This window comes from Chanodichthys erythropterus, chromosome 8 (genome assembly GCF_024489055.1).
Source record: "Chanodichthys erythropterus isolate Z2021 chromosome 8, ASM2448905v1, whole genome shotgun sequence".
In the NCBI taxonomy this organism is placed as follows: domain Eukaryota; kingdom Metazoa; phylum Chordata; class Actinopteri; order Cypriniformes; family Xenocyprididae; genus Chanodichthys; species Chanodichthys erythropterus.
The window spans coordinates 28,013,711-28,122,610 of record NC_090228.1 but is presented as its reverse complement, the minus strand read 5'-3'; the positions used below and the strand labels follow the sequence as shown (position 1 = coordinate 28,122,610).

General features: G+C 41.2%; 2 protein-coding genes and 2 long non-coding RNA genes across 4 annotated transcripts; 3 read left to right on the top strand and 1 right to left on the bottom strand.

Moving 5' to 3' along the window:
- Positions 1–41,502: 41,502 nt before the first annotated feature.
- LOC137025110 (NACHT, LRR and PYD domains-containing protein 3-like) lies at positions 41,503–96,415 on the bottom strand. The gene is made up of 8 exons (XM_067393142.1): positions 96,163–96,415; positions 81,128–82,907; positions 80,786–80,959; positions 64,358–64,531; positions 64,092–64,262; positions 61,156–61,299; positions 57,528–57,574; positions 41,503–42,062 (listed from the first exon to the last, which is right to left on the bottom strand). Exons 1-8 carry the CDS (start codon positions 96,413–96,415, stop codon positions 41,503–41,505), a joined length of 3,303 nt encoding a protein of 1,100 aa, XP_067249243.1.
- LOC137023998 (uncharacterized) lies at positions 65,442–66,669 on the top strand. Its single transcript, XR_010895610.1, has 3 exons — positions 65,442–65,563; positions 65,640–65,860; positions 66,287–66,669. It is a non-coding gene; the product is annotated as an uncharacterized lncRNA (long non-coding RNA).
- On the top strand, positions 66,897–79,074 carry LOC137024256 (uncharacterized). Its single transcript, XM_067391580.1, has 5 exons — positions 66,897–67,116; positions 68,076–72,050; positions 74,982–75,835; positions 76,078–77,157; positions 77,998–79,074. Exons 1-5 carry the CDS (start codon positions 66,897–66,899, stop codon positions 79,072–79,074), a joined length of 7,206 nt encoding a protein of 2,401 aa, XP_067247681.1.
- On the top strand, positions 79,255–80,482 carry LOC137023997 (uncharacterized). Its single transcript, XR_010895609.1, has 3 exons — positions 79,255–79,376; positions 79,453–79,673; positions 80,100–80,482. It is a non-coding gene; the product is annotated as an uncharacterized lncRNA (long non-coding RNA).
- Positions 96,416–108,900: the final 12,485 nt, after the last annotated feature.

Genomic DNA, 108,900 nt, shown 5'->3' with positions numbered 1-108,900 from the left:
GAATCTTTTGTGGAGCTGTAACATTCTTTAACAAGTCGAGCATGTGTGAACCAGGTATAGCTTTTCCCCTGAACACAAACTCCCCCGATGCGTTCCATGCACTCAGTCTTTTAGCTTTAGATATTTTGTCTAATATGTATCTACTGTTATTCATACTTCTTGATGGTACATTCTTCAGAACTTCGCTCACAATGTCATCTGCACCGCTGTTGTCTTCAGGTATACTTGTTGGTCGTTCGTCTTTATGATCATTTTCAGAATACGGTAGCAACAACGTTAAAACGTTATTCTCCCGTTCACCTTGTTTAACGATTGTCAAAAACCTGCTCAGTATGTTTGAGTAGAGTTTGGCTTTTTCGTACTGATTCAAATCAGACCTGAGTAAGATATTTCTTATGGATGCATCCAGATTGTTCTCTACGACCTGTTGAATATTCTCGCGAACGTTTTCATTTTTCACCTTTTCCAGCTGGTGTTGGGGAACTAAATACATTTTCTCTGCATACTCCATCCTCAACCCCGTCTAGACGCGATTAAGCTGGAAATAAAGGGTACTGCGACGCTAAGGAGTGGTAAAAGAAATCCTCCAGTCTGATTGAAGACAAGCTTCTTGGCAGATAGACCAATTTTTTTATTGACGACAAATGTAATTTCCTTTTTTCTCCTTTTAAGTTTTTGGTACTGTCGCCGGTTGATAGGAATCGTACCATAGAGAATGTTAAGAGCCACTTCGCACAATGTTAAAATGAGTTCGTCGGACGCCGATTGTAAAATAAGCCGTCTTTGTTTAGGCGTAGCTTTATGTATCAGTTTCAACAGCGGTAGATGTTTACAAAGTCTGGCCAACATGACGATCAATCACGTTCTTCTTTTTTTCAGGAGATAAACCACTTGGCGGTCTGAAAGCAAGCCTGTTCTGAGACGGTATTGTTCAGGAGTTTTTGCTTTATAGTCTATCATTAAATATCCAAAAGGCCTGCTGGTAGCGTCTTGATAGCACTCCATAAAGTATTTTGCATTTCCAGGATACATTTGACGTACTAGCACCGCTACTTGATTGGCATCCCGAGGGTTTTTAAACAGAATCATATAATTTGTGTTTAAGCTAATGGTTCTACTGGTTTTGCCTTTTTGCGAATAAATTTTGTACGATATAAATAGCGCTGAGATTACGATGATGTACAAATTGAGTGAAAACCTTTTCGACCTGTTTGTTCTCACCCGCTTTGTTCATTAGATCGTCCAGAATCAAAAGATTTGTTTTGGTCACAGGTAATAAATCATTATCATTGAGACTCTCAGGTATTTCTTCCACAAATTTAATGGGGTACAATTTCAGTAATTCATCATACAAGGGTTGCCAACAACTGTAAAGATATACAACATTTTCATTCATTTCATTCCATTTTCCAGCAGACTTTTTACAAAATAACTTTTCCCCCGAATTTGAAGGACCGCTGATTACGGCGGAAAATGGATGGAAATGGATTTATTATACACCACCTAGGATTTTGGTCCGCTAGAGCAAAATTCCATAGTATAATCACCATCGTCTAACTCATTAGTCAGCTCCCCCAAATGATCCCCCAGAGGTGGGTCCCCCAGTCTCCTTCCCTTGATACGAAAATACGCTGTCCGTGTCTGAGTATAACAAACGGTCACAGAGTTTGTCCATGAGTTCGTACAACTCCAAGCATGCTTGAGTCGTAGTAAACGCCCCGAAAAACACATTAATGTCACGAGTCTCGCGAACCTCATCTTTTGCAGAGCGATGCTGGACAAGAGCAACGTCGTCCGAGACGAATGTGAAATATGACAGACTGTCGGTTTTACCAAAAACAATTCTGGGGGTCGAGGCGAATACCCTCTTTCTCATAATACTCACGTATGTAAGCCCGTTTTTCGGCATCAGTGACGACGTTTGATGGGTAACCGGATGCCTGCTGTTTCAATCGTAAAAAAGTCTTTACGTAATCGCGAAACAATGTATCTGACCTTTGAGGAAAATGCCAAACTTTATAGATCTTGGCTACCACATAACCCTTCTCTTTGGTTTTTAAAAGTTTGAGACTGACCCAGCAGCCCGTGAGGGCCCTCTCTTTATCCGTATGGCTACAGCTTGTTGTCTGGTTTTGAACGTGAGCGCACGTCCAACATAAAGGGAACATTAGTTTCCCGCCGCATCGGTAAGGGAGAACAGGGTGCAGTAATTTGCGGGGCGGATAAACGGTAGCTTTGATAAGACCGTAATAATTTTAGATCAGTTCAAAATCTTTGAAAATTATTTGGGGGTGACCGATCGGATAGGTTTTCCTGGCCTGACAGAAAGGATATAAGCTTGTAAAATCTACGTAACCTATTTTCTCACCATCGGCCGTTTTGTGATAGAGTTTATAAGCATTAGTACACCCCCCAAACAAGGCGTCTCTCAGTTTCAGTCTCTCGGGGGCTGAATAGGTACTCATAAATTCCATCACAGAAGGGTCGGTCCGCTTCATCTTTTCCCATTCACATTCCCAAAGAACCTCAATTTGCGAACCGTACGCATTCCGCAGAATATCAACCTTATCGTCAAATTGTCTCCTAAGAACCCCATAGGGCACTCCTGATATGGGATGCGTCCGATGGGGTTCAAAGCGGCAGTCGTGACCATGATGTAAACATCCGTTGTACTCTAGACCATACCTTACCCCCGACTTTTCATAGAACCGTCTAAAAAGAAATGACCGATCGACACTTCACCGTAGTTTGCAGCATGATGAATATCCACATTTCGAGTCATTTTTACATACTTGAGCCATTCGATCAAAGCGTTCGAGTAGGTCTGACTCTGTCGGACGTATGCATTATTGTGTGTCAGAGCCAGCGTGCTTCTTTTGAGATAATGTGATTTGAAGACCCCCATACAGCACGATGCTAGAGTAGTAAAGCTGAATGGGTCAATTTTAGCGCATTCTATGAACGCCTCTGTATTTCATGCAGGCTTCGTGTAGCAAGACAACATCGTTCACGCCATATTTACACAGCTCTTTCCTGAAGTTAAACAATTGACCCAAAATGCCGCTGTACCACGCATCAAACTTTACACGGTCTTTATCAGACATGTTTTCGTAATTGTAAAACTTTTTATCGGGGTAATGTCCTATATAATTATCATTTTCCACCATATTGAAAAGATGGGGAAAATATCCTTTCTCCGTAGTCGTTAAGTTTAGGGCCGCAGGCATCTTAGACAGAGCCATTGGTATGAATGCGTAGCTGTTGATGTATCGTTGTGCGAAAGCTTTGTCGTACATGAAGATTAATTTACAACCTTGCATTATGACATCGAGCACAAGACCTGCATTGGAAAAATACTCCAGAATTAGAAACGAATCAAATCTGGCCGCGCAATGAGCTATGAAAACATTTCTGTCTGTTCTTTAAATCATAATACAGAATAGCAAAAGACATGGGATTCCTTCTTAAGATTCATCAGTGGGAAGAAAGAAGAGGAGGAACAAGAGAAGCCAAACAAGAGAAACAAAAAAAAAGGGTAAACTGTAGTGTAGTAAACTGTAGTGTTTGAAATGAAATGTTGATGGTACACTATTATGACAAAAAGCTATGTTCTTGCTAAATTGCTCCCAGTTGTTAAGATCATAATAGTAAAAAAGTATTTTAGTTCTAAAATACTTACAGTATGAATGTTTTAATTTTCCTGTTTTTACCTCTTTATTTCTCAAACTTAACATATTGTTCCCTTATACCTACATGTACGTACTGTATAGGTACACTATAATTACAAAAAGTTACTCTGTAAATTTGTTGTACTTATGCAGTGTAGCGTATGCACACGTATCAGGATAATCAATAAACTTTGGAATGTTCAGAACGCTTTTAGCATGCTGGACTGGGTTGTAAAACCCCCCCAGAGACTGACCAGATCCACATTCCAACACCCCACACACACAGGGACACACAAAAACACACACACAGACAGACACAGAAACACACAATCATACATTTTGAACTGTATTTGTAAACTACCACTATGCTGAAATATATATTTCATATATTTTTAGGGCCTATGCATGTTTCCTAGTGTTTAAATGAGTGTATTTGTGCTAGTGTGCATTTTAACGATATAATTTTGTCTGTAAACCATAACTTCTCTCCTATGCCTTTCTGACCTATCGAGTTTGGTCTCTCCGCAAAGCTCCGGACACGAGCTATTCACTGAGATATGTCACACCGCTGATAAATGCATTTTTCTATGTGTTTAATGATACTGTGAAGAACGCACTCCATTTGGAGATCTGATCTGAGAGTCATAAATCATGCAGATTAAGTCGTGAGGCCAAACAAAGGAAAAGCTTTCCCGCCAACTTTGCACCCATGTTATTGGCTACCCCACCTCAAGGAGGTGTGTCGGCTTATCTGTCATAAAAGCAAAGACGCACAATTTCTGGCTCTCTCTCCCGATTGTCTCACGAGCACCTCGTACACGTCTCTCCTCGTGCACGACCACGCGCGGCCATCGCGCTCATCTTCGGGACCACTTCTTTGGACTCTCTCTCTCTCTCTTCGGTTAAGTTACTTAAGTTTAAACCTCTTTTGAAAACCCCGCTGGAGAAACCCTCTCGGAAAGGACCAACCAAGCCAAGCGCATTGAAACTGCTACTCACGGACTTGAACCAATACGCAAGTATTAGAATTTACCTGAAATTTGTTTAAACTGATTTCTGTGCTGGCTCTCTCAAAAAGGTTTGACTGTGTAATTTGCCATTCTTTGATCATCTTTCTTTTCCTGTCTTTTCTTCATTTTCACTCTTGTGTATATATATGTGTATACCTTCTGTATATATTTTAGACGTAGTATAATCCCTGTAGTCATAGCTGCATATATATTAAACACTTAATTCATGCTCGATTGTTCTGTTTGTTCTTTCAGCTGAAAACCAAGTCACTTTAACGTTTTTCGATCGCTTTATGCTTTGATGTTATAATAGCAAGTTATTTTCATGGCCAGATAATAACTCTGTTTATAATATTCTGTGAGGGACTTAGTTTGCTGGACAAACGAACAGTTTCTCTAAATAATTATTAAACCAGAACTAATCATATATGTAATTGATTATAATTCGTTGTAATTGATTCACAATATATGTTTAATTCCCCGTTGGGTCGATATATGAATCATAATTTATTCATAACCTTATGAATTATTATATTCATATTTCATCCATAAATTGATTAATAACCGCTACACATTCGTTACAGCAGTAAGTTTTGCGGGCTGTAATCTAAAGCGTTACCGCATCTCACTTCTCTTTAAATGTACAGCTAAATAAGGGCAGTGGTGTAGTTGGTGAGGCATGCTGAACCGATAACGATGTACAAATACTGCTGCTGGGAAGGGACTTGGGCTGGGGAGTATTTGTAAAAATCCAAAGGAATCTAATTTTGGGAGCTTTGCAGTCTTCTTCTCCTGTTCTTTTCTCTCCGGTCTCTTCTTACAACAACATTTATGTTTAAATGGCATGGCTACTCACTGAGGTCTCCTCAGCGAATCCGTTTATCAGATTTTGCGTTTAACCTGTTAACCTGCACCCCCATTTGGGGGTTCACAGCTGAAAATGACCTACATGAGTTAAAATAATTATAACTCCTGACAACAGTGTGCTACATGCACAATTAAGGTATCTTTGGAAAGAAGACACTTGGCATTCTACTAACAAATAATCAGAGTTGATAATGCTCTAACAGATAAAAATTTATAAATGTTGAAATCCGGCAAAAATAATATTCGCTAAAAAATTTTTTTTTTCGTTTCATATACAAATATATGAAAATAGGCCTGGAGGAATATAGATAGGTTAAGAATTGAAAGCCACAAGTCTCATCAGTTTATATTTCAAATTTGAGGAAGATATCATGAAAAATGGGCTTCCTGCTAACTTTTTTCCAAGACTATGTCTGTTGCCTTTCTCCCTCCACCTGCCTGAGGCACATCCCAAGAAATGACCTCCCCAGACTAAAACAACTGCAGTTGCTAAACAATTTGCACTACATGCACAGTTTAGACATCTTTAAAAAGAAAACTATTTAGAGTTTATTACCCAAATGTTAAATTTGAAAATAACTTACACAAACAAATAGTTATAGAAGTTGGAGTGTCTTGAAAAAAATTTGTACTACATTGAACATTTTACTATTTCATGTAAAAACATATTAAAATAAGCCTGGAGCAATCCAATTAGGTAAAGGATTGAAAGCCACAAGTCTTGACAGTTTTTATTTCAAATTTGAGGAAGATATCATGAAAAATGGGGTTTCTGCAAGCTTTTTTCTAAGCATATGTCCGGGTGCCAAGAAACCGTCTCAGGTTATGACTATAACCATAGTTCCCTGAGAGAGGGAACGAGACACTGCGTCCCGAAGGGGGCGCTATGGGAACGCCCTCAGCGTGAATGCGTCTGATGCACGTGTGTCAACTAGTCCAATGGCGAGAGTGAACGTCACCGGCGGGTGACGTCACGACCAGGAAAGTATAAATACACATCCGGAAAGACTGGCTTCAGCTTAAACTGCCGAAGCAAATCGATCACAGGGATGCAGGGAGTATGGCAACGCGACGCATTTCCTCGTCCCCCCCCTCAGGGAACTATGGTTATAGTCATAACCTGAGACGTTCCCTTTCGAGGGAACTCGCACTGCGTCCCGAAGGGGGCGCTATGGGAACGATATCCCAAAACGCCATAATTCCAAAATGCCTGTCTGTGTGAAACTGTGGCACACTAAGACAAGAGCACTGAAGAGCCTGGAGCTGCATCCAGGTCGAGATACATCATCTCACAACGTGAGTGGCGAGGATCAGCCCGCCACATCACAGACTTCCTTGAGGAAAACCCCCAACATCAAGGCCTTGGAGGCCGCCATACTCCTAGTAGAGCGAGCTCTGGCAGACAGTGAATACTGCTGGCCGGAGACCTCATACGCAAGTGATATAGTCTCAACTATCCACTTGCTAACCAATTGTATGGACGCAGGGAGACCCCTAATTGCGCGGTCCAAACAAACAGTTGATCTGAGATCCTCCACAGGGCAGCTCTGTGGATATCAGGTGTCCAGTGCTCACACTGGACACACAAGAATCCACTTTTCCTGGTCTGGATCTAAGAACAGAGGACAGAAAGCTTGCAGCACTATAGGCCATGTCATATTGGTCAGAACCATAGGTATATAACCCGGTAGGGTAAAGGAACACTTTGACCACCCCTGGTGCACACTCAAGGCACGTAGGGGATACAGATATGGCCTGAAGGTCTCCTACTCTTTTAGGGAAGAAATGGCAAGGAGGAAAACAGTATAAACAGAATCAAGCGGCTCAAATGGAGCTGCAGATAAGCCTTCCAACATAAAGGCCAACTCCCAAGCAGGAACCCTAGTGCATGTTGCAGGCCTCAGCCTCAGAGTGCCACGAAGGAAACAATACCTCAAAGGGTTATTCCCCACAATTGTACCAACGAGGTACAATCCAATACGAGGATAGTTTCCTTGTGGTTGGAGTTCTGGAGTAAAGTATGGTCACCACAACCTCGGTCGAGAGACCAGATACTATGAGTTGGGCCCCCTCAGGGGCCAAACCCACAGGTTGAATACTCCTGGGCGGGGTGAAAAATCAGGCCCGTCGCATGAGATAGGTCTCTCCTGATCGGAATCTCCGAGGGAGAGCCGTCAAGGAGAGACACAAGGTCCAAGAACCATATCCGACTTGGCCAGTAAGGCGCTACTAGCAGTAGACTTATCCCTTCCCGGCGAATTTTGTCCAGAACTCCTGGGAGCAGAACAATTGGGGGGAAAAAACGTACAGACGTAGCCTCGGCCATGTCTGTACCATGGCATCCAGTCCAAGAGGAACTGGATGTGTAAGGGATAACCACAGTGGACAGTGTGTCGTATCCTGAGACGCGAAAGATCCACCTTCACGTAGCTATAAATCTCCCAAATGAGCTTCACCACTTTGGGGTGAAGTCTCCATACCCCTGGCCTCAGCCCCTGTCTCGACAGGATGTCTGCTCCTATACTGTAGGTCCCTGAAATAAGATTGCTCTCGAGGAGAGCATCTTCCCCAGGGACCACAGGAGGATCTGGTGCGCCAGATAGTGGGCGCAAACGCAAACCCCCCTGTTGAATTATATAAGAGACCATCGATGAATTGTCTGTTTTCCCAGACAGCTCGATGACCTCTCAGGTCTGGAAGGAAGAACTTCAACGCATTGAAGCCCGCCATCATCTCCAGGCAATTAGTGCCACGAAAGATGATGACTCCTCAACAGCCCTTGAGCTGAGCGGCCTTCCATTACCACTCCCCAGCCTGTGAGAGAAACATCTACCATGAGAGTGACTCAATGATATTAAGCTCCTAACACAGGTCCCTGGGACAGGAACCAACTTTTCCTCCATATAACCAAGGCGCGGAGACACCGCTGCGTGATCTTGATCATAGGAAGTGGATTCCCCCTCAGGGAAAACCCTTGGTCCTGAACCACCACTGTAAGGGTCTCATGAACAGCAGGCCAAAAGGTATCACCGTTGGTCATCAGTTTTACAGTGAGTGACTGGTCTAGTTATATCTCCTGTGTGACTGAAAAGATTGCAGCAATACAAGTGGGCGACAGAACGGCCCGCAGCGTCACTGAATCCATACCATGCCCAGGAAGGTGGTTCTCTGTAATGGAGAAAGCACACTCTTCTTGGCGTTCAGCCACAACCCCAATTTTTTATGAGCAAGAACAACATCTCAATGTTGAACTGACCATCTGTTCCGACTGCGCTAATATTAGCCAGTCATCTTATCAGTTCATAATGCGTGTGCCCTGCAGCCTGAGCAAGGCCAGAGCTGCATCTACGCATTCCATGAACGTGTGGGGTGATGGATCTAGACCAAATGGAAGAACCTAATATAGGTATACTTTGCCCCTGAAAGCAAACCCGAGGAACTTCCTATGCTGTAGAAGGATGGAGACATGGAAGTATGCACCCTTTAGAACTATCATGACAAACCAGTCCTCAGATCTGGTTTAGAGTCAACATTTTGAACCTAAGTCTCCTGACTGACTGATTCAAATGATTAAGATCTAATATAGGATGCAACTCTCCATCCTTCTTTGGAACAAAACAGTAGCGGCCCTAAAAACCCTAACTCTCTGCTGGGAGGAGGAACCCATTTTGTAGCTCCTTTCGCAAAAGAGTTTACTTTTTGCTCCATTACCAGAGCCCGCCCATTGAGATACATCTTTGGCAGAAGCCTCAACTCTGCCAGAAAAACCACAAAAGGGAACCAGCCTCTCAAGACTGGTCTCTGGTATACCTAGAGCAGCCACTTTGGTGACCTGAAATACACTGGCAGGAAATAACCCATATGACTGCTTTTCGACCCTCCTCAGAGGGTGCGAACCTGATGCAGCGTCGAGTGAGCGCTGAATCAAAGCTTGCTGGAAACCGCTGCACCCCAGAGCACTAAGAGTGATGGGGTTGGCAGATCGGTCCCCTGAGGGCAACGAAGTGGCACGGGCACCGTATACTGAGGTGTACACCGCTCCACCCCGCAGGGGGCTGCCCCAAGAAGCCTAACACCACAGGCGTCAGGATCTACATGAAAGGCTGAACTAATACATGAATCTAACTACTTAAAGTCAGATAAATATGTATTATTTTAATTTCTCAAAATTAAATTACAGCCAACTGTCCATTTAATTCCTCAAAATTAAATGCAACAAATGATCTATCAGACACGTTAATATGGTCTGAAAGAAATGCTAAATATAGTATGTATGTATATATAGGCATATAGGCCATACAGGCCATACACACATCAAATCACATTTAATCTCTCAAAATTAAATGCAGTCACATATCAACCAGACAGGTAACAACGGTCTGGATGAAAGTCTAAATAAAGAGTTATTAGTGCAGACATATAGCTTCTTTTAAAACCAGGCAATATCCCATTTAATTCCTCAAATTAAATGGATCAATGAACCACCAGACAAGTGTACACGGTCTGAATGATTGGTTTAATATTTATAACTGCTGTCTGCACACCCTAATCTACGCGTTGCCTCGGCAAACACGCTAGATCAGAGCCACTAGAATCTTTATTGCAGTTTGCAGACACGAAATCTACGCGTCGCCTCGGCAGACGCGAGATCAGAGCCATTAGATTCTTTAATGCAGTTTGCAGACTCGAAATCTGAGCGTCGCCTCGGCAGACGCGAGATCAGAGCTACTAGAATCTTAATTGCAGTTTGCAGACTCGAAATCTAAGCGTCGCCTCGGCAGACGCGAGATCAGAGCCACTAGATTCTTTAATGCAGTTTGCAGACTCGAAATCTGAGCGTCGCCTCGGCAGACGCGAGATCAGAGCTACTAGAATCTTAATTGCAGTTTGCAGACTCGAAATCTAAGCGTCGCCTCGGCAGACGCGAGATCAGAGCCATTAGATTCTTTAATGCAGTTTGCAGACTCGAAATCTGAGCGTCGCCGGCAGACGCGAGATCAGAGCTACTAGAATCTTAATTGCAGTTTGCAGACTCGAAATCTAAGCGTCGCTTCGGCAGACGCGAGATCAGAGCCATTAGATTCTTTAATGCAGTTTGCAGACTCGGGAAATCTAAGCTGCCGCCTCGGCAGACGCGAGATCAGAGCCACTAGAATCTTAATTGCAGTTTGCAGACCCGAAATCTGCGCGTCGCCTCGGCAGCCGCGAGATCCGTGCCACTAGATTCTTTATTGCAGTTTGCAGACTCGAAATCTACGCGTCGCCTCGGCAGACGCGAGATGAGAGCCACTAGAAACTTATTGCAGTTTGCAGACCCGAAATCAACGCGTCGCCTCGGCAAACGCTTGATCCAAGGCCATAGATTCTTTATTGCTTAAGACTTTATTCCCTCGAGAAAAAAGCCAAGAGGTGCAGAGCTAAAAATCTCGATAGTGCATCACATCGGGAAAAAATGAATGAACACTGTCAGATCCCCTTTTTTTACAAGAACTGACGTGCATGCTCTGCTCTAAAACAAACAACACATGAATCGCGTGTATCCCCACTCGTACAGTGGCGAGGGCAGGGAAGCACACATGACTCAAGTTGCTATTTGCTCGCCAATAAGCTTCTGTCTAGAATATATATAATGCTTGAGGACAAACAACAATAAATAGACAGAGACAGTTTAACACAGAGCGCTTTGCTGAGGCACAAAAGCTGAAGCCAGTCTTTCCGGATGTGTATTTATACTTTCCTGGTCGTGACGTCACCCGCCGGTGACGTTCACTCTCGCCATTGGACTAGTTGACACACGTGCATCAGACGCATTCACGCTGAGGGCGTTCCCATAGCGCCCCCTTCGGGACGCAGTGCGAGTTCCCTCGAAAGGGAACTATTGGATACTTCAAAAGCAACCTGGTAATCAAATGTTATGAAGTACTGGAAGCTATTTTAGTCATCATAATATACTGATCCATGCTTTTTCAATTATAAAATAATATGCAGAATCATACGACTTTATCTAAGTGATTTATTAGTGCAACAGAATGATTACAAATATAATAAAATAAAATATTAAATAACTAAACTTCTTTGCAAAAGTAAATAAAACAATAAGCAATATAAGTACTATATAACAATACACACACACAAAAACAAAGGCAACAGTGCTGTTGTCTACTGCAAACAATAAGTCCTGTTTAGTCAGTGCTGGTCATGCCAAACAGCTGAAAGCACAATGCTGCCGAACAAGTCTTACAAACAACAGGTGTTCTCTGGGAACAAACTCTGCAACGGCGCCTTCCTTTTGTACTGTCTGAAGCAAAGTTCCCTGGTAAGTGGCGATTCTCATCTTCAAAGGATGGAGAAGATGGAACATCAGCACGCACCAACACAGTAAGTTCCTCAACAAAGTGTTCTCTGAATTGTTTCTGTGTCAGTGGCTTCTGATTCTTCATGCAGGCCATTTGACGATGGAGTATAAAAGCATTTACAATGGCTATGTCCACAAAGTGGTAGAAGAAGGTACGATACCACTTTCTTGTTTTGTGCGAGACTGTGTAGTAGCCAATGAGTGCATCCGAGACATCTACTCCACCCATGCTCCTGAATAGAAAAAGAATAGGTCATATTTTAGAATAAAATTTTCAGAAATATACTTGATATTCAATATAGATGAAATATAAACGAGCAAAATTGACATTACTGGTTCCAATCTACTAACCTGTTATATTCTGCAACACAGTCTGGAACAGGTACATCCAAGGTTTGCCATTGTCCATTTCCACCTTTTACTCTGCACAACATTCCTTCCGGTGCCTGTGTGAATAGTGGAGCACATCTGGACCTCCCTTGTGTCCTTCCATTCCACAAACAGCAAGTCCCCTTCTCTCAGCCAACGATGTGTGCCACGAGAAGCTTTTTTGGGAAGCTTGTTTATGGTGGTTTTAGGGTAGCCTATCCTGTTGGACCGAATAGTCCCGCAAGCCCAGATGTTTTTTTTTTTCAGGAGATCTCTAAAAAGTGCTGGACTAGTGAAGAAGTTGTCAACAAACAGTTTGTAGCCTGTTCCCAACATCTTCTCATCAACCAGTGCCATGACGGACTCATAACTCAGTCCTTTGTTCTGTGGGATGGGTGCTGCAGGTGATTTACCCTCATAGATAAAAAAGTCCCATGTGTACGCACAAAGTGAATCAGCAAGCACGAACAGTTTATACCCCCACTTTGTTGGCTTTGCCTTCATATACTGCTTTAGTCCATTCCTAGCTTTTGTTGCTACCATCCTCTCGTCAATGGCAATGTTCTGGAAAGGATGGAAAAAGTTCTTACATGCATCTCTCAGTTCCTGATACATCGGCTTTATCTTACAGAGACGGTCATAGGCAGCTGTTCCTCTTTTGTTGTTGTTTTCCGCATCCACCTTGGGATCACTGAGATGCAATGCAGAGGAGATGAAAAAAAACTTCCTTGCAGACATAACTTGGGCAGGAAAGGGTATGTGGAAAATACTGGATTTCCTCCAGTAATCAGTCAGTGAAGGTACTTTCACCAGACCCATGAATATTACAAGTGACAGATAAGCATACAAGTCATTCAAAGAAATATCTTGCCACTGTTTTTGGTCTTTTTGTTGAAGCGCTCCATAGGCATTTGTGTTTTTCACAATTGTCTGCAGCATTGAAGTGGATAAGAAGAGCTGGAACAACTGCAACACAGTGTATGAAGCTGTGAGGATCAGCTGTGGGCCTGGTGTTCTAAAAGGTCTGAAGACTGCAGGCAGGGGTGTAATGTCCTCGTCAGTTGGACAGTTCCACTTTTCTTTAGTAGTGCTTGTGAACACATTGGGTAAGGACTGTGTTTTTCTACCAGTCTTTTTGCCTCTTCCTTTTGCTGGTTGATTCAGGTCTAAAACAGTAAGTGCAGGTCTTGAAACATCTAAGAGCTTGCATCTCTTTTCTGCTGGTTGGCTGGTGCTTGGGTGCCACTCTTCATCTGATGATTCAACTTGATGATTGTTGAATTGCAAGGAAAGGAAAGATAATTAGCTCTGTGCGTCAAGTAAATTACTTTTGTAAAGTTTTGGTATGGCTAGCCTTTCAATCACCATTCACACTGTTATAAAGACAGCATTCACTCTAATTGCCAGCCATCCCATCAGCAATCAAACTGATGGCTGGTTATTTAGCCAGCATTCATGCTAATGGCCGTCTATACAAATCAACAATCAATTTGATGGCCGGTTGTTTAGCCAGCATTCATGCTAATGGCCGTCTATACAAATCAACAATCAATGTGATGACCTAAGATACAGACAGGAATTACTACCGTAGCACACACACAAATAAATATAAATACATATATATATATATAATTACACACACAATATTAGTACAGTTTATATTATTACAGTTGGTTTTACAGTTTACACTAGCATATATATATATATATATATATATATATATATATATATTAGACAATATTAGTTCAGTTTATATTATTACAGTTGGTTTTACAGTTTACACTAACATATATATATATATATGCGTGTGTGTGTGTGTGTGTGTGTTACATGTGTATATTTAGCAACTCACCGATATAAAATAGGATCATCTTTTCCTTCCACAAGCATATCAGACTCGTCGCTGTCACTCTCCTCCTCAATATTTTCCTCATCGCTGCTTCGATTGATCTCCAACAAAACATCTTCAGCAGAGAAAAACTTCTTCTTACGATCCATTTGCAGATTCCTTCCACTGAGACGCGAAAACACTGTTGCAAACAGACCGTCTTTTTTCTTCTTCCTCTAGGCTGTTATAGCTGTCAAATGACAAGTGATGAGTCACAGCCTACGTCGCAGCTAGCGGATCAGAGAACGTCCTATTCAAATAAATAAAGCATCTCATCCATGTAAGGAATTTGAACTTCCCGGGTATCATTGGAATCGTGTATTCATTGGCTACATTTTCTTATCAGTCATTTCATCTCGATATTTTATTGGCTTTCATTGTAAAGACAAAACAAAAGGAAGTGCACATCATGACGTCAAATAAACTGACTGCTTTGTTTGGATATTTTGAGGAAGATATCGGCTATCTTTATATTTTTTTTGTGGGTGTGTGGTCTTATTTTGTTCATTAGACTCTAAGCTACAAAACCTGTATAACTTTCTGCTACTGGGAGGCTTTTTTGGTGCATTATTTTATTGCATAACAGTCAAGTATGATACTTCACCCCGACGAAATGCGATGTAAACAAAGGAATAACTATTGATATTACAACGTTATTGTTTCTTTGGACAAAAATGCTTTATTGAATGTTATTCAGTGGACCCTCACCTTTCCATTAAATCTGGAACTTTTAACAGTGGATGCGTGTGTGGCTTGTTATTACGACACTACTGGTATGTACTCTATTTTTGATTATGTGTGTTCTGATGTGTATTACTTGCATAAATGCAAAAAATGCGTTCGTTATAAACATTTTATTGAACAAAAGAGGTCTGTCATCGATGCTTGAGGTTTTGACCTTCAGAATGATATATAGTTTATCAAGATTATTGATAAACTTTTACTTTAAATCTATTCATAAACATTCAACTCGTGCCAAAAAAAGCCACCGTTCCAGTGCGGCTTAACAGGTTAACCTAGCCGCCAGAATATTGTCGTCTTGTCACATGATCAAATAGACACTTAAGATTGGGCAATGAATGGACCCTTGTGTTTTATTACCTTGGTAGTAAATGATAAAAAAAGAATTAGTGCTGCTGCAACGGTGTTTCCAATACAACTGAGGGAGTGACGGCAATTTTTACATATTTCAATCTTTCAATATTTTCCTTTCTTTTGGAAAGTCATGTAAATGACAAAATAGGAGGAGATCACGCATCATGTTAGTTTTCTTTATTTTACAAAAAGCACAACATTGTGTTTTTACTCTGAGTGTACACAAATAAAAGAAGACATTCTATAGTTTCAATTGATATATTACTTATGTCTCTATGACAAGAAATGACGGAGTATTTTAAGTCTGTTTTGCTGCAATGTGAAAAAAATCCTGCAAAACAGGCAGGGATCGTGGCAGGCGGCAAGCAAACAGAGCCCAGGAAACAGGCAGAGATCTGGGTCAGCAGCAAAGGTTTACATAGGTAAGGCAGTCCAATCGATAACAGGTTAACAGTCCACAAGAAAACGCTTAGAAATGATCACTAAGGCAAATCAAGACTTGCGGTGCATGGATGTCTGGTGAGTGTTTTATGGAGTGAGTGTGATGTGATGCAGGTGTGTGCGCAATCAGTCCCAGGAATGAGGGCCCATGGGAATTGTAGTCCAAATGAGAGCAAGTCAATATTCCGGTGACGGCTCCCTCCGGCGGCCGGGATGAAGAGCCGCGGGAGCCGTATTCATGACAGAGCCATTGCCCAACAGTGTAGTGGGGATTGGGCCGTTGATGGCGATTGGCGTGAAGTTCTTGGTGTCTTACTGCCCGCTGTAGGTGATGGTGTGCTGAATCCCAAGTCTCCTCGCTTCTGCGCATCCATTCAGTGACTGCAGGTAGTTCTGATTGTTGGCCAGACCAGGGAAAGTGCGGAGGTTGGAAGCCCAGGACGCACTGTAATGGAGTGATGCCAGTAGCAGGTTTTCGTAGGGAATTCTGTGCGTACTCAGCCCATATTAGATAATGGCTCCAGTCCGTCTGGTTCTGACTGCAGTAGGTGCGTAGGAACCGTGTCAATTCCTGGTTCATGCGTTCAGTTTGTCCATTGGATTCAGGATGGTACCCAGAGGTGAGACTGATGTTGACATTAAGTTGTTTGAAGAAAGTGGCCCAGACGCGGGAGGTGAACTGAGGTCCTCTGTCGGATACTATGTCGTCAGGTAATCCGTAGAAACGGAAGACCGCATTGCACAGGAGTTCGGCGGTTTCCATTGCGGTGGGAAGTTTGGGTAGTGGCAGAAGGCGGCAGGTTTTGGAGAAGCGATCGATAACAGTGAGGATGGTGGTGTTTCCCTGAGACTCGGGTAGATCGGTTACAAAGTTGATGGCTATGTGGGACCAGGGACGTTGTGGAATGGGGAGTGGTTGAAGAAGACCGGCCGGGGCTTGATGGGAAACTTTGGTAGTTTGACAGGCCGTACAGTGGTTGAGGAAGGTGGTGACATCAGCGGGCATGGTTTCCCACCAGAACTGGTTCTGCAAGAGCTGGAGAGTGGCAGTGATGCCCGGATGGCCGGAACTGGGGAAATCGTGGACCTGGTGCAGCAGTCTGTCTCGGAGATGTGCGGGAACGAAGGTGCGGTCAGGTGGACAGGTTGCTGGGATTGCGATCTGTTCGTTAGCTTGTGAGATTTCTGTCATTATGGACTTTCCTTGTGTTAACGTAAGCAGTTGATCACCAGCACTCTTGCCGCCCTCCGGGTGTTCAAACACCTCCTTGAAGCTTTGTAGAAACGCCGCGAAAGTGGGAAACACCGAGCTGTCCTCTCTCCATACTGCTGTGGCCCAGTCTAGCGCCTTGCCCGTGAGCAGGGAACACACAAAGGAAATGCGACTAATCTCTGTGGAGTACAGGGATGGTTGTTGGTTAACAAACAGGGAACATTGTAACAGGAAGCCCTTACATTTGATAGGATTGCCGTCGAATTTCTCAGGCAGAGCGAGACGTGGGTTGACTGGAGACGGCGAGATTGCCAGACTGGTAGCGGCGGGAGGTGGCGACATGGCGGCCTCAGGAGAGGCGAAGCGGAGACTTTGCAAAGTTTTCACTAGTTCCTCGGTGAGAAAGGTGAGTCGATTCAGTTGATGCTGATGTCCCGCGAGCTGACTGGCTTGTGCTGAAAGCTCGTGGAGATTTGCATGAGGGCTGCTGGATCGTTTGATGGCGAAGTCTTCTGTAATGATGGGTCAACAACGTGAGGATCCATTTGCAGCGTCTTTATTAAGACAAGATAGCACAATGCAAACAGGGACAAGACAGTAACGTAATCAGGGACAGGCTAGGGTCGAGACAGGCGGCAATGAAACAAGGTCTTACAACAGGCAGGGATCGTGGCAGGCGGCAAGCAAACAGAGTCCAGGAAACAGGCAGAGATCTGGGTCGGCAGCAAAGGTTCACAGAGGTAAGGCAGTCCAATCGATAACAGGTTAACAGTCCACAAGAAAACGCTTAGAAATGATCACCAAGGCAAATGAAGACTTCGCGGTGCATGGATGTGTGTGTGAGTGTTTTATGGAGTGAGTGTGATGTGATGCAGGTGTGTGCGCAATCAGTCCCAGGAATGAGGGCCCATGGGAATTGTAGTCCAAATGAGAGCAAGTCAATATTCCGGTGACGGCTCCCTCCGGCGGCCGGGATGAAGAGCCGCGGGAGCCGTATTCATGACACATATGTTGTCTAGGAAATATCCAAAACTTAAGTTAATTTACAAAAATAGCTGTCACGGTCCCGCAGAGTCAGTGACTGTACATATTCGGACAGTTCTGAACCTTCTTCTGCATCCATATTTAATAAATGCCTCCTAAAACATGCTAACTTACGCTTGTCAACATTGAGTCCAGGTCCAGCGTCTCTTTTTGCCTCCAGCTAAGCCCCGCCCCCCAGGAAACGTTGCAATGTTTACAAACTTTTAAGGGGTCTATAACTAGCATAAATTATTCACACTGAATTAATGAAGCGTCTACAAGCATTTTTCTTTGTTTAGAATTAAACTGTAACAACAATCACCTATTATGATTCTCAGTGCGTAACAGCCCGTTCCAGTCAGTGAGTCCACTCCAGAGCCCGCTTCAGTCAGTGAGTCCACTCCAGAGCCCGCTTCAGCCAGTGAGTCCACTCCAGAGTCCGCTCCAGTCAGTGAGTCCACTCCAGAGTCCACTCCAGTCAGTGAGTCCACTCCAGAGTCCGCTTCAGTCAGTGAGTTCACTCCAGAGCCCGCTTCAGTCAGTGAGCCCGCTCCAGTCAGTGAGTCCACTCCAGAGTCCGCTCCAGTCAGTGAGTCCAATCCAGAGCCTGCTCCAGTCAGTGAGTCCACTCCAGAGTCTGCTCCAGTCAGTAAGTCCGTTCCAGCCAGTGAGGCCATTTTGGGTAAGCCACCGCCTCACCCTCATAAGTGGAGGAGAAGGAGGAAAAGGGCTTCCTCCATCCTACAAGACCTGGAGACCACTCTAGAGGTTGTTCGTGGGTTCTCCAATCGCCTTGCCCTGCCAGCGCCACCGAAGCGCCTTACCCTGCCGGCGCCACCGAAGCGCCTTGCCCAGCCGGCGCCAACGAAGCGCCTTGCCCTGCCGCCGTCGCCAGAGCAGCCCGAGCCCGCTGCCGTCCCGGAGCAGCCCGAGCCCGCTGCCTTCATCGAGCTGTCCGTTCTCCCTGATACGGCCACGGAGGCCGTCACCGAGCTGCCCGCTCTCCCTGATACGGCCACGGAGGCCGTCACCGAGCTGCCCGCTCTACCTGATACGGCCACGGAGGCCGTCACCGAGCCGCCCATTCTCCCTGATACGGCCACGGAGGCCGTCACCGAGCTGTCCGCTCTCTCTGATACGGCCACGGAGCACCTTTGGACTGGCCTGCCGGCGCCATCAAGGCCGTCTGCCCTGCTGCTGCCACCCAAGCTGTCTGCCTCACCGCCGCCGTCCAAGCCTCCTGCCTTGCCGCTTCTGCCCAGGCTACCTGAACCGCTGAGAACCGCCTGGTCAGTTCCTCCAGCACCACCCTGGCAATCAGCCAGGAAGCTAGATCTGCTGGAACGCGCCTGGTCAGTTCCTCCAGCGCCGCCCTGGCATTCAGCCAGGACTGTAGAACCGCTGGAACCAGCCTGGTCAGTTCCTCCAGCACCACCCTGGCTATCAGTTGGGGACCCTGGATCTGGCCCACCATCCCTCCCCCTGATCCTCCTCCTGTCCACCTCCCTCCTGAGTTTTTGTGTTTTTGTTTTTTTTTGGACTGGTGGAGCGTCTGGTAGCCGCTCCTTTGAGGGGGGGTAATGTCACGATCACCAGTGAGAGTGCCCTATCAGCCACTAGAGGGCACTCCATCCCGGACTCTCATTTCCACCCATTGCATTCACTACATTACCCATAACGCACTCCCCGGACTCATTATCACCATGTCATTGCACCCAGCTGGATTGTATTATGTTATTAGTATCTGTCTATTTATACTGAGTTGTTTCTGTCTTTGGTTGTGATTCGTTGTCTATGTCACGCGTTTTCTTATTTCCCGGTTGTCTGTTCTGGTTTTCCTTGTGTTATTTTTGTTCCTGTTTGTTTTGGACTCACTTCATGGACTTTGACCCTTGCCTGCTTTTTGGACTATGTGTTTCGGATTACCCCTTTAATAAATATCTCAACTGCATTTGGATCCACTTTTTGTCTTTTGTTTACCGTGACATTTTCATTATCGATTAAAGTTGCGTGTGAGGCTAAATTTAATTGTAATGAATAAATAATTTTTCATCAACTTTATCTACTGCCTGGATCTCATTTTCCCAAGTTTCTGCATCACACTAAAAGCATGTTTTTGTTGTTTTTCGAAGAGTATGTGTAAGGTGTGTGTGTGTGTGTGTGTGTGTGTGTGTGTGTGTGCGTGTGTGTGTATTAGTGAATGAGTGGGTTCACTTATATGAAGTCCCACTCAAAGTCCATAAACTTCACCGCATCTGCAAGGATCTCAACATCCGCTTCGCAGAAGACCTCACCAAGGAAGACAGGGAGGCACGGAGGGCTGTGTGGCCGAAAATTGAACAAGCAAGGAAGGCAGGTTTTCTTCCGGGGCCCCCATGCTTTCATTAATGGACAAAGAGTCTTACTATAGATACAACTGTCCAGAGTTTAAATGAAAACGTATTCTCAGGGTTTTGCTACTATTATATATTCCTGATAGGAAACTTCTACTGTTGTTCTGAGAAAGTTACGCAATCATTTGTTATAGATTGTTGCTTATTTTTTATTTATTTTTTTTTTATTTTTTTCTATGTTCAGTTTAAAGAGTAACATTTTTCTCATTTCTGTCAATGCAAGGGGTTTAAGAGACATGACAAAAAGGAAAAGTATTTTTTTTTTATTTTGTAAAGGGAAGAAGCCAAATATATTTTTTTTGCAGGAAACACATTCTAAGGTTGATGATGTTATATTTTGGTCTAAGCAATGGGGAGATGAAGCTTACTTTAGTCATGGCACTTCAAGGTCAGCAGGTGTCGCCATCCTAAATAATTTCAAAGGTCATATTGTGTCCCATATGGAAGATGAATTTGGTCATTGGTTGATTCTTATCATAAACATAGATGGTCTGAAATTCATCTTAGTCAACATTTATGGATATAACATCAGTAGAGAAAACTGAAACCTACTTGAGCAAATTGGTTTAGAGTTAGACAACCTTAAATTAACACACTTGACTGATAACATCATCATTGGTGGCGACCTAAACCTAGTTCATGATGAATTTCTTGATAAATATCCTTGCAGATATTCTGTAAGACATCCAAATACTATATTCACGAACTTCAAAATTTGGTTGATACCTGGAGACACTTAAATCCAGAAATTTCTAAATACTCCTGGTTTAGCTCAAGCCACAATTATAAATCCAGAATTGATCACTGGTTAATTACGAATAATCTGCTAGTTTATAATATTAGTTTTGATATTTCTGCTGCTCCACTAACAGATCATAGTGTGATTCTACTACAGATCAAGCCTAATGACAATAATGTCCACATATTGGAAGTTCAATTCCAGTCTGCTCAAAAATAATGACTACTGCCAAAAAATTAAATTATTAATGAAAGAATATGCCAATTCTGAGGAGCTAACAACAAATAACAATTACAGAACTAGACGCAGTAATTGGTCGTCTCTCTCTGAACAAAGCCCCCGGATCCGATGGTCTCACAGGGGAATTTTATGTAGATTTAAGAGACCTGCTGCTACAAGTCTTTACTGAAATATTTGAAACATGTGTGCTTCCACCAACAATGAGACATGGAGTTATCATCTCCATCCCAAAACCGGGAAAAGATCCCAGAATTATAGATAACAGAAATTCAGACTACAAACTCCTAACTTACATCTTTGCTTCTCGTCTTCAAACAGGGATTTCAGATCTTATTGCAGATACACAGTCAGGATTCTTAAAAGGAAGATCAATTCATAATGTAAGGCTTGATTTTCCTGCTAAACGAAAACTGAGATCAAGCATCCTGCAATAAAGCAATAAAGCATATCTGGAGAGAAGATCTTAAAAGAATAGCATAGGACAACGCCTTGCCCCCACACATCTACAATGCAAAGTTTATATTCTATGTATAATGTAACTTGTATATATATTGTTTTTCCCTACTCATGTTTGGTATCATTTTAAAAGTCTCAGTGCGGTTAGTAAAATGGTCTCAATTTCACAGCAGTCACTAGAATTATGAAGAAGATGGAAAATTAAGGAAAATTCTGTCCTCTTTTTGCGTGGTGTCTCTTCTCCTCTCCCCCAAAACAGGTGTTGGTGTAATAAACATTTACGATCATTTTGTTCTGGTTCTGGTATAAAAGGTAAAAAGCAAAGCAGTCATGGGGGATCTTCTGCAGGCCCCCACAGAGATGGGTGAATGTCTGAGGACATTCACCCATCCCTGTGCATATATGCATTTCTTTGAGTAATCGATGTTATGCATTTATCATTTCTGAATTGGCTTCTAATTGTCTAATTGTAATGTAACTGGCATGATCCATTTTTACTTGACAAATAAAATGTTATATTTGATTTACTCTGAATTCTTCTGAAGTCATTATGACCGGTAGATTATCGGAGTCCGTTATTTCTGTAAATCTGCGTCAGGGCAGGTCAAACTAGAGAGCCCCATGAAAGGAGCATGTGGGCACATCATGGGACTTTTTGAGTTTTTCTGTTATTGGCTTAGCAAGTTGCAGTATCGTGATTAAGAAAACTGTATTTTTGTATGAACAAGCATGTGGCGGTTCAACTCAAATGCATTAGTAAACTCTGCACCCTCTGACTAAGAATCATAAACTGGGGAATTTATGTCCGTGAGAACGCAGTCGGCCGATGCTAAATTCTCTAAGCGATAATGGGTCCATAATGAAAGAATAATTGAAATAAGAGATACCCAGAATAATCAAATATCTAAATTAATGCATAACAAATGATCAATTTCTAATTGGAGACACAACCCTTAGAATAAGAATCATTTGAAATTGGAGTCAGATTAAACGGGTGAAATTAAGTGAACTTTACAGAGACGCTGAAAAGGCATACACGCGTTAACCTTCGCCCAACGCCATCGGATTCTGTTTTTGGGCCGATGGGGGGTTCCTTACAAAGTGGTGACCCCGACGTGATCTCCCATATCCTGGTGGCGAAGGTCTTTTCAGTGGAAAATTGGGATTTGCAACAAGAGGCTTGATCATCTTCTCTTTCTTCAGCTGTGGTAAGTCCATTCTTATTTGCCTTTTAGAAGTGTTGAGGGAAAGATAGCTGCATCCTACACATTAGTAGAATGGGTCGGCATACCCATAGATTTAAGACCGGAGACCGAAATCCGGTGGAGCTGGAGAATTAGACAACCACATGTTATCAGGGACATGATAGCGACAGCGTAGATGAGAAATGATATCCCTTGCTTTAAACTTTAAAGATCTCCTTGTTTGCCTAAGCAACAAGAGATTAACCTTAAATTGGAATAACATCATCCAAATTTTATTCTGGTATTCAACAGAGGGCTGTAAATTGAAACCTAAATTCTGAGGTAAAGAATGCCCAGCTACATGTTTATTTGCCTTGCTGCAACAACGTTGCAACACTGAAAATAAGCAAATGGTCACGTTGTGAAAAAATCTTGTGATTGGATAAGCCAAAAGATAACAAGGGAGAAAAATCTCTCACTAGAATCCTTTGTGTGTGAAATGTAAAGCTGGAAAAAACAATGTTGTAAAACTAAAAAGTTTTCAAAAGAAAAGATTTGGGCATAAATCTGTCTCAGTCCTGGAGAACTGCTGCCATGCAGAAGTCCTGGAGAGACTGCAACTGGGAAAATACACTAAATGTTAAAACGGATGTGTATAATGTTATTGTAACCAAGCCTGAGGGTTTCACCCATTCAGAGGACATGCTCAGTTTGTCTTTGTTTCATAAAAGTATAAAACATATCTTTTACCTTTGTCTTAGTTTAGAACTTAAACAATTACTGCACTCTTGTATGCTGTCCAGTGTCTCAAAAGAAACTGAAAAAAACAAAAAAAACAAACAGACCAACAATTAATCTTTGTGCTCTCAAGCAGACCAACCTGTTTGTCCAACCTTTTTTTTCATATCCAAATAGATTCTCAGGAGAATGTAATTGATAACATCTTAGCCCAAAGCTAAGAAAATTGTGTCCAATTCTATATTGTAGTCACAAAAATCTTAAAATTGAGCAAATGATTTGACCCAATATTCACAGCGTCAAAGTCTATAACTGCTTCCAGTTTAGCCTGTTGACACAATGTGAACCCAAAGCAATGCGATCACAGCTGTAGCTTCAGGGACAGATGCCTTCTAAAAGATCAGTGAGGTGACAAGTCACTCTTCACAAATTACTCAGCCAAGACCCTCTTGATACCGGCAAATAAAATTATTTTTAATGTATACTGTTTTAATATAATATAATTTATATTATGATCACATCATGATATATTATATGATGATGGCCAGGGATGGTCTTTAATCTCATGATGATTCAAGCAATGGTGTGGAAGAAGAAAGGATTTTGGAGAGGAGCAGAAGGAATTAGAATGTAGTAAGATGGAACCAGAATGTAGACAGAAGTTGGAAGCACTATTAGTGCTGAAAGAATTATGAGGAATCAATGGAAGGATTCAAATTTGTAATTGTGTTAGACACATTGTTCTCACAGAACACACATTCTAGTTGTTTGTGCTACATGTGCACCTAAACTAGTTGGGCCCTATTTTAACAATCTAAACGCAAAGTGTAAAGCGCACGGCGCAGGTGCACTCAGGGCGTGTCCAAATCCACTTTTGCTATTTTAACAACGGAAAAACGGTCCGTGCGCCGGGGTGCATTTTTGAAATGGGTTGTCCCTATTCTCTTAATGAGTAATGGGCGTAACGTTCAATAAACCAATCAGAGTGTCATCTCCCATTCCCTTTAAGAGCGAGATGCACTCGCGCCATGGCGGATTGCTATTTACATGCCGAAATTTGTTGGCGGAAAAGCTGAACGCTTTTCAAGCGAAGAAACTGATCTGCTCGTGCGCAAAGTTAAAGCGCGCGAGCAGATCATCTACGGGACAAGCAGGATATAACATTATATATATTATATAATTATATATTATATAACATATAACATTATAAAATACACTGACTTATTAAACACACCGATTCAACTGAGGAGTTCAACGAGTGATGTTTTGCTGAAATTACCTGTTAAGTGGCCAGCCAATCTTTCAGTCGTCTGCGTTGGATGCAGGCTTTCAAATAGCTCCGCGCGATGAGTCAGTTAATATGTGTGTGTGTTGGCAAGATTGTTCAATTAATTAGCCAGTTTCGTTCATCATTATAAGTAGTAATAGGCTGAATTGAAAATAGGTAGCCTAATTCTAATACACGCAATGACTATTCATCATTACATTTTTATATTTATGTAGCCTACACAATAATATTCTTTTACACTGTAATCCTTTTTTTTTTAATATTTGGCATATTTGTGTGATGCGCATCCCTGTGTGTAATAAGCAAAGTCAACGCGCACTGTGGACGCGCCCAGAGGTGCAGTTTCTACCAACGCGCTCTAACAAAAAAATATTGCGCCATTGACTTTAGACCAGGTTTGAGTTGGTCTATGGCGCAGTCTATTTTCAGCTCCTTAAAATAGCAATGCGCCGGCAATGCGCCTGAACACACCTCTTTTTTAGACCAGCACGCCCATGGGCGCACTAACTGGCGCAAATGCATTTACTAATTTAAGGACGTGGCGCTGAACGGGAAAACGTGAACGGCGCCGGACGCAAACTAGCAAACACACTTGCGCTGCACCTTGCGTCGCATTGCGCCGGGTGTATTATAGGGCCCGTTGAGTTTATTCTTTAAAACACATGACTGCCTTACTGTAAGTGATGCGTCTTGTGTAAGTTGGAATAACTAGTACTGAAATAGTACAACATGTGTATCTGTGTTAAATTTGTTTGTCTCCTAAGTGGAACACTCAGCTATCTTACATATAGCTGCAGTTAAACATGCACAGGAGCATAGAATTGCCATAAGGCTACAATGTGCTTCACAATTGCATTAAATTAGTTGTTAAGGAAAATGGAAGGAATACATAAAATGAATGGGAAAGAATTTCTTTATCTTCTATCTGTGCAAGAATCTTTAATGAGAAAAATTACAATGACCAGTATTTATTAACTAAAACAATCAACCCGATTGTCATATCTTGAATAGGCTAAATCCATTCAAGATCAAAACATGAATTAAAAAATTCAATTCTATTGATCTGTAACCCAGTGACAAGAGGAAGTATAAGTTTTGATTTTCCTTTGCAACAAAACCACAAACAAAGTGGACAAATGTTAGCAAACTCCTCTCTGAGGGCGCTGGATCATATGGGATCTGATCAGGGAAGTTATTTTACTGGACATGTAATTAAAGTTGTGTGAAATGTTAATATCAGGCAGAAACTCTTCTGTTTTTACAGACCACAGAGGTCCAAATGGTCAAGTATTTGAAGGACACCATAAATACCAATTGCTAAACAAACAGCACAACACCACAAAAGGTGATCTGGCTAGTGTGAGATTCCCCCAGGAGACCCGGGTGTCATTATGCTCACAACACAACAGACTGTGTAAGCACAGCTGCAATAGCAACTCAAAGTGCAAGATTCTCTGACCATGCTTAAACACCAGCAGTCAGATCTGACCAGTAACATCCAGTTTATCTGGCCTTTTCTTTGCAGAAACGTAATCATAATAATGATCTATGTCTCTGTAAACTAAAACAAATTTTCTTCTAATGGCATACAATCTTAACAGATTAAAGCCATTTGCAACAACTGCCTGGATAAAACCATTTAAGAAAAACTAAGATGGCACCATCTATCTTAATGCAATTTGTTTGAAGGTTCAAGATAAACTGTTTTCCTGTGTGTCTGTTTCCTTTTCAGGATTAACAGCTGCCATGTTAAGGGCCAGATTCCACAAGGTTCTGGGGTCTCATTTATAAAGCGTGCGTACGCACAAAACGGGGCTGGAAACGTGCGTACGCCAGTTCCCGCGCAAAGGTTGTGATCTATAAAAACAAACTTGACGGGAGAATGTGCGCACCTTTAAGCAAACTTTGAGCCGTGCGTGCGCACATTCTGGAGACAAAAGTGATATGAATTGAGATAGTAGATGTGCTACTTTCGATCACTTTTCCAGTGACACGCTGTTTTATGACAGCGAGGACTTTAAACTAAACTGCAGATGTTATGACAAAATATTTTTTTCGAGAATGACGATCAGTGATGCACACTTAACTTAGATATTATGGAAGACACTGCTGGATTCGGTGGTCGAACGGTCCGTTGTCCAGTTTGAATAGGTCCAATGATAATATCTTACTGTACAGCCACAGCTGCAGGAGGTGTTGATGTCGTGTGAAGGATCTTCAAACAATTACCATTTGAAGGATATATTTTGAGGAAAACGGTAAGATTTGCATGTTTTCTTTTTAAAATACTTTGTCAGTGACGTGCCGAGTCAGACAATTGTATTTACACTGCAATAAATAAGTAGTCCGATCTGTTTCCACTAAAAATAGCCTATAAACTTCCTGAAAGATATGTTCACCTCATCAGCAAAACTGCATAAATTTGATTTGAATTGTTTAAAACTATTAAAATACTATCTGGCCAGTGGAAATGAATGAATCAACTCTATCCTAAAACCTTTATCTGAAGTATTTTATACAATTTTGTTTTTATGGATATTTTGATATATTTATTCTAAAACATAAAGAGGATATTGGATAATCTTTATCAGTATAATGTGTGGCACAAATGGCATTTATAGTCCATATCTAATATTTTCTAATGTCTTGTACCTTTGACGGTGTTAACCATGGTGTCACGTGGTTGGGAATGTGTATGGAAATGATATGCAGATGAGGTTATGCATAGTAAAACTAGGCGTCGTAAGCTCCATATATGGTTATTTCGGGGAGGAGACAGGGTGGAGATGCACGTACGCACAATCTTCTGCTGACTGGGATTTATAAAGGGATTTGTGCACAGTTCTGGCGTACGCATGGTTTTATAAATCAGATTTTTTTTGTGCGTACGCAGAATCTTGCTTTTGCGCGTACGTACACTTTTAGTAGGGATCCTACGCGCAGTTTTATAAATGAGACCCCTGGTCCCACCTGTATTAAGCCATGACATACAACTTCACACGCAGGAGATGGGGGTGTAGAAACTTCAAGAGGCCATCTCATGACACTAATAGATACATGGCCTCCCAGTGTAAAACTGGAACTAAATTATGCAACACAAATTATGGTAGGAGAGACACCACCCATCTTCTCCACAAACATACAGAACACACACACTACAAACTCACAACATCTCTACCTCGCATAGATCATAAGACTATCCAGACGAAAATTATTCACATAATGCAAATCTAACATACATCATTCACCTTCATACATATAGGACAAGGGAAATTATTGTCGTAATTTCTTTTCCTTTTAATTGTGTCAATATTGAGGTATAATGGAAGCACGGTAATATGCAGGACATGTGCATGGCTTTAGTCACACATCAATTAATATAATTTCTGATCATTCAAATTCCAAATTCCAAATTTAAATGAGACCTATTCAGCGATGTAACTGGTCTCTTTGGACAAAGCATTTTGGCATTGTTGCAAACTAGGAGGGCCCCCTAGTTTCCAACATATGACTAATGACAAATTGAACTAAACAGTTAGAACTGAAATGCAGGCATTTCTGTAAATCAGTTACTCAATTCCCAGACCTCTATTCTTGAGTGTGACTTAGCCTGTACATCAAATGCACAGATGATGGTTGTAAAAGCTAAACAAGAGATTTTAAATCTCCGTTTCTGTAAATTCCATTCTCTAATTGACTTGATTGAAGCCTAAGTTCTGCATTAAGGATGTGCAGTTAAAACAACTATTATAGACAGTTTTATAATTGTAATTCTGAAATTGTGTATTTCTATGTTTAAGTATGTGATATATTTAATTATTTATACCACTGGTAAATATACTGGTTATTTAGACTCTTTGCTAATTGCCTTTAACTCATCCAGACCAAGTCTAAATTCCACTATCATAGTGAAGAATCTGGTGATTAAATGAGACCTGCTCACTAAAGATAGTACTCTGAAAGGGAGACCTTCTTTACCACTCGCACTTTTGACATGTTCATCATGTGTCATTTTGTGTTATTCTGTTTTTCCAACAACCCTTTTCCTCATCTTACAATAACACCAAGTTCATCAGTGTTCAAGTATTGAATGGTCACTCAGAGGTTGTTCAGGTGTCCTGCACGCAATAGAGCATCATCAGCTAAATTAATCCTTCACCCATGGAAATTTGACCTGCCCGGCAAACCAGACCTTCTACTTGAAGGTAACCGAGGATTTCTCACAGGATCAATTAAACCTGGGGCAGACACAGGTGTTTCCGCAAAGTGTAATGAGACTTTCCTGACACGTTCTGCTCATGCTGACCAACACAACAGACTTGGTACAACCAGTCATTCTACAGACAGAATACCACTACAGCCAAGTGCAGGTTGTAACGATATGTAACGATGTAGCGGTTATTAATAAATATATGGGTGGAATATGAATATAATAATTCATAAGGTTTTATGACGGAGTTATTCTCTGGCCATGAAAATAACTTGCTATTATAGCATCAAAGCATAAAGCGATCGAAAAAATGTTAAAGTGACTTGGTCTTCAGTTGAAAGAACAAACAGAACAATCGAGCATGAATTAAGTGTTTTATATATGCAGCTACGACTACAGAGATTATACGTCTAAAATATATACAGAAGTATACACATATATATACACAAGAGTGAAAATGAAGAAAAGACAGGGAAAAATGATCAAAGAATGGCAAATTACACAGTTAAACCTTTTTGAGAGAGCCAGCACAGAAATCAGTTTAAAAAAATTTCATATAAATGATAATACTTGCTTATTGGTTCAAGTCAGTGTGTAGCAGTTTCAGTGCGCTTGGCTTGGTTGTTCCTTTCCGAGAGGGTTTCTCCGGCGGGGTTTTCAAAAGAGGTTTAAACTTAAGTAACTTAACCAAAGAGAGAGAGAGAGTCCAAAGAAGTGGTCCCGAAGATGAGCGCGATGGCAGCGCGTGGTCACCGGCGGCGTCCGGGAGGGACGTGCACGAGGTGCTCGTGAGACAATCGGGAGAACACACAGGAGAATCCTGGTGTTCCTTTTTATGACAGATAGGCCGACACACCTCCTTGAGGTGGAATGGCCAATGGCATTGATGCAAAGTTGGCGGGCAAGCTCTTTCTTTGTTTGGTCTCCTAGATGAATTTGCATACTTTACGACTATCAGATCGGATTTCGAGATGGAGTGCTTTCTTCACAATATCATTAAACACATAGAAAAATGCATTTGTCCTCTATGTGACATCTCTCAGTGAACAGCTCGAGTCCGGAGCTTTAAAACGAGATCAAAAGAAGTTATGGTTTACAGACAGAATTCTATCATTAAAATGCACACTAGCACAAATACACTAATTTAAACACTAGGAAACATGCATACGCTTCAAAATACAGGATGGGTATATGTTGGCATAGTTGTATTTTACATATACAGTCAAAAATGTATGTTTGTGTGTTTCTGTATGTGTCTGTGTGTGTGTGTTTTTGTGTGTGCTTGTGTTTGTGGGTGTTGGAATGTGGATCTGGTCAGTCTCTGGGGGGGGTGCTCCTTTTGAAGTCCCCAAAATGAGGAAGTTGGAGTTTTCTGTTTACCCTCATGGGTCCACAAAGGTGTCAAGTGGGCTCATCTTATGCCGACTGGTCGGAGCCGACTTAGTGATTAACAAACACAGTTCATCAGGTTAAAAGCGTTCTGAGAACTCCAAAGTTTATTGATGATCCTGATACATGTGCATATGCTACAAGGTGGAAGCAAACCTGACCAAGAGGATCACAGACATGTCCAGCTGCTGCAGCATCCAGTCAGCACAGTACACACCTAAAGGAACTGTGTGTCACAGAGATGCATCCTGCTGTACTTTCATCTTAATGTACAACCTGCCTTAATGTTGTTATTTCAGGTGACGACTTGACTCCTGCACCCATCGATTGACACTGCTAAGAGACAGCCTATGAACACTCTGAAACCAACACCCAACATGTGGAAGCAGGATATGTCCAAAAGTGGCCCATCAGGGACTCATTGAATTTGCCCCAAGGGGTCAGGGGCCATCTGTAAGGCTTGATTTTCCTGCTAAACGAAAACTGAGATCAAGCATCCTGCAATAAAGCAATAAAGCATATCTGCAGAGAAGATCTTAAAATAATAGCATAGGACAACGCCTTGCCCCCACACATCTACAATGCAAAGTTTATATTCTATGTATAATGTAACTTGTATATATATTGTTTTTCCCTTCTCATGTTTGGTGTCATTTTAAAAGTCTCAGTGCGGTTGGTAAAAGGGTCTCAATTTCACAGCAGTCACTAGAATTATGAAGAAGATGGAAAATTAAGGAAAATTCTGTCCTCTTTTTGGGTGGTGTCTCTTCTCCTCTCCCCCAAAACAGGTGTTGGTGTAATAAACATTTACGATCCTTTTGTTCTGGTCCTGGTATAAAAGGTAAAGTGCAAAGCAGTCATGGGGGATCTTCTGCAGGCCCCCACAGAGATGGGTGAATGTCTGAGGACATTCACCCATCCCTGTGCATATATGCATTTCTTTGAGTAATCGATGTTATGCATTTATCATTTCTGAATTGGCTTCTAAGTGTCTAATTGTAATGTAATTGGCATGATCCATTTTTAGTTGACAAATAAAATGTTATATTTGATTTACTCTGGATTCTTCTGAAATCATTATGACCGGTAGATTATTGGAGTCCGTTATTTCCGTAAATCTGCGTCAGGGCAGGTCAAACTAGAGAGTCCCATGAAAGGAGCATGTAAGCACATCATGGGTCTTTTTGAGTTTGTCTGTTATTGGCTTAGCAAGTTGCAGTATCGTGACTAAGAAAACTGTATTTTTGTATGAACAAGCATGTGGCGGTTCGACTCAAATGCATTAGTAAACTCTGCACCCTCTGACTAAGAATCATAAACTGGCGAATTTATGTCCGTGAGAACGCAGTCGGCCGATGCGAAATTCTCTAAGCGATAATGGGTCCATAATGAAAGAATAATTGAAATAAGAGATACCCAGAATAATCAAATATCTAAATTAATACATAACAAATGATCAATTTCTAATTGGAGACACAACCCTTAGAATAAGAATCATTTGAAATTGGAGTCAGATTAAACGGGTGAAATTAAGTGAACTTCACAGAGACGCTGAAAAGGCATACACGCGTTAACCTTCGCCCAACACCGTCGGATTCCGTTTTTGGGCCGATGGGGGGTTCCTTACAATAACAACATAAGATTGGTAAAGGACATTATTGAGTATAGAAGCCAAATAGAGGATGATGGTTTCCTTCTCTTTCTAGACTTCTATAAAGCATTTGACTCATCCATTTATTCTCTCTGTGCTCAAACACTTTGGGTTCGGAATCAAATTTAGAGAATGGTTTGGTGGTTTATATCAAGATATTAGTAGCTGTGTCCTATTACCTAGTGGTACCACCCCAAGCTTCAAGATTAATGTGGGTATCCCTCAAGGTTGCCCCATCTCACCATACCTATTCTTTTTAGCCACAGAAATGCTAGCAATCTATATTAAAAACTTTAATGATATTAAAAAACTTAATGTACTTGGCACAGATATAATAATCAGCCAACTAGTGGATGACACAACAATATTCTTAAAAGATAGATACCAAATTTCAACAACTATTGCCAAAATTGAAAAATTCTCGAAAGCCTCAGGTCTAACATTAAATTTAAAAAAAATGTGAATTGCTTGCTGTACACGACACTTCACTGAAAAACATCTGTAATATCCCTATTAAATCAGAAATAAAATACCTGGGAATTTACCTTTCTAAGGACCAAAAACAAAGCCAACTTCTGAATGTAGAAAATAAAATTAAAGAATGCAAATCAAGATTAAATAGATGGCTACAGAGGGACTTATCAATTCTAGGTCGAATTTACCTAACTAAGATGGAATGTTTATCAAGGTGTATTTACCCTGCCTATTCCAATGCCATTCCAAACAAATTGATTAAATCTATCAACCAAATCAACCTAAACTTAATTTGGAGAAACAGACCACATTATATGAAAAAACGCAATATGGTTAAAGACACAAAGGATGGAGGACTAAAAGTTATTGATTTTGACTGCCTTAATGGAACCTTAAAAATAAATTGGTTAAAATCTTGGATCAAACACAGCAACTCCTTCTGGTATTGTATTCCAAAGACCTTATTCAAGAAAATTGGAGGACTAGAATTTCTTCTTAGAGCGGACTTTAATAAATTACCTATTTCATTGTCAGAGTTTCACAAACAAATACTCTTGTATTGGAAAATGTTACACACACATAATTTCTCACCCCATACATCTGTACTCTGGTATATTTTACATTGCAACCGATCTCTGTTCTTTGAGGATTGGTATGGGAAAAACATATGGTCCATGACCGACTTAATGGATACCAACGGACATTTTTAAATTATGAACAATTTTGCATCAAACATAATTTCAAACCCTCAAAATCAGACTTTTTTAAATTGCATAAAGCACTACCCCAAGGTTTTGTCCTTTTAACAAGAAAAATTTTGGCATATTATATGATACAACCACAATTGGCCCCACTATCAATTCAAGGGATCTATATTCTGGATAAAAAATGCACTAACCAATTTATTAGAAAATGTTTTATTGATTATCTTTACCCTAAAAGCCAAAATAAAAATAACATCCTACAAAAATGTGATAAAGATTCAATCACTAAACTAAGAACAATGTATCTAACACTCCCTATACCTCCTAAAGTGAAAGAAACACACTTCAGTAAAATAATAATATTTACCCCTCTAAAGATTTACTGAATCTTCGCTTTGGTATAGATGATAATGCATGTACATTCTGTGAAAATGATGTTGAAACTACGGACCATGTGTTTTTCTCATGTAATGTGATTCAGACATTTTGGTGTGATATATATAAATGGGTTAAGCAACAGATGTCTTCATTCCCATCCTCTTTCTCTAGAGACGACATAACATTTGGACTGATATTGCAAAACAAGGGTGATGAGCTTTGTATTAATACAATTGTATGTCTAGCCAAATTCTTCATTCACAAATGTAGAATTGTGAAATCATCTCCCAAATTTGTTGTTTTTTTAAATGAATTTAAACTGTATGTGAAATCTTTAAAAATCTTGAAAGGTCCTAAAGCACAAAAAAATATTTGATACCTTAAAACACTTCCCAACTGAGGTTAATAGATGAACAATGACTGAATTCTCCCCTTATGTCATGTTATAATTTCTTTTATATATATATATATATATATATATATATAAAAATCATTTTTATTTTTGTTACTAAGACTGTATTTTCCTGTTTGTATTAAGTGCTGCTCCCTCAGGCTATATCTTTTCTGTATCCTATTCTGAAGAAACGAATTTTATGCAGCCATGTTTGTTTGTAAATCTTGATACTATGGAAGCCCGTTTCGGCCACTAAAAAAAAAAAAAAAAAGCCACTAAAAAAAAAAAAAGATCAATTACGAGTTTATATCTCTAGATATAAAGTTGCAATTGCGTGATAAAAAGTCAGAATTCTGAGATATAAAGTCGCAATTGCGTGATAAAAAGTCAGAATTCTGAGTTAAAAAGTCGCAATTGTGTGATAAAAAGTCAGAATTCTGAGTTAAAAAGTCGCAATTGCGTGATAAAAAGTCAGAATTCTGAGATATAAAGTCGCAATTGCGTGATAAAAATTCAGAATTCTGAGATATAAAGTCGCAATTGCGTGATAAAAAGTCAGAATTCTGAGATATAAAGTCGCAATTGCGTGATAAAAAGTCAGAATTCTGAGATATAAAGTTGCAATTGCGAGTTATAAAGTCAGAATTCTGAGATATAAAGTCGCAATTGCGAGTTATAAAGTCAGAATTCTCAGATATAAAGTCACAATTGCGTGATAAAAAGTCAGAATTCTGAGATATAAAGTTGCAATTGCGAGTTATAAAGTCAGAATTCTGAGATATAAAGTCGCAATTGCATGATAAAAAGTCAGAATTCTGAGATATAAAGTCGCAATTGCATGATAAAAAGTCAGAATTCTGAGATATAAACTCAATTGCGACTTTATATCTCAAAATTCTGACTTTATAACTCACAATTGCGACTTTATATCTCAGAATTCTGACTTTATAACTCGCAATTGTGAGATATAAACTCGCAATTGCGAGTTAAAAAGTCAGAATTCTGAGATAAAAAGTCGCAATTTATCTTTTTTTTTTGTGGCGTAAACGGGCTTCCATATGATACTTTCATTAATAATAATAATAAAAAAAAAAAAGGTTCCAAAAAGGAAGAGCGTGAGACGGAAGTGAGCGAGACGAACGTGAGCACGAGAAAAAGTTAGTTTTTTTCGTGACTTCTTGGATATATGTATGAACAGCATTAGACAAGCATCGAGGTGAGCGGACGAGAAGCTGGACCGAGCTTGTGCTGTCGTGAGTTTTGATCGTCGAGAAACTGAACTGCATGTCTGTGATATACCAGGAGGTGTATTGCTCTTCGTGCTAGCAGAGATGGTGTGTTGGAACGAGTGTTCACCTTCTACGGAAGGGAGAGACTGAGATACTGTGAGTTTTTCTTTCACTGTTGTTAACCACAGCTGCTATACTCAAGATACACAGATGTTATTTGTTGTTTTTGTATCGAGTGATTTTGCTACTGTTGTTCGAGCCGAAATGCTCGTGCGTCGTGTTTGATACAATAGTGCCGCCTTGTGGACACAAACGGCATTGCGAACTCATTGATGCTCTTCTTTTGATTATATTTTTCCTTCTATTTTCCGTATTCAGTCGTTGCCCCTGGCAATAATTTTTCCTCCTGTTTTTGATAGTTTATTTTTGGACATTTTGAGGTGTTTTCACTTGGAGACTTTGAAATTCTTTTTGGATGGACACTTGCATGGACATGAGAACTGATAACTGAGTTTGCACGAGTGAATGGACCCGAATTACGGTGTTTTGTTTTTGTTTTTGAAGGGACTGTCTGGTTTATCAGAAACTTTTGTGAAGATATATATATTTTTTGAACATTATTTTTTTTCTACATTTTTTTTCCCCCTACCTTTGAAAGGAAGAGATTTTCTGTTTTTGAACTGGTGACTATTTGTTTGAATTAATTACCCTGCCATATCTGGACACTCCAACACCAGCCCAGTTCTACTGTGAGGTAAAACCTTAACTCTGGGGTTGTGAATATCACTCAGGTATGTGAACTGAAAATATCCAATGTGGAACGAAACATCTGTAATGTACTTTTGAGTGAACTGTTTACCTCTTATTTTGTTTGTTTGTTTTTTGTACATTTATTGATAAAATCATAAGACACATGAAACAAAGAATTTATTTCATGACTGCTGTTTTCTTTATTTTGTTTAACTCTGCTAAACATTTAAGAACAAAAGTGTAAAACGTCTGTTATCTTGGAGTAGGAGCATTCCTACTGTCTTGTGGGCTGGTAGAGGGGAAGAGGGGTTAACCAATGATTATTCTCTGGGAAGCTACCGTGTATTTTATTAAATTCCAGAGCCTCAATCCTCATCAGTCGCTGTTACAAAAGACGAAACAAAATTCACAAGACAGATAAAAAACATACTTTTATATATTTAAGTATAGGAATTAATTGTACTAGGGGGTGGAGATCTTGTCAATCCGTAGTCGTCCAAGATATATTGCAGCAGAAGATAAATTCACCCCTACATTGTAGTGAAATTTCCCGCTACAAAAACATATATCACAAATCCTGGAATAAAGATGGCAATATGGCCTCGATTTGCTTTTGATTAATAGATGCTTTGAATAATGTGTGATGGAGTGAACATGTGATATTGTGTGAGACATTTAATGACATTTTGTTTTTGTACAAAAAGATGGACATGGACTACTGTACTTTAGCTACTGTAGCAGTCCCTTAATATATGGAAATATGACACATAAGAAAGCTATTCTCAGATCAAAAAATTAAATTTTTAGTCAAAGATTTTGACATTTTTACCACTCTTTGAATTTTAATGACATTTTTTATTTACTTAAAACGTCTTGGGTTACAAGTGTAACCCTTGTTCCCTGAGTAAGGGAACGAGACGCTACATCAGTGACGTGATGGGAATCCTCTGCATTTTTGAGTTCGTGAAGCATTATTGTATCTAACCAATGAGAGAATGCGACGTCAGAGGCGGGTGATGTCACAGACCGGAACCTATAAAGCATGCCCGGAAACAAAGAATGCTAGCTTCTGTGATATGTCTGAAGTAAGCGCTCCAGGCATACTGGAGGTATGGCAACGTGACGTAGCGTCTCGTTCCCTTACTCAGGGAACAAGGGTTACACTCGTAACCCAAGACGTTCCCTTTCGTGGGAACTATCGACGCTACGTCAGTGACGTGATGGGAACGCGGTCCCAACTACGCCGTGCCTCCGAGTGCCTGGCTACTATCTTGTAACACCAAAGCACCCGGAGTTCTACTCACATTAATATTATAAAATCTGATGAAGGTGTGCTGGGATGACCATCCAGCAGCGCCACAAATATCAGCCAAGGAAACCCCTGACATATGAGCTCTTGAAGCAGCTATACCTCTAGTTGAGTATGCCCTGACATCCAAAGGGCACGGGTGCCCTAGGGCTTTATAAGTCAATGTGATGGCCTCAACCACCCATTTACTCATCCTCTGCTTGGACGCTGGGCACCCTCGACTCGGGGACCCGTAACATACAAATAGTTGGTCTGATTTTCTCCACAGGGCAGCTCTGTGAACATATGCATCCAATGCCCTCACAGGGCACAGCAGATTAAGTTTTTCCTGATCCGGTTTAGTGAACGGAGAGGTATAAAAAGCCTCCAAAACGATAGGACCTGGGACCCTAGTGGGGACCTTAGGTATGTAACCAGGCCTTGTATGCAGAAAAGCCTTAACCATGCCTGGTGCAAACTCTAAACATGATGGTAAAACTGAAAGAGCTTGAAGGTCACCTATCCTTTTCAAGGATGAAATGGCCAGTCTTCAATGTGAGCATTTTATCTGACACATCTTCCAAAGGTTCAAAGGGCGCCTCAGCCAACGCCTGTAACACAATGGCTAAATCCCAGGTCGGAGATTTTGGGCGTACTGAAGGCCTCAGCCTAAGTGCGCCACGAAGGAAGCGAATGACTAAGGGGTCTCGACCTACCGAGACACCACCCATAGGAACATGATAGGCTGAAATAGCAGCAACATACACTTTTAGTGTGGAATGAGTTAAACCTTCTGAAAGCTTTTCTTGAAGGAATTGAAGCACACAGCTGATAGATGAATGGACTGGGTCCAACCTATGATGACTACACCATGTAGAGAACACCTTCCACTTATACATATAAAGCTTCCTTGTAGATGGAGCTCTGGCCTGAAGGATGGTCTCCACAACCTCGGTTGGGAGACCAGATTCTATGAGCCTTGCCCCCTCAGGGGCCAGGCCCACAGTTTCCACATTCCTGGACGGGGATGTAAGATCATGCCGCCCGCTTGGGACAGGAGATCCTGTCTGACTGGAAGCTCCAGAGGAGAGCCGTGAAGAAGCGATACTAGGTCCGCAAACCATATTCTAGTTGGCCAGAAAGGAGCCACCAATATTAAGTCCACCCCTGCCTGACAGACTTTGTCCAGAACTCCCGGGACCAGAGAGACTGGGGGAAAAGCATACAGGCGTCGCCTCGGCCATGTCTGTATCATGGCATCCAACCCCAGGGGAGCTGGATGCCTCAGAGTGTACCACAGAGGGCATTGAGTTGACTCCTCTGTGGCAAAGAGATCGACTTCCGCTCGACCGAATGTTTTCCATATAAGCTCCACTATCCCGGAGTGAAGCTTCCATTCCCCCGGACTCGCGCTCTGCCTTGACAGAGCGTCCGCCCCCATATTCAAATACCCCGGAATATACGCCGCCCTCAGCGAGAGTAATTTCCCTTAGGTCAACAGGAGGATGAGACTGACTAATTTGCATAGTGGACGAGACCGCAATCCCCCTTGGTGATTTATGTAGGAGACCACCGTAGTGTTGTCTGTCTGAATCAACACATGATGGCCCCTGAGGTCGGGGAGGAAGTGCTTCAGAGCCTGAAACACTGCCAGCATCTCCAGCCGATTTATGTGCCAAGAGACCTGGTGTACCTCCCAAAGACCTTGAGCTGAGCGACCACTCATGATCGCTCCCCAGCCCGTGAGGGACGCATCTGTCGTAAGCATTACGTGACGACATGAAGTTCCCAACATGGGTCCCTGGGACAGGAACCAAGGCTTTTTCCACATAACCAGAGCACGAAGGCATCGCCGCGTGACTTTGATCATGCAAAAAGGATTTCCCTTCGGAGAAAACCCCTAGGTCCTGAGCCACCACTGTAGGGGTCTTATGTGCAGGAGGCCAAAAGTAATAATGTTGGACACAGCTGCCATCAGACCCAACAGTCTCTGAAACTGTTTAACAGTGAGTGACCGGCCTAACTTCACCCCATTCACGGCCCCGAGAATGGACGTCACACGAGCGGGAGACAATTGCGCCCGCATCGTGATCGAATCCCAGATTACCCCAAGATCTCCTCAAAGAGCGCTCAGCGTGAGCGCAGCGTCCTGAGAGTGAGCCTCTCACAGTGCACACAGACAGCCCCCTCGAGAGCTGCCTGTGCGTGCTCAACTCCCAGGCACTTCACACACATCTCGTGTGTATCCCCCACCACAATGAATCGCGGGCAAGGAGGTGCACACTTAGTGAAACGCTGGCTTTCTTCCGTCATTTTATATATATATATGTGTATGTGTCTTATTCACTTTGCTTTGGAAACTCTTGTCCTCAGACGAAGAGATCACTTTTGGCGAGATGGTAGACAAACAACAGTAAATAAGACAGACAAGATACAAATAGCGCTTACTGAAGACAACAGAAGCTAGCGTTCTTTGTTTCCGGGCATGCTTTATAGGTTCCGGTCCACGACGTCGCCCGCCTCTGACGTCGCGTTCTCTCATTGGTTAGATACAATAGTGCTTCACGAACACAAAAATGCAGAGGATTCCCATCACGTCACTGACGTAGCGTCGATAGTTCCCACGAAAGGGAACTATTTTTATAACAACAAAACGTTATCTTTTTACAGACAGTGGCCATCAAATCATTAGCACAAATGCATTATTTGAATGTCTGGAATCACTGTAGTTTTTTTTTTAAGAAAGGATGAAGCTTATTCAACAAGGATTAATTAAATAGATTTAAAAAAGAAAAAGACATTTCTAATGTTACAAAAGATTTGAATACTGTTCTTCAAACTTGCTGTTCTGTGAATCATCAGGTCACGGTTTCCTGTTTTCAGCACTGATAATAGCAGCTCAGAATGATTCTTGATCATCAAATCATCATATTAGATTGATTTCTGAAGGATCATGTGACACTGAAGACTGGAGGAACAGGAATAAACAGCCATTTGAAATATATTGAAATAGAAAACAAATCACAAAATTACTGTTTTGCCTTTAATGATCAAATAAATGCAATATTGGTGAGCTTAAACATAAAGAATTGTATTAATCCTTTTGAAGAGCAATATCATATCATAATGAACAAGAGCACAATAACAGAACTGATATCGGTCCTCAAAAACATGTACACAGGTTTATTTCAGTTGTTACAGGCAGTGATGAACTCAATGATAATAACTAATGAAATACAGAGTTTTAAAACATGGCAAAGGAAGAGCAGAACGAGCTGAACTCATTGTAGACGATAGCTGAAGGTTGTTACACAAAGTGTCTGTCATTCAGTTACAGACGACTGCACAAATCCAGCATACTAATGACAACATTATGAACTGTTAGCTAGAAGAAAACAACTGTAGTTTAGGCGTAAGTCAGCCGCCCGTGACGCTGAGAGTATAGTTATCTTTATGGAATAATCCACTAATGTCTGGAGATTCAGTGTGAACTAATATTCTCAGTCGCACATGCAATCGCACATGTCTGCCAAACTCATTAATATTCATGTAAGCTCCGCCTTCAGAATAGCTGTTCTCACTGTCCAATGACAGCGCGTGTTACATTCACAGTGACAGAGGATTGGCTCTTCACACTGAGGTGAAAGCTGATTGGTTGCTCCACGTGTGTCCTGACCAATGGCGTTTTTAACTCGACTGAAAAACGGATAAAGAAAAGCAATTGGCCAATGCTTTTAAAAAGAGATTTAAAATGATTTATTAATGTACGTTTAAAACATGAATCAAATAAACAGTTTTAAATGTGTGTATTTATTGATATGTGTAAAAATGTCCATTTGTGTTTGAATGATTAAATTGATGAATTGATTGTTGATGTTATTTTTCAGTGGGTTAGTGGATCTAAATCTGTAAGTGTCACTCCTGCTCCTCATAACGACACCACATGACACAATATACATGAGTTCAACATTTATTACAATATTTCAACATTTACTTCATCATGTGACTCTGAGTCATTAACACACATTTATTGTGTCCTGATATTTCAGTGTTAATGTCATGAAGAGACTAGAACAGTTTCACTGATGATCCAGGATAATAAAAACTAAACCCAGGATAGAGTGGTTGAGTGAATGTGGTCTGGACTGTGTGGATGAGGCTCATTGTGTCTTCAGAGACGCTGTAGAAGGACAGAGTTCCTGCACTGTGATCCACATACACTCCTACTCTATAGTGTTTCTCCTCATTCACTGTTCTGCTGATGATGGGCTTTACAGGGAGATCAGTCTTTATCTTATTGTGCCAGAATGAGTAACTGGAGGAAGAGCAGTACAAACTCCAGGACTGATCATTAGATCCAAACTCACACTCATCACTCCATCCATTCCTGCTGATGCTCTTATATGACACTGATATAAACACACCATATTCTCCACTGCACTCAATCTCCCAGTAACAGCGTCGATCACACACACTCTCTCTACACAACACCTGACGATAATGATCAAATCTGTCTGGATGATCAGGATACGACTGTGGTGTGCCAATGTAAGTAATCACTGTGTTCCTCTCAGACAGACGGAGGCGTTCATTCACTGTGTTCGGATCCAGAGTGATCCGATGGGAATCTGATGGAGATAAAACACATCACAATCAGGAATCTGATTTTTTTCTCTGTATTTTGTCTATATGGCTACTAGTAAATAAGTTTGTTCATGCTAGCATGTGTGGAAGTTTTTAAACCACGTGTGTTACAACTAACCACGCATTACATGATTAACGAGCAACAAAGCCTCACTTTCTTTGCAGTCACGTGAATGCTTCACTTTGCATTCAAAACCCTTTACTAACATTTTAAATACATAACAATATATATATATATATATACATTACATTGTCATATGTTCTGTCATATAACCAGTAAAACAATAAAATCACAGCACTGTAGCAAATTAGCTCAAAATAAATATGAATAATTAATCATAACCAGTTATAATTAATTATTAATATTTTAATCAGTTAATAAAATTAACTTGATGTAATAAAATTAATATTACAATCAATTAACCTGTTGTTCAATGAACACACAGTGTTAATTGTTTATTAATTCTAAGAAATGTTCATTTCCAGGTTATGGGAAATAACAATCTTATTCTACTAAAAGCCTGTAGTCAGGACCAACATGAATAGGGACTCCAGTACATGAGCACAAAACACGGACATCCTTACGTGTGACATGAACAAGACTTTATTAACTAGACTAAACACTTAAACTACTCTAACATTCACACACATACATGCATACAGTTTACCAAGAGAGAGAGAGCTAAAGCAGAGTACAGGAAGCAAGAGGTTACAGCATTGTTGGACATTCAGCAGATCAACAGCCTTGAGCAAACCATCAGTTTAGTTTTAACAGGCCCTTCTTTAACCCTCAGGGGTCTGAGGATTTTTGGGGCCCTGGGGAAGTTTTGACATGCCCTGACATTTGTGCTTTTTTCAGTTGTTCATAAACATATTAATGGAAAAAGTGTCATTACACTGTATTCAGCACAAACTAGGCTACAATAATATGTGAGGAACATGTATGTACATGTTTGTATTTTTGAAGGAATAACATTTATGCGTGGTTATTGAAAAAACAAAAAACTTAAGTCACTGAAATAAGGCCAAAAAATATATATTCAATCTTTGTTCACAAGACTTTTGGGTATTTGAGGTTGTAGACTAGAGATTTTGCTTCAAAATGAGGTAAAAATTATGCTGCCTGCTTGTTCATATAAAACAATAGAGAGATTAAAATTTTCTAAATCATCTTTGGTCAAGAAACACAGTATGCGTGGAGGCGTGAATCCTCATGTATAATGGGTGATTCTCACCTGAGAAGACAAAAGAATTCCATAAGAGCTCTAATGAGCTGCATAAATAATGAGCTCTTTCAGTCAGGTAGGCTGTGAAAAAACCTGTGAGACACTGATCATGTCTCAAGCTCATGGTGTAAATCAAACATACAGAAAAAAACAGCAACACTGTGAAATATTATTACAATTTAAAATAATTGTATTCTATTATATTCTTTAAAATATAATGTATTTCTGTGATGCAAAGTGTCTGAGCAATTATGTTACCTCTATGGCATTTCATATAGGCTTTTAGCTTAAAAGCATGCACATTTGGAGAAATACTGATGGATTCTCATATGTTTGTCAATTTTCTATACAGAGGAGTAATATTTATTCAGGATTTATTGTCATTACTATGAGTGCTGGATACTGTGTTTACAATTCATACTTGAAGCCGGAGGGCGCTCTGCCCCTTTTGTCCATAAATGCCTGAGCACTAAAGAAGAATAGGCAATCCAGGAAATAACTGAACTAACAGAGGACAGAGATCGCTAACTATGGCTATTCAAAACACTTTTCAAGACAATAAATACACGATTGAGATAATAAATGCATGTATTGACTGAATTTGCATCTGAATAGCGCTGGCTCCGTGGGCGTGGGCGCATTAGTGGATAATGAGCTGAATCACGGGCGTCTGACATGGCTCTCTTTTCATACAGATTACATAAACACAGAAGGTTTGTTTTCGATTTGACTTACACGATTTAAAACCTGATATTTCAACGTTTTTTTAGACACAAGTCTAATTTTTTGTGATTAGTATTCACTAAGTTACAGTTCATTTTCTGAGAACTATCAGATTGGACTTTGTTCAGAGGGAGAGGAGAGATCACGCATCATGTTAGTTTTCTTTATTTTACAAAAAGCACAACATTTTGTTTTTACTCTGAGTGTACACAAATAAAAGAAAATATTCCACAGATTAAAATGGTGTATAACTCTTAATTGTATGTGCAACATTGACAGAGTATTTTGAGTCTCTTTCACACTGGTTAGAAAAAAAATGCGGTGATCACGCCGGCGTGACCGCCGACCCCAGAGTGTTAAAAGGGGTAAGGATACTCAATGTATCAAATAATGAGACTAAGTTTGATACTTGCATGTCTCTCCAAGTTGAATTAAAACTGTCCTGATGCAATTTGTGGAGGCTCCCGTTGAATCTTTGCTGATATTGTCTTGATGAAAGAGAACCGGTTGGATTCAGAGGATCTTTGGTGAATGGAAGGTCTAGGCCGAGGCCTGGCACAACCTTGGGGTTCCTTAGAAGCTTCTAGCTTCTTAAAGCATCATCTTGACGTCAGCATTCATCAGTAAAAGAGAAGAAGAGGAGGAAGAGCAGGAAGAGAGGTTTGAATTTGTGATCAGTGAATATAAGGGGTGAAGATGTCACACCCTCTTGAGGTGTCTGAGCCAATAAGGAGTTTCCCTTTCAGAGGGAAGTTTAACGAGTCTTTGATCTGTAGCAAGATATTAGCATAAGACACTGGATTGGATGAATGAGAGAATAACCTTCTAGATCCTTATAATACTAACATGTCACAGAGTTAGTAACATGTAACATAAATTACTAAATAGGAAATGAAAGTTGGAGTCCGTAGATACCAAACATGCTGCCAATGTGATCTCAGTTAAACAATACATTTGCAACTATGGAACATTAACACCAAAATAGTTCAAAAGAGAGAATTAATACATAGAATAAAGCCTATAAAAGGAAAGTCATGAGATGGGAAAATTGGGTACATGTTTATACATTTCCCAAGTGGTTATATAGAGAATACATAGGATTAAGAGAGTTTATTTGTCCTTCTCAGGAAGAATGACACTACAGCATTCTTCTGGATCATAAAAGTACCATATAACTGTAACAGGACACCTAGTTGTGCCTGTGTGCTAGCTACACTTGGGATGTTGGTTGCAGTTTTAGGGGGATGAGTTCAGAGAACTTTGATAGTGAGAGTGAGTTTATGGGTAATTCATTAAATACAATGAATAATTGTGTGGCTGATTGGTCCAGACGCTACAGCACAATTTACTTGCCTTAAACAACTCAGTAGGAATTATTAGTATTATTGTAATGATTGTTTTTGCTGTTACATTTATTGCCAGACTTTAATATGTGAATTATTTTATCAGAAAACTGAACTCATTTAGCGTTGTCAGGCTTTTATTTGTGCTTAACGGATTAAACAGCGGAGCTGCGCATTCAGGTTTATGGCTGCTGTAAATGTCACCTGACACAAGATGGCGCTGTTTTCAACACTCTTGATGCTCTGAAACTTTTTTCCCCGAAACATTCAGAGAAAAGCTTCAAAGATTTAAGAGCTCATTTCTCCATCCCTACTCTAGTTTAGGCCTTTGGCAAATGTTTCAATCAAGTTTAGCTGTTTTAGAGAGTGTTTAAACATGTTGAGCTTGTTTTGTTAAATCTGTAATGTCATTTTTTATGTGTGGAAAAAGCGACGAAACTAAACTATCCAATGGGTGCATCCAGCCATGCACACACATACACACCTTTATTTATTCTCATTCTCTCTTAATATATCATGAGTGTACGCAGATAGATTTTAATAATCAATGTAAAAAATAAAAACGGCATTAATTAGCGTCTCTCAGTGCGTACAGCTGCAGGCGCCACTGCATCATGTGACCCTTACAAAGCTGGATGTTGGTATTCAGATACTCAGATGTTCAGCCACAAATCTTTTCATCATTTATTATTTAAAGCGTTATTAAAGTGAAAACCATTATAATAATTTAACACCACAGTGTGTGTTACTGGTTCACAGGGAGTGTGTTTCTATAAACACATTTTGATTTCAGTTTTTGTCTTGTGATGATTCAAGGCGAGTAATTAGAAACCTTTATTTCTTCAGATATGAATCAAGTGCTGATTCAGCTGTAAAGACTATAAAGTCATTATTTAAATCAATGTTAGTTTAATGTGTTCAATAAGAGTGTAGAGGTCAAAGTTCATCATGCTGAATTCAACCATAAAGCATCATAAAGCACAACTGTGTCATCATTCAGCTCAGATCAGTTCAGTTCAGTTCAGTGTGAAATCACTGAATGATCCTCAAAGTTCATCAATGATCAGCTTCATTCAGCTATGAGCAGCTCTACAGAAAGAAACTGTGTCATCATTCAGCTCAGTTCAGAGTTCATTCAGTTCAAGATCAGGACTGATGGAGTTCATCAGTTATCAATCAAACCTGAATAAGCTCTTATGAAGCGTCACTGATATCACTCAGATCAATATAAGAGTCTTTTAAACTCCAGCCGAGCTCAAGATCACAGTGGCATTGAGAAAAAGATGTTCTGATGCTGGTTTAAGAGTCAAAAGTGATGCTGAAGATGTTCCTGAAACTCAACTATTGTGAGAAATCTCTCAAAGCCTCCTAAAGAGTGTGTGTGTTACTGCCCCCTAGAGGAACATGATGAAGCTGATCTGACTGAGACTGATACTCAAACATTAACACATTCATACAGTGTTCAATCTCATCTTCACAGGGAGTGTCTTGATACTCGCACCTGAAAGATCATCTACATTCATATATTTATGTCGTTTGTAACTCAGGATTAACCCTAAACCATGTGACGTGAGTGACACAAACATTTGAGAGGCTGTGGGGAGAGGCAGGGGAAGTTTGGCTCTCATTTCTCGGTTTCATGTTGAAAGTTGTGAATATTTAGATATATTGACTTTGTTCATAAATGTGTTCATCTTACGGGCAGCATTTAAAACAGCATGAAGTGTGAAATCTACTGACCTTCTGATAAAAGTTGATATATTTCACATATTTACCATATCTGGAGGGGATTTACATGTTTAAAAGCTGTTGTTGAGTGTTATCTTATTACGTTTATGTTGAAGTTTCATGAATTTAAAATGATTAGCCTGTAAATGTTTGTTTCACCCGCGTCACGTTGCCCGTTTGGGGTATAAATCAGCTGAAAACACAACGCTTGTTTGGCAATGCGTGTCACAACATTATAGCCAGATTTATTCTCTCATAACTTCAAACATTGAACAATAACTATAATGCCTATTTATGAATATATTGTATAATATCTAATACGCAAGTTTCTAGGCCCTATAAATGATCAATATGACCAAAACTTTGCTGAAAAACTTGTTGTTCATGTAATGATATGAACTCAAGTATTGTTGATCATTAATATCATTAGTTATCATTTGTTAAATATGGTTCTTGTGTTAAATGAATATGAAAATATATTTGTATATAGTGCTGTGCAATGATGCCAAACATCACTTAGACCTGCAGACGCTGGCGGGTGACGCTAGAGGGCGATCGAGAGCCGCAGGACAGGAGCTTCATTTACAAATGAAGAAGTCACTGAATAACTCATTCCTTGCTCTGTTTGTGTGTTTTTACAGGTAAGATGAGCGATGTGGCATCACAGTGTCTGTTTATACGATAGTTATATGTCTTAGTTTGATGAACTTGCATATTAAATCGATAAATTTATCCGCATCATTCTCTGGTTTTTCGGTTGGTGACAAATTTGAAAAAAGATGTACTAAATAATTTAATAAGTGATAATATTTATAATAAAACATTAACTTTATTTATTTAGTTAAAAGAATCATTAAATTCAGTTTTTCATGGTCAATTATAGGCGGTTTCATAGTTCCCCTCTCCTGATTGGTGCATTTCACACAAACGCAAAGTTTGATTTGTCAGTTCTTGTTAGCCCCGCCCAGGATGTAATGGTAGATTTGTGGAATCAAAATGTAAAAATTGTAAAGCAAATATCAATCAGTCGATGCTTTGAAAGCCTAATTTGGATATATATTTGGATATGTACTACTGCTGCAAGAAACCAAGCAATGAAACCGCGCAGTTCTCATAACACACAATAACAGACTATTATGATGTTTACCCAGAAGCCCCGTTGTCTCAGAGTAATACTGCAGAAGGACATGCAAAGGCAAGTGCAAACATTAGTGTATCTGTCGCAGCTACAGAAACTGTACTGTTACATATATATATATATTATATTAGAATTCACACAAAAATGGTTATTAACATACACCTGATATAGACGCCTGATTTATGAGTGTTTTCCCCATTAATTGTAGTGTGACATCATGAGTCAACGATAGGCGTGTTTGAGATGCGCTCAGCTTCCTGAAGTGTAGGAGAGAGTAGCGGCTGCAGTGAGGGAGGAGTGAAAGAAGTGCAGGACAGACGGACAGTTCTCCGTTCTCCTGGTGGATCAGAACCTACGAGATCAAACAAGCCTGTAGTTTTCACGTGACGTCACGGCCTGAGGGGAGCGCCCCCTCATGGGCAAAACAATGCTTTCAGGCTGCCAGTCATTTTTACCAGGTTTGTAGTAAAATATAATGTAGTAAGACAGTGATATTGAAAGACCAGATTCATTATACACCTTTATTGATTATGCATACTTTGTACAGTCAAACAAATGAACACAGAATATTAATGCAACACGAGGTTTCTCGTTAAGGGTTATTCTCCATTGAAAACCATTATAAAGAAAACGGGTTCATATTCTGGGCTCATCTGCTCACCTGTATATAGTGTGATCATCAAAAAGGGTTAAAATGAATTTGATCTTTTAATATCACTCTTTTAGCACATTAAGGCACTTTAAGGGTGGGTTGATTCTTCAGTCTGGAGTCGGTTCACCCTCCGCCTGTGCTGCTTGATCATCCCTTTAACTCTAACGCTCTTTCTGCAGTTAATCTGTGTTTAAATTAAGTGGTGATTTAAAATTAAACCCAGATCAACAAATCCTTGACTTAATTTAATCCTTAATGGTGCATTAACTGTGTTCTTCACTTTAGCTTTTTTTAAAATCGTCCCGCTGTTTTTAGTGACTGAAATCACTGCAGGTGCTGCATATGGATCACAAGAGCCCAAAACTCACATCTTGTTCTCATATTTTTGTTTTTAAGAGGGAAAATTGACAGGCTTGAGCTGCGGTTACATGGCTGTTTTGGCAGAGACAGTCACGTGACTGAACACTATCAGTTTCAGTAAATAATTATTTTTAACGTCACGCAAGTCACATTATAACAACAGTCGTATGGCCTGCCCTGACTGAAAACTTTGACTTTTCACAACGGTTTGTAGTACCCAGGTGAAAAAAAAGGATACTTGAGTGCATTAAAAAAAACAAGTACATTTGTAGTACATTGTTTATTTTGGTGCTAAATAAAAGTGTCACTATAGTTATACACTATAAATACACTAATTTAAAGTATATTTGTACTTCATTAGTACTTCACTGCACTTGGAAAAGTATACTATACCACTACTACTTAAATTGATTTTTAGAGCATTGAAATAAAGTATACTACCTCAAAAATATACAGAGGAGTTTTATTAGTGTATTTGTTAAAAGTGTGCTTTGAATGCTTTAAAATTATTTCAATCTTAGTAGACATTTATGTAGTAATCCTGAGTTTAAATGAAATTAATTTTATTACAAATATATTACTAATGTTGTAGTTATAAGTACATTTTCCCAACTGTGGTACTTAAGTACACTTCATATAAATGCACTAGAACTAACACTTCAAATGATTTTAAGTGTAGTCAGATAAAGTAAACCAAATATACAGTGTTTTATAAGTGCATTACTTAAAAGTGTGCTTTGAATGCTTTATATATAAAAATCCAGTAGAATTTTATGTACTGTCACTTTATTAAATTTCTAAATAGTTTACTACAAGTAAATTGGTAATAAATACATGTTTCGATACACTTTTAAAAAATATGCTAAACACAAGTATATTTATAGTGAAGTTAGTGTATTTACAGAAAACATATAGTTATGTTACTCTTACTTAAAGTATTTTTTATGTGTACTTTAAGAAAATAGCAAAAGGATTCAGCTTTAAGTGGGTTTAAATGTACTTAATAATCATGTGTAGGCCTACTGCAATATAGCCTATTTTAATATTTATATATTTAGAATTTTAATATATTTTTCAAAATAAATACATTTTGAAAAACATTTTAACATTTACAATGTACCAACTTAATGTATTATAAACATTTGTCAACTATTATGAAGCATTGCCATAAGCATATTTAAAATGAATATGTTGTTCAGTTTTACTTATTTGTACTTGTTAAAGGTTATGCTGCATAAAAGGCTGTTGTCCATTACATGATATGTTAATTGTAATAGAGTACTACTGGAATTCCCACAAGGATTTCAACATATTATTTGAAATAAATAAATTTTCCAAAGATGATTAAAAAAAAAAAAATCACTATATATTTACTTGTGTTTAAATTTAATCAACACGTGTAACACACGTGACGAAACCTGATTGGTTCCAAGGCTCTGATTGGTTCTTATGATAATGAGCTGCAGCCTCTCACCTGTTTACTAGATATGCTGAGCAAACAAAGCCTGTGTGGCTTGAATGTTAATGGAAGACTAAATTTAAACTGTTCAATTATACAGGGTGCTTCTCAATATCCCTCCTCGTCTCCTCGCTCCTCCATCCTCCATCCTATGACCCGGAAAACGATCAAGCTCAGTCATCTTGAAGGGCATCTCTATTCTCTAATCGCACCGTGAGGAGGTGAGGAACGAGGAGAGAGGAGGCTTCCTGAGGAGTCATGAGCGAGGATACACAGCTGCATCCTTTGAGGAAGTCTTTCTCGTCGAGAAACCTGACGCACGCATACATTCTCCTCCCCCTTCATATCTGTCACAATAATTTAAATTTAAATAAACTTTATACCTCATATATTTCAATGGGGCTTCTTGCTTTATTAATATTTATTATAATTTTTTTAAATAACCAAACTTTAATAACATATGGATAGATCCCTGGAGTGCAGCTGATGACACTTTGAAGTGACGCTAAAGGGAGCGAGGATATATCATTTCACTTGATTCAATTCCTCCGTCCTCGCTTCTTTTCCTTGCATCCTTCCCTCGCATCCTGAAGGGGTGGAGCTAAGACGCGAGGAAAGGAAGCAAGGAAAGGAAGCAAGGAAAGGAAACAAGGATGCGAGAATAAGAATTGAGAAGCACCCATAGACTAGAGCAGGGGTCGGCAACCCAAAATGTTCAAAGAGCCATATTGGACCAAAAAAACAAAAAAATCTGTCTGGAGCTGCAAAAAATTAAAAGCCTTATATAAGCCTTATATGAAGGCAACATGGGGATTTCATGAAAATATCTCAGTTTTTCTTTTGTGTGGCTTTTGGAACCCCGTTATTTTGTGACTCCAGGTAAGATTTGTATTTGATTAAATTTATTTTTCTGTTCCAGTCGTAGTTTTGATACAAAGTGTAACAGCGCCTCTTTTTCAATGCAGCTACATTCAATCTGACCAATCAGACGCGATCAGATGAAGATGCTGCAGTTTTTAGTTGCTGTTTGTATAAAGAAGAGTGTTTTAATGTCGTATCACCTCTGTAATAAAGAACTCTTGAACCCATAGTGTACTACAAGTGTTAATTAAATACATGTTTTAAATACAGAGATAGAATATTAAAAGCACATTTAAGTTCATATTTCATGCTGTCTCAAAATAGCACAGTTGAGTACACTTAAGATCATCTTAAGAACATCTAAGAAGTACTAAAGAAGAGCTTTTAGTACATTAAGTACAAAATAAGTGCACGAAAATAGAGCACTTTAAGTACATTATAGATGTGTACTAAGTGTACTAAAATAAAGTGTATTTTACTGTATTTAACTCTTTTTTTTCTTATGGAATATTGTAGTATTTATCATCAATATTTATTCGTGCACTTCATTATTATTTTTGTGCCCTCGTAATCTTTAATCAAAAACATGAACCTCCCCCTCTAATCGACTCGTCGTCTCTTCCTGTCACATGCTGTGGCTCGAGGGCGGAGCTATCCAGTGACGTCAGGGGAAATGCTGTCACTGTCATTGGGGTGTAACATGTTATATCCAGATATGACAGCGCTACTGCTTCACACATCACCACAGATGAGCTCGTATCAAGAGATTTATTTTATTTGTAACTTCAGTTTAGTTATAAAGATATTTCACAAAGAAATGTGCAGAATTTTGTGTGAGAAATAATAAAAAGACATTTTCTCATTTAAATCTCATTTTGTTAGTAAATAGTGAGAAGATCAAATCGTGAAACCAGTATCGTGAATCGTATCGAATCGTGAATTGGAGTGAACTGTTACATCCCTAGTGTTTTGTTTTTCAGATAACCGATACCAATCAAAATAATGGATGAAACTCTGAGCCAGCATCTGGTGGACCTGTCGTCCCGAAACACATAAAGCCCGTCGATTCATTCTCTTGCGGTGAACCATATGTGAGACATAGTTGGAAGAAATCCGGCGGTCACGTTTCACATTCACCTGGCTTCAAACGGCTGCTAAAGACTTAAATAAATAAATACTTTGCCCAGGATGCGCTCCTGAAACTGTATTTTAAAGTTCAGGAACAGCAGTCACAGAAGCTTTCTCAGATAACACTTCTGATCTATAGGAGCCCTACATCAGTCTCACCATTCATTTTATTGATGGCTGGAGCTGAAATCCACTTGTCTGCAAACCAGTTAACTCACTCTCCGAATAAACACACCGGGGAGATCATCGCAGATGTTTCTTGGAGTTTGAGAGCTGAGCAACAAGTTTGCACCGCAGCTGATAACAGGAGCAATATTGTCAAAGCGCTGAACTGAATAAGTGCACAAGGCTGCAGTGTTTCAGCATCGCCTTCATCTCTGGTGTTTTACTATGATAGGATCATGTTTGGATTTGTCCTGTGTATGTTGCTGTGAACTTTAGTAAATATGCAGGTCAAGGTTGGTTTAGGGTTTTTTGGCATCTCCATGTGGTCCTGTTCAGTGTCGCACCTTTACTCGTCTAAAATGTACTATACACTATACACTGTGAATTCACAAACGTGTTTTGCAGTGATTTTTTTATGGTGCTTTGAAGTACATAAATGTATAAATAATATGAAGTCATTTGGTTATTTGGTGTCCTTTTGGAGTCTGCAAATATCCTTTTTTTGGAAAGACACCTAAATTTACCTTGAAAAAAGCGGAAAAATACAGTTCCCTTTCGTGGGAACTATCGACGCTACGTCGGATGACATGAAGGGAGCCCTCTGTATTTTGTGTTCGTGAAGTCCCTCTGTATCCAACCAATGAAAAGACGCGACGTCAGAGGCGGGTGACGTCACGGATCAGGAAGCTATAAAGCACACCTGAACACAAAGCACGCCAGCTTCTGTTGTCTTCAGCAAGCACTCTCTGTATCTTGTTTGTCTTATTTATTGTTGTCTGTCTGATACATTCACACGGTGATCTCTTCGTCCGAGGACAAGAGTTTCAAGCACAATATATATAAGACACAGTTATTATGGTGGAAAAGCAGCAATTTAGAAAGTGTGCTCCTCCCTGCCCACGCTTTATTGTGGTTTGGGATACACACGACATGTGTGTTAAATGCCTGGGGGTTGAGCATGCACAGGCAGCTCTCAAGGGAGCCATCTGTGTGCATTGTGAGCGGCTCACCCTCAGAGTGCTGCGATCGCGTCAAGCGCTCTCCGAGGAGGGCGCCGAGGCGAGTGTTCCCCGCGGGTCTGGTCCCGCTGCTGCCGAGGCACAGCGTAGGCTGCACTCGTGGGGTTCACAGATGGATCTAGCGGAGGGGGAAGAGACGGGCTCTGCCTTATCGCTTCCCATACCCGCTAGACCCAGTGTCTCTCCTTTGGCGGCGGAAGCACACGTAGCGGTTTCTTCCCCCCGAAGAGAGACACCGATGCTCAATATATCTTCCTCCGAGGAGGTTGATGTAGAGAGCGTCGATGATGAACCGCCATCAGCAACACCAGCTTATGAGAAGCTATTAGAGGTGGTGACCAGGGCTGTTGAAAAGTTAAATATCGAATGGCCCACGGAGAAATCTGAGTCCAGAGTTAAAAGCAAACTGGATGAACGCTTTCTTCCCCCTCGGTCACTGCCTCAGCGCCGGGGTCTGCCGTTCTTTCCCGACCTCCATGCCGAGGTGTCGAGGTCGTGGAAGAGACCCGTGCAGTATCGGCTGTACAGCCCGCAGACTGGTGGGTCTGATGGCAGCTGCGTCCAACGTTATTACTTTTGGCCTTCTGCACATGAGACCCCTACAGTGGTGGCTCAGGACCAAGGGGTTTTCCCAGGACCATCAGCGCTCCTGGCACATAAATCGGCTGGAGATGATGGCGGTGTTTCTTGCATTGAAACACTTCCTCCCTGACCTGAGAGACCATCATGTGCTGGTCCGTACAGACAACACTGCTGTGGTCTCGTACATCAACCATCAGGGGGGTTTGCGGTCTCGCCCATTATCCAAGTTGGCCAGTCGCATCCTCCTCTGGTCCCTCGTTGAGAGCAGCTTACATCCCCGGGCGGTTGAATGTGGGAGCAGACGCCCTGTCGAGGCAGGGCGCGAGACGGGGGGAATGGAAACTCCACACCGAGGTGGTGGAGTTGATATGGAAAACTTTCGGTCGAGCTCAAGTCGATCTATTTGCCACAGAGGAGTCAGCTCAGTGCCCCCTGTGGTACTCACTTCAGCACCCAGCACCTCTAGGGCTGGATGCCATGCTACAGACATGGCCGAGGCTGGTGGTGGCCCCTTACTGGCCGACCAGAATATGGTTTTCGGACATAATGTCTCTACTGCACGGCTCTCCCTTAGAGCTTCCCCTCAGGCAGGATCTCCTGTCTCAAGCGGGCGGCACGATTCTCCATCCCCGCCCAGAAATGTGGAAACTGTGGGCCTGGCCCCTGAGGGGGCAAGGCTCATAGGAACTGGTCTCTCAACCGAGGTTGTGGAGACCATCCTTCACTCCAGAGCTCCCTCCACGAGGAAGTTGTACTTATCTAAATGGAAATTGTTTTCTGTGTGGTGTGAACAGCATAATTTGGACCCGGTCCATTCTTCAGTCTCAGACGTGCTTCGGTTCCTTCAGGAAAAGTTCTCGGAAGGTTTAACCCCTTCCACGCTGAAAGTATATGTGGCCTCTATTTCGGCTCATCATATCCCTATAGGGGGCTCCTCGCTGGGTCAAGACCCCCTAGTAGTATGCTTCCTTAGTGGTGCAGTCAGGTTGAGACCTGGGGTTGGGACCTCGCTATTGTGCTCCAAGGGCTGGCTGAGGCTCCCTTCGAGCCAATAGAGGAGGTGTCAGACAAGTTCCTGACACTTAAAACCATCTTTCTCTTGGCCGTCTCTCCTCTGAAGAGAATTGGTGATTTACAAGCGCTGTCAGTCGCTCCATATTGTCTTGAGTTCGCGCCTGGTATGGTGAAAGCCTTTCTGCATACCAGGCCGAGCTATGTTCCAAAGGTTCCGACGAGGGTCCCAGGCCCCATTGTACTTGAGGCTTTCTGCCCGCATCCTTTTGTGAATTTGGATCAGGAAAGGAAGAATCTGCTTTGCCCTGTAAGAGCTTTAGATGCGTATGTTCACAGAGCTGCCCTGTGGAGAAAAACAGAACAATTGTTTGTATGTTATGGGTCCCCTAAGAAGGGGGGCCCAGCATCTAAACAGCAGATGAGCAAGTGGGTGGTCGAGGCCATCTCACTTGCGTATGAGACGGTGGGGCGCCCATGTCCTCTGATGGTGCGTGCTCACTCCACGAGAGGTATGGCCGCGTCCAGAGCTCTCCTATCTGGTGTCTCTATGGACGACATTTGTGGTGCGGCTGGATGGTCATCCCAGCACACCTTTATCAGATTTTACAATCTTCCCCTTAACATCACTCCGGGGGCCAGGGTGCTACAAGATAGCAGCCAGGCACTCGGAGACACGGCGTAGTTGGGATTGCGTTCCCATCACGTCATCCGACGTAGCGTCGATAGTTCCCACGAAAGGGAACGTCTCGGGTTACGAGTGTAACCCCTGTTCCCTGAGTAAGGGAACATCAATATTTGATTTTTTTTTAAAATTTTGTTGATTTAAGTAGCAAATGAGAATCGATTAAATTAATGTTTGTATTTTCAGACAGGTCATTTAGGTCTTCTAAATGATTTTCAGTTCTGTTGAAGGTAATTCAAGCAACAGTTTTTCAATAACGGGTGAAGATGTAAAAGTATGGTATTTGGGGTAAAAAGGCACCATAATTAACATGATAATGAATAGTTTGCTGACTTTTTCATTTGTTGTGACATGGAGTGAGATGGCGAATATCATTTATCAAATTGGGTATCCATATTAGAGACAATACCCATATTTATAATGAAACAGTCATATTTAAAAAATATTATATTAATCATATAATACAGTATAATTTATTGTTACTACATTAATTTAATCTGCTTCGACACAATCTGCATTGTAAAAAGTGCGATATAAATAAAGGTGACTTGACTTAACTACTATAAATCTATATTAATATTATGGAATCTCATTCAATGTTTTCAATGCTTTACTTTTTAGAGTAATTTTGTTTCTGTGTTTTCAAAATATATTGTTATATTAACATTATTAACACTAGTTTAATAACAGTATATTTATTGAACAAAAATTAATTCTTCTGTTTTTTAAAATAAACAGAAAATAGTACAAACTTTGCTAAAGTGATTCTTTTGAACAAGTATTTACTTTCACATTACTAAAAACATTATTTTAGCTAAAGTATCTGTATGAACACTGTGTGCCTTTTACCCCATGTGTGTCCTCACCACCTCATACATCTATAAGATTTTTAAACAAAATTAACCACTTATTTTCACACAAAATCTGCTGCTCCATCAATATTCAATACAAACATATATATTTTTCCTCTAATCATCTACTTTGAGAATAGCGAAAAATCCATTGTCCATTGTACCCATATATATATGTGTGTGTGTGTGCGTGTGTGTGTGTGTACTTGTTTTTGTGAAATATCAGGACACAAATGTGTATAATGACATGGGTATGACATGGGTATTACAAAAAGAGGTGAAATATGAGGACATTCAGCATGTCCCCACTTTTCAAAAGGCTTATAAATCACACAGAATGAGTTTTTGTGACAAAGTAAAAGTGTGCACAGTTTCCTGTGAGGGTTAGGTTTAGGGTTAGGGGTAGTGTAGGGGGATAGTAAATACGGTTTGTACAGTATAAAAACCATTACGCCTATGGAATGTCCCCACATTTCACAAAAACAAGTATGTGTGCGTGTGTGTGTGTGTAGACATACATTTGTGCAGTCCTGCTCTAATCCTGAACTCTCCTCCATGATCCACACTGCAACAGAAACATAGTGTCAGTAAATACACATTTAATCAGTGAACTCACACACTCACACACACACACACACACACACACACACACACACACACACACACACACACAAAGCATCGTACATTATTATCAGTGTAAAATTATATTTGTGTATGACTAACCCCAACACACACCAGATAAAACACTTTTCAGGTCCTATGCTGAGAGAGAGCCTACTAACCTACCGCTTCAGTGAGCTCAATTATAGTAACGCAGCATATTTTTTATGTCAGTAACGGTAATGCCGCTGTAACAGGAGAAAAAGTAATTTGTTTGATTACTCGTTACTAAAAAAGTAACAGCATTAACGCTGTTTATTTATAACGCCATTATTCCCATCACTGACCATTATAAAGCTTAGAGGAGCCAGGTTATTTTTAAATATAACTCCGATTGTGTTTGTCTGAATAAAGATAGTCATATACACCTAGGATGGTGTGAAGGGTGATTAAATCATGGGATAATTTTCATTTTTGAGTGAACTAACCCTTTAATTGACAATAATGACCCTGGAATGAGTTTTATTTAACATAAAACACAACACAGGTAATCATAAAAATTGTCCTTATGAAGGTAAAAAAAGCCCCTGGAAATCAATTGCAAGCAGCTCCTCAATGGAAAAGTTCATGTATGACCCTGGCATAGGGTAAGGTCTGGCAGTAGTAGTTTGTACTCCCACCAGGTTCACACATACTCTGTCTGCAGTGTGTATGTGGCACATATTTCTCCGGTGCCCATATTAACAGGATAGAGCACTTGGATGCGGTCCAGCAATGCATTTCAGGAGTGTTGCATCTGCAGCAGTGCAGCGATCATTCACGCACGAGTCTATTTTTGCTGTGCTACACACACTGAATTAAAGCGACAGTACATTGTTCGTCCTCAAAATCAACACAGATTGATGTCAGAATGTAGTAACCTCACCATAAATGCATTTAATTCAATTATACTACTGTTTTTCACAGTCATCTTTTTACTTTAAGCCTGGGGTAAAGCAAAGAAAAGCAAAACACTTGCCATGAGTAGCAAAAGTAACTAACGTGGTCAAAATTATATTAAAAGTTTGTTTTTTTTTATGTGAAATGCACTGCACAGTTTGTTATGTTATGTCAAGGCGAGGGCCTTACATCTTCGCAAAAAGTGATAATCATGTGACAGGCTGGTGTCTGAGAACTACATAAAAACAAGGCTGTACAATAAATGTCACTCAGTTGATTATTGAAGTATAGAAACAAATTTCTGCATGACCGGTGAGACATTTTATATAGCCTAAGATTTAAATGCTAAAGAAAAGGCATGGGAGGCGTGTCATCAGCCATTGGTGTGGATGGTAAGTTATTTTGGGGCGGTTTCCCGGACAGAGATTAAGCCTAGTCCAGCAATAAAATGGCTTTTTAAGACAGAATAACAGAAATCTGCTTTCTCTGTCATGGTTTAAAATAGTCCTAGACTTAGTCTAGTCCAGAGTTTAATAAGCTGATTTCCTGGAGGAAGACTAGAGCTACTCCAGGACTAAACTGAGGCTTAAATTAAACCTACCAGGAGGAGGTTTAACTTCAGATTAATGTTGTGTTTCAAAGAAGACACATGTATTTCTTATATATATATATATAAATATATAATTTTTTTTTATTTTTTTTTGGGTGCTGTTCACTTTATTTAAACAATTTATTTTGATTTAACAGCATTGTTTCTGGTTCAGATTTGATTTCTTCCTGTTAAATTGACTTGAAATGGTTACTAGATCTCACTTGATGTTTTCATATTGAAATAACATGTTTCAGTCACTAACCCAATCAAACAGGACTTTCACTTCCCATCATGCTTTGCACTAAGATGAAGTGGGATTAATTAAATTAATTAATTAATTAATCAATTAAATATTATGTTGTTTATATTTTTGTTTTTAAATATGAATAAGTCCATGACACAGAAGCTGCAGATCAGTAGCACACTGCAAATGCGTAATATGTGAAAGCACAATGGCGCGTGCTGCTTCTGAGACACATATGTACTGCAACATGCAACACATACACACTGCAGAACGGAGTACGTGTGAAGCTGGCGTTAGATGTAAATTTTAGAAAGGAAAAAATAAACTCAAATGTTTTTGGGGATTTTTGTTGATTGGGGGTTAAGGCCCCGATATACTTCAAACGTTCTTTTTCGTTCTACAGTTAGGGGTAAAACAAAGTTTGAAATGCGTGTACAGCGATATACTGTAAACTAACATCTGACACCGCCCACACTGCTGAAAGCGATGGTTAGATGAATATGTAAATATGTGCTGTGCACTTTCTTCTCAGTGACAAAATAAACTCAACAAAAATGAGAAAACAGCAAGCATAACATGGGTATGTTAGCACCAGCTCTGCAGATTAGCACTCCAGTCACGTCATGTTTATATAGCACTTTATTCAGTAGATTGCTTAAAATCAAACAGCTTTACAGTATCAAACATGTAAAAAAAATTAGGCACTAACAACGTTTTTCAAGCAGAACTTAATTTTGTACTATAAAGTGGCTTTCCAGTTTGTTTTCACCCACAGAGCTCTTACCTCGATTAACTCAAACACACGAAATGAGTCAAAGACACGTCCCACGCGAGTGAAGGTGGAGCTTCGGCGCACACCTCCTATTACGTTATCATCACTGACCAATGGTAGTACGAAGGTGTTTTGCAGCTGGAGCGAACTTTTCCTGAATGTTTGCTTTGGCAATCCGTTTCAAACTTCCAAAAAGTACACAAAACAATCTTCATTTTGGCCTGATTTTGTTCGAAATGACGTCACATCAGTTTGTTCTTTGATTTCATTTGAAGTATATTGGGGCCTTTAGGTGCCTTGGGTGCCTCAAGGGTACCTAATTTCCTGCCAGTATTGAGAATCAAACCCTAAAACTTTGGGGTTACCATTTGTGGCTTAACGGTGACAAAGCTCGTGAACAATAGCAGAGACGCCTCAATAATCAAGCGAGTAGCCGACTGGAATTAGCAATGTTACTTTAGAGTTTTAATGTTTTATATTTTAACCATTTAATACTTTCCTGCTTCAAATGTTTGTAATTTATTTTAAATTTACAAATTTAACATAAACACTATACAACTATATCCAACAGTTAGATGTGGTCCTGGGATCCAATTGGCTAAGAGTCTTGGATACTGGATTCAACTGGGTAAAAGTCAGATTTGGACTGAAAGTCTGAACGTAGCCTTTGATGAGCAAAAAGATGTTGGATCAATGTTGGTCGGAGATCAACATTGTTTCGATGTGAAACATAGATCTGCAGTGAACAGCAGGAGTTCATCACTAATTCTCAATCCTCACTCAATCATTTAATTATCTTATTAGCTTCAACACTGTTTTAGTGTTACTCTTTTACTCTCTGTATACTGGACTCATATAGACTCAGAGCAAGTGATAATTTTGAGGATTTTACTGTGCTCCTTTATTGCCATGCAACTCTCTAATTTATTTTTATTTATTATTATTATTATTATTACATATATGTTAATTAGATGTATTCATCCTTCATGCTTAACATACTTGACTTTGTCAGCGAGTAGCTTCACTCCTGAGTCTCCTGGGTGATTGTAGCTCAGATCCAGCTCTCTCAGGTGTGAGGGGTTTGAACTCAGAGCTGAAGACACATAACCACAGCCTTCCTCTGTCACCATACAGCCAGACAACCTACAAACACACAACAACAATCCACATCACATTAGATTATAAGTCAGATGTCACTAACACAGTCATTTGGGTGGTAGCTGTTATTTTCTGTAGCTTCAGTCTCAAAAGTAACAAAAGTGAAGTCAATAGAAACATTTATACTCCAGTAAAGTAGAAATATACTTAAAAACAGTAATAAAGTATTTCAAAATTATCACTGGACACCAGTGGTCTTATTTAAATGATCTCTCTGTCATTTCCTAAAAAAATCATTGTGTTCAATTAGCATTATCAGGAAGAAAGAAATATTCCCCCAAACATTGGACATTATATCTTGCATTTAAATGGAAAGTAATAGTGAAAGAAAGAATTAAAAAAAAAAAAAAAAAAATTAAAACAACATTTCTAACTTTGTTACTAAAAATATGAAGGCGCTTGCAGATTCTCACACACACACTTTAAAACATGACAATGAGATGTTCACTTTCAGGTCAAAAACTCACTGTCAATCAAAAACTTGCTGTCAACCCTGCCCACATGAGTGATTTGTACCAGTATGGCACAGTTAATTATTTTTTCCAATTTCAAAGAGTTTTCTCATTAATATTTAATTTATATTTTTATAAGTTTATTGAAAAGTTAGTCAAAATATTTGCCACAAATCTAATTCCATATTTGTCAAGTAACTGAGTGCAGCTGAGACACCAAGACACAAACTTTAGAGGCAGTGTAGGGATGCAGAACATCAACACAGAGCAGAGTATTTGCAGAAAAGGAAACAGGACTGTGCCAGAGATATTGAGACAAAAAAGAAAACGAAAATGAAAGAAGAGAGCCCAATGCAAGGCATAGAGAGACTGTCAGCAAAGGTGCAGACTCAGAACAGAAATAATAATAATCAGGGGCCGTATTCACAAAACATTTTATCTTACCACTAAGAGTTCTCCTAAATAGCAGTAAAAGTTCTTAGCTAAGATTTCTCTTAAAACCTATTCAAAAAGCTGCTGAGACCAACTTTTACTAAGGAATAGACTGAAGTCTTAGGCTAAGAGTAAGGGCGGGGCTGACCTCGTTGCTATGGAGTATACACACAGTGATTGGCTGATGGGGAAGGAGTCAGCGATTTAATCATAGAAATATTGTAGAATGAGGTGTCATGTTTCCATATTAAAATAAAGGTTTTAAAATACAAATGTTGCCCTATTCAAATAAATATTTTTAATAAAAATGTTGCCATATTCAGAATAAAATGTTGCCAAATTTTTTGCCATAAAGTTTTTAAAATGTAGGCTAAGTGTCACTAATTAAAAGAGCCGACTCGCCTTTAGTTACTTCAACAGTTTTCTGCATCCCTCCACCACCCTGCTCCTCACTCTTGGCTTGGGGATATGGGGACAACTTTGGGTTTGGGCTAAATTCCAAGCTCAGAGCCTTCGATCCTCTTGGACAGTACACCAAATATGCTTATTATATATATATATATATATATATATATATATATATATATATATATATATATATATATATATATATATATATATATATATTAACTCTATTCAATCATTTGTAAGTGTGAACTCATGAAAACAATTGCCACAGGTAATCAGACAATACTTATTTGTTAAAGATTTATTTTTGCCGTCTCATTGTAGATTTACATTTACAGACATTCTAAACTCTATTGGAGTTAGACAACATGTGCCAGGACCCACTCATTGTCATAATCATACTTTACATCTAATATTGTCACATGGAATTGATGTTGACGCCACTGAAATTCTTCAGCAGAGCGATGACATATCAGATCATTTTCTAGTCTTGTGTATACTACATTTAACCAAGGCTGCAAAACTGGCTCCCCATTACAAATATCTTAGAGAATTAATCAATTGCAGGCTGATCTCAAATCTAACCTTTCTCTCAAAAATACTAAAAAAGGGAGTATCCTCACAACAATGTTCCTTTTTTAAAAAGAAATGGTATCTGTTAGGATTTCCTGTCAGGATTTAGTCTGTACAATAGTACTGAGACTGCTCTAGAGTTACTAATGATTTGCTCTTATCAGATCGTGGTTGTATCTCTGTTAGTGTTACTAGATCTTAGTGCCGCATTTGACACTATCACAACGTTCTTTTGAATAGACTCGAAAATTATGTTGCATTAGTGGAATTGCATTGGCATGGTTTAAATAATACTTATCTGACCGTTATCAGTTTGTAGTAGTAAACGAAGAGATGTCATATCAATCACAAGTTCAGTATAGAGTACCACAAGGTTCATTACTAGGAGCGTTGCTTTTCACCCTGTATATGCTATCCTTGGGATATGTCATTATGAAGTATCGCGTTAGTTTTCACTGTTACACTGATAATGTATAATTATCAAAAATGGTAATATAATAAAGTCATTTCACATCACCATTTTGCATGTTCTTCACATAATAGGTCTGTAAGTGGCACCTGGGCTTCATTGAACCAACTATGATAGTTGGATCAAAATAAATAAAAATAAACAGGAATTTAGCCTAGTATAGTTTTGTGCACATTGTCGTGTTAATTATAATAAAAAGAATTTTGATTTATTTACCACAAAATTAACATAGATATTTGTTTGAGAGAGGCCTCATGGATTCAATTGCAGAGGACAAATTTGAAGTATGGTTATCAAATAGGCCTTCACATTTCACTCTTTACAAAGTGTTCAGATCACCATGTTAACTGTTTGGAGAAAAGTGACCTGAGCTTAAACAAATATATCAAATCAACTGAGAAAATCTGTATTATGGTAGCATTTTGTTAATTAAAACCATTTACCTCAAACTCTCCAGCTTACAGTTTGTCTTCAGTCCATCAGAAAGAAGATTCACTCCAGAATCCTGCAGGTCATTGTTACTCAGGTCCACTTCTCTCAGGACACAGTTTGAGGATTGTAGAACTGATGAAAAACTCTCACAAGACTGAACAGTGAGTCTACAGTGGGTAAGGCTGAAAGAGAGTAGAATACACACATCAACAGACAGATCATCAACAAACACTACGACCGGCTTACTGTAAATTATCTCTTATATGTTCTTAAACACCTCAGTATCTCTAGCTGACAGTTTGGACTCTTCAGTCCATCAGAAAGAAGCTTCACTCCAGAATCCTGCAGGTCATTGTTACTCAGGTCCAGCTCTTTCAGGACAGACTTTGATGACTGTAGAGCTGAAGACAAACTTTCACAGGACTGACCAGTCAGATTGCACCCACATAGCCTATGTAGAGAACAAAACAAACAGTGATATCAGTGTGATTATCAGGAAGGGTTTATAATCTGAATTACATGTTTGTGCTAAATTCAGTGTAATGAGATGTTATCCATTAAAATGTAAGGGTTGAGGGTTAAGTTTGTAACTCATCTGTGCATTTGTGCTCAACACTGCAGCAAATTGTACATGAATGCAACTGATATGGTTCAGCTCAATTAAATCTCAATGATCCGGTCACAGCGGTTCTCAAGTTATCAACACACTGAAACTGTCCTACTAAAATAAGGCAATAACTGGAAGTAATATGATCCTCGGAGCATGGTGTTCAGAGGATTTGACTGATGAAATGAAAAAAAAAGCTACTGTAATAATCAAATGCACAAGGAAAGGGAATGGGAAATTGCAAATGACAAACAGTAGAACAAATAAAATATAAGAAACATGAAATTGACAATGAAATTGTGCTTCACTTTTATATTTCACATCTTTTTAATAAATATTACAGAAATTAAAGGGATAGTTCACCCAAAAATGAAAATTCTGTCATCATTTACTCACCCTCAGGTTGTTCCAAACCTGTATAAATTTGTTTGTAACCAGGCTGCTTTGGGCCACCATTGACTTCCATAATACACTTTGGGCCACCATTGGCTTCCATAGTATTTTATTTTATTTTTTTTGTACTAAGTGTATTAATTCAGTGAATTAATTATAAATAAACTGATTGTTATTAAAGCTGAAAAAAGTAACTTAAGTCACTTAAGACATAACCCACTATGTTTATGTGGTGATGTTATCCCCCACTTTTCGTTAATTAGAGCAAAATGGTACATTCCATCTGTATAAAAAAAAGGATGAGTCTGACATCTAGGGCACGTCATTTGGGGTCTCGGTGCTGACGTCATTTCTGGTGCGCCGTGTTGATGTCCTGAAGTGTGGCTGAGGAGTATGGTAGACGCGTTGAGCAACTTTATTTCTGCGAACCTTGTGGCTTGCACGCCATTGAGTGTGCGGGGTGGTGCGAGTCTTTATTTGCAGGTATGTGCATTTCATGTTTGGGTTAATGGGATGGTAATTTCTATTTTTTTTAATGCCATGTCTTATATTTTATTAGTGACACGGGAGCCAGGAGGTGTTGCAGCAGGCTTTGTGGGCGCGGTTAAGCATCGTAATTCCTCTTGTTGAACAACACGATTTATATCATCTCCTAGCTGTAATGAATGCATGAACTGGAACGTTTTCGGACGGCTGGATGGTTTCTTTCTCTCTCCGCGTTGATTTCTTCGACCGTTCTTCTGCTGTATACCGGATGATGTCATTGCTGCGGCTTTGCAGGTAACACTAATTCACGTCATCACCTTGACGACCGGACCAACAGCGCGTTGCCGGCCATCGGTGGCGCATCCAGCCAAATTCAAGAGACTTGAATTTCCGCGATCTGTGGATTTAAAGGGGGTAATTGGGGGCGAAACGCTACGTGTTTGTCACTACTATTGTGTTGTTTTGTGTATGCTGTTATTTTGACCTCATTTTTATTCTGGAACCAGTGTTTGTGTTTCACCTGTTTGTTTATTTGATGCATATTTATGGTATGATCCTGTGCTCTTAACAATTAATGAACATCAGCTAGGACGATCACTATTGATTTGTGACACTGATCCCTTTAATAGCATGTGCTACGTATTTTTGGTTAAACCATAAGGTGGAAAGTGTTACTGTATGTGTGCGCTTGTGTCTCATCCTGTTCTCTTTTCCCTTCAGAATTGGGGTACCAGTATTAGCCAGTGTCCTCTGTGTGTGGTGGTGGTTCGGCTGTCAGCTTGCAGTGTTCACAACGGGTGTTGTTGGTGCTGTGTTGTGAGAGCACGAGTGTTTGCTGTGTTTATCCGATAGGCAAGACGAATTCCCCAGTTTTGAAGCGGTAAACTCATGTCTATATGGATGTGCAAGAAGTTTTATGAGTGATCGTACTCCTCTTTTAACTTTTATACATTAAAGAGAATGGTCTTGTATTTTTCTGATGTTTATTAAATAAAAGTTTGTGTAATGTACATTGTCGTCTGATACCTGTCCAGCCACTGCTTATCTGTGTGTGTGTGGTACTTTGTGTACCCGTGGGTCCCCGGCCCATTTCCGGGGTGGCGTAGTCGAGCTGTTGCCATATTTGGCTTAATTGTGTAAAGCTGTTAATAGCAGAATGCCACATTTGGCGTAAAGTCGGCAGGGTATAGTGGCTGTTGCACAGATTCAGACACAGTGATATTGTTTTTGTTTTTTTTGTTTTTTTGTTGTTTTTTTTTGTATTTCTGTTCTTTAGTCGTGACAATACAGTGGAGATTCGTCTGGTAAGTACCCCTTATAGTAGTTAGCTATGGAAGCTGAATTACAGGAAATGAGAGATCTTGTGGCCCAGTTGAGGGCCGATAACGAGAGACTGCGACAGGAGCGGGCGCCGGTTGAGTTGCTTGATCCTGGCGCAGCCTCTAATAGTGCGTCACGGCCGGTAACGCCTAGTCCCGTTGAATCAAATATTGGTACTGTTGAGCGCTTTGTGTTCGTTCCTCGAGAACGTCGCTGTCCAAAATTCAATGGTAGGTCTGGTGTAGGCATTGAAGAATGGGTCGAAGAAGCTCAGGCGTGTATGCGCATGCGGACCATGACAGTTTCTGAACAAGCCTTCTTTTTGTTCGATCATCTCGAAGGAGAAGCGCGAGACGAAATTAAATATCGACCGAGTAGGGACAGAGACAATCCAGAAAAAATTATTTCAGCGTTGCGTGAGTTATATGGATGTGCAGAGTCCTATGTTGCGCTTCAAGAGGCTTTTTATTCGCGGCGACAGTTGGAGGGGGAAACGTTGCAAGAGTTCTCTCTGGCATTGTTGGGTCTATTTGATAGACTTAAACAACAGTCACCGCATCCCATTTTAAATGCTGATGTTGTAGTAAGGGACCAATTTATTGAATGCGTGTTAGATAATGCGTTACGCCGTGAATTAAAACAACTGGCAAGACGTCAGCCTGCTGCAACACTGTTGGATGTGTGAGGGGAAGCTATTCGCTGGGAACGAGAGGGGATGCCAGGTGGTGCCAGGGGGCGTAGTCAATCTGCTCCCCTGGTGCAGGGAATTCAATGTGGGGTTCAAGGCGATACTAGAGTAAGTTCTGAGCATGGGGGTCGTTTATCAGAATTGGGTGAATTACGGGAAATGCTGAATCGGCAGCAGAAGCAGCTCGATCAGCTTACTCAAATTGTAGCCCGTAGCCAAAGTCCCCAGTTTCGTGGTCGTTCGCCACGTCCCGCTTCTGTGATTTGCCGACGTTGTCAGCAGCCTGGTCATTTTGCTCGGGAATGTAATTGGCAGCATCGTTCTCCTGGTCCCCCAATTCATTCCCAGGTTGATTTGTCATCCAGCGACGTAAGGCCAGTTAGATCTGATTTCCCCAATCAGTCGGGAAACTAGTTCCCACCGGGCTGCAGAGCCACAGTTCGGTTGGGGGTATGCGTGGCTCCCGTGTTTTTCATGATGGCGTATCCGTGTCTCGTTTAGTCTCCTCATGCCCACACCTTGTTGTTACTATTGGGGGTGTCTCAGTACCCTGTTTGATTGATACTGGCTCCATGGTATCGACCATTACAGAGAGCTGTTTTAGGCTCAGGTTCGAACCATGGGGCCAGGATCGGTTGCTGTCATGCCACTGGTTGCAGCTTAAAGCAGCTAATGGATTAGAAATTCCCTATATTGGGTACATGGAATTGGACATTGAACTGGGTGGTCGCGTGGTATCAGACTGTGGCATACTGGTGGTCCGTGATCCTCCAGGTGGCAGCTCTAGCATCCCCGGTATTCTGGGGATGAATGTTCTCAGTCGCTGCTACCGGGAGCTTTTCGGGCAGTATGGTTCCACTTTATTTGAGTTACCACTAGTGGCGCGTGATATTGAATTGTCTCAGGCTTTTCAAACCTGTCAAAAGGTAGATGGCGTTCTCCCATGTGGAGGTAATGTAAAAGTTCGTGGGCGTCGAGTGTGTCGTGTTCCAGGCGGCACTCTAAAATTCGTAACCGCAACGTGTTCGTCCGCGTTCAGTGATAAGATTGTGCTCTTTGAGCCCCTTGAGACCGGGTTGCCTGCTGGTTTATTAGCCTCCCCGTCTTTAGTGCGTGTGAATGGTGGTACGGTTTCGGTACCTGTTGTTAACGTTGGTGTTCTTGATGCCGTTTTGTATCCCACCACGATCCTTGGGAAATTGTGGGAAGTGTTTCTGGTGGATTCACCCGTTGGGTTGACCGAGGTATCGATGGGTAATGCCCGGATAGCGACCTGTGATACGGTTGTTGCGTCAGAAGCTGAGCACGTCGAAAAGGTAGAATTGCAAGGGTTGTCGGACGAGGAACAGGAACAGGTAAGGGCCCTCCTTCGGGAATTCCAGAGTGTGTTTTCTGCCGGTGAGGGAGACTTGGGTTGCACTGACCTCCTATCTCATGAAATTCCCTTAATTGATGAGATTCCAGTCCGACAACGCTATAGACGAATTCCTCCATCTGAATATGAGTTAGTTAAGACTCATATTAGCCAGCTTTTAGAAACACAAGTGATCCGAGAAAGTTGCAGTCCATACGCTTCCCCGGTAGTTTTGGTTAAAAAGAAGGACGGTAGCCTACGCATGTGCGTAGACTACCGTCAGCTTAATGCAAAGACTCGAAAAGACTCATTCCCGCTGCCGCGAATTGAAGAGACACTTGATTCTTTAACAGGGGCTCGCTGGTTTACCACGTTAGATCTGGCCAGCGGGTATAATCAAGTCCCTGTTGCTGAATCTGATCGTCACAAAACAGCTTTTTGTACACCTTTTGGGTTATACGAATGGAACCGTATGCCCTTCGGCCTGTGCAACGCACCAGGAACCTTCCAACGTTTGATGGAGCGGCTCTTTGGCGATCAGCGACACCAATCTGTCTTGTTGTATCTTGATGATATTATTGTTTATTCCTCCTCTGTACAACATCATCTGCAGAGGTTGAGGATGGTGCTGGAACGCCTACAAGCCGCTGGCCTCAAGGTTAAGTTGGAAAAGTGTGCATTTTTTAGGGAAAAGGTGCAGTACCTGGGACATGTAATATCATCCCAGGGAGTGGCTACAGACCCTGGTAAGGTTGAGGCCGTGGCTCAGTGGCCCTGTCCTAGGACTGTGTCAGAGCTGCGCACCTTTCTGGGTTTTGTTAGCTACTATAGGCGATTCGTAGAAGGGTTTGCCCAGGTAGCAGCTCCGTTACATCGGCTAGTGACCGAAGCAGGTAGAGGGAAGGTGAGTAGTCGGAGGCAGGAATTGGGAGCATTATGGTCTGAACAGTGCGAACAAGCATTTCGGACCTTGAAGCAGAAACTTACCACCGCGCCGGTTCTCGCATATGCCGATTTTAAACTCCCGTTCATCTTGGAGATCGATGCCAGCCATGTAGGCTTAGGTGCAGTGCTTTCCCAAGAGATTGATGGTAAGGTGAGACCAGTGGCTTATGCTAGCCGGAGCCTTCGCCCAGCAGAGCGAAATACCGCCACATATAGTTCCATGCGGCTTGAGTTTTTGGCCTTGAAATGGGCCATGGCCGAAAAGTTTCGTGAATATTTGTTGGGACATCGCTGTATTGTACGTACAGATAATAACCCGCTAAGTCATCTGTTAACTGCGAAATTGGGGGCCACCGAACAACGGTGGGCGGCCGAACTAGCGGCTTTTGATTTTGAAGTGCAGTACCGGTCAGGTAGGTCGAACCAGAATGCTGACGCATTATCACGGTTGTCTTCAGTGGGACAGCCTGTAGAAGAGAGTAGTCAGTCGGGCACAGTAGTTCCTGAACTATTGAGGCGGGCTGCGGTTGTAGGACCCACTGCTGTGAGGGCCATGCAGGCTATGCCAAGTCGATCTGGGCCAGAACTGGTGCTGTTGCAGGAGGAAGATCCAATCATTGGTGCAGTCCTTAAGTTTTGGCGCCAAGGGCAATGCCCAGGGCCTCAGGAGCGACGACAATTGTCCAAGCTGGTGTTAGTGCTACTCCGGCAGTGGGATCGTTTGGAGGAACAGGAAGGCCTGCTATATCGACGAGTTTACCGTTCGGATGGTGGCGAAGAGGTGCTGCAGTTGGTGCTGCCTGCTGTGTTACGACATGAGGTACTGACCCAATTACATCAGTGTCATGGGCATCAGGGCACTGAGCGCACCCTGGAGTTGGTGCGACAACGGTGTTACTGGCCGGGAATGTCGGCCGATGTAGCTCATTGGGTACAGCACTGTGAGCGGTGTCAGCAGGCCAAGGGGGCTGCACCAGTTGCTCGGAGCTATATGGCACATCTACTGGCCTCCCGTCCGAACGAGATAATAGCCCTTGATTTTACAGTCCTGGAGCCTTCCCATTCTGGATATGAAAACGTGCTGGTAATGACAGATGTTTTTAGTAAATTCACAGTGGCAATCCCTACTCGGGATCAGCAGGCAGAGACTGTGGCCCGTGGCTTGGTGGAAGAGTGGTTTTATAAGTTTGGGGTTCCAGGTCGGATTCACTCCGATCAGGGCCGTAACTTTGAATCCCGTCTTGTTCAGCAATTGTGTAGTCTCTACCAGGTGGGCAAGTCTCGCACAACAGCATACCATCCAGCCGGTAATGGCCAGTGCGAACGGTTTAACCGGACTTTGCACAATTTGTTGCGGACTTTGCCCACCGGGAGGAAGAGGGATTGGGCTTCTTGTCTATCCCAGGTGCTTTTCTGTTATAATACCACTCCCCACCAAGCCACTGGAGAAACCCCTTACTATTTGATGTTTGGACAGGAGCCCAGACTGCCTGTGGATTTTTTGCTTGGTCGGGTGCAGGAGCCAGTAGCGGGTAGAGTCCACCATTGGGTAGAAGAGCACCAGGCTCGTCTCCAAGTGGCCTTTGAGGGTGCCCGTGAGCGGTTGCAAGCGGCAGCCCAACATCGTAAGGCCAAGCATGACCAACAGGTAAGGGAGCAGCCGCTGGTTGAGGGCCAATTGGTCTATCTGCGTGAACATGGATTCTTGGGACGGCATAAGATCCAGGACCTATGGAGCTCGACTGTATATCAGGTAGTCCGGGCGCCACGAGATGGTGGGTCGGTGTATACGGTAGCACCAGTGCATGACCTTGGTAAGGTCCGTCATGTCCACCGTATGTCCCTAAAACCCCGTATTCAAGGTAATCCGACACCGACTCTTGAAGGCCCGTCTGAGCCACCAGAACCCCTGGTGATGGATGATGAATTGGAGGATGGGGATTTAGCCTATGTGCTGGTAGAGGCCCCACGGGTCATTGAAGGGGGTGCAGAGGTAAGTGGAGCTCCTCCAGAGGTAAGGGATAGTCCCTCTCCTGGAGTTGAGGGATCGTCCAGTGGGCCTATAGTAGGGGTAAGTGGGAGTGGTGCGAGTTCCCATCTAGTGCCGGGATTTGTCGTTGTGGGACCACCCAATGTATCTGGGAGGGTCCCAAGACGAACCGGACGTGTTGGGGCAGGTCAACACTCGAATCTGCACCACCTACCACGAGCGGTAGGAAGTGAGGCGAATCAAATTTCTGTCACGTCGTCCTTGGGGTCCAACTCCGTGGTGGCCTGGTTTAGACCTTGGGATTAGTGGAGCTGTCCATCGTCGGGACTACGATGATTAATGGGGGGGTAGATTGTGGTGATGTTATCCCCCACTTTTCGTTAATTAGAGCAAAATGGTACATTCCATCTGTATAAAAAAGGATGAGTCTGACATCTAGGGCACGTCATTTGGGGTCTCGGTGCTGACGTCATTTCTGGTGCGCCGTGTTGATGTCCTGAAGTGTGGCTGAGGAGTATGGTAGACGCGTTGAGCAACTTTATTTCTGCGAACCTTGTGGCTTGCACGCCATTGAGTGTGCGGGGTGGTGCAAGTCTTTATTTGCAGGTATGTGCATTTCATGTTTGGGTTAATGGGATGGTAATTTCTATTTTTTTTAATGCCATGTCTTATATTTTATTAGTGACACGGGAGCCAGGAGGTGTTGCAGCAGGCTTTGTGGGCGCGGTTAAGCATCGTAATTCCTCTTGTTGAACAACACGATTTATATCATCTCCTAGCTGTAATGAATGCATGAACTGGAACGTTTTCGGACGGCTGGATGGTTTCTTTCTCTCTCCGCGTTGATTTCTTCGACCGTTCTTCTGCTGTATACCGGATGATGTCATTGCTGCGGCTTTGCAGGTAACACTAATTCACGTCATCACCTTGACGACCGGACCAACAGCGCGTTGCCGGCCATCGGTGGCGCATCCAGCCAAATTCAAGAGACTTGAATTTCCGCGATCTGTGGATTTAAAGGGGGTAATTGGGGGCGAAACGCTACGTGTTTGTCACTACTATTGTGTTGTTTTGTGTATGCTGTTATTTTGACCTCATTTTTATTCTGGAACCAGTGTTTGTGTTTCACCTGTTTGTTTATTTGATGCATATTTATGGTATGATCCTGTGCTCTTAACAATTAATGAACATCAGCTAGGACGATCACTATTGATTTGTGACACTGATCCCTTTAATAGCATGTGCTACGTATTTTTGGTTAAACCATAAGGTGGAAAGTGTTACTGTATGTGTGCGCTTGTGTCTCATCCTGTTCTCTTTTCCCTTCAGAATTGGGGTACCAGTATTAGCCAGTGTCCTCTGTGTGTGGTGGTGGTTCGGCTGTCAGCTTGCAGTGTTCACAACGGGTGTTGTTGGTGCTGTGTTGTGAGAGCACGAGTGTTTGCTGTGTTTATCCGATAGGCAAGACGAATTCCCCAGTTTTGAAGCGGTAAACTCATGTCTATATGGATGTGCAAGAAGTTTTATGAGTGATCGTACTCCTCTTTTAACTTTTATACATTAAAGAGAATGGTCTTGTATTTTTCTGATGTTTATTAAATAAAAGTTTGTGTAATGTACATTGTCGTCTGATACCTGTCCAGCCACTGCTTATCTGTGTGTGTGTGGTACTTTGTGTACCCGTGGGTCCCCGGCCCATTTCCGGGGTGGCGTAGTCGAGCTGTTGCCATATTTGGCTTAATTGTGTAAAGCTGTTAATAGCAGAATGCCACATTTGGCGTAAAGTCGGCAGGGTATAGTGGCTGTTGCACAGATTCAGACACAGTGATATTGTTTTTGTTTTTTTTGTTTTTTTGTTGTTTTTTTTTGTATTTCTGTTCTTTAGTCGTGACAATACAGTGGAGATTCGTCTGGTAAGTACCCCTTATAGTAGTTAGCTATGGAAGCTGAATTACAGGAAATGAGAGATCTTGTGGCCCAGTTGAGGGCCGATAACGAGAGACTGCGACAGGAGCGGGCGCCGGTTGAGTTGCTTGATCCTGGCGCAGCCTCTAATAGTGCGTCACGGCCGGTAACGCCTAGTCCCGTTGAATCAAATATTGGTACTGTTGAGCGCTTTGTGTTCGTTCCTCGAGAACGTCGCTGTCCAAAATTCAATGGTAGGTCTGGTGTAGGCATTGAAGAATGGGTCGAAGAAGCTCAGGCGTGTATGCGCATGCGGACCATGACAGTTTCTGAACAAGCCTTCTTTTTGTTCGATCATCTCGAAGGAGAAGCGCGAGACGAAATTAAATATCGACCGAGTAGGGACAGAGACAATCCAGAAAAAATTATTTCAGCGTTGCGTGAGTTATATGGATGTGCAGAGTCCTATGTTGCGCTTCAAGAGGCTTTTTATTCGCGGCGACAGTTGGAGGGGGAAACGTTGCAAGAGTTCTCTCTGGCATTGTTGGGTCTATTTGATAGACTTAAACAACAGTCACCGCATCCCATTTTAAATGCTGATGTTGTAGTAAGGGACCAATTTATTGAATGCGTGTTAGATAATGCGTTACGCCGTGAATTAAAACAACTGGCAAGACGTCAGCCTGCTGCAACACTGTTGGATGTGTGAGGGGAAGCTATTCGCTGGGAACGAGAGGGGATGCCAGGTGGTGCCAGGGGGCGTAGTCAATCTGCTCCCCTGGTGCAGGGAATTCAATGTGGGGTTCAAGGCGATACTAGAGTAAGTTCTGAGCATGGGGGTCGTTTATCAGAATTGGGTGAATTACGGGAAATGCTGAATCGGCAGCAGAAGCAGCTCGATCAGCTTACTCAAATTGTAGCCCGTAGCCAAAGTCCCCAGTTTCGTGGTCGTTCGCCACGTCCCGCTTCTGTGATTTGCCGACGTTGTCAGCAGCCTGGTCATTTTGCTCGGGAATGTAATTGGCAGCATCGTTCTCCTGGTCCCCCAATTCATTCCCAGGTTGATTTGTCATCCAGCGACGTAAGGCCAGTTAGATCTGATTTCCCCAATCAGTCGGGAAACTAGTTCCCACCGGGCTGCAGAGCCACAGTTCGGTTGGGGGTATGCGTGGCTCCCGTGTTTTTCATGATGGCGTATCCGTGTCTCGTTTAGTCTCCTCATGCCCACACCTTGTTGTTACTATTGGGGGTGTCTCAGTACCCTGTTTGATTGATACTGGCTCCATGGTATCGACCATTACAGAGAGCTGTTTTAGGCTCAGGTTCGAACCATGGGGCCAGGATCGGTTGCTGTCATGCCACTGGTTGCAGCTTAAAGCAGCTAATGGATTAGAAATTCCCTATATTGGGTACATGGAATTGGACATTGAACTGGGTGGTCGCGTGGTATCAGACTGTGGCATACTGGTGGTCCGTGATCCTCCAGGTGGCAGCTCTAGCATCCCCGGTATTCTGGGGATGAATGTTCTCAGTCGCTGCTACCGGGAGCTTTTCGGGCAGTATGGTTCCACTTTATTTGAGTTACCACTAGTGGCGCGTGATATTGAATTGTCTCAGGCTTTTCAAACCTGTCAAAAGGTAGATGGCGTTCTCCCATGTGGAGGTAATGTAAAAGTTCGTGGGCGTCGAGTGTGTCGTGTTCCAGGCGGCACTCTAAAATTCGTAACCGCAACGTGTTCGTCCGCGTTCAGTGATAAGATTGTGCTCTTTGAGCCCCTTGAGACCGGGTTGCCTGCTGGTTTATTAGCCTCCCCGTCTTTAGTGCGTGTGAATGGTGGTACGGTTTCGGTACCTGTTGTTAACGTTGGTGTTCTTGATGCCGTTTTGTATCCCACCACGATCCTTGGGAAATTGTGGGAAGTGTTTCTGGTGGATTCACCCGTTGGGTTGACCGAGGTATCGATGGGTAATGCCCGGATAGCGACCTGTGATACGGTTGTTGCGTCAGAAGCTGAGCACGTCGAAAAGGTAGAATTGCAAGGGTTGTCGGACGAGGAACAGGAACAGGTAAGGGCCCTCCTTCGGGAATTCCAGAGTGTGTTTTCTGCCGGTGAGGGAGACTTGGGTTGCACTGACCTCCTATCTCATGAAATTCCCTTAATTGATGAGATTCCAGTCCGACAACGCTATAGACGAATTCCTCCATCTGAATATGAGTTAGTTAAGACTCATATTAGCCAGCTTTTAGAAACACAAGTGATCCGAGAAAGTTGCAGTCCATACGCTTCCCCGGTAGTTTTGGTTAAAAGAAGGACGGTAGCCTACGCATGTGCGTAGACTACCGTCAGCTTAATGCAAAGACTCGAAAAGACTCATTCCCGCTGCCGCGAATTGAAGAGACACTTGATTCTTTAACAGGGGCTCGCTGGTTTACCACGTTAGATCTGGCCAGCGGGTATAATCAAGTCCCTGTTGCTGAATCTGATCGTCACAAAACAGCTTTTTGTACACCTTTTGGGTTATACGAATGGAACCGTATGCCCTTCGGCCTGTGCAACGCACCAGGAACCTTCCAACGTTTGATGGAGCGGCTCTTTGGCGATCAGCGACACCAATCTGTCTTGTTGTATCTTGATGATATTATTGTTTATTCCTCCTCTGTACAACATCATCTGCAGAGGTTGAGGATGGTGCTGGAACGCCTACAAGCCGCTGGCCTCAAGGTTAAGTTGGAAAAGTGTGCATTTTTTAGGGAAAAGGTGCAGTACCTGGGACATGTAATATCATCCCAGGGAGTGGCTACAGACCCTGGTAAGGTTGAGGCCGTGGCTCAGTGGCCCTGTCCTAGGACTGTGTCAGAGCTGCGCACCTTTCTGGGTTTTGTTAGCTACTATAGGCGATTCGTAGAAGGGTTTGCCCAGGTAGCAGCTCCGTTACATCGGCTAGTGACCGAAGCAGGTAGAGGGAAGGTGAGTAGTCGGAGGCAGGAATTGGGAGCATTATGGTCTGAACAGTGCGAACAAGCATTTCGGACCTTGAAGCAGAAACTTACCACCGCGCCGGTTCTCGCATATGCCGATTTGAAACTCCCGTTCATCTTGGAGATCGATGCCAGCCATGTAGGCTTAGGTGCAGTGCTTTCCCAAGAGATTGATGGTAAGGTGAGACCAGTGGCTTATGCTAGCCGGAGCCTTCGCCCAGCAGAGCGAAATACCGCCACATATAGTTCCATGCGGCTTGAGTTTTTGGCCTTGAAATGGGCCATGGCCGAAAAGTTTCGTGAATATTTGTTGGGACATCGCTGTATTGTACGTACAGATAATAACCCGCTAAGTCATCTGTTAACTGCGAAATTGGGGGCCACCGAACAACGGTGGGCGGCCGAACTAGCGGCTTTTGATTTTGAAGTGCAGTACCGGTCAGGTAGGTCGAACCAGAATGCTGACGCATTATCACGGTTGTCTTCAGTGGGACAGCCTGTAGAAGAGAGTAGTCAGTCGGGCACAGTAGTTCCTGAACTATTGAGGCGGGCTGCGGTTGTAGGACCCACTGCTGTGAGGGCCATGCAGGCTATGCCAAGTCGATCTGGGCCAGAACTGGTGCTGTTGCAGGAGGAAGATCCAATCATTGGTGCAGTCCTTAAGTTTTGGCGCCAAGGGCAATGCCCAGGGCCTCAGGAGCGACGACAATTGTCCAAGCTGGTGTTAGTGCTACTCCGGCAGTGGGATCGTTTGGAGGAACAGGAAGGCCTGCTATATCGACGAGTTTACCGTTCGGATGGTGGCGAAGAGGTGCTGCAGTTGGTGCTGCCTGCTGTGTTACGACATGAGGTACTGACCCAATTACATCAGTGTCATGGGCATCAGGGCACTGAGCGCACCCTGGAGTTGGTGCGACAACGGTGTTACTGGCCGGGAATGTCGGCCGATGTAGCTCATTGGGTACAGCACTGTGAGCGGTGTCAGCAGGCCAAGGGGGCTGCACCAGTTGCTCGGAGCTATATGGCACATCTACTGGCCTCCCGTCCGAACGAGATAATAGCCCTTGATTTTACAGTCCTGGAGCCTTCCCATTCTGGATATGAAAACGTGCTGGTAATGACAGATGTTTTTAGTAAATTCACAGTGGCAATCCCTACTCGGGATCAGCAGGCAGAGACTGTGGCCCGTGGCTTGGTGGAAGAGTGGTTTTATAAGTTTGGGGTTCCAGGTCGGATTCACTCCGATCAGGGCCGTAACTTTGAATCCCGTCTTGTTCAGCAATTGTGTAGTCTCTACCAGGTGGGCAAGTCTCGCACAACAGCATACCATCCAGCCGGTAATGGCCAGTGCGAACGGTTTAACCGGACTTTGCACAATTTGTTGCGGACTTTGCCCACCGGGAGGAAGAGGGATTGGGCTTCTTGTCTATCCCAGGTGCTTTTCTGTTATAATACCACTCCCCACCAAGCCACTGGAGAAACCCCTTACTATTTGATGTTTGGACAGGAGCCCAGACTGCCTGTGGATTTTTTGCTTGGTCGGGTGCAGGAGCCAGTAGCGGGTAGAGTCCACCATTGGGTAGAAGAGCACCAGGCTCGTCTCCAAGTGGCCTTTGAGGGTGCCCGTGAGCGGTTGCAAGCGGCAGCCCAACATCGTAAGGCCAAGCATGACCAACAGGTAAGGGAGCAGCCGCTGGTTGAGGGCCAATTGGTCTATCTGCGTGAACATGGATTCTTGGGACGGCATAAGATCCAGGACCTATGGAGCTCGACTGTATATCAGGTAGTCCGGGCGCCACGAGATGGTGGGTCGGTGTATACGGTAGCACCAGTGCATGACCTTGGTAAGGTCCGTCATGTCCACCGTATGTCCCTAAAACCCCGTATTCAAGGTAATCCGACACCGACTCTTGAAGGCCCGTCTGAGCCACCAGAACCCCTGGTGATGGATGATGAATTGGAGGATGGGGATTTAGCCTATGTGCTGGTAGAGGCCCCACGGGTCATTGAAGGGGGTGCAGAGGTAAGTGGAGCTCCTCCAGAGGTAAGGGATAGTCCCTCTCCTGGAGTTGAGGGATCGTCCAGTGGGCCTATAGTAGGGGTAAGTGGGAGTGGTGCGAGTTCCCATCTAGTGCCGGGATTTGTCGTTGTGGGACCACCCAATGTATCTGGGAGGGTCCCAAGACGAACCGGACGTGTTGGGGCAGGTCAACACTCGAATCTGCACCACCTACCACGAGCGGTAGGAAGTGAGGCGAATCAAATTTCTGTCACGTCGTCCTTGGGGTCCAACTCCGTGGTGGCCTGGTTTAGACCTTGGGATTAGTGGAGCTGTCCATCGTCGGGACTACGATGATTAATGGGGGGGTAGATTGTGGTGATGTTATCCCCCACTTTTCGTTAATTAGAGCAAAATGGTACATTCCATCTGTATAAAAAAAAGGATGAGTCTGACATCTAGGGCACGTCATTTGGGGTCTCGGTGCTGACGTCATTTCTGGTGCGCCGTGTTGATGTCCTGAAGTGTGGCTGAGGAGTATGGTAGACGCGTTGAGCAACTTTATTTCTGCGAACCTTGTGGCTTGCACGCCATTGAGTGTGCGGGGTGGTGCGAGTCTTTATTTGCAGGTATGTGCATTTCATGTTTGGGTTAATGGGATGGTAATTTCTATTTTTTTTAATGCCATGTCTTATATTTTATTAGTGACACGGGAGCCAGGAGGTGTTGCAGCAGGCTTTGTGGGCGCGGTTAAGCATCGTAATTCCTCTTGTTGAACAACACGATTTATATCATCTCCTAGCTGTAATGAATGCATGAACTGGAACGTTTTCGGACGGCTGGATGGTTTCTTTCTCTCTCCGCGTTGATTTCTTCGACCGTTCTTCTGCTGTATACCGGATGATGTCATTGCTGCGGCTTTGCAGGTAACACTAATTCACGTCATCACCTTGACGACCGGACCAACAGCGCGTTGCCGGCCATCGGTGGCGCATCCAGCCAAATTCAAGAGACTTGAATTTCCGCGATCTGTGGATTTAAAGGGGGTAATTGGGGGCGAAACGCTACGTGTTTGTCACTACTATTGTGTTGTTTTGTGTATGCTGTTATTTTGACCTCATTTTTATTCTGGAACCAGTGTTTGTGTTTCACCTGTTTGTTTATTTGATGCATATTTATGGTATGATCCTGTGCTCTTAACAATTAATGAACATCAGCTAGGACGATCACTATTGATTTGTGACACTGATCCCTTTAATAGCATGTGCTACGTATTTTTGGTTAAACCATAAGGTGGAAAGTGTTACTGTATGTGTGCGCTTGTGTCTCATCCTGTTCTCTTTTCCCTTCAGAATTGGGGTACCAGTATTAGCCAGTGTCCTCTGTGTGTGGTGGTGGTTCGGCTGTCAGCTTGCAGTGTTCACAACGGGTGTTGTTGGTGCTGTGTTGTGAGAGCACGAGTGTTTGCTGTGTTTATCCGATAGGCAAGACGAATTCCCCAGTTTTGAAGCGGTAAACTCATGTCTATATGGATGTGCAAGAAGTTTTATGAGTGATCGTACTCCTCTTTTAACTTTTATACATTAAAGAGAATGGTCTTGTATTTTTCTGATGTTTATTAAATAAAAGTTTGTGTAATGTACATTGTCGTCTGATACCTGTCCAGCCACTGCTTATCTGTGTGTGTGTGGTACTTTGTGTACCCGTGGGTCCCCGGCCCATTTCCGGGGTGGCGTAGTCGAGCTGTTGCCATATTTGGCTTAATTGTGTAAAGCTGTTAATAGCAGAATGCCACATTTACAATGAATATTCCTCAAGGTCGAAATATAACACTAAAGAGAGCTGAATTTCAGATTGCATGCTGCCTGAGACAGGAGCATTTTTCTGAAAACCAAAATCAGGTTTTCTGCCTTGTGTGCTTGGAGAAAACTCCACTGATACTTTCATACAATATAGACAGGAGAAAATATGTACTTATCATAGTTATGAAAACTATTTGTCCACATTTTTGAACATAGAAAATGAGTGAATGTCAAACCTCAGTATGTTCAGTTTACATTCTGAACTCTTTAGTCCATCAGAAAGCAACTTCACTCCTGAATCCTTCAGGTGATTGCTGCTCAGGTTCAACTCTCTCAGATGGGATTTTGGTGATTGTAGAACTGAAGATACTGTTTCACAGCATGTTTCATCAAGACCACAGCCATCAAATCTGACGAAACAGAATGTTTAACCAGATTAATTTCTGATGTTCAGTGTTTTCCAACACACTGTATTTAATCAGGACAGACAGATATTTCATTATTCAGGATTTTTACATTTAGTTATTTATTGATAGAACAAAACCTTTAATTAAACAGCGATCAGTGAAATTACTCACAAGGCTTTTCTGCAGCATTTCACAGCTGGAACGAGTCTCTTGTTGTCTGCCTGTGATGGCGTAAACCTCTTTGGGTTGAACTCATCCAGCACCTTCTCTGACATCAGCAGTATGTAGGTCAGCACTGTGCACATTGAAGATGAGAGTTTTTTCCCTGGATGTTCATCTGATCTGATGTATCTCTGGATCTCTTCATATAATGAATGGTCCTTGAGCTCAAGTAAGCAGTAAAACAGGTTGACTGAAGCTTCATCTGAGATCTTCTTGTGTTGTACTTGTTTAATGTGTTCAGTTGTTTTTGTGATGCTCTCTGTGGTGTCTTCAGTGTGTGGGATCAGGCCTTTGAGCAGGTTTTGACTGGATTCCAGTGAAATTCCAAGCAGAAACCGCAGGAACAGGTCCAGATGTCCTCTCTCACTCTTCATGGCTTTATCAACAGCATTCTTTAGTAGCTCCTGCAGTGTAATGTTTTCTTTTGGCATCTCAAAGAAAAACTGAATCTCCTGCATGTTCTTGTTCAGGTAGCAGAGGAACACATGCACTGCAGCGAGGAACTCTTGAACACTCAGATGCACAAAGCAGAAGACCTTTTTTTCACGAAATCCTTCTTCCTTCTTAAAGATCTCAGCGATCATTCCTGTGAACTCAGTGTCTTTACTCATGTTAATACCACATTCTTTCAGATCTTCCTCACAGAACACAATGTTATCCTTTTTCAGCTGTTCAAACGCTAGCTTGGCTAACTTCAAAATCATTTCTTTATTTGAATGTAAGAGCTTTCCACATTCTCTTTCTTCTTGTTCACCATACTTCTGGTTCTTCATGTCTGTCTGTATCAGTAGGAAGTGACTGTACATTTCAGTGAGTGTTGTGCTTATGTTCTCAGTGTTGTTCTTGAGAATATCCTGAAGTACTGTGGCCGTGATCCAGCAGAACACAGGAATGTGACACATGATGTAGAGACTACGAGACGTCTTAATGTGTGAGATGATTCTGGAGGCCTGAGTCTCATCTGTGATTCTCTTTCTGAAGTACTCCTCCTTCTGTTGGTCAGTAAATCCTTGCACCTCTGTGAACAAACCCACATACCGAGGAGGGATCCGATTGGCTGCTGCTGGTCGTGAGGTCACCCAGATGAGAGCTGATGGAAGCAGCTTCCCTTTGACCATACTTGTGAACAGCACGTCTACAGATGATCTTTTCTCAGTGGAATTCAATGATCTATTGTTAAAATTCAAAGCCAGGTGACTCTCATCAAGCCCATCAAATATAAATGCCAGCTTGCATTCCTTATATAATTTTGATTTCTCCAGGTCCTTCAGTTCAGGATAAAATTCCAGCAGAAGCTCATGGAGACTGAAATCTTCATTTATCATCAAGTTAATGTCTCGGAATGGAAGCAGGAATACACAGTCAATAAAATCATTGTCTTTTCCTTCTGCCCAGTCCAGGATGAACTTGTGCACAGAGACAGTTTTTCCGATGCCAGCAACTCCCTTGGTCAGAACAATCTTTTTCTCATTTTTTCCTCTTAGTAATGTAAATATATCATTGCATTTGATTGGTTTGTCCTGTGTTTTTTTGTACTTGAAAGCATCATCAATCTTCATAATCTCATGTTCCTGATTGACATCTTTCATATCTCCCTCTGTGATGAACAGCTCTGTGTAAACATCATTAAGATGTGCTTCATTTTCTTTCTTGCCCTCAAATACATGCTCTGCTTCCTCCTTCATGTTGGTTTTGTGAGATCCCAAGAATTTTTTCAGATTCAAATCCACTGTTATAAAAGATTTGTGTAAGTAAATTCAACACATTTCATTAAAAAAAGCTTTCACATCAGCATGATCTGATCAGAATTCATTCAACATATAGTAATTAAATTACTGTTGAAATGATTACAGCTCAAAGGGCTCAGATCTTCCGTGGTCATTGCCAGTCACATGGGCTAGTGTCCTAATTCAAAATACATCTGACATGTTTAAATCACTTCTGAAACACTTTAAAAAGGCTAGTTCACACTGTATAGACTCACACTGCTCAATCACCAGATCACATTCCTGCTTAAACAATCCACAACCTGACAAACTGTAAATTAACATGTTCAGTTGGTGAAAACAAACAAACCCACACTAACAGGGATAACACTCTCAAAACATGGCGTTCATGTCTATTGGTGTTGGTCTATCAGTTGATGCAGTGTGATCTAGCCTTAAGAGAATATGACTGTTAAGACTGTACCTGGCTTTTCTGTGTGTTTTTCTGTGGTCTCTCTGATATTCTGTGGTCCTGCGAGGAGAGAGAAAAGGAGAGAAATAAAAAAATATATATATTTTTTACAGATACTCAAAAGAACATGCCTGTGAACAATATGACTAAAATGAACTGTTAGATTTATAGGCCTCTTACAGCCCTTTTATTCTCTTCCTGAGTGTAATATAAGTCACCATTCACTTCTTTTATGTTCAGTCACCATAGAGAATATGCATGAGTGAAGAAATGTCACATAGCCTCTATTGTATTTTTCCATAACTGAAAAACAACTCCTTATATGTTTATTTTCTTCTTATTTATAGCCACCTTGTTTTTCTTTGCGCAAGGGTATGTTCCATATTTGTTATTTCCGACTATGAAATAATTGCGTTAATGGTTTTATCTTTGGGTGTCACTTTTGTTTCTTTCGAAAGTTTACATTGTGTAAACTTCTCAATAAAGATTGAAGATTTAGGGCATGACTGTGTGTGATGATTCTTCCCACGGCCGCTGACCATCGATGACTAAGAGGGACTAAAAAAATAATGGTACTTGACTGAAGAGTAAGAGAAATCTAATTCTTACATGAACTTTAATAGGAAAAGGATTCACAATCACTGAGCATTATTAACTGACAGCTAATAAGCAGTGTGTCTCAGTAATCACAGCTATGGTGATAGTACCATTTCCTGCAATGTTGTAGTTGATGGTCACTGAGCCTGTGATGGTGTTTCCATTTACAGCTGCTCCTGTCTGAGCATTCAGATCTCCACTTGCTTCCAAGTGGTACACAAAGTTGTGTCAATCAGATGAATCATGATGCAATGAATATGTCATTCGTACAGCGAAATCGGGAACATTCAAAGGTAATTTCGGACAATGTGTTGTTTTGTGCCAAACAAGACATGCCACTACGTGGCCAAAGAGAGAGTGCTAATGCTTTGAACCAAGGCAACTTTTACCACTGTTTAAGTTCATTTCCAGTTATGATCCCGAAATAAAGGCACGGCTTGAGGAGATGCCTAAAAAAACACCACTTTAATGAGTTCTGATACGCGGAACGATTTGCTGGAGCTAGCCGTTTTTTTTTACTAGTGTGGAAGATAAAGGCAGAACTGAATGAAACGCTGAACACTTACTTTGTGCTGATCGCTGACGAGTACAAAGACGAGTAAAAAAACAAGAGCTGATTGCAGTGTGTATCCGGTATGTTCACTGGGGAATGCTGAAGGAAAGAGCCATTGGTTTTGTGGCCACTGTAGACATAACTGCAGCTAACATCTCAAAAAAGATTCTGGAAGTGATTTAACCACTTCAGCTGGACCCTACTCTTTGGGGCGGTTTCCCGGACAGGGTTTAAATTAAGCCAGGATAGGCCTTAATCTAGAATAGTTAATCATGTCTTTAAAAATGGCTTTCTGAAACACAGATTAAGTTCAGATTACTAAAACCTGGACTATGGAGTCCTGAATTAAAATAAACTAGATTAATTTAAAACCATCTGTGCTAATCTGAATTAGCATGAGAGAGGCTGCCTAGAAAACATGGAATGAACCAAGAAAAGCTTAAAATTTAATGGAACTGAGAAGCAAATCCAAGGAAAACAATGGCAGCAGAAGAAGACTGCAATAATAATAAAAAAAAACTTTACTAAACAAGAGACAGCTCTTTTAAAGCAAGCAAAATACATCAACTGTAGGGGGGGGGGGGGGGAGAGAAATGCCTGGAAATCTGTTTGTGATGAATTCTATTTAACTAGATGAATTCTATAATAATCCTAGGATTATTAATGCTTTTGTGTTATCCTTTACATAGCAACAAACTAAACATAATCAGTGTTGGTAGTCTAGAAATTGATTTGGTAGAAATGGGCTGGTTTGATCTACAGCACTACTATAGTGGATGATTCACTATGTAAAATAGACAATCCTTGTTAGCAGGTCCTCAACCCAAGCACAAGCTCAACACTTCACCATGACGGTAATCTCCAAAAAACACTAACATAACAAAAACTTTTACATAATAGAACATTAAACAGTAAAAAGTCTCTCCATATTCTTATCTTTCAAAAATTCTCATCTTTCCATAAAATAACACTTTTTCAACATTTACTCTCCCACTTCAGCCCAGTGCAAAGCATGATGGGAAGTGAAAGTCCTGTTTGATTGGATTACTTGACTGAAACCTGTTATTTCAAAATGAAAACATCAAGTGAGATCTAGTAACCATTTCAAGTCAATTTAACATGAAGCAATCACATTTGAACCAGAAACAATGCTGTTAAATCAAAATAAATTGTTTAAATAAAGTGAACAGCATCAAAAATGTGTCTTCTCTGAAACACAACATTAATCTGAAGTTAAACCTGCCTCTTGGTAGGTTTAATTTAAGCCTCAGTTTAGTCCTGGAGTAGCTCTAGTCTTCCTCCAGGAAATCAGCTTATTAAACTCTGGACTAAACTAAGTCTAGGACTATTTTAAACAATGACAGAGAAAGTCTAGAATCTGTCTTAAATGGCCATTTTATTCCTGGATTTTGTGTACGCTTCAGCTTCGATGGGGCCTCCGTTATGTCTGGAAATAAAGGGGCAGTGTACGTGCACTGTAATTCTCATCGCCTAAATCTGGTTCTGGCAGCATCAAAAGTTTTGATACACTTAATTCTTTACATACTTTCATGACAGGAAGTATCCGACACACCAGGTTTATGGAAATACAGAAACAACTTCATCCAAGTCGCCAGTGTCTTGAAACTTGAGCTATCCATTGACACTCGATAGAGCTTGAAATCCAGTTCCGTAAGCAAGGTGCTTATTTTATTGGATTGTATTTTAGCATGAATCGGCTCATTTATAATGATGCCCCAAAATAGGCAGTTAATAAAATTAATTAAAAAATAATAATAATTTATTAATTAATAATTAAAAAAAAAAATCTATTGGGAAATTTTAGCTGAATAGTCTTATATTACATACGTTCGATGGCACCTTTAAATCATGATTAATATTACATTGCATAATGTATGCTTATACATACTGACAACCACAAGTGAATTGCATTCATATATTTAATATGGACAAAAAAGTTGTTTGCAATTTCAAGTAGGCTATATTTACACCCAAATAGCACACATACATGTGGCCGACGTCGGCCCCAGAGCGGAACGTCGGCCTCATATCTGTAACATCTAATAAGGATCGGCCAGGCATCGGCCAGGCATAGGCGCGTATCTTCAGTCAGAGCTCTATCTCCAGCTCGTCGGCTTTGGGTCAAATCAAGACTGCAGGCCGATATGCCGTGCTTATCTGCGCTTGACCATTCATCTCTGCAACTGACGACTCCGGCGACATCTGTGATTTTCAGGTAAGTTTTCATTTTAAGTAAATTAGAAAAATCTTTTGTTAAGTCTGTGACACTTTAAAGTTACTAAGGCACTCGGTTTACTACAGGCAGTTTGTAATCTCAATTTCGCGGAGGCGAAGGGAAGATGAGCAGCGGAATGCGAGGTCAGACCAGCTTGTTTAATTGGATGTAGATACGTTTCTTACCTGTAATTGACACGTTTCTGTCGAATATTTACTTTATTGAAATAGTTTATTTTCTTTGAGAAAGTCCGTTAGCATAACCGTTTTCAGAACTGTTTGGCTAATATACTAAGCTCTTATGAAAGTCTGCATTTTTAATCACATCTTTATGTTCAGAAGAGAGGCTTTGATAGTTTTGCTAAGGTTTTTTTGGTAATCTAATAATGGGTAATTGGAAGTGAGCTAATTTATTTAAACTCAGGGTTCAGTTCTTGGACCCCTCCTCTTCTCCATTTACACTACATCACTTGGTCCCATCATTCAGGCACATGGTTTCTCCTAGCATTGCTATGCTGATGACACACAACTCTTCCTTTCATTCCAACCAGATGATCCCACAGTAGCTGCTCGAATCTCAAGCTGTCTGGCGGACATCTCGGCATGGATGAAAGAACATCATCTACAGCTCAACCTGGCTAAGACTGAGCTTCTCGTCTTCCCTGCCAATCCGACTCTAAATCACGATTTCAGCATCCAGCTAGGCACATCCTCAATTACCCCATCAAATTCGGCCAGAAATCTTGGAGTAATCCTTGATGATCAACTGACCTTCAAAGACCACATTGCAAAGACAGCTCGGTCATGCAGATTTGCACTATACAACATCAGGAAAATCAGGCCCTTTCTAACAGAACATGCAACACAACTTCTGGTCCAGGCCCTGGTCATTTCTAGGCTTGATTACTGCAATGCACTTCTGGCTGGACTGCCATCATGCACAATCAAGCCTCTACAAATGATTCAGAACGCAGCAGCACGTCTCGTCTTCAACGGGCCCAAAAGAGCCCACGTCACGCCTCTCTTCATCTCTCTTCACTGGCTACCACTTGCTTCTCGCATCAAATTCAAGGCGTTGACGCTTGCTTACAGATCTACCACAGGCTCAGCACCCTCCTACTTCCACTCACTCTTACGAGTCTACACTCCTACCAGAACCCTGCGCTCATTAAAGGAGCGAAGGCTTGTGGTACCATCACAGAGAGGCACAAAATCACTTTCCAGAACATTCTCATTCACTGTCCCTTGCTGGTGGAACGATCTTCCTGCCTCCATCCGGAATGCGGAATCCCTGGCAATATTCAAAAGACAGCTGAAAACCCATCTCAAAAACTTCTTATTCCTATCCTTTCACTTCCTTTAATCCCTCTCTATTGTAGCTTAGGATAATCTGAGCACTGCCTATAACTTGTATTATGAGCACTTCTTGTCTATTTGCCTCGTCATAACGACTCGCTTGTTGTATTCCTCACTTGTAAGTTGCTTTGGATAAAAGCATCTGCCAAATGAATAAATGTAAATGTAAATGTAAACTGCTGTACTGACATCCCTTACAGGAAGCACGAAAATCAAATGAAACGAAATGAAATGATCTTTCATGGTAGACAAATAACCTCGATTACATTTAATGTTTAATAATTTAATACCAATCACATTGAAGAAAAAATGTTCTGTGATTTCAGGAGTAAAAAAATAAATCTACAACACCGGAGGGGGAAGAGCTGCTGACAGAGGAGTAACTTAACTTTAGGAAACTCAGGTGAACTGAGAAAGCTCATGAAATAACTTCATACGCATTTTTTCCACAAAGGGTAACACTTTAGTATGGGGAACAATTCTCACTTTAAACTAGTTGCTTATAGCTTGCATATTGGCTGTTTATTATTTCTTATAAAGCAGATATTAATGCCTTATTCATCCCTAAATCCTACCTGATATCCACCCTTACACGCTATAACTACCTTACTGGCAAAAGTTAATAGTAAATATGTTTCCCATTCCAAAGTGTTGCCCCACAAAATATTTTACCTATATCACCGTACATGTTATTTTCTTTTGCAAAATTATTTTTTAATATTAAAGTTTGTAAGGTTCTGACATCCAAACGTAAGTAACACAGAGCAATATAAAATGAAGTAAGCCTAAAACAAATTCTGTTAAGAAATTATTGTATATATATTCTGCATATTCTACTTTCTCTTACCTGCATTTCACCTTTGCTGTAGCTGGTTTGATTCTAATGAACCTGACATTATATAGGCTCTGTGATAAACTGTTTGTTATGTTCCTAGATTCTTCCATGCTGATGGCCTGTACTCGTGTCAAAGAAAATCTCAGGCTAAAAACCACATAACCAGAAAGCAAATCCTCAAACATACACTACTGTTCAAAAGTTTGCGGTCTGTAAGATTTTTTTTTTTTTTTTTTTTGACATTTTAAAATCATTAAAGGGCTGGTAGTTCACCCAAAAATAAATTCTGTCATTAATTACTCACCCTCATGCCGTTCCACACCCGTAAGACCTTCGTTCATCTTTGGAACACAAATTAAGATATTTTTGTTGAAATCCGATGGCTCAGTGAGGCCTGCATAGCCAGCAATGACATTTCCTCTCTCAAGATCCATTAATGTACTAAAAACATATTTAAATCAGTTCATGTGAGTACAGTGGTTCAATATTAATATTATAAAGTCACGAGAATATTTTTGGTGCGCCAAAAAAACAAAATAACGACTTATTTAGTGATGGCCGATTTCAAAACACTGCTTCAGGAAGCTTCGGAGCGTTATGAATCTTTTGTGTCGAATCATCATTCGGATCGCGTGTCAAACCACCAAACTGCTGAAATCACGTGACTTTGGCGCTCCGAACAGCAGATTCGATATGCTGATTCATAACGCTCCGATGCTTCCCGAAGCAGTGTTTTGAAATCGGCCATCACTTTTTTTGTTGTTGTTGTTTTTTTTTTTTTTTGCCACATCAAAAATATTCTCGTGGCTTTATAATATTAATACTGAACCACTGTACTCACATGAATTGATTTAAATATGTTTTTAGTACATTAATGGATCTTGAGAGAGGAAATGTCATTTCTGGCTTTCGGATTTCAACAAAAATATCTTAATTTGTGTTCTGAAGATTAATGAAGGTCTTATGGTTGTGGAACGACATGAGGGTGAGTAATTAATGACAGAATTTTAATTTTTGGATGAACTAATCCTTTAACCCATGGTTGTTTCAGTCAGAGTGTCTGTGAAAAGCCTTTAGGGTAAAATAATCAGCGAAATGAGATGAGGAGACAATAATGTTTTAGTGGTTGTAGTTATGATAAACTATATGATAACAGGATGTTATGGTCATTAATATTTTTTTCTAGGTCTTTTTTGAGTTATTTATTTGTATGTATTTTTTACTGATACATTCTTAAATACGTTTTACTAAGTATTTGGTAACACTTTACCAGAAGTTTCATTAGTTAAACATTAGTTAATGTATTAACTAACATGAACTAACCATGAGCAATACATTTGTTGCTGTATTTACTAATCTTTGTTAATGTTAGTTAATGAAAATACAGTTGTTCATTGTTTGTTCATGTTAGTTCACAGTGCATTAACTAATGTTAACAAGATTTTAATAACGTATTAGTACATAACATGTACAATGGATTTTGAACTCTACTATTTTTATTGCAGGGTCTCTGGGATCCCCAGCTGAAGGCATGAAGACATCAGATCTTGGCCTGGACAGATGTACCAACAGTACACCACACCGACTTCTGCTTTTGCATGGATGGCTGATTACTACCATGTTCTGTGAGGGTATTACTATGGCAAAACTGAGCGCCTGTGACACTGTGATTTGTAGTTGTAAAGAATAATCACACAATGTTTTTTTTAGAAGTTGCAAACTTTTTTCTCTCTTTCTCTCTTACAAACAACACAACAGTTAAACCTTTTCAGATTCTTTTCTGGGGATGCACAAGTCCTATTCTATGAAACAGAAATTAAGATATTCATATGCTCACATTTAAGCTGCGGACACATTACTTTGAGCATGTGAAATTTCTTTGACACTGTAACTGGCGTGATATGACGTCTGCAGAGTCTTTTTATAAACATGAATTCAACATTTAACAAATAGTATATTCAAAATATAAAAATATAGTCTACTTGACTTTACTAATTTTTTTTTTTAATTTAGCCAGGAGGTCACACCTTCATGTAGCGATTTTGTACTCTTTACACATAGTCGTGTCATGCAAATTCGCAGGTCAGAGTTCCAAACCGAACTTTTTGCATGAGCTTGCGTTTCTGGTCTCCCGCATTTGTGAATGTAGGTCAATGGAATGAAAAGTGTAGTGTGACCACACCTTATTCTGCAGTTGCAGCACACCTGTATCAAAAGTGTGAAGTCATGGACAGATTATATTTGTGAACTGATATGCAAGATCTCACATGTGACATACAGTATCAGTATGTGACATCCCATTCAAACACGTGCTCTATCCAGTGATAAACATGTTCTTGTCGTTATTAATCAATCAGTAATCAACACAGCACCACCCTGAAATTGCCTTACACTTTAGAATTATGGTTTTGGCAAGAAATGAAAAGTAGCCAATTATTTATTATAAATGCTACTATTTTACAATTAATATTTAAGACTATGTTAGAGACGGATAGAAGTCATTTTTATGGATGATAGGGTTTTTTTTTTTTAATTACAAAATTTACTTTATTTTAATGATCAGCAAAAATGTGAGTTTAATAATTTGAATTTGTAGAATAAGATTAGTACAAATTTAACAGTTTTGTTTGTGAGAGAGAAAAGAAAACTACAAGTTTGAAAATCCTAATACATTTTCTCAATGTAGTAAGGCCTAAGATGCAGAGATGGGCGTAAATACATGGAAATGTATTTAAAATACAAATACAAAATACTGTGTGGAAAAATGTATTTAAATACAAATACAAAATACTGTGTGGGAAAATGTATTTAAATACAAATACAGTATTTTGTATTTTGAAAATACACAAAATACATGTGAAATTGAAGATTCAGTGCAGGTATCCCTATTAGGCTGAAATCTATCTGGGCCTATTCTGAATGCCAAAAAGCATTTAGATGTGTGCAACTACTTAGAAACTTACCTCATTTCTGCTCTCTCTGTCATTCTCTCTCTCTTTCTTAAGTGCTTGCTTCCTTGCTGGTAATTACAATAAACTTATGTAGTGCAAAATAGCAGCCATTTATATACTTACTTCTGACAAGGTTACAATGTAGTCTATTACTTATGGTGAACACTACTAATAAAACTGTAAAACTGTGGGAACCTTTTCTGCTATATAGCAAAGAATAGGGATGGGTGATATGACAATATATGGCATGGTTTCACAATTATCAATATCAGTTTTGATACCACAGCAAAAACTGAATTTCAAACTCTTTTGATGCTTTTTTTTTACACAAGCAATATAGTAACTTTTATATTTATTTAATGTAAAGTTTATTTGTTTCTATATACATAATTAGAAAATATAAAGTTTATCTAAAATAAAAACTTTTTCATTTGGCACTTTTTTTTTGGTGAACAATAAAACTGAAAGTGTAGTGTATCTTTCATCATTGTCATCACAAATGCACACAATCACTACACTAAACTGATGGAGACAGACAATGATTAACCTAATTATTTCGTCTCTACATAAACAAACATTTGCATAGATGGGTAAACACAATCACAATTTGGAAATGTGTCCAGTTACATTTTCATAAAGCACCATGTTTGTAAAATTTAAAATGATTACATTTACAAAATAAGCCTGCATAGCAGAAATAATAAATAAAGTAATGGTCGTGTTTAATACAATCGTTAATTGAAATAAAATAATGAATGAATTAAAAAACATATATAACACAGTATTGTTCAATTTAGTGTTATACATATGTTATCATATTAATATGTTTTGTTCTAATGTCACAAGTCACAATTTCCTTTATAAGTTTACTGGTCATGAAACCCCCCTGTTTTACCCTGGTCGTTCACACCTCTGAGTTTCAAAAAGTCTGTGAAAATGGGCGTGTAAAGCTCTGAAAAAGTGGGAGTGAAGAGGGGAGAGAACAACCAATGAAACAGAGACATAGAACACACACACATTATACAGAATAATGAATATTAATATATGAGCACGGAGAAAACGTCAACAAACTCCCAAGCCCAAGGGAGAAATGCGAAAGAATATTTAATAGGGCTAATAATAGGTTACTTTGATTACGTTTACAAGCACTGCAGTCTCAAAATCAGTCTTTTATAATAATCGTGTCGTTGCGTTCAGATAGGCTACACCACTGTATCAGTGTCCAGTTTGCACATATAATTCATTTGAAGAAGACTTGATGAAATATGTGTGCATAACTACACCGTGCTGGTAAATGTTTGGTGCAGGAGAATGTGTGAAATAAAGACTTAAAACACGGATACTTTATTCTGTATGAGCTATGTGTCACGTGGCTAGTGGAGCTCCGCGCTGAAACCGAGCATATGCGCGCTCCGCGTGTATAACATAAAAACAATCGTATTTTTCATGTGCTCATATTCAAACTCCAGTTCTGACTGCATCGCGAGCAAAATACAAACACTCATGTGCTGCTGTGCTGAGGGAAACAGCCTATGGCTCGCGTGTTTGAATGCAGCTAGAGCAGGCAGAGGTGAATGAGCCGCACTTTTGTGACATTTGAATTCTCCGCTGTAATGCGATCTCACACGAACATATTTTCCATTTGTGCTGGTAGATTACAGCAAAACAATCCACATGCACACAAACCTCTGCTCTGGTCGCGTCGCAGGAAAACACATTGTGTTGTAGCACTGAGGAAACAAACACCAACGATATGTCTCTGAATGACAAGAGGCCGAGGCGAGAAAAGTGACACTTCCTCATATCGTATGCATACTACAGCGCAGTGATTGGACTGAATGAGCTTTATGTCATGAATATATGTTGAGAATCGCTCGAAACGGTCTACGTCAGCATGTTCGAAAGTACACGATGACGTTAGATTTTGTGACGTTGCTCCGACTCGGCTTTTCAAACAGGAAGACAGAAATCGCTCTGAAAAATGCAAAAATAACTATTTTTCACTTATGAATAACATTAATGAGTACCTTTAGTGTTTTCAATGATGTGCAGCCTATACATATCTGTTTACATCTCAAAAAAAGTGTTTTGGGGTTTCATGACCCTTTAACTTGATTATTTGGTTAGGGTTTAAGAAGTGTACTAAAAAACTTTTTCACATGTGTCGTCAAAATGACCCACAACCTAATCAGTTTACATGTGAAGAAATCCATTTATTCACAAACTTCTCACGAGACAAGTGATTGACATACTATAAGAGGTGTTTGACAAATTATTCGCAAACTACTTCCTCTCATCGCTGCTTTTTGGTGGTTTGGAGAACAATTACTCAGAGTCGCCCTCTGTTGTTTCACAGAATTATTAATTAAAGAGCACGTCAAGCATAAAAGCCTCGTAGGTTTACTGAGGAGCACGCAAAGTAAGCAGGTTCATGGCGTACAGCCATGCGAATTGCGAAAGAATAAAAAAGGGTTAGGGAGAAAGCGGAAAGTCCTATCTATGTAAACGTTTTAGAAAAAGTTCCATCGATTCACAATTTATATCATCGCTACGAATCTACGATATTGTCATATGATATCACCCATCCCTAACATGCAGTAAGGTTAATGCTTCAAACACAACTAGTTGATGCATGAAAACAACACCCTGATAAAGAGGATGACTGTCTCAAAGTATTTTGAGTATTTTGAAAATACAAAAATACTCATCTTAAATGTATTTAAATACAAATTACATTTGATTTTTTCCAAAGGCTTTAAAATACAAAATACAAAATAGTATTTTGTATTTCAAATACGTATTTTAAATACATGTATCTGAAATACTGCCCATCCCTGCTAAGATGTTGGCCTGAAAGCACTTGGGTCAAAACGTGGCCTGGTTTGTGGAGTACCTTTTTGAGAACACTCGCTATTTCAGGTAGTGATGGCGAGATGAAGCCTCATGAAGCACTGAAGCTTTTCAGCCAAGTGGTTCACAAAAAGGTACATTTCTCGAGGCTTCATCTGCTCACAATACTGTCTGGTGGTCAAAGAGTGTAAAACAAGTAGATACATTACAGATGACCTGATGTGATCTGTGATACACTGTATTTTGTGTCAGTTATGGCCTAGAAATAACAGTGAAGAAAAAAACATTTCCACAAAGACTTATATATTTATTTGAATGTAATGTGTATTTTCTGGTTGTATATAATGACGATTGTATAACATAACTGTGTAATAAACGTATTGGCCTTAATGGGGCTATTAAATGTGTGTAATAAATTCTTTGGTCATTATATGCAGGAGGGGTGATATTATTATTCTAAAACCACACAATCTTTGGTGATCTCATGGGTTTATATATCTGCCAAAATATCGCACCAAGATTTGAACCGCATCCAGTCGAACCATTTGAACCAGTCAGGCAGAAGCAAGGCTTCGAACGTCATCAATGACGCCATTGATCTAAAACGATACAAGCTTCGATACGCGCTTCACGGAAAGCTTTCGGGATTTCTCGACACACGCTCCGAAGCCTGTAAACATCATTTGAACGTAAACATCACTGACTTCATTCTTACACTTGCACTTTGGATTATTGCACATTGGATTATCCTGCTTTATTGCACTCTGTATCAAATGGCTGCTTCTAATTTTACTATAGTGGTTACCTGCCATAGTTTCATCTGTCCTGCCACAGTTTTACAATGAACCTGAAAGATCACTAATGTGGTGTTTTGCATCATTAATGTCAATGAGTCAATGAGTTACTTCCCTCAGCCTGAGCTGTGTGAGAGAGAAAGAGATCAGGATGAAAATACTGTGACATTAAACCACACAAACTCATCCGCAAAACAGAGAGATGAAAGATTCAGCTAAAAAAGCAGTTGTTAATTTATGAGTTATTCTATAACCCAGGATAAAGTGGCTGAGTTTGGGGATTCTCTGTACAGTGATCATTATTTACCCTCCGTCGGTTTTGAACTGACTCCAGTAAGCACAGGATCCTCAACACTGCCCTCAGCCTGAGCTGTGTGAGAGAGAAAGAGATGAGAATGAAAATACAAATAGACATTAAACCACACAAACACATCTGCAAAACAGAGAGAGGAAAGATTGAGCTGAAAGTCAGCGGTTATTCACTTATTCTCTAAACATTCACTCTGTGAGACATCAGTTATAGAAAAATAATACAACTTTATTATTTCACATATATTTATACAAAATCAATTAAGTAGTTTCACATTTTATTTATATTTTAAACAGCACATTTAACAAGTTCATTTTAATTTTACCTTGCTTGTGTTTGTTCTCTAGCTGCTCAGCCAGATTATTCTGGTTCATCTTCCTCAGGATCTTCACGGTGATCTTCACAGCTTCTTCTGGTCCAAAACGTGCCACCATCTTATCCACTGTGTCTAACCTATCTGCATTCTCCATTTCAGACTTTGATATACACTCATTCTTTAATTCCCACTGAAACTCCTTTAGTTCAGCTTCTCCCAGATCTTTCAGTGAGTTCTTGAGCAGATCTTTCACAGATGCCATCGTCCTTCACCGATCCACAGCTGCAGGACAAAAAGAAAAAGATCTGTTTTTAGTGTCTCAACTTATTATGAAAAAAAAAAGTTTTGCCCCGTATTTCATCTTTATTGCTAGATGATCATAAAAGCAAGTATCAGTCTTCTGTCACGCAAGAATAGCCTAAACAAAGGTAGCCAATCTCATCATAGTTTATTTTGGAGAACAAAATTACCATTCAATCACAATTCGTTATCATTTATTGCAGTTAGTAATGGCGGGATATTAGAAAGTGCGGAGGAGATCAAGTGAGACATGAAGATGTTAACGAAGCCTGTGTCTGTACCTTTAATGAGGATCTTCCAAAGGAGTTTATCATGGTATTATACAGTACGTTGTGCAGAAAGAACTGAATGTGGAATCGCCAGCCCTGGTCTAGTGTTCAAAAACAAACAAAAATACCCTCAGGTAGAGGTAGCTTTTTTTAATGCCTGATCAAAAGTTACTGCAAACCTGATGCTACTACTATAACAGAACACATTACATAATTATTGTTATTAAATGAAATATCTGGACAATTAACACTTGTTTAATAACTGTACAGATTGATCTGAATAAACAGGGTATGTGCAGCTTTGGTGTATAAGACAGCAGGCTAACTGTATTTTGTGTGAATTATATAAATCATAATGTGATTTTTTAGAAACTATTCAGGTGCTAAAAAAGGGAGCACCCATTAAAATGTCTTTATATAAAGGACTCGATCATGGACCAATGCACAGTACAAGTGCAGCATTGATCTTCTTGAGTCTGTTCAGTAAGGAACGTTTTGATTGGTGGATTAAAAGCTCACCACAATTGGCTAAACAGAACATCCTCCAAAAAAAGATATTTATGAATATTAACTTGCCAGGACACAAATTTAGACGATTCACAAATGCAGATTCAACGATCCATAAATACATGTAACATCATTCATAAATGTGTGATGGAAATTAATTCAAGAACTTGATATATACACATTTGTATATATTTTTAAATGAAAACAACATGATCAATTTCAGTCTGGATTTAAGTCTGTATAGCACTGAAACTTCCCTTCTCAAAGTGACAAAAGATTTGATGTTGTTGTTGGCAAATGTTAAGTCCCTTTCATGTAAAGTATAACGTATTAAATTAATGCAATTAGAATAACAAGACATTGATTTGTTATCAATCAAATTAAATTAGTATCAACAAAATCCATGTTTGCACTGCAGAGGAAACAGAAGCAGCATTTGAAGTGCATGTAGATTAATTATTTACAGTGTTTTTAATGAAGCTCAGATGTAGCATGAAAGCATTTTCACCGCAGTAACAACTGCATAAATAATTTTGAGATTTTAGATTAGGGTCCAATATGTCTTTTGCCTCAGTAAACTCCTAATTACTGTGTAGCGATGAGGACGAGGGCAGAGTGTTAATGAGTGTCAGCTGTGTGCCACACCGGTCTCGAGTTTCTCACGGCCCTCGGCCTCGTCCTGCTTACCACATTCTGCTTTGTGCAGGGTTTTACTTGCTGTACATTTTCAAAACACAAAAATCCAAACTGATCTTGTAACACAAAACCTGATCTCATGCTTTCATTCTAGCTGTACATATTTTCATTTCACATAATCGCTGTTTCAAACACAAGATCGTTGTGATATGTAATGTGAACATCTGGTTTAATCACTGAAACACAACAGTATGATCTTCTTTACTGTCCTTTAACAGTCAGTATGACACGGCCATGATGTTCTGTGCTAGAACAGAGTTTGCTGCCAATACAGTAAATGTTCTCACTGAACCATAGTGTGTTACAGTAATGTGTCAGTCTCTACCATCTGTTTACAGTATCACATGTCAAACTGTAATGTAAAATGCTGTATTTGACGTCACCTGTCTCTCTTCTGATCAATCTGACGTTATAGTCATTGACTGTTTCTTTTCCCTCGTACTCAATCCTGATCTGTGTTCACAAATTACAAATCTCTCTGTCACACACACACACACACACACACACACACACACACACACACACACACACACACACACACACTTTGAACATAGTGGTTATAATCTAAGATATCCATATTGGAAATTGCAAACAGAAACTATATCTATAGGAACTGTATCCATAGAAATCTAGAGATGTACCAAACGATTCATTGATTAACCAGTTGAATTAAATAATAGACAAAGGTATTAAACTGAATGAGAAGAGATGCAAATCAAAAGATTTATAGTAATAGCATTATGAAAGTCAGTTACTGTATAAAGATGAAACACTTATTTTGCGTTGTGAAAATGATACTTTATGATTTTGTGTATTGTGCTCACACAATTGAAAATATGCTGAAATGTTAAAAAAGTGCACTTTTGATGATTAGTTGGGATATTAATACTAAGAGTTTGTGAAAATTGCTCTAAAGTAATTAAAAAAACTGTAAAGACCCAGAAGTGACGTATGACACATCATAAGACGACACACACACATGAAAGCAACTGAAGAAAGATGAAACTCGTTCTGTTTCCTCTGAACTGTCGTGTTGAACAGCAGCTCTGGGATTTCTTTCACTTCTACAGAATCAGCAGGACGAGACGTGAGAACGAGAAGAATGACAGTCAGACATGTCAACACACGCTCTCAGAAAGATTCATTCTCAGGAAACACTGATGAACTTTACTGTAACTCACACTTATAAAAATCAACTACATTATAGATTCAGTGACAACATTTACTGTATTGGCAGCAAACTCTGTTCTACACCAAACCTCATGACCGTTTTATAACTTCATCATAACTGGATCAATGCTATTACAAACATTAACCATTCAATTACATCACTTTTGAAGAGTTTTGAAGAGTTTTGAAAATGGACAACTTACTCGTGAAAATAGTACCAAAGTGAATTAAAAAACTGTAAATGATCCAGATTTATGTATTCAGGGTAAAAAAATTATATACATATATTTAATAATAATAAAACATGATTTTGTTTGTCTGCTTTGCTTAGCTTTTACTGAAAACAACATCTTCTTTAAGTGAATTTGTGTATTGGTGTATATTAAAATAATTCTAATAACAATCATAAACTAAACTAAAACTAACTTGTCCTGCCTCTCTGAGCGATTATCGTCCTGTGGCTCTCACTCCTTTAGTAATGACGTATAACTGTTCAGAGCTTATATTTGCTCCTCTCAGTTTGCATGCAGATCCACAGATGATGCTATTAACCACATTTTGCTCTCTGCTCTTTCACATCTGGACCAGAGAAAAGAGAACTGTAACCCAGTTCATATATGTGGGATGAAGGAGGCGGGAACGTTCACAAACTTGAATATATAAGATAAACAAACAGCAAAACAAAAGTAAAATGTCGTCAGATCCTCACGGACGTCTGCCGCCCACACAAACACAATAAAACACAAAGTCCAGGCCTGGTCCTCTCTCGCACCACCAGCCTCGCTCTGTTCCCTCATGTCTCTCTCTCATGTGCGGATGCTTTTCGTGGATTATAGCTCTGCTTTTAACAGCGACGTCCCCTTACACACACATCACCTCTTAAAGAGGGAAAATCAACACATCTATCATTTACGACGGCTGGACAGGTTTAAGGTTTCTCAAAAGTGAGCACTTTCTACACTGGAGCTGTGGAGCTTTTCATTCTTGATTTGTGAAGTTTCAATTTCCTTCAATTCATCAGCCAGTTCATCCAGTACAGAAAGAACATAATGAAATCGCCACTGACAATCACAAGATTGTTCTTCTTAGCTCTTTTTTACTTGTTTGGTTTATAAGTAATCATAAGTTATGGCTTTAAATAAAATGATAAATGTACTTGCCAGATCTCTCAGGGTCTCAGATCCATTCATACATTCCACTGAACTGCAGCCGTAGACTCGTATTCTTTACTCTTCTCTGAACTGTTGAACAGCAGCTCTGTCAGATGAAGTGAATGTTTCCAGGAAGAGACGTGAGAATGAGAAGAATGTCAGTCAGACATGTCAGCACTCGCTCTCACTCTCATCTGTGTTATACAGACAGATTCATTTTCTGTGCATGACTTTTGGACTTTCAAGGATTAGTTCACTTTCAATTGAAAATGACCCCAAGCTTTACAAACCCTCAAGCCATCTTAGCTGTATATGACTCTCTTCTTTCTGATGAACACAATCAGAGAAATATTAATAAATATCCTGACACATCAGAGCGTTATAATGACAGTGAACGGGATCAGCGAGTATGAGCTGAAGAAAGTGCTTCATCCATCATAAACACACTCCACACGGCTCCAGGGGGTTAATAAAGACCTTCTGAAGAGAAAAGATGCATTTGTGTAAAAAATATATCCATATTTAACAAGTTATGAAGTAAAATATCCAGCTCCCGCCAGACCGTCTTCTGTATTCAACTTTTAAACGATGAAACATTTGAAGTATTTAATTTCTGTAGCACTGCTGTACCTGAATACTGACCTGAAAACCTTTCTGTTTATTTATTTGTGCTTCTGCTTGTAATTTGTTTATTTGTTATTGTTTGCTTGATATTTAAATCAAGCTTCCTTGTCTTGTGTGTCAACAAGCATAAGAATTGTAACCTCATTGTAAAAGTACAAATACACTGAGTGAGCAAATAACATTAGGTAACATTACATATATAATTTACACACTCCGCCTCAAATGACAAAAATCCCCCCATAAGAGTCACCTAAGGGGAAAATTCCCCCCTATTTTCAAAAATGAACTAGACAAACAAAGATTTAACATCAGATATATCGGCATTCATGTCCCCTACTATAAATATACAAGTCTACACTTTCCTTAATAAAACCAAAAGCCAATTGATATATTCATCTTCATTTTGACAACATTCATAAGGAGTATACACATTCAAAATAACAAAAGCATTCTTCTTTTGTTCCACTTTAATTACGATCACCAACCCTCGTCTAATCTAATCACACTAATCAGTGGATCATATTCTTGGCCACACCCCCTGATATTCTGATACTCCACACACTGTTCCATACTTAAATCAGTCCTAGATTCTCCCACACCATACACATCATCATTAACAGAATTAAGTGTGTCTAGATCCTGTTTTGATAAAAGTCTCTTGTATACGTACAATGCCCGCATTCTCCAGAAGCTGTCAGTAACAATGCATTGCGCTTCGTCACCATCACTGTCCCAGTGCAGCCCATGTGAGTTATATGACACTACTCTAAAGTTCATAAAATCATAATCACACATTCACTTCAGCAGACACATGTGCCTCCGCTGCACACACACCTCTAGGTGTTTCTACATTCGCTGGGCCTGCATTTATCCTGGGTTTAAAAAAAAACCACCCCATCTGGCCAGAGCTGTGCTTCAAGTCAAGACACCTTTATTTATATAGTGCTTTTTACAATGATACAGATTGTGTCAAAGCAGCTTTACATTGATAACTGGTAATTTTTGCTGCACAGCAGCTCTTCAAGAATAGTGTCAATGCAGGCAGATCAAAGCACTGTTGAATAAATGTCAAGAATGCTGTTGAATATCAAATGTCAAGTGTCCCCAACTAAGCAAGCCAAAGGCGACAGCGGCAAGGAACCCAAACTCCATCAGGTGACATCAGGTGGCAAATAGGTGTTAAAATGGAGAAAAAAACCTTGGGAGAAACCAGGCTTAGTCGGGGGGCCAGTTCTCCTCTGGCGAACAGTGCTTTGTTACAATTCAGGTTGCTATCATAAGTCTGATAGGATCGCAACATTCAAAGTATTTATTTCAGTTCCATCCAGTTGAGGATCGTATTCATCACGCCGGTATGGATGGTCTGTTGAGGAACTGTGGCACTGGCTGTCGTGTTGATGATGTCTTCACAGTAGATGATCTAGTTGACTCGATCTCTGCTGATACTTCAGGGCTGCGTTGTGGTCGTGTCCAGTTGAGGATCGTATTCATCACGCCGGTATGGATGGTCTGTTGAGGAACTGTGGCACTGGCTGTCGTGTTGATGATGTCTTCACAATGGATGATCTAGTTGACTCGATCTCTGATGATACTTCAGGGCTGCGTTGTGGTCGTGTCCAGTTGAGGATTGTATTCATCACGCCGGTATGGACGGTTTGTTGAAGAACTGTGGCACTGGCTGTCGTGTTGGTGATGTCTTCACAGTAGATGATCTAGTTGACTCGATCTCTGCTGATACTTCAGGGCTGCGTTGTAGTCGTGTCCAGTTGAGGATTGTATTCATCACACCGGTATGGACGGTCTGTTGAGGAACTGTGGCACTGGCTGTCGTGTTGATGATGTCTTCACAATGGATGATCTAGTCGACTCGATCTCTGCTGATACTTCAGGGCTGCGTTGTGGTCGTGTCCAGTTGAGGATCGTATTCATCACGCCGGTATGGACGGTCTGTTGAGGAACTGTGGCACTGGCTGTCGTGTTGATGATGTCTTTACAATGGATGATCTAGTCGACTCGATCTCTGATGATACTTCAGGGCTGTGTTGTGGTCGTGTCCAGTTGAGGATCGTATTCATCACGCCGTTATGGACGGTCTGTTGAGGAACTGTGGCACTGGCTGTCGTGTTGATGATGTCTTCACAATGGATGATCTAGTTGACTCTATCTCTGCTGATACTTCAGGGCTGCGTTGTGGTCGTGTCCAGTTGAGGATCGTATTCATCACGCCGGTATGGACGGTCTGTTGAGGAACTGTGGCACTGGCTGTCGTGTTGATGATATCTTCACAATGGATGATCTAGTTGACTCGATCTCTGCTGATACTTCAGGGCTGCGTTGTGGTCGTGTCCAGTTGAGGATCGTATTCATCACGCCGGTATGGACGGTCTGTTGAGGAACTGTGGCACTGGCTGTCGTGTTGATGATGTCTTTACAATGGATGATCTAGTCGACTCGATCTCTGATGATACTTCAGGGCTGTGTTGTGGTCGTGTCCAGTTGAGGATCGTATTCATCACGCCGGTATGGACGGTCTGTTGAGGAACTGTGCTACTGGCTGTCGTGTTGATGATGTCTTCACAATGGATGATCTAGTCGACTCGATCTCTGCTGATACTTCAGGGCTGCGTTGTGGTCGTGTCCAGTTGAGGATCGTATTCATCATGCCGGTATGGACGGTCTGTTGAGGAACTGTGGCACTGGCTGTTGTGTTGATGATGTCTTCACAATGGATGATCTAGTCGACTCGATCTCTGCTGATACTTCAGGGCTGCGTTGTGGTCGTGTCCAGTTGAGGATCATATTCATCATGCCGGTATGGACGGTTTGTTGAGGAACTGTGGCACTGGCTGTCGTGTTGATGATGTCTTCACAATGGATGATCTAGTTGACTCGATCTCTGCTGATACTTCAGGGCTGCGTTGTGGTCGTGTCCAGTTGAGGATCGTATTCATCACGCCGGTATGGACGGTCTGTTGAGGAACTGTGGCACTGGCTGTCATGTTGATGATGTCTTCACAATGGATGATCCAGTTGACTCGATCTCTGCTGATACTTCAGGGCTGCGTTGTGGTCGTGTCCAGTTGAGGATCGTATTCATCACGCCGGTATGGACGGTTTGTTGAGGAACTGTGGCACTGGCTGTCGTGTTGATGATGTCTTCACAATGGATGATCTAGTTGACTCGATCTCTGCTGATACTTCAGGGCTGTGTTGTGGTCGTGTCCAGTTGAGGATCATATTCATCACGCTGGTATGGACGGTCTGTTGAGGAACTGTGGCACTGGCTGTCGTGTTGATGATGTCTTCACAATGGATGATCCAGTTGACTCGATCTCTGCTGATACTTCAGGGCTGCGTTGTGGTCGTGTCCAGTTGAGGATCGTATTCATCACGCCGGTATGGACGGTTTGTTGAGGAACTGTGGCACTGGCTGTCGTGTTGATGATGTCTTCACAATGGATGATCTAGTTGACTCGATCTCTGCTGATACTTCAGGGCTGTGTTGTGGTCGTGTCCAGTTGAGGATCGTATTCATCACGCTGGTATGGACGGTCTGTTGAGGAACTGTGGCACTGGCTGTCGTGTTGATGATGTCTTCACAATGGATGATCCAGTTGACTCGATCTCTGCTGATACTTCAGGGCTGCGTTGTGGTCGTGTCCAGTTGAGGATCGTATTCATCACGCCGGTATGGACGGTTTGTTGAGGAACTGTGGCACTGGCTGTCGTGTTGATGATGTCTTCACAATGGATGATCTAGTTGACTCGATCTCTGCTGATACTTCAGGGCAGCGTTGTGGTCGTGTCCAGTTGAGGATCGTATTCATTACGCTGGTATGGACGGTCTGTTGAGGAACTGTGGCACTGGCTGTCGTGTTGATGATGTCTTCACAATGGATGATCCAGTTGACTCGATCTCTGCTGATACTTCAGGGCTGCGTTGTGGTCGTGTCCAGTTGAGGATCGTATTCATCACGCCGGTATGGACGGTCTGTTGAGGAACTGTGGCACTGGCTGTCGTGTTGATGATGTCTTCACAATGGATGATCTAGTCGACTCGATCTCTGCTGATACTTCAGGGCTGCGTTGTGGTCGTGTCCAGTTGAGGATCGTATTCATCACGCCGGTATGGACGGTCTGTTGAGGAACTGTGGCACTGGCTGTCGTGTTGATGATGTCTTCACAATGGATGATCTAGTTGACTCGATCTCTGCTGATACTTCAGGGCAGCGTTGTGGTCGTGTCCAGTTGAGGATCGTATTCATTACGCCGGTATGGACGGTCTGTTGAGGAACTGTGGCACTGGCTGTCGTGTTGATGATGTCTTCACAATGGATGATCTAGTCGACTCGATCTCTGCTGATACTTCAGGGCTGCGTTGTGGTCGTGTCCAGTTGAGGATTGTATTCATCACGCCGGTATGGACGGTCTGTTGAGGAACTGTGCTACTGGCTGTCGTGTTGATGATGTCTTCACAATGGATGATCTAGTTGACTCGATCTCTGCTGATACTTCAGGGCTGCGTTGTAGTCGTGTCTAGTTGAGGATCGTATTCATCACGCCGGGAAGGGCGGTTTGTTGAGGAACTGTGGCACTGGCTGTCGTGTTGATGATGTCTTCACAATGGATGATCTAGTCGACTCGATCTCTGCTGATACTTCAGGGCTGCGTTGTGGTCGTGTCCAGTTGAGGATCGTATTCATCACGCCGGTATGGACGGTCTGTTGAGGAACTGTGGCACTGGCTGTCGTGTTGATGAGGCCTTCACAGTGGATGATCTAGTCGACTCGATCTCTGCTGATACTTCAGGGCTGCGTTGTGGTCGTGTCCAGTTGAGGATCGTATTCATCACGCCGGTATGGGCGGTTTGTTGAGGAACTGTGGCACTGGCTGTCGTGTTGATGATGTCTTCACAATGGATGATCTAGTCGACTCGATCTCTGCTGATACTTCAGGGCTGCGTTGTGGTCGTGTCCAGTTGAGGATCGTATTCATCACGCCGGTATGGACGGTCTGTTGAGGAACTGTGGCACTGGCTGTCGTGTTGATGATGTCTTCACAATGGATGATCTAGTCGACTCGATCTCTGCTGATACTTCAGGGCTGCGTTGTGGTCGTGTCCAGTTGAGGATCGTATTCATCACGCCGGTATGGGCGGTTTGTTGAGGAACTGTGGCACTGGCTGTCGTGTTGATGATGTCTTCACAATGGATGATCTAGTCGACTCGATCTCTGATGATACTTCAGGGCTGTGCTGTGGTCGTGTCCAGTTGAGGATCGTATTCATCACGCCGGTATGGACGGTTTGTTGAGGAACTGTGCCACTGGCTGTCGTGTTGATTATGTCTTCACAATGGATGATCTAGTCGACTCGATCTCTGCTGATACTTCAGGGCTGTGTTGTGGTTGTGTCCAGTTGAGGATCATATTCATCACGCCGGTATGGACGGTCTGTTGAGGAACTGTGGCACTGGCTGTCGTGTTGATGAGGCCTTCACAGTAGATGATCTAGTTGACTCGATCTCTGCTGATACTTCAGGGCTGCGTTGTGGTCGTGTCCAGTTGAGGATCGTATTCATCACGCCGGTATGGACGGTCTGTTGAGGAACTGTGGCACTGGCTGTCGTGTTGATGATGTCTTCACAATGGATGATCTAGTCGACTCGATCTCTGCTGATACTTCAGGGCTGCGTTGTGGTCGTGTCCAGTTGAGGATCGTATTCATCACGCCGGTATGGGCGGTTTGTTGAGGAACTGTGGCACTGGCTGTCGTGTTGATGAGGCCTTCACAATGGATGATCTAGTTGACTCGATCTCTGCTGATACTTCAGGGCTGCGTTGTGGTCGTGTCCAGTTGAGGATCGTATTCATCACGCCGGTATGGACGGTCTGTTGAGGAACTGTGGCACTGGCTGTCGTGTTGATGATGTCTTCACAATGGATGATCTAGTCGACTCGATCTCTGCTGATACTTCAGGGCTGCGTTGTGGTCGTGTCCAGTTGAGGATCGTATTCATCACGCCGGTATGGACGGTTTGTTGAGGAACTGTGGCACTGGCTGTCGTGTTGATGATGTCTTCACAATGGATGATCTAGTCGACTCGATCTCTGATGATACTTCAGGGCTGCGTTGTGGTCGTGTCCAGTTGAGGATCGTATTCATCACGCCGGTATGGACGGTTTGTTGAGGAACTGTGCCACTGGCTGTCGTGTTGATGATGTCTTCACAATGGATGATCTAGTTGACTCGATCTCTGCTGATACTTCAGGGCTGTGTTGTGGTTGTGTCCAGTTGAGGATCATATTCATCATGCCAGTATGGATGGTCTGTTGAGGAACTGTGGCACTGGCTGTCGTGTTGATGATGTCTTCACAATGGATGATCTAGTCGACTCGATCTCTGCTGATACTTCAGGGCTGTGTTGTGGTCATGTCCAGTTGAGGATCGTATTCATCACGCCGGTATGGACGGTCTGTTGAGGAACTGTGGCACTGGCTGTCGTGTTGATGATGTCTTCACAATGGATGATCTAGTCGACTCGATCTCTGCTGATACTTCAGGGCTGCGTTGTGGTCGTGTCCAGTTGAGGATCGTATTCATCACGCCGGTATGGGCGGTTTGTTGAGGAACTGTGGCACTGGCTGTCGTGTTGATGATGTCTTCACAATGGATGATCTTGTTGACTCGATCTCTGCTGATACTTCAGGGCTGCGTTGTGGTCGTGTCCAGTTGAGGATCGTATTCATCACGCCGGTATGGACGGTCTGTTGAGGAACTGTGCCACTGGCTGTCGTGTTGATGATGTCTTCACAATGGATGATCCAGTTGACTCGATCTCTGCTGATACTTCAGGGCTGCGTTGTGGTCATGTCCAGTTGAGAAAAGAAAAGAAAAGAAGGCAGTCTTCCCCGACAGCTTCCCTCACAGTAGTCCCAAACAAGAAAAAGAAAAAAAAAAGCACACAATACCTTTTCAGTATGCAGTTAGACCTTTGAACACTTTCTTTGAGCATAGGTCAATGCTAGGCACTGTTAGCATGTTGCACAATGTCACAAGCAAACACATAACCCAACAACATTCAATCTGGAGCAGGGGAGAAGTTTGTCTCCTCCTGCAAGCTCTGTACTGCCCCAATATACTCCCAGGCTGTGTCTGAAATCACCCCCTATACCTTTAAATAGGGCAGTATTTGAGGGGATATCCATTTTTAGTTACCAGAGTGATGAAACCACTATGAAACCATAGTGGATGTTACTGAGTGCACTCATTCAATCCCACAATGCATTGCAATAAAGAGTGTACAACCGATGTACATTCAACGGCTAGAGAATAGGCTTGTTTGAGATGCATCGGCGCTGCGCACACTGATCAGCGTATGCCATCAAAGTATCGCGAGAGCGATTCAAATGCATAAGGAGTCGTATGCTCTCCAATGGCTCTTGCGGTACTTTGATGTCATACGCTGATCAGTCTGCGCAGCGCCGATGCATCTCGAACAAGCCCCCATACCCCATTCCCTATTCCCTACATTAGTCCACTTATATCCACTTGAAGGAGTGAATGAGTGAATTCGGACACTGAGTGTTTTGTCTTTCTGCTTTGCTCGTTGGTTAAATAAATAAAATAAAATAAAAATTCTGACAGTATGGTTGTGATTGCTTTATGTAATGCTCCTGCACAAGTATTTCCCGCAAATTAGTATTAGCAATTACAAGAGTTGCTGCTTCACTATATTGTGCTTTTATGAAATTATATCTATTATTCTTCGAATTATAGTACAAGTGAGAGAACAACAAAATTAAGATTTCTGAAAACAACGAATATAGTAGTCTTTGAAATGGGGATGTGTAGCCTACAACACTCACATATAAACATGAAAAAAATAAATAAAAATAAATAAATAAAAGCCTCGTGTCATCCATTGCTGCACACGAATGAGGTAAGCTTTGTGTTTGACATCATCTGCCGCGTGCACGTTAAGACTAAAAAAGCCAGCAAACTCGGGTTTGATTTGGGGATGCTATACAGC

Bases quoted from the DNA above. Each gene is read 5' to 3' on its own strand.
- LOC137024256 (XM_067391580.1), top strand. From the start codon at position 66,897: ATGGAAGCTGAATTACAGGAAATGAGAGATCTTGTGGCCCAGTTGAGG. The intron at 67,117-68,075 runs GTAGGTCTGGTG...TGTCTCGTTTAG, and splicing joins TCGCTGTCCAAAATTCAATG to TCTCCTCATGCCCACACCTT. The intron at 72,051-74,981 runs GTCAACACTCGA...TGTCTCGTTTAG, and splicing joins AACCGGACGTGTTGGGGCAG to TCTCCTCATGCCCACACCTT.
- LOC137025110 (XM_067393142.1), bottom strand. From the start codon at position 96,415: ATGGCATCTGTGAAAGATCTGCTCAAGAACTCACTGAAAGATCTGGGA. The intron at 64,263-64,357 runs GTGTTTAAGAAC...ACTCTCTTTCAG, and splicing joins TGTCAGCTAGAGATACTGAG to CCTTACCCACTGTAGACTCA. The intron at 42,063-57,527 runs GTATGTCTACAC...TATCTCCATCAG, and splicing joins TAGAGCAGGACTGCACAAAT to ATTCCCATCGGATCACTCTG.